This window comes from Ambystoma mexicanum, chromosome 3p (assembly GCF_040938575.1).
Source record: "Ambystoma mexicanum isolate Mex_15411 chromosome 3p, UKY_AmexF1_1, whole genome shotgun sequence".
NCBI lineage: Eukaryota > Metazoa > Chordata > Amphibia > Caudata > Ambystomatidae > Ambystoma > Ambystoma mexicanum.
Window position 1 is genome coordinate 148,884,949 of NC_090925.1, and position 144,179 is coordinate 149,029,127.

Below are 144,179 nucleotides of genomic sequence, written 5' to 3' on the forward strand. Positions count from 1 at the left end.
GCCCTCCTGTTTAACCTCTATATGTCCACCATCCCACGAATAATCCGCTCGCACAATATCCTGTGCTACAACTATGCCGATGACACAACTAATCCTAAAACTCCTCAATTCAAAACCCAACTGCCAGCCTGACCTCGCTTCCTGCCTCCTCGACATAGATCACTGGATGACCACAAACCACCTCTTGCTAACCCCTCCAAAACTGAAATCATGGTATGTGGCAATTCCCCGACACCCTCAAATTCAGTAAAAAACCTTGGATGCACCCTAGACTCAGACCTAACCCTCTCGCTCCAAGTCAACAACGTCTCCAAGTCCTGCCACTACCACCTTAGGTGCATTTTTCCAAACCTCTCCTTTCCCTACAGACTCTGCGCGGTCCAATCGATTATGTCAAGACTGGACTATGCCAACCCCCCTCTACCTCGGAGTCCACGCGTACCAACTGACTAAACTACAAAGAGCATAGAACACTGCAGCCAAACTGCTACTAGCACTTGGCCCAAGAGATCACATCTCCCCAGTCATCAAAACTCTGCACTGGCTTCCGATTGCCCGAAGGGTGACCTTCAAAACCTTTCACATCTCTCACCGAGCAATGCATAAAACCGGACCTCAATATCTTCAAGACAAACTAAAACCCTACCATCCGCCACGCACTCCAAAATCAAGCTCTGCCGGCCTCCTAGTCATACTAAAAACCAACTCAGTCAGGTTAGGTGGATCATCATTCCCAGCCCTGGCCCCCACTCTGTGGAACGCACTTCCACGACACATCAGACTCACCGAGGACCTCGTGTCTTTCCGCAAATTACTGAAAACATGGCTCTTACCCTAAAATTGACTCTTAACTCAAACTCGATAACAGCAATCAATGACCTTACCCCAAAGAAGCTTTATCATAAATAACAATCCAGCAGCATGATCCGAGCGAGAAATCGAAAAATAACAACCACTAATGTAAATTAAAACAGATAAACTGAATAGAAGGAACAAAGTGGACGAGAGGAACAAAGTGGACGAGAGGATAGAAAGGAGGAGTACATGATACGGATGGAGTGCACAGAATTAGAGTGCATGGGACGGATAGATGGCATGAAATGACAAAGTGCATGGAATGAAAGGAACAAATGCAATAGATGACAAGGATGGAGCGCGTGGGGTGTGCGGAAAGGACGACAAGTGTGCGGAAAGGACGACAAGTGTGCGGAAAGGACGAAGTGCATGGATCAGAAGGAATGCATGGAACAGATAGAGGGCATGGAATGGACATTGTGCAAGAATGGTTGGAGTGCATGGAACGGCTGAAGTGCATGGAACGGCTGAAGTGCATGGAGCATGAAGGCACTCGATCTCAAGCACCTACTGAAAACTACCATCTCAAATCACCATATCACATCACCACCCACCGCTTACCCTTTTCTATACACCACCACTCAACTAGAACACAGCGATACTATGACACATTCAGTATAGCTGTTCTCATACCAACACCTGCCACATACTCCCCATCATCCTAACTAAAAATAGCCGGCTGCACAACCGCCAGCCTAAGCATTCTCCTCAGGCCTAACGCAGCCAGAATCAGTCTGGTATCACCCTGCCAGAACAAACACATTCTCCTGATCTCCCAACCACCACACCTACCGCTAAGAAGCAGCCATCATATGTGTGCCACACCTGCTGCACACATATCCAGATATATATATATATATATATATATCTCTCTCTCTCTCTCTCTCTCTCTCTCTCTCTCTCTCTCTCTCTCTCTCTCTCTCTCTCTCTCTCTCTCTCTCTCTCTCTCTCTCTCTCTCTCTCTCTCTCTCTCTCTCTCTCTCTCTCTCTCTCTCTCTCTCTCTCTCTCTCTCTCTCTCTCTCTCTCTCTCTCTCTCTAGAAGGCATTCAACCTACCAGCGCCTTGAGATCATACCAATGGTACATAAGGCACTACTATATAAATGCAAAGTAACAAATGTATTGGGTTGGTTTTGTATTATAAATAATATAAAGGGATTGGGTGGGGGGTTCCAGGGGGGGGGGGGGGGGAAGCACACACACACACACACACACACACGTGTCCTATTGACCTTCTAAATTAGGTAAATTCTCCCGAGGACAATTAGTATACAACCGGTGATCCATTCTTGTATGAAATGTAAATCACATTATAGTGATATCATAACCATATTTTTCGTAGTGTACAATATGTGATGCCACATCCTGTTTTGTCAACGGTGAAAGGTTGTGTCCCATCGCTTCCCACAATATCACTCCGGGTTGGGGTCCAATGACATCACTTCCTGTGATGTCATCAGGGGGTCAAGGGTCATGTGATGTCACTTCCGCAACCCCTGGCATTTTGGTGAAATGACGTCCCTGCCACCAATTTTTTCCATTGCCACCACGGTGTTCATCAAAACGATCTTTGCTGATGCAGATCCAGTTCAACGTGCTGTAACATTCACTGCTTTGGACAATACTGTTCAGGAAGGCGCAGTCGGAGAAATCCTTTATTGTGAACCTGCAAAAACAAAACAAGGAAATAAATGCACATGTTAACAGTGGGTACTGTAAGGTGGGCATGGCTTTTAACACACACGTGTGGAGGGCCAGGTTGTTATACAGGGCTAGGAAGCGGAAGATGACGAAAAGGTTGATAATGTAGCTCTTTGTGAAGGCGGTCATATGTGATACTAATGAGGTGCCTACACGAAAGATCTGCAAATCCACAGATGATTTAAGAGTACTCTACGGTTGAATCATACAGCACACTTCCCCCTCCCTTGTCTTGAAATACCTTGTGCTCTATAAGCGCATTATAACCAATAAAATAAACCATGAAGTGCCAAATTAGAAAAGCTGGAGTTATCACAACCAGCCACTAGCAAAGTGGGCTTCAAATGTAAAACTGCTGAAGCGCACATTACCCTCTCTCTATAGCTAAAACAACAAGGATTGTGAGAGCCAATCATTTTATCTTCAGTATGGAGAACTTCTGCATTTCCAGATATTGCCACTATAAACCATTGTACTCATGCCCGTTTCCTTTCATTGGCAAATGCTCATCTAATAATATGTGGCAGCCTTTGCCGTTATTGCCATAATGTGTCCAAGCACTGCGCCCTTTGCAATACCATCATTTGACAGGGATTGCTGGTATGCCCGCACACTGCCATCAAATGTTGAGGCACTCCTGTCATTTGGCAGGCAACAGCTTGATAGGACAAATAGTGTCCTATTACCCCACCTCCCCCCGTGCTCCAATCAAATTCCACGCAATGCCATCATATGCTCTGATGCGCACCTCATGTGGCATGTATTGCTATCCTATACCAGGTATGATGGCCAGCAAATGCACAGGTACTCACAATCAGCAGGTATTGCCTTCAAAAGTCCAGTTACTCAAACCACTGCCAATACCGTCATCAAATGCAGCTGCACGCACCATATGCTTACATTCTGGCTGGAGCGAAAGGAACCAAGCGCCCCTGTCCCTGTTCTGCACAACCAGAGCCACCAGCGTCCATAGTTCCTTTGTTTTTGCACAGGGCTACATGTACCACCTATGGGAGAGGTAACGGGAATGGCAGGCGAAGTAGACAGCTGGAGTGCATGGTCCTTACGCTCTTCCAGATTTGCCCATCCCCGCAACCCCAGTTTCCAAGGCAGGAATAATAGGAAAAAAGGGTGAGTGGGGGCGCATAGACTCCACACCTCCCTCCCACGTCTCTCTTGCAGAAGCTGTAATATGGCACGGCAGCCCTGCTTTCGCCTTACCCTGATGCATGTTGGCCAAAACAGATTCCATATGAACTTTTTAAAAATCAAAGCACTCTTATGCATCAACAGATCTTTTTGTGCTAGCATACAGCATTACTTTGCCTTGTTGGTGGGAAAAACACTGGCAGAATAAACTAAAAAGGGATTTTCTTTTCCAATATACAAGTCAGAGTCACTAGTGGCTAGTGAACTTCTAAACTTTTTGGGCATAAAAAATGCCAGAGGTCGCGCAAAGTGGTTGGCAAAGCTAATGAGTCACCTCTCATTTCCCGCCCCCCCCCTACCCAGGGCCACAGATGCCTTTGGGGCCCCAATACAAAGAAATGAAGGGATCTAGAATCTCTGGTCATACTCCCTGCCCCCTTGCATGTAATCAGAACCCATAGCTATGCCTCCCCACTGCAATGAAAATATATAATAGTTTTTTATAACACGCTTAATACCTGAATTCGGTTTCTAAGCGCAGATCCGGAATTCAAACCTCCGTTGCTCTTTATGGTGCTTCCAAGACCAGCACGTTGCCCCTGTGCTATCCTCCATTGAAAATATTCATGGGTACACACTTCCAGTCCCCTTACTCTCTTATTCCATGCTGGAATCAAACTAATAGTGGCAATACAAGGGCAACAATAGCAGTCCATGACGGTACAGGACACATTAACTTTAGCATGCATTGGCAAATGCACGCATTGTGCATCACCATCCAGCACAGCAACCATCGTGCCCATGAAGACTTGGAGCAGGTAAGCCGTTGCTAGGCACAGACCTGCATTACTGTGCGCGATTTGACTGCCCATCATGGCCGCGGCAGCAAGCAGAAGGCTCCCTTTGTTAGCAGAAGGCCCGCCTCTGCAGTCGGCAGTTTGGCTGTGGCTTTTGCTAAATGAAACCAGCGCCCTGGGAGTCGGCAGGCAACGCCGGCCCTCTAGTGTCTGGGCCTGTCCTGGCGCGGACAGCGCTATGGACCTCCGACTACCATCGCTGCACCACTAATATCTACTCTGCCCCTCCCATCTACTTTCAGACTTTTACTGAACTCCATGTAGCCAAGTCGGCCTTATCTCTGGGCCAACCTTAGCATAAGGAGGTAAGGAGCCCTCATCGCCGTTTCCAACGCCGTGTTTGAGTACCGATTCTGTGATAGGTTCCTGAAAAGTGTATGGTAACTATTCTGTAACTATCGTTCCCTGCCTGCTTTGTATGCACTACCGTCACAGCATCAGCCACGCTGACACGACTGTTGGTGCGTGCTGCACGTGCTGGCTGTTCACTTTTCTCCCTGCCGCAACTGTACCCGACTGTCTAGCCCTTCGGCCCCCTCCACCCACCATCTCTCATCTCCCTTTGCGTAGGACTCTGGAGCAGCCTCAGCCATCTATCTGCGGTGCCCGCAGGCTCTCTTCGCTTTACTCACTACTCAGCCAATAAAGGCCCGCCCTAAATCCCACTCGACGCCCTTACACCCTGTTCCCGATCCCTTATGCTCCCCCTAGCCCACTTCAAACTCACTCTCGCACAGAGTATCCCACTACCCCAACTACATCCTGCTATGTGCCGAGTCTACCCAGCACTTTTCCTCCCCACATGCATTACAGCAATAGTCACTAACCATGCCTCTGCTTATTGTACACCCTTTCTACTCTGTCATAACGCCACGTGAACAATGAGGTGAGACATTACACCGTTTTGCACCCACTGCTTCCTGCCCTTGGTTGCCTGCATTTCTGTTGCAACCCTTGCTCCCTGAGATGGGGCCTCACTTACTGTGTACACCACTGACTTTCCTTTTGTCTGCTTGCACCTCCAATACCAGGAGGAGTGATCGCATCCAGACCCACTGATATTGATCCCTAATAAGGGTGAAACCAGTTATGTAGCGGTCCTGGCAGCCTTGCAAATGTCTGTCTTGGGTTGATTAAGCTAGGTATAAAGTAGCACTGCCCTCTTAAACAAAGAACATTTCCTGGAGAAAAAAAGGTTTGCATTTGAGCTAATTTGCATACCCACAATGCCTTGCTGTTGTGGCTCAGAACTGGAGGTGAACTTCCAGCGATGGCTACTAGGAGGCGTTGTGGAATTTGTGACTCGGCTCACATGGACATTTTTTTTTTATTTTATAAATGTTACCAGGAAATCATTGCCTCCTTCAATTGTTTAGGGACCGGTGCTGTTTTACAAGCACAGGTCACTGATTGGAATTATGCCAGGTTTGCAATGGCTTTCTTCGCGAGGTTATGTTTTTACTTGACAAATAGCATGCATAGACTATGCTGCCCATTACCAGTGGGCAATATGGATTCCCGGATGCCTACGCTTTTAAATGCATAGTACTGTCCTACTCTGGAGGGACTTTTAGGGCTGCACCATCTCATTGAGCAGAGGATGGAATGGTTTGCATTAGCCCTCCATATGCTCATGCAATTGGCCGGGAGGATAGCTCAGGGGCAACGCGCTTGTCTTGGAACCAAGAGAACGCATGGCAACACAGGTTCGAATGCGCTTTGAAACCGGTCTCCAGTATTAAGCGAGTTATAAAAGAACAATTATAATAATTATCATCCAAAAATATGGTGCTGGGGTTGACTTGCGGCCCTCTTACCACACCCCAATACACCCTCACAATACTAGAATTCAAAAGCACTAGTTTAGAGAACACATGCTCGATGCAGCACCCTTTTAAACTGTTGAGTCACCAGTGAGTAGCTTCCCAATATGATGCAAGCGCAATACATTTAAACTGCTGGACTTAGTGATTAACAAGGACTTACCAGTTGCTGAATTCAGTGCCATTGGCCCATTTCCAGGGCTGACCAGAATCCCTCCTCAGGCCAATCCAGTGGTCACGCTTCCCTTTATAACGCCTAACGAAATCCTTCAAACAAGAAAGAAAAAGGACACCCTGAAATGTACTGAGTAGACCTTCGCTGGGGAGCAGGGGGTGTCTATTAATATGAATAATATTTGTGAATTTAAGAATACAATTTGCAGTCATGAACAAATCACAAACAATATCTAGCGACTCCCATGGATGTTTAAACCTGATGGATCGCCACTCAAATGGATTTCTTGATAAACGGTTATGAGTAATTCAGTGTATGTACTGACAGAGGCGTTCCTGGTGGGGAGGCGGCGGGGGGGGGTGGGGGGGGGGGGGTAATAGCCCCGGGTCTTTTACTTGTAGCCCCGGATTGAAGCTATGGGGCTATAACCAAAAGGCTAGCTAGCCTCGAGACCCGACAGTCCCAACATCAGCTGATCTTTTCCAGACCTAGCAGCAATCCGGTGTACTACATTTGTTGCATTGTGTTTCAAAACCCCTCCTATAGTGCTGGTTGCCCTCTGCAGAAAGTTTTAGGCTTGTGAGATGCGTCAGCGCGGATGTTGTATACCCAGCATGAACTATAACAGTCACAGGCAAGGACCACTTTCCCTTGAAACCATAATGTGGTTTGTTTATGTTTATTTGTATAGCGCCTATACACAATGTGTTTCAAAGCGCTTCAAGAAGGGAGGAAACATGGGCAAATACAAATACATTCTTACAAGTCCGCGAAACAATTGCCTGACGACATTTCAGATAGTGCAAGGAACAAATGGGGGGGGTGGAGGGGGGGCGCAGAGGGGGGAAATGAGACAAACCAGCAACAACATTACTATGCCTGACGACAATTGATGTAGTGCATGAGTGTATAAGAGGGGGAGGTGAAGGGGTGTGGAGGGAAGGAGAAGGCAAGGAACAAACAAGCAACTATAATAATAGGTTGGACGACAAATCAGAATAATGCTAGTGGGGGGAAGGGAGGGAGACAAGGAGGGAAAGGGAGGAGACAGACAAGCTGTTATCAAAAGGTCAACAGGACAAATGATAGGAGTAAGTGCAAGGACAAGAGGGAGGGGATGGAGGAGGAGAGGGCAGGTGGCTGCAATAGGCAAGCAGCTACGATTACTATGCCGGACGGCAATTGGGGTAGGGCCAGACTAAAACGAGGGGAGGGCAGATAGCATGAGAGACAGGCAACAACGATTACTATGCCTAACAGCAATTGCAGAAGTGCAAGTCTGATCACGGGAAGGGGGGGGGGGGTCAAACAGATACTCACAGGGGCAAGGGGGGCATCCTTAAGATATCGTCCACTGTTTTCTCGCTTGGGAATGTAAAACTGCCTGATCTATTTGCTGACTGTGATCTGGACTCCATCCGTCTTGTGAAAGAAACAGAGGCCCTGATTTTCATGCACTGACCACTCACCACTTCACCATCCACCCTTCCTACACTTTACAGCACTGTGACTGACCTCAGTCACTACATCCTAGGATTACCCTCTGGCAACATTAAAAGGCTTCTTCAAACGCCCCTCATCACCCATTTGACTTCATGCCCTTTTACACACTTGCAACAGTCACAGCGTATCTTGTTCCTCCACTGTGACTCTAGCACCATCTCATGAATTTCCCCCCACATCCTTCTGTGTATCTTCCACTCCAGATAAACGTCCTAACCAGGTGGACACTTTGACACTGCTCCCCCCCCCCAACAATTCAGAAAGTGAAACCGCAGTCACAACGTGGGGTGTGGTATCCCCTCCCACCTCGCATATGGGCACGCCATTCACCAATACCCACTGAATCCACCCTTTGATGGTCCCATGGACCGAGTGTTCTGCTTAGAAGAGTAGCTTGTTGCTCTGTGGATGTATGTAATTCTTTGGGGGTTCTTTTGATGTCATTGTTTTAAACCATGGTTGTGATCTTACACATGTATGGTACCTCAAAGATTTAATTCTTTTTGGCAGTGCTTTACAAATGAAAGCCAAAACGTGGACAAGTGGCACTCTAAACAATAGCATTGGCAAAGCCAACGGTTTAGCCACTGTACTTCAAAAGGTGGTTAGAACGTATCTTGGAACACACCGACCCATAAATTCACCCATCGCGGCATGCCAGATCCACCCAATTTAATCACAATCAAACAAAGGTTTGCACATCTGTAAATGTGTGTTTTTAATTCCTCCCTCCAGCAATTAATATCAGAATATTTCACACGGCCCTAAACATGCCACACCCTTTAAGACATTTTGACATGCTGCTTTGCCCACAATGGTGTGGTTATTATAAGCGAGACATCCCTTTCTCGTGCAAGTAATTTGCATTGTTTTTGGAGGAGAATGACCTACCCGCTTTATGGCATAAATTGGCAAATGTGCGAAATCGGCGAATCAACGCTCGAGTTATAAAACAAAATAGCGATGCATTTTCTTTTCTTTCTAAGTCTTGATAATCGCATTTGCAGATGTAGAGTAAGCAGTGGATCATCGCGTATGGATATCAAAACTATCTGACTGCAACAAGACTACAACAAAATGGCATGGGGTTCTTTGTGATGAATTAGAATGGACATTAAATAGGGAGACTACATACAAGCATCCTCCATAAGAGCGCATACTGAAAAGTTCCGACCTTGATTCATTACAGATTAGAAGGATGCTTTCTAAAAGTAGGATCAAATACAAGTCTGCTTCAAGCAGTTAAATGATAGCAATTATGTGCTTAAGTCGGTGGCCCGCTTCTCCTGGAGAAGACTGAGCATGTGGCTTCTCTACTCTGCACTGGGGAGTGTGATGAATCCAATGGAGTCATCACTAATCTCCCGGCGGTATCCTCCTCCCATGTGGCCAGGGGACAGCAGCCGCTACTTGATCCAGGCCTGGGGGCAGCTATATGAGGGAGGATGCATGAGAGGAGAAAGCCTCTGGAGAGAGGTCATGGCTTCTTTGGATGAGACAGTATATCCATGATTTGCCGGTGAAGATGACCGACCCCTTTATACCCAGTACCCTCATGGCCTTTTGCCATACATCTACACCCCTTTAGGGAAAATAGAGAAACCCTTTCCCAAGATTCTATAGACCAAACTTCCATCCCTGGTCTAAAATGTGGAAGCTCCAAGACCACCTTTTCCAGTTCCAATTATTCACCATATAGAACGAATTAATCTTTTAGAACTGTTGATAGTGATTTTCCAAGTAATCTACATCACCCAACAACAATGGACTCCTTTTCCCACAATCACCCAAATACTGGGATGAAGAAGAGGGAAAGAACAATGCTGAACGAAAGGAGCCACAAGCTCAATGAGCGTTCTAGTTGTTTTCAAAATGCACCTGTATGCAGGAGATTTAAAGTCCAGAGGCCAAGTCATAGAGGCTGCTTCTGTTTGGATGAAGAAGTCTCATTCATCTGCGAGGCTTGTGAGGCTCGGGTATGAACCGGTGTGGCAGAGCCAAGCAGCTCACCAGCAAGGGAGAAGATAAACGCTCCAGACATGCCAGGAGCCTGTGGAAAACTCCTGGGCATGCAGCAACAACAGAAAGCAGCGTTTTACCTATCGGGACCATGATCAAGACAAGCAGAATTCATGAGAAAAATCCATTTGAAACAGTTTTTTGATGATAAATGGAGTATAATGAACCAGACAGCGGGCTACATAGAAAATCAGAATTTTGCCCCCCAGTACAATCACAAACGGCTGAAGCTCGAGTGTTTGAAAATAGGGTGATACAATAAATCACGAGGTTAGAAAATACAACAGAAAAAACGTTCCAAAATTTGAACCGAGAAGAGAAAGCCACCCTAAAGACACTTATTTAACGAATCAATAATAATTCGAAAAGCAGATAAGGGTGGCGCCACAGTAGTGCTCAATAGGAAAGACTATGTAGAGGAGTACATGAGACAGTTAAGTGACACAAACAACTACAAACAATTGGAAGAGAATCCAACATTGAAATTGGAAAGATTAATCCATCAAAAAGTGACAAAAGCAGAAGAGAGGAGATGGATAACGAAAAAAGAGGCCGATTCCTCATAATAGATAAACCTAGAATTCCACAATTTTACATCCTTCCAAAAATAGACAAATCTCTCACTAGACCACCAGGGAGACCGATTGTGTCAGGGTGTGACTCAGTTTTGGAGCCATTGTCAAAATTTGCAGACCACTTTATGCAACCGATGGTTAGGAAAATGGCCTCCTTTGTGAAAAACATCACCCAAATAATTAAAGAGGTAGAAGGCAGGCCTTTTGATACCAACATCTTGATCTGTCTCGATGTGGTGGCTCTCTACACAAACATACCACAGAGGGCCTCACTCGAGGTACTGGAAGAGAGATTACTCACAGAGAATGCGAGTACCAACACTTCGACTTCCTTTATTATGTGGTGTGCTGACATGGCATTGATGGAAAGTTATTTTCACTTCAATGGCTCATTTTCTCGATGAAAATACAAGGCACGGCGGCAATGGGGGCCACTCTGGCCCCTAGCATTGCAAATCTATATATGGAGGCCTTTCAGAAGAACTGCATCTACACAGACACTAATCCATTCAAAAAGAACATACTACTATGGAAAAGATACATAGATGTCCTTATAATTTGGGAAGGAGACGAAAACATGGCCACCCAATTTTTCGAATGGATTAATGAACAAAATCAACATCTAAAATGTACTGAGAACTATAGTAAGGATGAAATGAACTACCTTGATGTAACTATTAAAGTGGACTTCGAGAAGGGTGAGCTTTATGTGAAACCATACAAAAAAAACAAAAACCTACGAACCGTAATGCATTGTTGCATTATACCAGCTTTCACCCGATCCATACACGTGATAACTTACCTTCTGGTCAGTTTCTAAGGTTGAAAAAGAACAGCACCAACAGGGCAGATTATAGAGAAGGAGCCAAAAAATTAAGAACCAACCTATATGAAAGAGGGTATCCGACAAATCTCACAAAAAAGTCTATGAAACGAGCCGACAACCATCGAGAATCAATTCTCGAACTAACACCCAAAGAGAAAAATAAAGACAACTTAGTCTTTGTCAACACATACAGCAACCTCTCTAATCGGATCCGGAAAATTGTGCATCACAATTGGGGAATCTTGGAGAAAGGGAAAGTCCCTTTAGAAATACCGTTGATTGCCTTCCGAAGGAGTAGATCTATCAAGGATCAGATTATGCGTAATGATTTTACGAAACAAATTCAAGAACAACCAACCCCAACAGAAAAATGGGGTATGCGGGCACTAGAGGGACATTACCCACGTGGTTCGTGCATGCTGGCAACAAACTAAAAAGTCAGCGCAGATAGATATAGGTCTAAATAGTCCATGGAAATGTAATTCTAAGTTCGTGGTATACGTCATCTGGTGTCCCTGTAAGAAACTATATATATAGGGAAGACGGAAAGAAAAATTAAGACCCGGATTACTGAGCACAAAAGTTGCATAAAGAACAGAGTACATTCAGCCCCCCTAATTGGACACTTCATAGAAAAAAAATACATAGAGCTGACGACTTAATAGTGTACCAGGTAAAAATCAGTAATGATACCAACTTGGATAGAAAATATTTACTATTGAAAGAAAAAGAACTAATTTTCTTAACCAATAGTACAGAACTTGGATTACATGAAAGAGCAGAATAGTGATCATCAAAACTGCATTGAGATCTATCTAAATGTGGGCCCTAATAGATTGGTGAACTCAGAGCAACATTTAGGCGACCCTAACAAGATTAAAACAATGGACGTAATACAACAATGGACAGAATATATCCTCAGGTTATGGACATCAATTTTATGAAGTGGGAGACCCACTAAAATGCCCCAAACTAAATACGATTCTATAGAGGGAAAAGGTCTTCTGTACCAACGGAATATATAGACATGGGATCTACTAAGTAAAGAGACTTGACGAGCAGTCTTGTATGCATACAGCTCGCTCAAATACTGATGTTTTCGCCTTAAACACTCCATGAAAAATGTCAAGGTGGGTAGGACATTAGAATATTCTTAATGCACATTTGGATTCATAATAAAAAACAGTGACCAGATATTGTGCCGAAGGAAATGGTGCAATACTGCAAACATAACAGGGACATCGAAACAGCACAAAGTCCATAGATTCGTTTGGCCTCGAGACTAAGTAAAGCACGGAAGATAATGCTTTTTGGGGAAAACAGGAGCTAACTCGGAAGAACCCGAATCATGCAGAGTTAAAATAAAAAATTGAAGTATATACTTACGCAGGACGTGCAGTAGACAATGGTGACATGGTATACACTGTCGCACTGGATTTGCCAAAGAAGTTGGCGCATAGGAGGGGGGGGCTGAAGGCAGTACATTGCCAGCGGCACTGAAGTAGAAAAAAGCACCCAGGCATATGGACAAGATCACGTGACGAAGTGGTCACGTGAGACCTCGCACCAATAGATAAGGAACAAGTTACTTACCTGTAACTGTTGTTCTCCAGCATGGGTCTGGCATGGATTCACATGCTCATGAATATTCCCCGTCAGGCTGGGAATCCTCGGTAAAGAAAAAAACAGTATCAGTTTCGTTTCTGATCTGTCTTTCGTAGTAATAACCAATCACTGGTCTCTGCGTCATACTGACCACAGCCAATGACTGCCCTCTACCTAAGCCCCGCCTCTGGCAGCCATCTTCAGATTTGGAAGCACGTGAAGTGGCAGTATGACCAAGTGAAGAGCCGCAGAGGGGTAGGCGGGAGGGTTCGCATGTGAATCCATGCCAGACCCATGCTGGAGAACAACAGTTACAGGTAAGTAACTTGTTCCTTCTCCAGCATGGGGTCTGGCATGGATTCACATGCTCATGAATAAAGAATACATAGCAGTACACACATGCACAACCACGGGAGGTGGCAAAGGCTCAACATTAAGCATTACATCAAACTCAACATTAAGCATCTTACCTCCTCACCAGGCTCACCTCAGGCGAACAGGTTGTGCAGCACTGCTTGGCCGACCCTGGACTCCTCCCTGGAATCCCGATCGACGCAGTAGAATTTCGTGAAGGTGTGCGTCGACCTCCACGTAGCAGCCCTGCATATGTCCAGCAGGGGCACACCAGAAAGGGACGCCGTGGTAGCTGCGATCGCTCTGGTGGAATGGGCTCTCGGACGGCCAGGCAGCGGTCGGTTTGCCAACCGATGACAGTACATGATACAGCCGGAGAGCCATCTGGAAATGGAAGCCTTCGAGAGAGCCTTCCCCTGATTGACAGGTCCAAAGTTCACAAAGAGTTGTGACGTTTCCCGAAAACACTTCGTGCGGTCCACGTAGAACTTCAGCGCTCTAGCCACATCCAGCGAGTGCAAAGTCCTCTCAGCCGGCGACGAAGGCGACGGGAAGAACACAGGCAACACCAAGGGTTCGTTGAGATGGAAGTCCGACGGTACCTTGGGCATGAAGGAGGGGTGCGTCCTGAGCACTACCCTCGTGTCGTGAAAAGTCAAGTACGGGGCCTTGCAGGAAAGGGCCTGGATCTCTCCCACCCGTCGTGCGGAGGTGATGGCCACAAGAAACGCTGTTTTCCACGACAGAAACTTCAACGGGGCCGAGTGCAGAGGCTCGAACGGAGGTCCCATGAGCTTGGTCAGAACCACATTGAGCTCCCACGCCGGGGCCGGCGCCTTCACCGGCGGGAACGATCTGAACAGTCCCTTCATGAACTCTTTCACCAGACGATGAGACCACAGGGACGACCGGCCCATGGTTCTGGTGTATCGGGAGATCGCAGCAAGATGAATCTTGATGGACGCGTGTGCCAGTCCAGCTTTGGCCAGCGTCAGCAGGTACGGCAGTACCTGGGGAGCCGTAATCCGTAGAGGGTTAATCTTCTGTGCGTGGCACCAGACAGAAAACCTCTTCCACTTGTGTCCGTAGCATTTAAGAGTCGAGGACGCCCTGGCCTTTGCAAGAACCTCTCTGCAGTCGGCCGGTATGTCGTATCCTCCAAACTCTAGCGCTGCAGGAGCCAGGCCTGCAAGTTCAGCGATTTCGGGTCGTGGTGGAGGATGGCGCCTCCTTCCCTGGAGAGCAGATCCGCGTCCACCGGCAGCTTGATTGGCGGGGACGCTGACAAGTCCAGAAGGTCCGGGAACCATATCTGCCTCGGCCACGCAGGTGCGACGAGGATCATCCTGCACCGTGACCTCTTGAGCTGGTTGACGAGCCGGATTAGCAGTGGCAAAGGAGGGAACGCGTAGAGGAACAGGCCCTCCCAGGGGAACAAGAAAGCATCGCCCATGCTCCTCGCCTGGGGAAACCTGCTGGCAAACCTCCGGCACTTGGAGTTCGTCGCCGTCGCGAACAGGTCGATCTGGGGTGTGCCCCACCGTCGGAAGAGGCGATCCACTAGATCCTGCCGTAGTTCCCACTCGTGGCACGAGCGCAGCTCCCTGCTGAGTGAGTCGGCGATGGTGTTTTTTATCCCTGCCAGATGAAACGGCACCAGAAACATCCCTTGGGCGACTGCCCAATGCCACAGGTCCTGCGCCTCCTTGGACAGTGCTGGGGACCTGGTTCCGCCCTGTTACCTGATGTAAAACATGGTGGTGGTGTTGTCGGTGAAGATCCTCACCACCTTGCCCTTGAGGGACGGAAGGAAGGACCTGAGGGCCCAAAACACTGCACGGAGCTCCAGGACGTTGATATGTAGGGATTTCTCCGTCGGGAGCCAAAGGCCTCTTGCGTGCAGATTTTCGGTGTGCGCTCCCCACCCTTCCAGGGAGGCATCCGTGGTCACTCTCTCCTGGTGGGCTGGGGTCTGGAAGTCCATGCCCGCCGTCAGATGCGCGCGGGTGCCCCACCACCGGATCGCTCGTCGGAAACTCTCATCGAGTGTGATCCTTTCCTCGAAGCTGCCCGTCGTTTGGATCCAGCGCGCGTCCAGGAACTCCTGCAACGGGCGCATCCGGAGCCTGCACATGGGAATGAGGTAGATGCAGGAAGACATCATTCCGAGGAGGGACTTGATGGACCTCACCTTGGCCGCGTCGGCCACCAACATCCGCTGCACCTTGCCCAGGATGGTCCTGGTCCTCTCCTCCGACGGGGAGGCCAGAAGGGACACTGTGTTGAGCCTCGCTCCCAGAAACAGAGTGTCTTGCGCGGGTACCAGGTGGGATTTGGCGTAGTTCACGGAGAATCCCAAGTCCGTGAGAAGTTGGACGGTCCTTGCCGTGTGAACCACGGCGAGCTCCCTCGTCTCGGCTCGGATGAGCCAGTCGTCCAGGTAGGGGTAGATGTGGATCCCTTCGCGGCGCAGCTGCGCCGCCACCGATGCGAGGCACTTGGTGAACACCCTGGGTGCCGACCGTAGTCCGAAGGGGAGGGCTTTGAACTGGTAATGACGCCCTTGGACCACAAACCTGAGGAATTTTCGGTGCCCCTTTAGGATGGGAATATGGAAGTAGGCATCCTCCAAATCCAACGACGACAGGAAGTCTCCTTCCTCCAGCTGACCCAGGACGTGCTGGAGGGTGACCATCCGGAACTTTTGCGCCTTGATGAACTTGTTCAGACGTCGCAGGTCCAGGATGGGGCGCCATCCCCCCGTCTTCTTCACGAGGAAGTATCTCGAGTAAACTCCGGAGCCCCGAAGCCTCTTTGGGAAGAGTTCGATGGCGCCCTTCCCGAGCATCGCCTTTACCTCCAGGAGAAGTTGAGGGACGTGAAGTTCTTTCCTGGCCACGGGGGGGACGCGCGGACACCTTCTTTGAAACTCGAGCGCGTGGCCCCGGGCCAAGGCGTCCAGCAGCCAACGGTCGGTGGAGATGGACTCCCACACACTGACGAAGCTCGCCAGCCGGCCTCCCACCGGGGTGCTTCGCTGGGGGCCCGACCCCACGGCCGGTTCAATCCTGCTTCGACGAGGCTTTGCCGCCTTGACCTCCTTGGCGACGACGGCGGGGTCCGCCAGACTTGCCTCGTCCTCTCGACGAGCGGGCCGCTTGACGGTAGGTGGAGAAACCGCCGCCAGAACCTTTGGAGGCGCCCTTGCCTCCGCTGCTCCGAAAGGGCGTCCATCGTTGTTGCACAACTCCAAGGGCCCGGGCCGTCTCGGTGTCCGCTTTAATGGCCTGAAGGGAATCGTCCACTGTTTTCCCAAACAGGTTGTTCCCATCGAAGGGCATGTCCAGGACTCTGGTCTGAACGTCTTGACGGAAGTCCGTAGCCTTGAGCCATCCACGCCGCCTAAGGCAAACGCTGTTGCCCAACTGGCGGAACCCAGTGTCGGCGATGTCCGTCGCAACAGTAATGGCGTGGTCCGAAGCCACCTCACCTTCCTGCAGGATCTCCAGGGCCTCTGCCCTCTTGTCGTCCGGCAAGAAGTCCAGCAGGGGAGCCAGTTTGTACCAGAGCTCCCTGTCGTAGCGGGCCACGATAGCCAAGGCGTTGGCCGCTTTAATCGTCGTAGCTGCAGACGAGATGACTCTGCGTCCCATAGCGTCCAATTTCTTTCCCTCGCCGTCCGGTGGGGGAAGTCGATGTGGAGGCCGCACCCCCCCCCTCTTTTTTCCTGGCCGCCGCGGAGACGACGGAGTCCGGGGTAGGCTGCGCCCGGAGGCACAGGGGAGCCGTGTCCGGGACCCGGTACTTTTTCTCGTACCGGTCTCTTCTAGCTGGCGTTGTGGAAGGGTTCTTGAGGAGGGTGAGGCCCTCATCCCAAATGTCGTCCAATAGAGGCACTGCGAGGACCGTCTTCCTCTTGGCCTCGCGCCGCTGATAAAGGAAACCTTCCTTCTTCTTCTCCTCAGGGCAGAGTTGGAAAATCTCCGATGCCCTGGTGATCATGGAGTGGAACGATCCAATCTCGTCGGGCGGAGAAGCCCTGGTGGGAGGCGACGACGGTACATCCTCGTCGTATACCTCGTCGTCCGTACCCGTCGCTGCCGTGTCAGTCCCCGTATCATCCCCTCGGGTGGACGGGGAGGAGGGCTGGAAGGGGCGCGACGGCTGAAAAGGAGGCGGAGGGTGGATCCTTCTTTTCTTGGTAGGGGGAACCCCAGAAGGTCCCGGTTCTGGGTCCCCCGACGGGAGAGGTTCCGTCGGCAACGGTAGTCTCGTCCTTATCTCTGAGCATAAGGACTGTGTAGCCAACAAAATGGGCGCCGAGTTGTCTCGCGGCGCTGGCAGAGGGGAATCCGACGGGCGATCAGGGGCCCCGTCGGTACCCTCGACGATGTCGTTGTCACCTGCGTCGGGATCCATCCCGACGGGCCGATCTTCTTCCACGCCGAGGCCGTGGCTCAAGACCTCGACCAGCTCCTCCTCCGAGGTTGAGGCCGAATCTACGACGATGCCCTGCCCCCCCCTTTTTCTTCCCCACGGGGGATTTCACAGGGGTCCTATCGATGGGCACAAAAGAGGACTCCCTCCGAGGTGGCAGGGAGACTGAGCCCCGAGGTCGCCCCCACTGGTGTAGCCTCCACAGGCTGAGCCAGGGCCGCCGCGACAGTTTCGATAGAGGGCTTGGCCGGATGGATTAAGGCCTTCACCACCTTAGGTGCGCTCACCGCCTTATCCTTGAGGGGGGGGGACACTGCCTCGCTCCCCCTCCGCCATCGAGCTCGACCGGGGCCTCTCCAGGAGCCTCGCCGGGTGCTCGGCCTTCCTCTTACCCGACCCAGAGCGTTGGCTCGTGGTTGATGGTGCCGGGGAGGGTGCGCCCAGCCTGGCGCCCGTAGAGCCCGACCGTTCGGCGCTCCTGGTGCCAGCGGACTCGCGGTGCTTGGCCTTATGTTGGACCCCCGTCGCCGGGGCGTCCTCAAAGGTCTTAGAAGACCGCTCGGATTTCTTCCTTTTCTTCTCGCCGGACGGGCTCTTCCCTTCCAGCCAGTTGGCGAGACGTTGATGGCGGTCCTTCATGGTCCGCTCCGACATGTTGCCGCAAAACGCACAGTCCTTCTCCACGTGCGACTTGTCCTCATGTAGGCAGTAAAGACAAAAAGAGTGTTCGTCCTCCTTGAAGACGTTCTGCAGCTGGCATCCAGGGCAGACCCTGAACAGCTTTCCGGGCGTCGAGCTTCCCTTCTCCTGGGCCATGACCGGGCCTGAGAAACTTCTGGAGTCCTCCAAAAGCGTAGCTCGACGAAATCTTCACCCTTGAGGGGCGCAGACGAATCCGACACGGGTCCCCGTTGATCGGATGGAGAGTCGGTGGAGCTTGAGGCTCTTTTGACCGAAAAAACGACGTTTTTGAGAAAAAACGTGAAAAAAATAGCACTAACGCTCGAGAGCAATAGCACGAGGATCCCAACACATGAACGTGCGGTAAAAATCTGAAGATTGCTGCCAGAGGCGGTGCTTAGGTAGAGGGCAGTCATTGGCTGTGGTCAGTATGACGCAGAGACCAGTGATTGGTTATTACTACGAAAGACAGATCAGAAACGAAACTGATACTGGTTTTTTCTTTACCGAGGATTCCCAGCCTGACGACGGGGAATATTCATGAGCATGTGAATCCATGCCAGACCCCATGCTGGAGAAATAGGAAGTCAAACATCAAGGATATTGTAAGCTATCGACGAGGCCAAGCGTGACTAAGTGTACGGCAGACAACAAGTGTGGTCCAGAAAATAGCAGGAGAGAAAGCGAACCTTACTGTAACAGGGTGATAACACCAAAGAACCATTCAGGTAAGAGATAATGGTAGGCCCCATATAAAGGGCGACCCAGAGTTAGTGAGGCAACAAGACGACGCCACATGGGTTAGGGGTAGCATTGGAAATGCTTTGTTGTCCCCGTGGCCTGTCCCTAATGGACACCATGTCCCGTTGTTTCCCTTAGCCCAACAGCTGATGACATCTGCCTATCGTCTTGAGTGAGACGTGCTGCCACAACGCAGAACGGGATTGAATCACTAGGCATTGCAAAGCCCGTGGAAGAATAATAGTGATAGAAACCGTATATCCACGGTAAGGATAATAATTGCAATTGCTAGTTACATACCATTGATGAATAACAGAATTGACAGAGGTATGAAACAATATAACAGATAGATTTAGACACTGTGTTTGTGTTCCCTACAGCCCAAGGGGCGTGGGTATAATCTAAATGACGAAAGGAGGGCAGAAGGACGCCCTATAAAACTGACTGATCAAATTTGATAGCAGAACCAAAATTGGGTGACTGCAACCTCACAGTCGGGGTAAGATCACTAGATGGATTAGTGCTCCAGGGCATTGAACAATGAACAACAAGCAAATCTGTCTAAAGACCCGTTTTCTGTATATTCCCTTTACTTGGGGACAGTGATCATGGTTGGATAGAGAGGACAATGAGATACTGCCCACTGCACTAGCCTGGAACTGTAGCGCAAATATTGAGAGGCGAGACATAAAAATACGAGATTGAGTTGAGGTAATGAGAATATACGGTAAAAAAAAATACAATTTTTTTTTTCCAAACTACTATACCATTGCCCCTAAACAGTTTAGACAGAAAGTAAACACTTGGAAATGGTAATTGTGTTAAAAAATAAATATGTGTCAAAGACCGAGTCAGGTGAAACCTGGTTAAAATCCCAAGAGAAATGAGTCTAAAACAGATGAAAAGAAGGCGTTACAAAGTTAATTATTCCCTTCTGCTGTGATGTTAAGCACAGCATGTTGTATTTAATAATAATTACAACCAGGATGTGTCGAGTACTAAAATCGATTGCCCTCTACTGGCTTCCCACAGATATCCACTCAGCGATCTTGCCCGAAGAAAGGATCAAAGGGAGGGTATCAGATGTGGATCCCCAGAATTCAAGAAGATATTAAAGTGTACATTGCAATTAAATGTGGTACATACCCCTGAAGAATTTCCTAGCCAAAAGTGTGATAGTATAAGGAAAGAAACATGTTGGGTGTTCTGTGAGTGTAGTATGAGAGACGGAATGAGTAATGTAAGCACGGATAGCTAAGGTTGTATGAACTGGGGTGTGCCCCCTTAATTGGAGAGGGAGTTTACAACAGATCCCTATTGAAAATTAATTTAAGTGAGATAAATAGTTGATTAATTTAGGTAAGACAAGATATTGCTGGTGTGCAGTAGGAATGTGCTGAAATTATAATGTTTTTTTAGAATTTTGTATACAAAATCGATACAACAGTGGAAGTGTATGCTTTTATTGATATACTTAATATAAAGAATTAATATTTTTGATACATATTGGAATTGCATATTATGATTTAATGACTATTAATATATACAAATGGGCCGACACAAATGGTTTTGGGGAAGCAAGTGATCCTGTGAATATAATATATTGTATCAAGAGGGCTGTTCACAAGTAGTCTAGAGAAATATTTCCTCTAGTCTCTCTGGTGTTTGTAAGGAGCCAAGTAGCTCACCAGCAAGGGAGAAGAGAAACGCTCCAGACACGCCAGGAGCCCGTGGAAAACTCCTGGGCATGCAGTAACAGCAGAAAGCAGCGTTTTACCTATCGGGACCATGATCAAGACAAGCGTGCTGATGCGAGGCTGCAGGAGAGACCAGAGTGAAACAAGAGCAGTCCAGAGAGGAAAGCAGGCGGTACACATTTTCCGCTTGATCGCGAACGGGGCTGAGAACACTAACAAGAGCCGGGGAGTCAACCCAAACACGGTGGGGACCCCAGGGCGTTTCAGCAACCGCAGCAAATACAAAATATAAAAATTCAAGCAACAGGAGAGAAAGTAAAGAGTGAATAAGAAACAAAAGTATATTGCGAATAAGGCCCCTAACAAGATATGATTGTATGCAATACAAATATGTAGGGAATACAAATCAAATGCTGTATCAAGGAGATATACTATACCAAAAAGGGTATGCACAACTGTGGAATTAAAAGAGGAACAAAGTGTAATATAAGAAGTCCTGGCAGGAGAGTAAATCAGGCAGTTACAATTGTGTGTGAATACAAGAAGCCCTGGCAAGAGTATAAAGCAGGCAGTTGCATGTCTACAAGACGTCATAAGAAAAAAATATAGAACTAGTTTTACTAAACAAAAAGGAACTTTTTGAAAGAAGTGGAACTACATGGCTAAGCAGTTTTGTAAATAACAGTACTGTTGTGGGCCAAGGACACAAAGAACTGTTAGATAAGGAATCATTTGAATTGAGGAGAATTCCAGGGTAAGGGAGCCACCCCTTGGAGCCAATACTTTTCACCCTTGCAGAAGGTTTGTGTTGGAGCTCTTCCTTTACGAACTCTTTTGCAATCTCCTAAGGTTAAAGACATTTCCGTTTTCACCTTATAGTTTAGGGTCGGAATAGAACTTGGACACAAGGACGGTGTTGATTTAAACATCATGACACAGACAGATCCTTAATTTTTGGTTTTAGGTAAGGACATTTCTCTTAGAGCAGGGTCAGACATACCTTTTTCCCAACTTTTTGTTTTCAGTTCAACATGTTTTTTTGGATTAACGCATCCATTAAACACAAAAGCATCACATACACATGAAAAGGATTAACAATAACCATTACATCACACTCTAAAAACAACATAACACGGCATTATCAAAACATTTCACTGGTATAAATACGGATTAAGACCAATTTGCTTAAAACTTTCTATTGAGGTTAAAAAAAAAAACATTCGGGTACATAGCTCTTTTCAGATGGGACAGAAGAGTCCATGGTATCAGCACGGATTCTGCCGTCAAAAGGAAAAGTAAAGCTGGCCTATATTGGCGGATAGAAGTAGACTCAACCACCTGCAAAATGGTGGCCCGTCTAACATCCCGATAAGCCAGACAAAACTATACAAAATGCTTCAAGTCTCCCCTCGCTGCCCCACAAGCTGGCCAACTGGGGTAATTTGGAAACCCGGGCCACTCTTCAGGTTTCCCCTTAGCTGTAAGCAGTCAAACCTTGCCCGTGTGATGAGCCATCTTTCCCTCCTTTTCGGGCTCCACAGGAGGTAAGGCTGAATCTCAAACACCCTGCTCATCAGCGCATAGTTTCCATCAGAGTAGGTGGCGCGTTCCAATCCACCCTCTCTTTTCCTGTGCCCCCAATACAGTGCCTGCCTATTGGCTCTCATTTGCCTGGTTGACAGCAATCCATCAGGATTGAACAGGACCTGAATGTTACTGGTGCGCATGGACTTATTTACATAGGGCAGCCAAGGAATTTTGCGCTAGTTTGCCTTACCCATAATACTCCTAATAAGGTTGTATGCTCTTTTGCCCATAAGCGGAGCCATAAAGTTCTTGGAGCAGCAGCCCATTGATCCTCCCAAAACTCCATCCCCAGCTCCCTATGGACCGAGACACAGGGGGTTGAGCCCGGGAGGGCCAGGAGCTGTCTAAAGAACGTATTTTCTTTCACCTGTAGTTCCGCCGCCTTCATGTAGCCCCAGAATGGAACTCCATACAAGGTAGCCGCCTTCGTCTGGGCGGCGCAAACCTTCAAAACTGGTTTCAAGGGCTGGCCCTGACACCTACTCAAAAAGCGGTAAATCCCTGCTGTATACTGGCTCATCTTCAGAGACTGGTTTTTGATGTGTGCATTGCCTGCGACTTCCTCCGAGAATCTAACCCCCAGGTAGTCAAATTCTTTGACCCTTGGGATAATGTCCCCATTACAACCATGGGACGCATCTTGGCGGCCCGCTTCCTTCTTACTCACCCCATTACTGCTGACTTGGTGGAATTAATTTTTAACCCCAGGCTATTCAAAAAGGCTGCATAAGCATCAGTCACAGCTTGTAGGGCTCTTGGGGTTCTGCCCATTAAGACTATCATCAGCATATGCCAGAACCGGAAAGGTCCGCCCAACCAGACTCATAGTCTGCCCTGGTTCCTACCAGGGCCTTGAGGAGTTCATTAATATAGAACGTGAACAGTATTGGGGCCAACACACAACCCTGACAATCCCCAGCCCTACATGAAGACTCTGTACACTGCCCCCCCTCCCTCCGACCCCCCTGTCCGGTGCAGACACAGGCCTTATTTTCCATATTTTTCTCATAACAGTCAGGATTTCCTCTAGGCACCCCCGTGACCTCATGTAAACAAGTGAATGTACCCTTACTAGTGATAAATGCTCTAAGCAATTGTTTGGTTGGACAAATGTGAAATTTTGGGCCTGTCCACAGGTATTTTCAAAAGTATGGTCTCCTAAATAGCAGATCCAAAAACAAAGAGTCTAGAAGTACTAACCACTCACTGTGTTTAGAATATACAAAAATTCAAAAGCAATGATTTACTAATCATAGAGAAACATAGTACATATACATAGAGAATGATGCTAGAAAATACGACATACATATTAAAAACAACACTTGACAATGGCATCAAATGACAAATATAGTATATACAGTGAATAAACAGAAAATCTTGTATACTTAATATACAGATAAATCTCAACGATCATTTCATTGGCACAGTAAAAATACATACTTGTGTGAACACAAGAACATTGTAGTATATCCAAAGAAAAAAAAGCACGCCCCACAGCTTTGATCTATCCACTTTATCAAAGGCCATGCTTCGGTCCGCCTCCCCCTTGAAGAACACTGAATTGGTGATTAAAAGATACAGGTTTAGACCCTGTTCTATGGTTACTATGGTTCTGCACAGAAGCCCTCTTTAGGCGCCCGAGTGTCTGAGTGGACAGGATGTGAGGGAGGGGTTTGAGGCCCCCTGAACAGGGTCTCCTTGGAGACCCAAGTCACACTCTAGTTTGATTGGCTAGGTGACTGTCCTGCCAGGAGAGCCACCCTGCTGTGTGATGGACAGCCAGGCTGTGTGAATGGGGGGAAAACTGCTTAAGAGCAGGTCTCTGGGACTTGGAAGGCAGAGTCGCCACTGGATTGAGAGAACCGAAGAGAAGCTGAAGGAAGACGACTGCTGCAACTACTGAACATCCCGGTGAAGCCCTGCTGCAGGTCCAAATCACCTGAAACTTTGACAGAGGACATCTGAAAGGAATCTTCTTCCCTTGTGCCTGGTGTTACCAACCAGCTCGCCAAACGCCAGACACCGGTCCTCTTCTTGGTCGAATTCGCTGTGCCTCACTGCAGTGAACCGGATAGCCAGATGGAAAGGAACCCGTTTGGGTTTTAAGGAGCGTACCCTTTATTTGACGTTTTGCTCCGCTGCTGGCTTCTTCCCTGGGCAGTGCAGGACCCTCCAACATTCCTCCTTCTTGTCAGTACAATAGTCACTTCAGAAACCGTGAGCCTGCAGGAACGGCCAGGAACTTCTGCCTCAGCTACAGTATTCTTCTTTTAATGTACTGTGCAAATCTGGTCGTTCGTTCCGTCCGACCGCAGTGAAGGTGTTTTAAATCTTTCGCCTCTCCAAAGGCTTGTCCTTCCCTACTCCTTTGAATAACTTTTCTTCCGACCAACTTAGTTTTGAACGCTTGGCAAAGACTTAACCGCAAACTACTCTGAACTGTGTGATCCTCTGCAAAGACTCTGAACCATGAACATTGGCCCAGGCCCATTGACTTGAATCCTAGTCGTAGTAAGCCTTTTCTAGATGCTTGCCTATTAACTTGTTGGTGCTGATTGAGATAACCTTGTCTTTTCTCCCTTGTATTTTCTCCCTTTTAAAATTGCTGGAGTGCCATTTTGCTCACACTTCATTTTGAGCCTAACTTGTCCAGAATTGATTGGGGGTTATTGTAGTGTATGTGATTTTCTCCTGCTTTAACGATGGTGTAAATAAATGTATATTCTTTTACTCAGAAACCTTAAGTCAGTGTTTGTTTGAACCATAGTAATTTCTGTCCTTTGTGTAACTACTGATAATGCTCACTTTACTCTTGAGATAAGTCTGGCTGCTCAGCCATCGCTACCACTTTACTGTGTAGTACAGACTTGTACCAAAGGTGAATTTGTACTTGCACTTTTAGCTTAATTGTGTGTGGTGTTCCCAAAGGGTACTGCATATGATTGTGCCTAACACTTGCACAATTACCCTCCGGACAGGACCAAGTCTCCTTCTACACCATGAAATGAAGTCGCCCCATAGGTGTGGGCCCCGTAAAATCACTGCACTATAACAGATGTCATCACTGTCACACTTCCCCTCCATATCCCCTCACCAGTTTTGGGGTCTTCGACTTCCTTCACAGCCGTGAAATGTTTTCATCCCCACTGGTTGCCAGAAAAATGCTGCATCGGAAGGATGGCGGAGGAACCAGTATAAAATAGTTGTGTATAAACTGAAGTTTTATTCGAAGATACCAGACCCAAACACAGCCGTGCAGACAGGCAGCTTCCAACTGTCATATATCAGAACATTGGTGCGCGCGCAATGACACACCAAATGGAACACTGAGGTTGTCATTGTGCACACGGCACATGGAATGAATGGATCACAGGGTGAAGTCAGCAAAGCAGAACGCTGATGCAGAAGAAGTTTAATTCCTGTGGCGAACTTGCAAGAGCACTTGGAGTTGGTGTAGTTCAGATAAATGCTGGAGCCTAGGCTAGGCAACGCCTTTGCTCATAAGTGACATTATCACTCTGGAAGGGGGCTCTGGCCAATCAAGAAGCTTGGAATGCAGGCTGAATTCTATGGTACAAGCCCATGTTCCGGCGTTGGGCTGACCCCGTCGGTAACGGCACTGCTGCCCACTTAAGGGACCCTCGCTTCATTCTGGTTCTTAACTTGGGAGGAAGGCTGTTACCAACAAGGTCGGCCTGCCACCTTGGTCCTATCACCTCATTAGACAGGTCAGGTGATGACTTAGTGGAGTAGCCGACCACCAAATGCTAAGTCCTCTAAGCCAGAGATGCTGGCTAGACGAGTCTTGTGAGGCAATGTGACCTTGAAAGTTAGAAGTACCAGAAAGACAGCAGGTGAGGTTGACTTGGACCGTTGGAGGATGAGCAGGGCTTGGAGATGAATGAAGTGGAAGGATACCCAGCAGAGGCAGGAGATTCGAGATTGCCAGGATTCAGTGGGTGTCTTAAAATCATCATCACACCATGGTGGAAGAGGGTGATAATGAGATCAGGAGGTTGGAGTCGGGGAGGGGGGGGGGGGGAGAATCTGTGTTTGGCCACATAGAATAGTCGCGAGTCATGAAAAAGGCTAATGTTTGAGCAACACTTGCATCCAGGTTCTGGCATTGAAGTGAGGTGCCATAGGTCAGTTGTCATGCTTTCACGGTGTGAGCAGTAGTAACAATCTGCAATGATTGCATGTCCTTTGTCCAGAATTTGGAGTTCTTTCTTGCACATTTCGTGTTAAACCCGGATGGGACAGGGAATGCCATGGTCGGCTAATTACTCAAGGCCACTCCTGGGCTCAGTTGTGTGGGTTAGGTAGCTTAATGTGTTAAGCATTTCCTGGATAGATGCTGTTTCAATTAATCGAAGACTTTAATTCTTAATGCTGATAAATCCAGCACTATTAAATTGATATGTTACTAACGGAACAGCCTTTTGCCGACAGCGGTTTTTTGATGGAATTTTTACTAAAGAAATGGAGTTGAAAAAAACTCATTGAAATATATATGGGGTGTAAGTGGTTAAAAAGGAATGGGCAAGCGTTTGGGGTGAGGTTAAAAACATAACGAAATGGGGGCTTGGGAAGCACCCCCCCCCCAAAATTACAACAAAAAAAATTAAAAAAAATATTGCATTTCTATGAGTTTTTACAATTGATAAAATCATTGAAAAATCTATTGTCGCCAAAACGACATAGAACCGTTACTAACACGGTTGTCAAATAGCAACCAAAATTATAACACGTCATAATTAGGACATTGCCCGCCAGTTACCAGGCAAAACAGTTCATGGAGCAGGGAACTTATCAATAACTGAATAATATGCAAATTACATGTTTCTGATACCATACTTCTCTTATGTGTGTGCCTGTTCACCCTCCCCCCGCCCTACATAGTTGTGCTGTGGCTATGAAATATACTCAAAGAGGTCACATGGTAGCAACCATGACACCAATAGCAAACACAGAAGAAGGACTTGGGCAGAGCCAGAGATCTTTCTTCTAAAAGTTTGAAAATGGCAATAGCTAGAGTCTTTTTGGGGACATTCGCCTTGAGTAAGGACTGTGATGAAGGAAGACTAGGAATGGGTGGAATGAAGATTGTAGTTAGGAAGTCGAGCAATTTATTTAAAGATGCCATTCTTTCCGGCAGACTATACTCCCAAATGTACAGTCTTCAAGGAACTGCACTGCCACTAAAAGAAAAGAATGTGCAGATATTTATCAGATGGGGGTGTCGGGGTGAAGCAAGTGGCCTCTGTGACGTGGATCTGAAAGGAACCGATGCTGAATACGATGACTGGATTCTGCTTAGCTACATTTGAGGATAAGACGAGGCACTATGGCCATGCCCTGGCCACTGACCAACTGGCTGTACGCCCCAGTTATGTACAATATTCACATCAAGGCCTGCCTGGGGATATTCCTTGTAGCTCCCTTGCCAAGTACCGCTCGTCCGGGGTGATTAATTTTATACTTTACTTAAGATTTGGTATTCGACCGGTTTTGGCCTATACCAGGGCTTGGGTTGGAATGCCTCGTGAGACGAGAACTTGCAGGCTATGTGGAGAAGCGCAAGACATATTTTGACTCAGTGCACGAATGTTTGTATGACAAGAGATATGCCAAGTACAGAAATGTAAAATCGGACCAATTTTTGAGCCTATTGTATGGGGTTAAATTTCTTGTTCTCACAGCAGGGGCTTTTCATATCTGGAATATTGTGAACCTTAGATTATGTGACTGAATGATTCAAACTGGATTGTTACTTTTGTTTTGAAATTTCTTTTATATGGTATATAAGGAATAGTTATTTTTCTGTATCATTAGTATGTATTTTAAATTTAGTGTGAAAGGTTAACAAACCATTTAAAAAACATATAAAAAAAAAACTCCACTAGACCTGTAGCCCGACCCCAAGAGATCCATAACTTCCCACCCGCGCCCTCCCCCCCTCTGGAGAGCCAGCAGCTGGGCCTCTAAGAGGATTCTACATGGGGTACCCGTGTCACAGGGACCAGCAACCAGCCTGTTACTCGCCGAGGTCCGATTGTGATCGATGTAGAAGGGGCGGGGGTCAGAAACGCAAAGACTGCCCTCTTAACCAGGACAAGAAAAGTGGCAAAAGCCAGACCCCGTGTGAAACATATCTAATGACCGCAGCATCACCAGAGGCCCAGGTTTGGTTCAGAAAACAGAGTTCAAATGGAAATGCCCGGAAGACCCGCTTCCTTCTACCCCAATCTACACTGGATTCTATTTAATGCATATGATCCCGCTTTCATTACTGTGAAATAAAATGAACCTATTAGAGGTGTATTGTTGAGCTGCTGCCCAGTCTTCTCACAAAGCAAAATACTTCCTTTATTTAGTACATTAAATGTGCGCGTAGAGAAGGTAGGTTACAGACGGTCTTTGCTCGGCCCTCAGGCTGTCAACTCCTTTTGCCTTGGCAGTATCCAGAAGCGTGCTTGTGCTCACCACCACCTTTCCCCTTCTACTCCATGTTTCGACTACATTAGCACATTGCTGACTGATCACTTAGGGTTTCATGTTCCCAATGGCAGCCTTTCTTTGTTCTGCCATGGCAAGGCCCACACACCTGTCCTGTGATGATCTGCAGCTACTCCATTGCTTGAGCTAGGATTTTGTAACTAAATTAAGCTGCAAGGCGGAGTTGTTGGTAGGTGCATACATCAGTCATAACCTATGCACCCCCACAGCTGCCTTAGATAGGTTGCCAGTGTAGGCAAGCACCCCCGTTCCCCTTACCAAACCCACAACATCAACATCAACGAAAACGACCCCGACAGGACCCCTGGAATTTCCAACCCGCACTGGTCAGAACAGTATATAGAAGGGTGTTCAGAGGAACTATGTAAATAAAAACAGACAGAAGGGGTGGTGGGTGTGCACTGATGAAACCAGGTGTTGTGTTTGCCAGGTATGATAATTCAGCGTGCATATAAAATGGTAACAGGAGACAGGGGGAGAGAGGTTCTCTCATCTTACCATTTCCCGCTGGTTGTCAATCACGGCCAGCGAGGAGTTGAGTGAAGCGCACGCATGTTCAGCATCGGTCCAGTTTGCTTCCTGCTCAGAAAAGTAGTAACACTTGTTCCTGAACCAGATCCAGCCTTCGCCACAAGGTGGCAGCACTTCGCTGTTCACGTTCTCCGCTCTGCTGGCTTCTTCTTCAGCCTGGACCTGTGCATCGGGGCACTGGCTGCTCTTTAAAACTGTTAAAGCAGGAAGTAATGTTATAGTCAGGAGGGCAAATCTACAGTGCAATTATTTATGATAAGAACATTTCCCCCACATTGACCACTGCTCAATAGCGTGTGTGACTCGTGTGAGGACTGGATATATAAGCCGTTGGGTACAAGGAGAGAAACTCTGGCACTGCTGACTGGCGGCTTTAATGGCCAGACACATAGAAGGACACTCCTGGCCACAGGCGACTACCATTATAGATGGCCACTTAATCTGGCATGACTCCCAGACTGTGCTCACCTTGTGCACGCTCCCCTCATTGACGGTTATGTATTCTACAGTGCTCTTCCTAATATGCTCTGCGAATGGAACATCCTGCAGCGATTCGCCGCTCAGTTCCCAAGTGGGGATCGGGGGTCTTGGTGGGGACACTCCACCTCGCCACGAGTGGGGAGTGATCCGATAACACCCTGGTCAAATACTCCAGCCCGAGAATTCTAACTCGTGATCCTCCCCAGAGAACATGTAGTCTATTCGCATGTATACCTTATGGGGTGCTGAGTAATGGGAGTATCCCCTCTCCTCCCTGTACCGAGTCCGCCACATGTCATCAGTTGCAAGCGCATAAATAGCTCATTTAGCACCTTGGCTGGCGGGGATGGCTTCTTGTGCGTCACATCTGACCGATCCCTTGTGGGTTCCAAAGTACAGTTAAAACCTCCACCCCAGAGAAACTTCCCTCCTCTGAAAGGTCCCAACCTTGCATACAATGACCAGACGAACGCAGTAGCGTCATGGTTCGGGGCGTACCTATTTACAATGCAGATTTTCTATCATCCCATGTAAGACCACCATCCTCCCTTCATTATCCTTCTTTGTGGCAGCACTTGGTATCGCAGGGTCCACCCAAATAAGGACCTCCCCTTGCATACGTAGAGTATGTGGAGCCCACCATAATACCTCCCCATGCCCTTTCTAAGCTGTTCTATCTTTGTTCATCTAAATGTGTTTCTTGTAAAAAAACGATCCCAGCTTTATTCCGTTTGATAAACATATGCACCCTTCTGTGTTTAACATAACTGTTGAGCCCCCTGACATTCCATGTCATGATTTTAAAATCACGTCTACCATTAATACCAATTTCTAGAGCGTCAATGCGGTCTCCATCACATTGCAAGCAACAGTAACAGTTTAACTCAACATGACAGAATACGTGCCGGGCTATCCTCCCTCCTCCTTCCCCCTCAACCCCACTGAAAACATCAACTCCAACTCGTCCCGCAATGCCATGCATGCAAGGACTCTCCCGTTTCCACTCCATTCAACCTGGTCACGAGACTAGTCTCCTGGTGCCCTACGGGTGGGCACTGTATGGTAGCCCTTAAACTACTTCTACAGGGGAGGGGGGGGGTAGCGAGTCCGCTCTACCGAGTTTCTGTAACTCACGCTTCATCACTTATCTAGCAGCTATCCTGTTACTTAAGGTATTGGTATGAACAGCAGGATTCCCACCATCCTAGTACGTATACATATACATCCGCATGAGTTCTGCTGTTCCAGCACGCCATGGATGTCCCTCTATTCTCTGGAGCGTTGATTCTGATCCTCAGTCTCCGGGGTCTGCACAGTGTCCATCCACTCCTGCGCTTCCATTGGCGCCTCGAAGAAGAATGACTTCCCATTATGTAACAACTTCAGCTTTGCCAGATACAACAGCATGTATTCCAAGTCAGCCTTTCTAAGCCTGGCCTTTATAGCAATGTACTGGGCTCTCCTCCTCTGCACCTGGAAGGTATAGTTCGGAACCTTGACCGACTCTCTTTGTATCTCTCCCCACGATCTGGAGTAGGCCAGAATCTTCTCCCCGTCTTTATAGTTTAACACCTTGGCTATTACTGGTCTCAGGGGGAGGGGGTAGGGAGGTGGCCCTGGCAGCCGCTGCTTAACCAGGGAATGATGCGCTCTCTCGATTGTGAACCCCTGTGCAAGTTCCCCGGTCCCTATTTCTTGGAGCAGCATGTTCTCAATTTAAGTGGTTGGATCGGACCCTTCCGCCAGCCCCACTATCCGCACGTGGTTTCTTCGTGTACGCACCTCCATCTTCCAGGAGGTCGACCTTCTGTTGCAGGACATCAATGTCTTTCGCTGCTTGCGTCTTTGCTTCCGTGTTTTCCTTGACCTGTTCCTCCAGCTTCCCTGTGCGTTCTGCTATGGCGCTGACATCTTGCCTCAACAGCCCCACATCAATGTGCACTGCATATATTTTCGTCTGCAGTGCGGCAATGGTTTCCAGGATTTGTCGTTTCCCCATCATCCGCCATTCCGCTCTGGGCAGTTGCTTACTCTTTTTCCTTTTCTTCTGCCTCCCGACTACTGGGTGAGCTCTTGGCAAATATGTCCAGGGTGGCTTGCTTATTTTTGTTCTTATTGTTCTTGGACGCCATCCTTCTCCGCATATATCGCTCTGTCTGCAGTGTGCTCCGCCCTATGGGATCTGTACCCCTATTTTGGGTGCTTGCATTACTCCGGATGACTTGTGTCTAGCGGAGTTCCCGCTGTATTAACGTCCCCTTGCCATAAGCCGCTGACTCCGTGCACTCAGAGTCCGTATTACTGCAGCACTTGGGGGTTTGGGGGGGCTGTGCTTTATAGTGCTCCCATCGTCCACTGCGCTGAGGCAGGCGCGCTTCCTGCTCACTCCCTTGTCACACTTGTGGAAGGCCCACTCGGTGGTCGCCACCTGGGCCTAGCTGTTCTGGTTTAAGCCAGTGCCCCTGTCCAGTTGTAGATGGTCTCCGATGGTCTCTTGGAAGGGGCATATTCAATATCTTGGCTCATCTGGGCTGCTTATTACTATTTCTCTCTTGCATCAGAGTTCCTGCACTGGTAGAGGGCACTCTGTACGCCTGGGGCTAGTTTATGGGCTTGTTACTTAGCCCTTACCCTTGTCCAGCACTGCACTCTCCTTCACCGGAGTCAGTATCAGGCAGGTCTCCCCCCCCCCCCCCCCCACCGTGGGGTGTCCTCAGCCTGGATTGTGCCGTGTCAATGCAGCACCATTCGCCAGCACACTGCCGGTACCACCTCTCTATGATTGTGCTTAGGAGTGGGGGGTACTGTTGGGGCCGCCCGTTGCCAGTAAAGCTTCCCTCAGTGTGCCAGGTCCCCAGACCCCCCCCCCCCCTCCATCACACTCTTACCTGCAGCACCGATGTGTGCCGATCACTGCTCCGGTGTTGCGCTCCTCCTCTGCTTCTCATCCCACGGCTCTGGTGGAAGTTGCAGCTCCTCTCCGTCTCGCCGGCAGGACGCGTCCCCGCAACCGCTGGAGGCAGCCTGGATGTCGCAAGGGCACCCCGCACACCCCCTGTGCAGTCTTTTGCTCGACCGAGCCGCACTGGCCTGTTATCTCCCACTCCGTGGGTCAGCCGGGGCCCTTGGGCAGAAGCTCTCGTCCGCAGTCTCAGGCTTTTGTTTACAGCCCCCATGTGTCTCATTCCAGGCTGCCGGCTTAATATTCCATGCGATACTTCTATCGAGAGTGGCTCCCAACCCCCCATCAGTCCATCGATGCCTCCTCACATGGCGTGACTATCAAAAGCCAACTAGCCTGCGATCTCTCCACCGACATTTTTCCTTTGTCTGTGCTGCAATGTCCGCAACCCTGCCTCTCGGGCAAAAGGTTCCTCCAGGCGGTGCGTTTCCTCTCCACTTGCCCCCTGTAGCTCCTCCAGGTATTCCCACAGCAGCGCGTCCAATTCTAGTCCATTTTGGGTCGCCATTGGCCAAGTAACACGATATTCACATGGAGGATCTGCAGGAGCCATTAATGAGGACGTCTTCATCACATTGCTGTTGGCCATGCCCCCCATATAAGAACATATTCATGCTTGAGTTGCTAAAAATAATACTATAAAAAAAAACAGGTCTATGCTGGCCCTGAAAATATATGCCAGTGTCCTCACATAAGAACATGCTCCTGTTGGCTTTAGCCGAACACCACCAAAAAAAACAAAAGCATTCCACTGTAAGAAAACATGTCCATACTGGCTGCACTAATGGAGGCCAGTATGGGCACGTAAGAACACTCATGTTGGCTTTGCCTACGATACCAGTAAAACATGCTATACCACTTAAAAAGTACATACTGGTTGCTCGGGTTCGCACAGACACACAGCCAATTACAAACGCGGTCATGCACCACAACCTGAAAACTGCTCCCTCATTCACAGGTTCAACCACAGAACATTAACACGCACTCATTCATACGCGCACTTACATAGACAATCCCTTGCATGTGCGCACACGCACAAACACCAAAATATACTTTTTGTCAACTGCTCTTCCAGCTGCGTCCAGGCTGCACTATGGGGCCCCTGATCATGGTGCAGACAGAACATGGTAGAGGTACTGCCTTTTTCCAAACATGCACTGGAAAGCGACACCCAGGAGACTTCAATATGCCTGGAGGTGCAGGAGCACTCCCTACTCACGTTTGGGCCTGCAGTTCCCAGGATTGCTTGCGCACAGGTGCCATTCTTCAAAATGCGGCAAATTTGGAACAGTGATCTGTGGCAGAACAACCCTTTTCTAAATAGCACCATATTCTGCTGCGATGTGAAGGTGGCGGGCTGAAGGGGAACATGCCACTGTCTTTCTCTGCTTTATGCACTCGCCTTGCGGTGGGATAACGGTCCTGTGACCTCAAAACATGCAGAGCTGTTGGTTCCAGTAGCTTCCGAGGGCACAGCACCATTCCTGCACCATTAACGCAAGAGGCGATACTACAGCACCCCGTAAGGTGTCGCTAGACCCGACAGGCAGCTTCATTTTTGTCCAAACAAACCCCTTCTCTTCAGCAGGCTAAGACAGTCCCTGCAGAGTGAGGACACCATGAAGAAATGTAAATAGCTGTTACTTTTTGTTGCACTACATGTTCTCCGAAGAATGGGGCCAGAAGTTACAAGAATTCACTGCAAGCATAATACAGGTATCTCTACCCGTAATGTGATATGCGAGCCGCATTTCTGCTTCATGGCAAGTGCCGCTGGGGATCCGAATGCTTGTATAAACTTTTGGAATGTGTGTGTTGCCACAAGAGGCGCTCTGTGGATGGTAACCCTATAGCGCTTCGTCTCTGCAGTTTACAGTAATTGTCTAGGCACCTGCCATGACAACACTCCTCCCATCACCTTCAGAATGGAGGTGTGAGGATTTGGCGGAGGGGGCGGCATGGGGGGCTGGGGGGGGTTGGTGGTAGGCGAGTGGATGTATTTCTACGGGGCATTTACCAGGTCTTCCAAATCAGGCCCTCGGTGTCTGCCCTGCATTACCGATGGGCCCCAAGGCCGTTGTCAGGCTGTAAATCAGGTATACGCGCAAAAATAGGTGATGGCTGAAAGGAATCCTGAACTCTGGCATTGCTCTGGGCAAGCCTCCAGACCATCGTTCTTCACCTGACAAGCCTTTACAGAAGGAAAAAGAGCATGTGTAAATCAGGCTGGGTTCCACCCCAAAAAAGGGACATTCCAGCCCGAACTGATTGGTCACATTATTCTGCACGAGACCACAAGAATCCCCAGACATGTTTCAGCCTTGTTGGGCCTCATCGGTGGGAAGTAGCTTGGTTCTCTAGGCCCAGCAGGCACGGGACCCCACGTCTGGGCATAACCGTCGAACTCTGACGTACGCAAAACAAAAAGGTGGCATGTGATAATCTTGCCATGAAAAAGTCACCACATATGCAACTTTTTCCTGACCCCTAAAATTCTTTACCCAAATATTCTAGGAGGGGTATAATTATATATTATTCCCCCTGGCTTACTGAGATGGATAGTCGCCCTACATAGCCATTCCACGATTCACGTCAGCCTAAATAAGCAAGGTACATAGTCTCGCCTGATAAAAACCTATAGCGGTGTGAGGCAGGGGTGCGTATTAGCACCTTCCTCTACAATCTGTACATGGCAGACTTAGATCAATATCGTCAATCCTTGGCAACTCCCAACATGTCCATCTTAAGGCCATTGGGGATTGGCTATGCAGACTACCACCTAATCTTTGATAACACACCCATAGGTCTCCAATAGGACTTGAATGGTTTCTCTGCCTTTGTGAATGCCCACTCATTGTCAGTCCAGCTAAGACAACGGTAATGCAACCAGCGAATGCTAGGAAACAAGCTCCTTTTAAGTGGTATGTCCAGACGGAACCTGTGCAGAGCGTTGACTCTTTTCTTGATCTTGGCTTCATGATAAATTAAAAATCCTCTGTTCCAGGTTGAACACCCAGGCTATCAAAGAATCAACGAAGCCGAGTCTACTCCAAGTACGGCAAGTTCTCTTTACTTCCTGCCTTGTGCTTTTTTAGGGGCAAGATTGTTCCCAAACTATTGTACGGGATTGAGATATATGACCCAGAATTAATAGAATATCTGCCCCAATTAGAAGCCTTTATTTGGAGAAGAGTCCTTTGTCTCCTAAATGCAACACCACATTCAATAGTTGGCTATGAATTGTGCATTACTTCACTGAAGGCCAGAGCATTATATCCATCACTCTATGGAAAGATGTTGGCGCCAACAGTGAATCTGTTGTTTTTGGACTTGGTAAAGCCTGCAAGCTTGGAAATCTGCAAGCCCTGTCCGAAGTAAAGGGGCTTACCTTATTGCTGTTGGCTGAGCCAGGATGTACTTTACATGACCTTACAGGTAATACAGACACAGTAAAGAGGTCTCTCTACGCAGTGGATTGGGCAAATACAGTGACGGAATTCCTTTCATACTCCACTGTAACTCATTTAAAGCAAAAAGCAAGGCACTTTACCTCCATATTAATCGATTTATTCTAGTAAATCTGTTCGTTCCACTTTCCTAAGATTCTGTTTGAACTTGACGTATACTAAGAACATTCGGTTGAAATAAAGCCTTGTGAAAGGATGCTGCATTTTGAAGATTCTGCGTGGACGAGAAAGAGAAACACCTGCACATCTGCACCAAGGCTCTGAATGATGTCTACCTGGTCATCCAAGCGTGGATGGCACGACACGTTATGCCTTAACGATGACAAAACTGAGCTCCTCATCCTGGGCACTACGCAACGCCTCAGTAAACTTGAGCCATCCTACCAATCGTTTATTATCGATGGCAACACCATCCAAGTGTCAAAAGACACCAAAACCCTAGGCGTCTATCTTGACGCCACCCTACCCCTTTTCCGACAAACGCAGTCAGGTCCTCCTCAGTTTACACCTGCAAACTCATCGCAGCTTGCCAGCCATTTCTAACCACCCCTAATACGGTCACTTTGGCCAGAACTCTCATCATGGCCAAAATTGACTATGGGAGCGCCCTCTACCTTGGAACCAGCCAAGAGAATTTGAACAAACTGCAAATCACCCAGAATAACGCCATCAGAGCAGCCCTAAACATCCCACGAAATCACCACATCTCGGAATCCAGATCCAACCTACACCGGCTACCAGTCAAAAAGAGAATTTCACTGAAAGTCTTAGGCCTCACCCACAAATGCCTAGCCAACCAAGCCCCACCATACCTCTGCAGTCGGCTATCCCGTCATGCGCCTACCCGCCCGCAAAGAACGGCTCAGACCCACTGCCTAACCATTCCTAGGTTCAAACTACAAAAGGCGGGTGGATCTAGCTTCCCCGTCCAAGCTTTGGAATGCCCTCCCCATCAGATCTGAAGAATGTTTTAGTGCCTTCAAATCTAAAACCAAATCCTGGCCCTTCAACCAGCCTTGATTTCCTGACTTGCCCTGGGCAACGCCTGCCCTAATCCACTTTCTGTAAATATGTATATTGCTGTATGCCTTGAATTACTGTGCACTGTCTAATGTTTTGAATATATGTAACTGTTTTGCTTATGTAACCTTGTCCAAAGTTGCGCCCTGATGCCTCTGGGCCTGAAGGTGCGCGTTACAAATAAAACTAATACAAATTGTTATTTAGTGAATCTTTGAAGCAGTTAAGAGAAAGAGCTTTTCAGAAGTACACAAGGGACTATTTTTTATCAACAGACCATATGTGGGATTATTGTTTGTCAGGCTAAAGTACTTCCATTGTAAATGCAGTTACAATTTTTTTAGTTCAATTTTTACAGAGAATTATGTTTTTTTTCCTTTGAGTCGCTTTAGAATTCTGTATGTAATATAATGGGAGTGTTTTTTTTTGGTAATTACTTTGTATTGAGGTTAAGGGTTGAATTTATTGTTAACCAAATAAAACAAACAATTATATATTACCTCCAATCCTAGAATATTTGTAAAAAGTGTTTGATTGTCTAGAGGGTGCATGTTAAGCCACCTGGCGGCCATTTTCAGAGTGACATTATCACTGGATAACAAACAAAAGAGGTGATGGCTGGAAGGTTTGGAATTAATCTTAACCTCTGGCATTGCTCTGGGCAACTCCCCACACCATCGTTTTGCCAAATCAGGCATATGCAAGGGTCGAGGCTTTGATGTCAGGCCGCCACATTCTCTCTTTCACAGAATATGATGTTTTTAGGCAAAGTGCTGTTCCTTCATGGAACACATGTCTAATTTTACATGGACCTCAGAATTGCCCCATCCCACGGCCCCTGCAACCTTTGAGGACTTTGGATGGCACACTTATCTCCATGAAGCAATATAAACTAACATATAAAGCTGCATGCAGGTTGATAGCTGTGCAAAAATGGACTGTTGCTTCTGAGGTGTGATTTTAATATTACAAATAGCCACCCCGATTATGCCCTGGGACCGTTCACAAACATGAGTTATTCATGACCCCCTTGTGTAGTGGGTGGGGCAGTTTATTTAGACAATGTAGCACCCAAAGCGAGGCGCTAGAATGCATTCATCCCGCACCTCATCCCAGCACCACCGGCACAATGTTAATAAAGCATGATGTGAGTATGCCCGACATGTGACAGCAATGCCCGGCGTACGGTGAGAAGGTCTGAGCATTGGATTCCAATGTCTTGACAGGATGGTCTGAGTGTCTGGGACTAGAACATAGATCAAATGGTGGCAAAGCATGGCGTAAGATGCCAGTACCGTGGCAAAAGATAGTACTTGGACATTTTTTAGATTAGTTGGGCGTTTCATAGCAGAAGATGTCAACTTGCGCAGGGACCTGGCAATGAGACAGCCCTGCCAAAGGATAACGCATGGCATGCGTCGCGCGAGTGCTTGGGCACTGCTGTAAAACCACTATGGTGGTGACTGACAGCATAAAATCTGATTAACGTATGGCTGCAACACCTGCAAAGCATGGTCTGAACACCTAGACTTGCAATGTCAGTGCCTAGCAACAAAGAAAGCATTGCCACTGTACAAAAGCTCATAAAATAATGTTGGCTTTGCCAATGATTGCTTCCTCCTTCGCACGTACAATGAACTGCATACGTGAGAAATTGCAACACCCCCACAGCACCATATTGAAATGCAGTGACACCCTCCTAAGAGCCCCCCACTCCTATCCATCCTCTGCTAGACGCCTATAGCCGCCATTTTTTAACCAAACCTACCATCAACAGCAGCAACACACAAAAGTGGGGAAATAATGCTTAATTATTTCACCCCTTTCTTTGGTTAATTCTCCCATCTCTCTACGCCTCATCCTGTCAGTTTCCATCACTTTTGATTAAAGTCAGCAAAAGGGAAACCATGGTTTATAATGACAATGAGCAGGCGTTTACAACAGTTTATGTAAAGGAGGAAAATATCCCTTTATTCCAGTGTCTCACAGTTCATGCAGCACAGACACTATACAGAGACAGGGCTATTTTGCATTTATGTATAAAGATGCATTAGTTCTCTCGCCATGACACATTCCATCCACAATTCACTCTGAGGAGCGAATATCCCCCAACTCCTCCCACTCAGACGCTACAATTACATACATCTGGCCTTTTATTATATAGTTAGAATAGATATTAAGAGCGAAATAGATAATGTTTGTTTGTTTTTTTTGTTGCTGGCGGTGTTCAAACATTTCTGCCATTTCAGTGGCCGAAATGTTTCGTACCTCAAAAGTAGGCAAAATGTCCATGAGCCTGCGGCGAAACAACCAACAAGTTGACAATTTCATGCAAAATGCTGATGCGTGACTTTTTCAAATCTGCCACTGTCTGAAGCTGAAATCCAAACATCGGCAGTTCACGCAACAAATACATAGTACAATTATTTAAAGAAACAGATGCGGATATGTTTGCCGTTCTGATTTCAGAAGTCAAGTCCGGAGACTGGGAACTGGATGGGAAGAAGGCGGCTGATGGGAGGGCCAGCGCTCTGAAGCCCTCCAGCTCTGACCGCCGTCCGCTCCTCTGCTAAAAAGCCCCCTCCCTCGTCTACTGGCGCAACCTCTATCGCTCAGTGAGAGCCGCTGCGACAGCGGATCACCAAGGACTTCTGTCCTGCAGACACACACACACACACACACACACACACACACACACACACTCACCTGCAATGTAAACTCCCAGGGCAAGTACAACGAGCACCAGGCCTGCTAAATAAACAGCCAGAAATCGGGGTCCGGTCGCTCTTCTCAGTAAGCACCTCACATTATGATCTGCAAAAGAAAACACACTGTTCCTGCAAGGTTGTTTTGCATCACGGAGCAATGACAGAAGTAATATAGACCTGTACGTTATACAAATTTTGAGCCACTGAGTGGCGCTGTGACTCTTCCAAAGAGCAGCGCCACAAAAAGCACTCACTAGACCAAGTCCGGGACTTGTTACCGCCTCTCCTTTATTCAATTTTTCTTTGTTTATCTTTGCTTCTTTCTTTCATATTTTCTATCCATCTTCATTTCCCCCCCCCCACACATCTTCAGTACGAGTGGACAGTTCTCGAGTATGTTGGGGTCTTACATGAGAACTCCCTGACTTGCAATTTCGACTTACCCTTTAATTCGCCAGAAGTCAAAAAAGGGGCACATGTTATTACAGCGCTCAGAAACCGGGGGAATCCGGCATGAAGCGCTGTATAAGAACACAATGTTAGAATGTTCCTTTCTTCTAACATCGATTCTTTCTTTTGTACCTGCCTTACTTTTGCGGCTTCCTTCTTTCTGTACAGTCCTTTTCACCTTCCATGTTCTTTCTTTGTCCTTTGCTTTTTCTTTGTTTCCTTCCATCTACCAATTATTTTTCTTCATGCCGTTCCTTCTCTTTCGTTCTTTTTCTGTCTTTAATTCCATGCACTGATTTTCCTCGTTCGATCACTCTCTTTTAGTCGTTCATTCTTTTTGCTTTCCCGGCTTTCTTTTCTTCCGTCAACTTAACGACACTCCGTCCTCCACTGACTTCTCCAACGTTAAGGGCCTAACTCACAGAGCGTTTTCCCAATGGGGTTTTGCCATTATAAAACGCTTCTGTAAATTAGGCCCCAAGTTTCTTCCACTTGTCAATGTTGCACTATCTGGTTGATAAATGAAGATGGAACATTTGGCCAATCTTCTTGCCAAAAAAATAAGATGACCCTGGCGCACCCTCCGTAAACATGAGTACAGGAAGCGCGCCAGCCCTTCTCATGATTTACAACTGGAGAAAATATCCGCACTCTTCCAGCCTGGAATAAGAGGATGGCTGGGACTAGTATCCGCGCAATGGAATAAGAGGATGGCTGGGACTAGTATCCGCGCAATGGAATAAGAGGATGGCTGGGACTAGAACCCGTGCAATGGAATAAGAGGATGGCTGGGACTAGTACCCGTGCAATGGAATAAGAGGGTGGCTGGGACTAGTATCCGCACAATGGAATAAGAGGATGGCTGGGACTAGTACCCGCGCAATGGAACAAGAGGATGGCTGGGACTAGTACCCGCGCAATGGAACAAGAGGATGGCTGGGACTAGTATCTGCGCAATGGAACAAGAGGATGGCTGGGACTAGTATCTGCGCAACGGAATACGAGGATGGCTGGGACTAGTATCCGCGCAATGGAATAAGAGGATGGCTGGGACTAGTATCCACGCAATGCTTCAACCCTTTCCTATAAATAATTAAGCTGGTTCCATTCAGCCTCGTGGACACACATCGTGCATCTCTCATGAGTGGAAACCATCATATATACCCCCAGCTGCAGACTAAGGAAGCCAGGCTCAGAAAGAGCATTATGGGAATTTAACTAACTCTCAACTCTCTGTGCTACTTCAGCAACATACACGAGGAGCTTATAGAGAAGTGTCATTCAAAGCCCCTCCCCCATCACCACCGAAGGCTCTCAAAAAGCCCAGTGAAATGAATCTCCACCAGCATCACCAGACCATGTGATAGTGACCATTTGAATAACAGGCCACAAAATAAATAATCTTTGTTGCATAAATGAGAGAAAGAAAGAGGGAGAACTAGCCAACAGGAAGTGAAGGCGTTACAGGGTGAACTGTTGCCCTGTGTAACAGCCTCACTTCAGAGGCAAAACCTCGCGTCGTTAAGTTCTTCTAGGTTGAAGGAGTGTAGAGACTTTGCTGCCAGTAATAGAAAGGGCGGATACTTATGTAATGTCCTGTCTATGGGCACCTCCGCCTCCAAACTGGATAATCCCCAACTCTTGCAGAAGAAAGCCTCGCGCGTAGCATTAGGCCTATGCCTTCAGCAACCCGGCGCACTGGCTGCCCATCAAAGCTCGCATTGATTTTCTGTCCTTTGCCTACCACTGCATTCACAATGGCCCCCCCCCCCCCCTGTACCTCAGTGTTTCCCAGAAAATCCTGATGTGTTCGCTCAGATCCGGCACCAGCACGACCCAAGTCACCCCTCGCTTCAAGAAAAGAAAAGACTACATGAGGGGTCGGTTTGTGTCACTGCTCCCACTCTTAGGAACTCCCTGATGGCTCACATCAGAAACAAACCTTCATATGCCTCCTTCAAAAAGCCTGTAAAAATCTATTCAACAAATACGACTAATGCGCTCACCTGGTCTCTACCTGCTGCACCATAACAAGAGCTGTGATACCGCTGGGTTTGGGCGTTCCATAAATGTAATAAATATATAAAATACTAAATATCATGACCAGAGCAACAATGTAACAGGAACTAAGGCAGGTCTTCCTTTACTGGAAAAAGAGTTAGTTCCATTTGTAAGATCTACAAATGCGTCATTCACTAGAAAAGCACAAAGACAACAAGTGGCAGAAAGTTAACATGGTGCAGCTCGTGGCGTTTATCAGTGAGAAGAAAATAAGAAAGAGAAAGAAGGACAGATTGAATGTAGGAAAGAAGCCAAGATGGGAGGAAAGTGAAAGTGAAGAGAAAAAAGGAGGAACGAGAAAGACAAAAGAAAGAAGGTGGAGAGGAAGAAAGTGAAACAAGATGGAATGAAGAAACGGAGAGAAAGACAAAGAAAGCTGAAAGAAAAATGATTGAAAGGAAATAATTTTTTTTCTCCCTCCTTTCATGTAAAAAATAAGGAAAACTAACAAAGGAGGGAAGGAAATACGAAATCTAGTGAACCAGTGATGAAAAGGGAAGAAATAAAAGAGCAGACAGTGAAAGAAAGAGAAACGAAAACATAGAAACAAGACTAGAAAGAAACAGACAGGCCTAGACGAGCCACTGCTTGTGAATGTGTCCTTATCGTTGCACTTCAGAGCAGAAAAATATTTGCAATGGTCAAATCCTTTATTGATACAATGTATTGCAGCCACTGCCTATCATTGTTGTGGAAAGTGTAATGCAGTGATCTGTTCAATTGATACTTTGTAACAGGAGACATAGCACCGTGGGGGGGGGGGGGGGTCAATGGAAAAATGCCAGTCCCCAGGAGCAAACTGCAGGGTTCGTTCATGGGGCCATTTAAATTTCTTTTACATGCTTGTTAGTTTTCTCCAAGGCATTACTTCAATGCTTATTTAAAAAAAAAAAAAAAAAAGCACTAAAGGGGAACTGCCATGTAATAGCAGTACTCTGAGGTGTGATTACCACTCAATGAGCGAGGCCCGCAATCCATGATTTACACTTTTTGAAGGTCCCGAGAGTAAGATTCCCATCCCTTGAGTGAGACAAGGTTTGCATTTGGCATCAGCTCAATGAGACTGTGGGTTAAGGTATGCCACTCCCTGCCCTCTCCTCGCACTAAGGGAGCGAGACTGGGGAGGGACGCACACCTTGTGGGTGTTTGGCTATTTTATATTATCCATGTTTGCCAAAATGACGTTGTCGCCGATTGTTTTGCTGCATTTTGTAACCCTTTTTCATAGCAAAAATATAGACGGTAAGTTTAGGTGAGGTCTATAGAACGAGAGTAGATGGATGGAGGGCGAGGAGACTTGGGGTCTATCCCACCTTTTTTGCGCTAAGAAAAGTTGTAAAAATCAGCAAAAGAAGTTCACCATCAAGCAGCGACATATATTCTGCTGCATTCGGCCCCGCCCGTGTTATTTCTAAGCTGTCTGCCGAGAGTTAATTGCTTAATGAGTGCTGTAAATGGCCAAGTGTATCTTCACCCACTTCTGTGCCCTGCGCTGAAGTCCTGTTAAAACAAGCATTGACAAAGCCAACAGTTCTGGCTTGTGTTACATATTAGATGGGGATTTGCAGGGCACTGCTATTGTATGTGCAGATAATCATGTTTTAGCTGTTGCCGTCTTATGGTCAGGGAGTATTTGTTCATTGGTTATTTGTAATGCGCACTATAAAGCAGAAATCGAGGCGCAACAAGACAAGGGGGGAGGGAAGCGGATAAAATAAAAACGTTCTTAAAAAGTGAAACGTTCAAAGCGTGCAGCAGGAGAGTGGGGAGGAGGGGATGTGCAGGATGGGGATAGAAGGGAGAAAAGATAATTGTGACTTGGTCGTGAGACGATTTGGAATGTGCAAGTGCTGAAGCATAAAAAGGGGGAGAGGAGGGAGGAAAGGAAGTGCTGGAACAAATTGGTAGACAGCATCAAGGAAACCCAGAAATGCAATAAAGAGGTATGGGTGAATGCAGCCAGGAAAAACTTCGCCTCAGGGAACAAGGGGCTACATCAGGCATGGCGTCATGCATTTTAGACTAAGTAGGTAAGAGTGAACGCAGACTGGAAAAGCCTCGCCGCATGGAATGAGGGGCTACATCAGGCATGCCATGCCGTCAGGCATTTTAGATTAAGCAGGTAATTGACAGGAAAATCGGGCAGCATCATTTCAGGCAAGAAGGGACGCAACAGGCAAAAAGATGGTGAGGGAAAATAAAATAAAAAGGCTAAGAGAAGAGTCGAGAAAGGAGGCTGCAAGCACATAGTAAACAAAGCAGAACAGGTAAAAGATAGTGGCGTCACGAGAATGCAGGAGGTAGGGGTGCAGAAACTACCAGGCACATGATCATGGATGCAAAAGGGAAAGCCTAACGCACAGCAATAGGGGGCTACATCAGATATGCCAAGGGAACAGGGCAAGATTAGACCCAATGCTGGGAACAACATATGTCACTTTACTTTAGTCACTGTGCATATAAGTAAATCACATAATAGTATGTTATAAAAACACAACTATTTCCTAATGATCAGTTTCAATTCAAATTTCCAATAAAAGTTAAGAACTTCCTAATTCGTAATTTCAATCAAAACTTTTGATAAAAGCAACAACATATGGGATTGTGTCAGCAACAGACAGGTACACACAAGGAGTACAGGCTATCGGGCACGCCTCAAGGAGCAGCATGCAGTTAGTGCCTCGGAGGAGAAGTCAGGAAGGCATCCAGGAACAGAACAGATATCTTTATCCTGTAGTTGCCAGGTTGCCAGGATAAAGATAGTGTCATATGCTGCGCGGCAGCAGCGTCACTGAATGATAACCAGGGAACAATGAAACACCACAAGGATACGAACCGGCGGGAACTGGACCTCGAGCCTTCCTTACCTTGGGTGAAGTGTGATGCAACAGCGAAGTGCCCCATCAGGAGGCGTGACAGGGAAGAGCCCCATCAGGAGGCGTGACAGGGAAGAGCCCCATCAGGAGGCGTGACAGGGAAGAGCCCCATCAGGAGGCGTGACAGGGAAACTGCGGGTGGAGCGGGGACATCAGGGAAGAAAGGCGCATGGAGTCGCCCTCAGCCGCCGGAAGCTCCGGACATGCGATGGGCCTTCAATAGGGGGACGCGGCCCAACTTGCCGGCTAGGAGTCCAATGAGCATTTAGAAAGGATTCCTCCAATCTGAGGGTCAAGTGAGCCACCATAGACGCAGCCACAGATGGGAGAGCATCGCTGCCTGCAGATGGAAGCAGGCTCTATGATAGAAAGCCACCTTCTAGTGGAGCTCATTGCTCAGGTCGGAAACAGCCTCCTCCTGTCATGCGGTGAGCTGCAGGATGAGGCCAGTGCCTCACTCCTAATGTTAGGCATTATGGCAGTGCCTGGCAAATGCCTGTCCCAAGTGTACACACAAAACGATTGGCTTTTCCAGTTTGTTTTCATTGTGGGATATGCAATCCTGATTTTTGAAGGTAGGAAAGGAACAGAAGTCCAAGACTAGAACCGGGACTGGGCGAGCTACTGACACCTGCTATGTAGAAAGTACAAAGTAATGAAAACCATTCTTCTTGGCAGATGTTACGATTCTTTCCCAAACAAGACACACGTGCTTTATTTATGTTATATCTTCATTGTATAGACATATCAAACTTAGGGACAGAGGTGCTGGCGCAATGTTCTGAATGGGGGTGCTTGCCAGTGGTTTTTCCGAACCCTAAGTCAAGAGGGGTTCAAAAATTGCCAGTGAGCCAGCAAGTGGAGCAAAAGCGATAACTCAGGTCAGCTTAACACATTTCAGAACATGCATTGGCAAGAGGAAATATAAGTGAGAAAGGGAGAGTGAGGGTAAGAAATAAAGCACAAGTGTGAGAGGAAGGATGAGGGGGATTAGGAGGGGTATGGTGGGTGTGTGGTGAATTAAGGTTGTAGGGTAGGTGGGGCTAGAGATGGGGGTACAGTGCATGGTGGGGTAAAGAGAGAAGGGGTAGGATTGAGTAGAGAAAGAGGGGGTAGGATGGGTAGTGAGAGAGAGAAGGTTAGGGTGGGTTGATAAGGGTAGAGAGGGGGTTTGTTGGTGGGGGTAGATATTGGGAGGGTAGAGAGTTGTGTAAGGTGGGTACGGAGGAGTAGAAAGTTGGATTTTTGGAGAGTTGGGTTTTTAGAGAGTGGAAGTTGGGTGGTGGCGGTAGAGAGAGTGGGGGTAGGGAGAGTGTGGGTTGGTGGGGATTGAGAGAGTGGGGGTGTGGATAGGGTCAGTGGGGTAGAGAGTGGGAGTATGGTGGTGGGTGGGGGTAGAGTGAGTGGGGGGTGGGTGTGAGGGTAGAGTAGGGGTTAGGGTGGGAGAGTGGGGCCGAGCAAATACGGGGTAGGGTTGGTGGGCATCGGTAGAGAGAGTGGGGGTAGGGTGGTGGTAGAGAAAGTTGGGGTAGTGCGAGTGTGGATAGAGTGGGTGTTGGTAGAGTGGGGGTACAGCAGAGAGTGGGAGTAGCATGGGTGAGGGTAGAGAGAGTGAAGGTAGGGGTAGAGTGTGAGGGTAGGGTGAGTGCGAAAAGAGGGGGCAAAGAGTGAGGGTAGGGTGGGAGAGTGGGGTAGAGGGAGGGGGTACGGTGAGTGGGGGTAGAGAGGGCGGCTTGAGGTAGAGAGAGTAAGAGTAGGGTGGATGAGCGGAGGTAGGCAGGGATAGAGAGTGGGGGTAGGGTGAGTGGGAGAGGGTGGTTGCAGAAAGCATTCATGTCACTACTCTCAAAGCATGCTAACTACATTAAAATGATAGAGGCAAATATAAGTATGTCTATGTTTGCTGATCAACTTTGTGAGATATGTAGTATCATAAAATAGGTTGAGCAATAATAGTATGATTTAGTTCTATTTTTTTCTCATCCTGCATGCAAAGTAACAATAGCATTATGCAGATTAATGTAAGCCTAAGAAATCCCCCTTGGGTTTTAAAGTCAGAGTCAGTATTTCATAAAGACTGCAGCATTATGCACCCTTCTCACTTCAGAGCACTACTAATGGGTAGTTGGCATTACGCACCCTTCTCACTTCAGATCACCCCCATTCACATGGTAAGTGCGGTCCTGGACGGGTATTAAGTGGGCTGGGGCCAAACCCCTGCAGTCTCCAAAAGTGGCTACAGAGCCCTCCTGGAGCCGACCCCAACTAGCCCCAGCCAATGCAGACACCTCGGGCAGCCGTGTAGCTGAAGCACTGCACTGTTACATGGACTGCTGCAGGTGTCAGCACTTGGGAAGTACTGACATGTGTAGACAGCCAGTGTAACCGTGGCTTTGGCTACACGGCTGCCATATGCCTCTTAACTTTTCGGGAGTACAGAATCATCATGGAGCCCTTTTACTGAAGGAGCCTGTGGTTTTTAACCACTGGGTGCCTTGAATGAAAGGGCTGCCTGCTGCATGTGAGAGCTGGGACACACTAGCGTCACACCAAAGGTAATAATGCCAGTGCGCCCCAGCTCCCCTGCTTTCACCAGCCACCTTGCCCACACTCAATTGGCGAGAAGGGGGGCATCACGTTAGGGGGCGTGGCCTAACTACACACATACCCCCTGAGAACCCTCCTCGATTTAACATCCCATTTAATCCACTGACTCTGGTGTACCTACTTGTACGGAGTGCCGGGATTTCCGCGGGCCGCAGGAGCTCCTTATACAATGCATACTCCTCACTCCCAGGAAGGCGACCATTCTGTGTGTCTACCACCCCCATAGGGTCATTCCCAAACCCCATGCTTGCTCGCAAGATTCAGCCGCGCGTCTCTTCTGTTTGAAAGACCTGCCGGGACTGTGCCTGGTTACGTCCTAGGAGCGGAGCAGAGCAACACAGGGAACCTCTGTGGCAGCAGAGCGTAAACATATCCTTAACGTAGTTTATAACACCACTGGGGGCATTCCGATATAAAAGGATGCCGTTTGGATTGGCTTCTGCAGCCGCTGTGTTTCAGAGATTGATGCATCATTTGTTTGACGGTCTTCAAGGAGTACACCATTTCCAAGATGACATCTTGATATCTGCAATGTCCGAAGAAGAACATGATGCAAAGTTGTTAGGTGTGCGACAAGTCATACAGCAGAAAGGTATGACACTCAAAATCGAGAAGTGTAAGATAAAGAGAAATGAAGTAACTAATTTGGGTCATCGCATAAACACAGATGGTATAAAAACGGAATAATGCCCTTTATGAAACGATTCATTCTTTCTACTAATCCATTCCCCATGGGATGGTATAAGGCTGTTGTATTATGCCTGATGGCTCTTCCAGACATTTTTGAATTTCCTGTGACTTGAGCTCCATTGTCAGATATTATTTCTAGTGGCTCACCTTCTCTGTTAACAATTTCCTCCAAAAACTTAATTACTTTCATTGCTGATATGGATTCCTCAATGATTCCGCATTCCACCCACTTGGATGTATAGTCAACCAATACAATAAAAGTAAACTTTTTGTGGTCCTAGAGTTTCATACGGTCCAGCTATATCAATTGCCAGCTTCGTCCAAACAGTACTGGGAATCTCTACTGGTCGCAGTGGTGTGACTGTAAACATGTCAAGTGCAGCTAAGGATAAATGAATGTGAGTGGGAAATACAAATAGACATTTAATGACTGGATGGCGTACAAGCCTGCAATAATCCAGCAGGTGGCGCCAGTGCTCCATGTGCTGGTCGAGATAAATGAGAAAACGAAAATGTGATGAATGGCTCTCGATATCAATAAATAAGTATGGTGCGTTGCCGGTGATATTTTTACAAGGATTATGACCAGGAGTAGCATATGTTTGTTTTTTTAGAATATTCACATATGTGTCAACATCTACCATGGTATATGGAGAACCTGTATCCACCATAACTTGCAATGTTATTCCATTTATTTCCATTGGCACCCACTTTGTACTTCATCTTCAACTCTATCTGAGATCGCTAATAAACTACTTGGACCACCAATTTCTTCCAAAGCTTTTATGCTGGTCATGGCAGCATCTCTTCCTCTACCATATCGACCAGTATTTATTGCATATCGAGTGTTGAATCTGCCTCTTCCCCTGTTGTTGCGACACACTTTTCCAAAATGACCTATTAGTTCGCATTTATAACACTCAGCTGACACAGCCGGACAGTCTTTCTCTGTATTCAAATGCTTAAGCCAACCACATTTAAAACACTTGTTGGGCGTTCTGTATGCATTTTCTCTTGCTTGTCTAGATCCACCATCAATATCGGACTTGACTATTCTTTTGACTATGGCAATTAAATCCTCATCTTCTTTGCCATGTTGTCCACTCATTTCTCTAACCGACTTTACTCATTAAACAGCTGTATCCACCCCACAGCTTACTGTCTGTTTCAGTAGCTGCAGTCACTGTTCCTGTCTTTTGTTTTATCTTCACTTGCACCTTCAGGTTCCTCTAGTCCTCGCCTCTATTGTAATAAATTGTAATTAAGTGTATTGGATGGGATAAAGCTGGACTCGAGACACAGACCTGCTGTGGAGTCATGGTGTTTGTTCCAAGCAGCTTTATATATATATATGTACAGCATCCAGTTTCTCTTGAGTATGTACAGTTGACAGAAGACAAGACTGTAGCAGAAACCCACCGGCCATCCTTCACACTCCAGCTCAGGCCCCCAACTGACACTCAGAACATTCATTCACAGAAGCACCCAACACTCTCCTGAGCTGCATTCATGCATCAGCATTCTACATCAAGCACTCTAGGCCAGTGACATAAGACAGGACTACATTATAACATCGCCCTTTGGACAATCCTAATCATTACAAGATCCTGAGAGGAGATCCTACACAGTCTCTGCGGTGTACCATCGCAAGTCTAGTGGAGGGAGCAGCATGCGAGGAATACATCAGCACTAAAGAAGCCGCCTTTCTTACACCAAGGTTTCCCAAATTACAAGTATTTTATGTACTACCAAAGGTGCATAAGGGCATATCACCCCCCCCTGGTAGGCCAATTGGAGCTGGAATTGAATCCATACTGGAGCCTTTGTCGCAGTTCGTGGATTTCTTTTTAAAACCTGAAATCCCGAAAATGCGTTCGTATTTGAAAGATACCATGAGCGTCTTAAATATGCTCCATGAAGTCACTTTCGATCAGACTACACAATTTTTGGTGACATTAGACATTGAGGCACTCTACACGAACATACCACAGACAGCAACACTGGAAATAGTGGAGAAAGTGCTACGGGAATTGGAGACCTCGCCGGCAGTGCCAATAGAGTTCATTATGCAATTAGCTGAATTGGCCTTAACCCAGAATTTCCTTTTACACAATTAAACCTTCCATCAACAATGCTCGAGGACTGCGATGGGTGCGACATTTGCTCCATCTCTAGCCAATCTGTACGTGGCAGAATTCGAAGAGCAACACATCTACACAACAACAAATCCCTTTCGATCACAGATATCCCTGTGGACAAGATACATAGATGACATCTTGGCTATATATATATACAGGGACAGAAACTTCATTTGTGCAATTTCTGGACTGGCTCAACTCCCGGAATCCTTTTCTGAAATTCACCCACAACATCTCCAAAGAAGTGATCCACTTCCTAGATGTAGAAATTAAAACTGACGGAGGACATTTATCGACCACCGTTTTCAGGAAGCCTACAGACCGAAACGCACTATTAGACTACAGAAGCTTCCCCCCCCGCGCAGTTTACGGGAAAATTTACCCTTTGGCCAGTTTTTGCGCTATAGGCGAAACTGTTCAACTGTACAAGAATATGATTCCCAAGCCAAGATTCTAGCAGAAAAACTGGTGGAGAGAGGGTACCCCAAAAAAACAATCAAAATGGCCTGTAAAAGAGCGAGAAATATCCCGCGGGCTATCACTCTTCAGCAAAACACACACCCAGTAGCCGAAAACACCATCACTGCAGTGTTTAGTTATTCCAACAAAGTTAATCAAATCAAAAGAGAAATTATTAAACTTTGGCCATTACTGAACATGGGGACGGTCACATTACCAATACCACGTTTTGCCATCAAAAAAAGAAAAACCATGCGAGACAGCCTGATTCACTCATACATACCACCCCGGGATCCGACAAGACAGACCACCCTGTGGGCCACTGCATCTCCATGCGGACATACACCATGCGGCCAATGTAACGTCTGTGCCCCAACTAAAAAATCCCAAACACTGCAGTTGGGCCTACCCACTCCGTGGAAACAACAATCATTAACCAACTGCAACACTTCTAACGTGATCTACCTGATCACATGCCCGTGTAACAAAAACTACATAGGGATGACGAGACCCATTAAAAAGCGTATTCAAGAGCATATGTCCTGTATACGAACCGCAAGGGAAAATGCTCCCTTAGTTGAACATTTTAAAACATACAGACATAAAGCCAATGATTTGACATGGACCATTATAGAAAAGGTGAACTGCCCAAGATGAGGCGGAGATATGGCCAACCTTCTCCTTAAAAGAGAGCAGAAATGGATCTTTCGTCTACAATTAGACAAGGTGGGACTGAACGAGAGCATTGTGTGGCAAACACTCACATTGAACAGTTGACCACAAGGTCCAGGGCACCTGAATGCAAGAGACCAACAAGATGCACTTCTATTAGCGAGACTCTGCAGCCCTGCATCACAGACTTAGCACGCTGTCACAGTGCTTTCGCTACCTGAGCATTCCACAACCCTACGGTCACATACGAGCTCCAATTCTCGTATGAGACGACCCGATCAGTGAGGCCCACATTGAGACAGTGCTACACAATATGGTTTATGACACTAACTTAACCGCCTACACAGAATGTGTTCGCTTTTGGGCGCGTTGCCATAGTGATAGTCAACAAACAAGGTCGCGATAGCCCGCCCTCACCAAACATGTCCGGAATTATGCCTGACTTCCGGGCACACGTGATTGGACGCGTAGCCACGATGCATGACACGGACGACGCTAGATGGTCGTCACGTGATCTCTAATGGGCTCAAGATCCGCCCTCCCGCAACATCGATTCGGGGAGAAGAGTTACAGAGCAGCGGACGCATTGTAGTACGGTAAGCCGTAGAGAACACTGGGCGCATGCGAAACGGGAGTGCAGCTCTGGTATGGAGCATCCTCCAGCACAGAGCCTTTGTGCCTGTTCGCAGTGCGTTTTTGAGCGCACTAATCAGGTAGTGCTCCCCAGTAAATATACAGATCCCAATAGAGTTCCTTTCATTTATCTTGACCCAGGAATGCGACATTAAGACTCGAACCATGGTGACAGTTATGCCTGATACCTAAGGAGACAACCTGCGAAACTACAACATCCACCTTGCAGGTTAGTGTCTATGCATGTGATTTAGACACCAAGAAAAAATTCCATTGGAGTAATGGCAAGTGAGTTATAGGGGAGGGCCATTGCGACAATTGTAAAATAGACAACCACGTCCGGTTGGGTCCCGGGTTTCCGGCTTAAATACCAGTATATGTCCAACCCTTGAATAATCAAGATGATAAGAGGTAAACCACACCACACCCAGCGTAGTGTTTCTAAGAATAGGATCAGCATTAGAAAAGTGCTGATCTTAAAACCATTTATTGGCAGTGAACAACCAATGGTGCTGTGTGCACTTAAGTTATCCTTTTGTTTTGCCACAGATCACCTGTCTGCTGCAGCCCTGCCGCACCAAGGAGGTGGTAAAGTATTAATTACCCACTTTCCCGACCAGAAATCACACATGGGGGGATTGAACTGAGCTCTCTCACTCCCGTGGTGTAAACATTGAGAAAAAGACTGTCCTGAAGAAAGCGACCCCAACAAACATGAGTCGCTGAAACCGGTAGACAGTAATTGCTACAAATGATAGATACCAAACTCACTTTCTATACATGAGCAATTTTTTACAACTCTCCACTCGCTATAGTAAAGAAGATCAATAACTAGGCAAGTGGAGAATTTATGTTATTTGTGTCTTTTTATGTAGGTCTGAATTCAACGTCAGAAGTTTCCTTACCTGTGTAGTCATTCCTGTTTTAACAACAGTGGATGGGGGTGGACATACCATCCCTGGCAAATAAACTGCGAGATAATCCAGTGGATGGACGCTCACCCCATCACGTAAGCACTGTTTTTAGATCTGGTATTTGTCTCTTCCCATGCATACACATAGGGGAAGAGTGTGGTTATTGGGCACTTTGATGCAAGGCTGAACGGTGTTCAACATCTAGAAGAAGTTAGTGTCTCTTCTTATCCTTTCCCCAGGATTTGTAGGCGGTCCAGCAGCGCTACCCAGGGACAGTTTATGCCACAAGGAAGGGAGATTTAGAATCTAAATCTATCCTTTCCTGTCTTCCTAAACAGCCTTGCTAACCGTGGGCGTTAAAACCCACAGTAGTTTCTTACTCTGTTAGAAATAACTGTGCCCTTAACCACGTGGGTTCTATTCCAAAGTATAGACTGTCTGCCTTGCTTTAGGAATACAGACTATTGTTTGGTTAGTTTCACGTAAACTTGAATAGAGCTGACCCCTGAACAAGGGCCTGGTATTAACTTAGTCCACACCTTTCTGTTATCTCGGGAGGATAGCTCAGCGGCAACGCGCTCGCCTTGGAAGCAAGACGACACGGAGCAACACAGGTTCAATCCCCGGGTCCATGCTTAGAAACTTCTGAGTATTAAGCGCGTTATAAATAACCCATCATAGCATATCAGCATCTTATCAGGGTGATGGGTATGTGCATCTTAAAGGCAGCAGAGGAGCTCCAATGAACTACCCATTCCCTGCCCTCTTCTAGGGCAATTAGACTGAGTCATGCAGATGTGTTCAGCTGCCCAAAAGATTATTTAGGGGCAAATCTAACACTTTCATATGATCTACGCCACTAATGATTTACACAAATCCACAACATTAAAGACCAGGTGCATTTAATGGTTCATAAATAATAATGAAAATGTAGAGATTTCAGGCGCAGCACACGTTTGTGCACTAGAATACGTTAACTCACAGCACACATGTGTGAATCACTCACGATGCCTACCTGCTGCTAATGTGCACTGCGCTCCCAAAAACATGCTAGTTTGCACAACACCTAAACCGATGCTTCAGTCCTTACTGATGTGAGTTCGCTGTCACGCCGAAAGCCACTTCTCCCATCATGCTTTGCGCGTGGCCGGCTAGTGTTGTTCACTTTCACATCTCAGTCCATAGCGGGCCTCTGTTTTGGGGAGTACTGATCAGTCTGCGATGGCCCCGCTGTTTCCTTCCTACTCACTGTTACCTCCACTGCAGTAGGAAAGGTCAGTGCTACTTAAATTATATGTCTTTGACATGTTATGTATGTTCTTTGGACTTGTTCGTGTGGACCACTAACATGCCTCGAATGCCTAAAATCATTTTGTCAACTTGGTCCTTGAAACTGCAGGCAACAGCTAATTAGAGAACACTTATTATGTCATCATCTGCTGACTGATATGCACCCGAGTCCTGCTGTAGAATATTACCTTAAATAGAACAACCTTTTCTTTAGCCCAAAAGTGCTTTGCCAACCACCTCCTTGCCCTCTTCAAGCTCTGATGCCGCTGTCCTCTCAGACACGCCTTCCACACCGCGGAAGTGAGGCTCTACCAGCGACGCTGGCTCTTTTACTCCTGAGCCACCAGCGCCCCCACCCCCATCGGTTGCCTCCCTGCACTTCCTTTCATTTGAAGATTGCCAACCAATAGCGTTGCAGCTGTCCATTGCTTAACGTGTTAACTGCAAAGGGGCATTTTTATTTTGAAAGCACATGCACAGCAGCAATTACCTGCCTAAAATCTGTGCCTTCCTCCAGCGCAATTAAACATATCCCACAAACTGTTTTAGCTATTTGCCTTATTCTCTCATGTTTATATTTACCAAGCCAACTAAGTAGAATGTAACATTTTCCTGACCCTATGGGCCTCATCACGAGTTGGGTGGTAACCCTTAAAATGCAGCAGTAATGCTATTACCGCCGCATTTAAGGGCTGGGCCTATCATGAGTTGGGTGGAAAAGTGAGGAGAGAGGTAAATATCCAGCTATCCACTCATTTTTGGCACTATTACTGCTGGTGCTATTACTGCCAGCGGTAATAGTTCCCCCAACCCCATTGGGTCCAGACAGGACCCAATAGGGAATTACAGCAGTGCCGCTACTTGTGCGGTAACGCTCCTATCGCTGGCGCTATCCCAGCAGAATTACTGCCGGGATACCGCCAGACTCATGGTGAGGCCCTATATATGAAGCATGCAAGTGAGCCATTAATATGTGTCCAGGATGTGACAACAGAGGTAGTCATTCTGGAGACTGCAGGGGATATTTTCTCTGGTTCTGGCCCTGTACTGATTTTCAGGACACAGGTCAATACACATCCACCCACTTTTTTTCAACAGGTGGACGCAACCCCTTTTGTGCGTTTTTGAGGAGCAGCATTAAAAAATTAAAAAAAGTGTTCAGCTACTAGGATTTCACACCATGTTTTCATGTTTCCAATGCAGACAATTACCCACAAGAACACACAAAAGTGCCATTAAAGCACACGTCTCATGTTTGGATTTTGTTTTCTTTGGAATATTTAATTATAAATTGTTGGGCTTAAAAGGTGGGCACCTTTTACACTTTGCTAGTGTAGTTATTGGAAATTCTCTGATAATTTTTTCAGGTTGCTTAACTTGTTTTTGAAAGGCCATTGCTCATTTGCCTTGTGCACTTTCTTCTAAGGGGAAAGGTCAATTTAACTAAATTTGAATATTTCCCTTTATTTGCCTATATTCTTGGGTGCCAGCTTTTGATTTTTCTCTGTGGGGGCAGACATTTCCACACCGAGTGATGCGAGGGAGCTGTATCCATCCCCTGGTCATAGCAGCACCTTATGCAGCGGGAATAGCACACAAGCCATATGATTAACAGGAAGGTCTAAACATTTAACATCTCAGCAACAGTCACCCAACCTGCTGAGTTTGCCTTTTTATCATTCTGCTATAGGATCCCCTGCTACTACTGCACCCGCAAAGCAGATTTGTCCTGCCACCCCTTTCAATCAAGGGTCAGGCATTTTGAAGTGAGCAGCACTTGCTAATTTTGCAAGATGCATGCAAACACATAACCAAGCCTGAACCCAGCAGGAGAGGAGATAGACACCCTGCCACAACTAGCGATTTAGAAGAGCATGGCAAGGAGAAGGAGTACAGCTAAGCTCTCTGCCACATGTACTCAGCGCCTACGCATATATTATTGAGCCCTGCACGCCTCCACCTTTTATTTTTAAGGACTTGAGCCCTGTTAATTTTAACATTTGAAGACCTGAAAATTGCTTACTTCCCTGCCTCAAGACCTCCCCCAGGTAAATTGGATCTATCACACTATAAGGCTGAAGAGGGATGGGTAAAGTCACTCCCTCCTATAAAAAGGTACATGGGCAAAGTCACCCCCTCCTATAAAAGGTACATGGCACAGAGGAAGAACAGGAGATACTGTGATCGCCCATACTATTTCGAACCAATGATTGACAAGTATGTTGAGAGGTGCCCACTCAGCCAACCCTACAGCCCAGGAGCAATACAAACATTACCCAGAGTGGACGAAGAGCCTCAAGCTGCAACTAAGGAGACTCAATTGACAGTGTGGACTAAAGCACCAACAAGCCAAAGCCACTGACTTCGTTAGAGACACCACGACATAGCAGCATTAGACAGGAAGTACACGTGCCATCCACACATCGGGACACAAACACGCACCTGAATACACAAAGAACACATGCGTCCAATTCTATAAGTCAGAGGACAGATACATGTACACACTGTTGTAGCTTTTATCATTTTGTCATTAGCTAACGCAGCCACACAGAAACCACAAGAAGCAAAAGATCCTGAACAAGCTTGTATGCACTTAACCGTATGGAACTGCAGGAGCACCTATGGGACCTGACAGAACCACGTGTGATTAACAGATGGAGAATCTAGAATAGCACGAACATGTGGAAGCCATGTTATGGCTCAAGGGAAGTTACAGCAGGCCACAGACCCTCAGCAAGAGCTGAGCTGAATTCAGGCTGAACAAAGAGCAAACATGTGAGACAGGGCCCTCAGCCAAAGCACCAGACACAAGTAACATTCCAATCCCTGAACAACAGTAACACCAGCTGCAATAAAGATGAATACATCCTCATAATTCAGAGCTGCAGAAGCCCAAATCACGGTCTCTGAACACTGGATCCGGCAGACTCGGATGATGAATCGAAACCGATGCTGGGAAAGAGGAGCGATCTCACGCCGCGAGACAGAGGCTTGCAAAAAAGATGTTACATTGAGAGACGAAGTGTTGCACGATGTGAACGGGCACTCTAATAGACTATGGTGGTGCACACAAGTTACAATGTAGACAATTGTTCTTATTACCATGAGAAGGTACACCAAGAGCTGAGAATCATTTTGGATCCCAGGACTGGAGACGTCCGCTCTAGCCAACCACAGTTTAGTATCCTAGGGGTGGGTAGCAATGGGCAAGAACCAATGGTAAGCTGTCGCGTTTCGAGGGTTCCACGATCAGTCTGAGGAATCACTTGGGTCAGATGCCGCTAAAGTAATTCAGACTTCCTTCCTGAGAGCACAGCTTGCAGGGAAAAGAAACACCTGTCAGGCCAAGGGCTCAGGCAAAAAGGCAGAACGCACAGCGGAGCTAGAGGGAAGAAAACAAACAAAGCAAATATTACATACCGTTTGTTGACAATTTCAGTCCCTCTACCCCCTCCGAGCCCCACAAGCTTACCTGTGTATTCTTTTCCTTCAGCGGAATACCTACTTGTGACAATACACAAGAATGGGAGTGCGTGAAGGTCAGGGAAAGTTTTCTTGCTTGAATGAAGGGGGACCATAGACTTCCCTCAATGATGGATTAGTGATGTCAACAGTAGAGTGTTCCCCATTCCAATGAGTGAAAACAAAATCAAATGTTCCAAGAGCAAGTAGGCAAAAGAAAACAGCAGAGCGTCCCACTATCCAAGGAGTGAAACAAATGGCTCAAGATCCAAGGGGGCGGAGTAAATGATGAGCACAGCAAAGCGTCCCAAAAAATCCCACAAGTGATGAGCACAGCAAAGCGTCCCAACAATAACCAAGAAGTGAGGTTTCTCCACTCGGGGAGCGGGTGGCCAGGAGTGATTTGAAGACTACGGGGTTGAAGGGAGCCGGAAACCAGACATGAGAAGCAGAATCCAAAACAAGTCCGAGGTGTATTCCGTGGTCGAGCAGGGGAGTTGATCAAACGAAGGTCTAAGGCAGAACCAAGGAGACGATAACAAGGTCCAAGGTAAGCATAGAATTCAGGAACCAGAAAGGCAAGAAAAAGGGGAACTTATTCCAAGAGCGTAGCTCGCGTAACGCAATGGTTTAGGAGCACCGGCTTACTGGGGGCGTGGCCAATTATAGGAAGTGAAATGAAATCGAAGCGTGGAACGCACGCAAAAAGAAAGTAAAGAACGTTCCAAAGGTTCCTTGCGGGCATCGTCCTCTTGGGAGATGTAGTGGATTACCGGCGGTGGCGTCGGCGTTGCCGCAAACGCCAAGTTAAACGCCACGGGCTTCTCCCCTGGGCATAAGAATACCCTAAGAAACCGGGGGACGTGACAGTACCCCTCCTCAAAGATGGGCCTCCCCCGGGTCTCGAAGCATTAGATCGGAGAAACGCCCGCAAAAGACGCGGAGCGTGAAGATTTGAGGCGGGTTCCCAGGTACGATCTTCGGGGCCATAGCCTTTCCAGTCTACTAGATAATGCCGGGTGCCCCGGATTACTCGAGTATCTAATATGGCCTGAACCTCATATTCCTCTTCCCCCTGAATCGCAATGGGAGCGGGACGATCACCCAAACGTGTACCGGCAACATAAGGCCGTAATAGAGAGACGTGGAACACGGGGTGGATCTTCCAAGCCGGGGGTATGCCCAAACGATAGGCCACTGCGTTGATGCATCGCGTGATGGTATACGGACCCACGTAGCGGGGATTCAGCTTACGTTTGCCTGGTATGCGAAGGTGCACAGTGGATAGCCAGACCTTGTCCCCCAGGTGATACTCCGGGGCTGTCCTACGATGCCTATCAGCATTTCGTTTCGTGCGATCCTGTGCTTGGTGTAGATGCTGAAGCACAGCGGCACGGATAGATCGTAAGGACTGGGCTGTTGCCCGAGCTGCGGGTACTCGTGCCACCGAAGGAAGGGTGGATGGTAGGACTCGAGGATGTAAACCATACATGGCATAGAAGGGTGAACAACCAGCCGATGCATGGCAGGCATTGTTGTAAGCGAATTCCGCAGCCCCCAATACAGACAGCCAGTCCGATTGATATTGTAGACACAAACATCGGAGATACTGCTCCATTGTGGCATTGAGACGTTCTGTCTGCCCGTCCGTCTGAGGATGGTATGCTGAGGATAGGCGAACGTCAATGCCAAGAAATCGAGTGAGAGCCCCCCAAAAACGCGAGGTGAATTGGGATCCACGATCTGAGATAAGGATCAGAGGGAGGCCGAATAGGCGAACCACCTGTTCGAAGAACAACTTGGCCAATGTAGGAGCAGAAGGAACACCATTGCAGGGGACAAAGCGTGCCATCTTGGTGAAGGTATCTACCACCACCAAGATAGTGGTAAACCCCTGGACTGGTGGTAGCTCTACCACAAAATCAAGTGACACAGTGTGCCATGGGCGTGATGGGATGGGCATTTTCTGGAGAAGACCCACCGGTTTTCCAGGTACCGTTTTGCATTGTGTACAGACGGCACATTTAGATACATAGTCTGCCACATCCCGTTTCATATTGGGCCACCAACACCACCGGAGGAGTAGATCAGTTGTCTTAGTTTGTCCTGGATGGGCCGCCAGGCGAGTATCATGGGACCAGTTTAGGGCCTGTAACCGAGTCCGAGCATCAGGGATATATAGACGTTCCTGTACGTAAGGTAATCCCGATATCAATTGTGCTTTTAGCCCTTGAAGTACCTCCCCATGGTCAGCAGCCCAGTGACGGATCCGTTCTAATAAGGAACCGGTTACAGCACAGACACACATAACCGTGTTGTGTGGCAAAACAGGAAGAACTGCCTCCTCGAAGGGGATATCAACTCCGATACGAGAAAGTGCATCGGCCTTGCCATGCAAGGGGCCCGGTCAATAAGAAACCGTGAAATTGAATTGTGCAAAAAACAAATGCCATCTGATTTGTCTAGAGTTGGTACATTTCACCGTGGATAGAGCTTGTAGGTTACGGTGGTCCGTGTAAACCGTGACAGGGTGTCGACCCCCCAGTAGATGGTGCCTCCACTCCTTAAAAGCAGCTCGAATAGCCAATAGCTCACGTTCCATTATAGTATAATGTTTCTCCGGAGAAGTCAATTTCCTGGAAAAGAAGGCTACTGGGTGTAGTTGCCGAGTCGTGGGGCATTTGTGAGAAGATCGCCCCAAGGGCAAGGGCAGAGGCATCAGCTTCGATTATGAAAGGTAATAGGGGGTTTGGATGTAGCAAGACCGGAGCCGTAGTGAACGCCTCTTTCAAGGCCTGAAAGGCGTCCTGAGCCTGAATGTCCCAACAAAAGGGAACTGAGGGACTGGTAAGGCGTGTCAATGGGACTACAATGGCTGAAAAGGATGCAATAAAGCGTCTATAAAAGTTAGCAAATCCTAGGAAAGATTGCAAACCCTTAAGCGAAGTAGGAGCAGGCCAATCAAGGACTGCTCGTATCTTTGCATCATGCATATGAACACCCTGAGAGGATATCACGAATCCTAGAAACTCCACAGAGGAAACATGAAAGACACATTTTTCAGCCTTTGCATATAACCCATGTTCCCGAAGACGGAGTAACACCGTCCGGACATGGTTCTCATGTTGTGATAACGTTTCCGAGAATATTAATATATCATCCAGATATATCACAACAAAAACATCCAACAGGTCTCGGAAGATGTCATTGACAAAGTGTTGGAAGGTTGCGGGGGCGTTGCATAGACCAAACGGCATTACTAGGTATTCAAAAAGGCCGTATTTGCACTTGAAGGCAGTCTTCCACTCGTCGCCCGCACGCACTCTCACCAGATTGTAGGCCCCCCCTTAGATCTAGTTTCGTAAAGAGTTTGGCGGTAGAGAGACGATCCAACAACTCCGAAATGAGGGGTAATGGGTACTGGTTTTTTATTGTCACAGCATTAAGTGTACGATAATCTACACAAGGCCGGAGATCCCCTTCCTTTTTTGGGACAAAAAAAATCGGAGAAGCAGCTGGAGAACGGGAAGGTCTTATATGGCCCAATCTCAGAGATTTCTCAACGTACTCCTTTAGGAGTTCTTCCTCAGGCCGTGCCAAAGAATATATCCTTCCGTGGGGGAGAATGGCATTGGGTACCAAATCAATCGGACAGTCATATTCTCGATGTGGCGGCAGTTGTTCAGACAAACCTTTGTCAAACACTTCAATCAGGTCCTGATATGCAGAAGGGATTTCCACCGTCATCCTAGTAGTAGCGTTACAAGTGAAGATACTTGAAATCAGAGCCTTACATGGAGATGGATGAGATGTCCCGTGAAGTGGAAAGCAGTCCCTCAAACACAGGGGAGAAGAAAAAAGCACTGTTTGCTCCACCCAATCAATGATAGGGTTATGTTTACGCAACCATGGGAGGCCCAAGATGACCCCAAATTGTGGTGTGGAAATGAGATCGAAGGACAGGTATTCTGCATGCCCTTCCGTTGTGCTCATCCGCAAGGGTTGTGTTTGTTTTACAACGTGACCCGAAACCAAACAGGAGCCGTCTACTGCATAGACAAGTTCTGGTGACTCCTTAGGGTCTACCGGGATACCATAGGTTGCTGCCAGATGTTCATCCATATAATTACCTGTTGCCCCGGAATCTATCATGACTGGACTAGAAAAGACTTGAGAGTTGGGCAACATAAAAGACATATCTAAATATATGTGCGCGGCAGCTGTTTGAAGGAATGAGCCATTGGAAGGCTGACCCGTCACGTCGGCTCGATTTAGGGACGGGTCGTGGCGTTTCCCGCCCGTTTAACAGGGCGTTTAGGGCAGACACGAATGAAATGTCCCGTTTGTCCACAATACAGACACAGATTGTTTTGCATTGTTCTCTCCCTCTCTGCTTTTGAGAGGGGACCTTTTACTGCCCCAATTTGCATAGGTTCTACCTCTCCAGAGGTTGGAGAAGATCCTAATTCGGATTTGCCAGGGCGAGGATCATGGTGACGGCGTTCTCCACGCCTTTGTTGCATCCGAGCATCGACCTGTAATACCAAATCAAGCAATTCAGGAAATACTGAAGGGATAGAAGGGACAACGGACAATGCGTCCTTAAGTTCGTCTGATAACCCCTTATAAAAGACTGCCGCCTTTTTTGATTCAGGCCAAGAGGTTTCTGCGGCCAGCTGATTGAATCGGGCTAAATACGCCAAAAGAGGTCGTTTCCCCTGGGATATTGCCAAAAACTCTAAATCCGAAGCCTGAGCCTTATATCTGGTGTCAAAGACCAGATTCATGGCTACTAGTAGGGCATCGAAATCGTACAAGATCGGGTCATTGGACTCCAACAATGGATTCGCCCAGGCCGCAGCCATACCCCCTAGATGAGAGAGCACAAAAGCTGCTTTTGTTTCAGAATTAGGGAATGCCAAGGGACGGCATAGGAAATGTAAACGACATTGATTGACAAATGTCCTATACGTTTTTGGGTCTCCCGTGAAGCGTTCCGGTGGTGCCAATGGAAAAGGACCAGGCAACACCACAGGGGCTAGGGGTGTCGGAGGAGCTGGTGGTGGTACAGGAGCGGGAACATCCCCAAACTCCTCATCCACCGGCAAGGGTTGCACAAAGCTTTGCATGACATCCATGCGTTGGTGCAAAGCGGCATGTGCTGCTGCCATGTCTGTGCGTAACGTGGTAAAGGCTTGCATCATAGCAGCCATAGGATCTGCATTAGGATCCATCTCGGACAGACAGTATTGGGCTCCTAAATCTGTCGCGTTTCGAGGGTTCCACGATCAGTCTGAGGAATCACTTGGGTCAGATGCCGCTAAAGTAATTCAGACTTCCTTCCTGAGAGCACAGCTTGCAGGGAAAAGAAACACCTGTCAGGCCAAGGGCTCAGGCAAAAAGGCAGAACGCACAGCGGAGCTAGAGGGAAGAAAACAAACAAAGCAAATATTACATACCGTTTGTTGACAATTTCAGTCCCTCTACCCCCTCCGAGCCCCACAAGCTTACCTGTGTATTCTTTTCCTTCAGCGGAATACCTACTTGTGACAATACACAAGAATGGGAGTGCGTGAAGGTCAGGGGAAGTTTTCTTGCTTGAATGAAGGGGGACCATAGACTTCCCTCAATGATGGATTAGTGATGTCAACAGTAGAGTGTTCCCCATTCCAATGAGTGAAAACAAAATCAAATGTTCCAAGAGCAAGTAGGCAAAAGAAAACAGCAGAGCGTCCCACTATCCAAGGAGTGAAGCCAAGTGTCTCAAGATCCAAGGGGGCGGAGTAAATGATGAGCACAGCAAAGCGTCCCAAAAAATCCCACAAGTGATGAGCACAGCAAAGCGTCCCAACAATAACCAAGAAGTGAGGTTTCTCCACTCGGGGAGCGGGTGGCCAGGAGTGATTTGAAGACTACGGGGTTGAAGGGAGCCGGAAACCAGACATGAGAAGCAGAATCCAAAACAAGTCCGAGGTGTATTCCGTGGTCGAGCAGGGGAGTTGATCAAACGAAGGTCTAAGGCAGAACCAAGGAGACGATAACAAGGTCCAAGGTAAGCATAGAATTCAGGAACCAGAAAGGCAAGAAAAAGGGTAACTTATTCCAAGAGCGTAGCTCGCGTAACGCAATGGTTTAGGAGCACCGGCTTACTGGGGGCGTGGCCAATTATAGGAAGTGAAATGCAATCGAGGCGTGGAACGCACGCAAAAAGAAAGTAAAGAACGTTCCAAAGGTTCCTTGCGGGCATCGTCCTCTTGGGAGATGTAGTTGATTGTCGGCGTTGCCGCAAACGCCAAGTTAAACGCCACGGGCTTCTCCCCTGGGCATAAGAATACCCTAAGAAACCGGGGGACGTGACATAAGCCCACCACACTGTAACATGGTTTAGTGATAGCAATTTTGGGATGGGCCAGGCCAGACACCCGACATGTGAAAGCCAGTGAACTAACATGTATAGGGTCCACTATAGGTGGACAGTCACTCAGCATCCAATCCAGTATGTCGTTGGGCTTTCTGGAGAGGGGCCCAGATTGTGATATCACTAGGACTAGCTGAAGATCATGCATTTTGAGGCTCTGTAATTAATGACCAGGCATTCTGTGCTTAGATTCCAGTGGAGAGGCGTTATGTTCATAGTAATAGAAGATCGTGCATTTTGTGGCAGCGTAACTAGTGGACAGGAATTCTGTACATCGTAACCGGTGGGGAGGCGTTGCATTCATAGTAACTGAAAATCATGCATTTTGTGGCAGCGTAACTAGTGGACAGGAATTCTGTACATCGTAACCAGTGTGTAAGCGTTGTATTCATAGTAACTGAAGATCATGCATTTTGTGACTCTGTAGTCAGTGGGTGATGAGTCATGTTCATAGTAGCTGAAGATCATGCATTTTGTGGCAGTGTAATTAATGACGAGGCATTCTGTGCATAGTAACTAGTGGGGAGGAGGTATGTTCATAGTAGCTGAAGATCATGCATTTTGTGGCCCTATAACTAGTGGGCAGGTGTTCTGTGCATAGTAACCAGTGGAGAGGAGTTATGTTCATAGTAACTGAAGATCATGCATTTTGTGGCAGCGTAACTAGTGGAGAGGCATTCTGCGCATAGTAACCAGTGGGGAGGCGTTATGTTCATAGTAGCTGAAGATCATGCATTTTGTGGCAGTGTAACTAGTGGACAGGCATTCTGTGCATATCAACTGTTGGTCATTCTGTGGCCGGTAACTGATGGCTGAGGCTTCTGTTGCATGGGCTGCTATTCATGGGCAGAGCTACTGATGGGCAGGCATTTGGGGTAAAGTCTGGATGGTGAAACTTCTTTGGCACATTGAACAATGGGAAGGCACAGAACTGGCAGTAGGTGCATTGTGGCAGAGTTGCTGATTGGACATATATTTTGTGACACTGATGCACAGTTGTGGCTATTAGGTGATGCTTAAGCGCCACTTATAAGCCCAACTATTACACTGGAGTACATCTAGGAAGGAAAGGACATCTGAGGAGGGACGCACACCTTGTGGGTGTTTGGCTATTTGATATTATCCATGTTTGTCGAATGACGTTGTCGCCAACAACTGTTTTGCTGCATTTTGTACCCCTTTTTTGTAGCAAAAATATAGATGGTAAGTTTAGTTAAGTTTGGCTTGTGTATAGGTATTCGATGAGGATTTGTAAGGCACTGCTATTGTATGTGCAGATAATAAGATCATGTTTTAGCTGTTGCCGTGTTATGGCCAGGTATTGATTCATTAGTTATTAGTAATGCACACCATAAAGCAGAAATTGCGTTTCGAGGTGCATCGAGACAAGGGGGAGGAGGAAGCGGAAAAAATAAAACAAAAACGTTCTTAAAAAAGGTCCACGTTCGAAGTGTGCAGGTGCTATAGCATGAGAGTAGGGAGAGTGGTGAGGAGGGGATGTGCAGGATGGAGGTAGAAGGGGGAAAACAGAAAACATTTTGACTAGGTCGTGAGACGATTTGGAATGTGCAAGGGCTGAAACATAAAAAAGGGGGAGAGGAGGGAGGAAAAGAAGTGCTGGAACAAATAGACAGACTGCATCAAGGAAACCCAGAAATGCAATTATGACAAAAAGGTATGGGTGACTGCAGACCGGAAAAGCCTTGCCTCATGGAATGAGGGGCTATATCAGTCATGCCGTCAGGCATTTTAGACTAAGCAGATAATTGACAGGAAAATGGGGCAGCATTGCCTCAGTCTTAGGAAGGGATGCAACAGGCAAACAGATGACAGTAAACACAGGAAGGTGAGGGAAAATAAGATAAGATAAAAAGAAGAGGGCTAAGTGAAGAGTCGAGAAAGGAGGCTGCAAGCACATAGTAAACAAAGCAGCAGAGGCAAAACATAGTGGAGTCACGAGAATGCAGAGGTAGGGATGCAGAAGCTACTAGGCACATGATCATGGGTGCAAAAGGGAAAGCCTAACGCACAGCAATAGGGGGCTACATCAAATATGCCAAGGGAACAGGGCAAGATTAGACCCAATGCTGGGAACAACATATGTCACTTTATTCACTGTGCATACAAGCAAAAACGTTTGGTGTCCAGTTAAAGTTACGAAATCAAAAGGATCGAATGCCAAAGGTGAGTGCATTCGACCGAAAACAAAAATGTATATTTTTTTTTTATTTAGTATAGGTATAAAAACAGGGTGGGGGGGGGGCAAAAAAAAGTCGAAACTTTTACCTATAACCAAAACGTTTTGCATAAACAAAAGAAGAAATCACATATGACGTTATAAAAAATTTCAATTTACATTTTCATTTAAAATTTCCAATAAACGTTTAGAGTTTCCTAAATCACAATTTCAATTAAAACTTTCAATAAAAGCAACAACATATGGGATTGTGTCAGGTACACACAAGGAGTAGGTACACACAAGGAGTAGAGGCTATCAGCCATGCCTCAAGGAGCAGCATGCAGTTAGTGTCTCGAAGAGAAGTCAGGAAGGCGTCCAGGAACAGAAGGAACTGCAGTTGCCAGGATACAGATAGTGTCACGTGCTGCCAGGACACAGAGCGAGCAAGATAAAAAGCGCTGCAGCAGCGTCACTGAATGAGAACCAGGGAACAATGAAAACATCAGGATATGAACTGGCGGGAAGGACCTTGCGCCTTCCTTACCTTGGGTGAAGCGTGATGCAACAGCCAAGTGCCATATCAGGAGGCGTGCCAAGGAGTTGCCACATCAGGAGGCGTGCCAGGGAAACTGCGGTTGGAGCGGGGATATCAGGGTAGAAAGGTGCACGAGTCGCCCCCAGCACCTCCGGACGGGCTCACACAGGCGATGGGCCTTAAAGGAGGCCTTCAATAGCCTTGGCTAGGAGTCCAATGAGCCTTTTGAAAGGATTCCTCCAATCTGAGGGTCAGGTGAGCCACCATAGACGCACCCACAGAGGGAAGAGCATCGCTGCCTGCAGACGGAGGCAGGCTCTATGGTGATAGCCGTGCAGAGACAGCCATCTTCTAGTGGAGCTCTTGCTCCGGTGAAACAACGCTCATGTCCGCAACTGTCTCCTCATGTCATGCGGTGAGCTGCAGGAGGCGGCTGGTGCCTCACTCCTGATGTTAGGTTGTGGCAAGAAAAACCATTATGGCAGTGCCTCGCAATACCTATCCCAAGTGTACACACAACGATTGGCTTTGCCAATGCTTTTTTTTTTATTTATTTTTTTTACACTGTGGGACATGCAATCCCGATTTTAAAAGTAGGAAAGGAACAGAAGTTCAAGAATAGAAACGGGACTGGGTGAGCTACTGACGCCTGCTATGTAGAAAGTACAATGTAATGAAAACCATATTTCTTAGGAGATGTTACGATTCTTTCCCAAACAAGACACAAGTACTTTATTTAGGTTATATCTTTGTATCATATAGACATAACGAAATTGGGAACAGTGGTGGTGGAATCATTTTCTGAATGGGGGTGCTGGCCAGTGGGTTTCCCAAACCCTAATTCAAGAGGGGTTAGAAAATTCCTAGTGAGCCTGCAAGTGGAGCAAATGCGATAACTCATCAGCTTGACACATTTCAGAACATGCATTTGCAATGCCATTAGTTTTGGCGTTTACTGCTGTTCTTTGCATTCATAGGCACCAGGATGCAAGGAGAGTGCCGTTTCAAAGGAAGATGTGATAAGGTGTGCAATAGAATTGCAAAGGGAACAGAGGAAAGGAGGAAGCCATTGACAGTGTGCCATTGATGAGCAAGAGGAAATATGAAAGACAAAGGGAGATAGCGAGAGGGTAAGAAATAAAGCACTAGTGTGAGAGAAAGGATAAGGGGGTAGAGAGGGTGGGGGTAGAGAGGATACAGTGCGTGGTGGGGTAAAGAGAGAAGAGAGAAGAGGTAGGATTGAGTAGAGAAAGGGGGTTTGTTGGTGGGGGTAGAGATTGTGAGGGTAGAGAGTTGTGTAAAGTGGGAGTAGAGAGAGTTGGGTGTGGTACAGAGTGGGGGAAGGGTGGGTGGCAATAGAGTGTGAGTACTGTGGGTGGGTGAAGGTAGGGAGAGAATGGGGTAAAGAGTGGGGGTAGGGAGGGTATAGCGAGTGGGGATAGGGTGGTGGTAGAGAAAAGGCAGGGTGGCTTGGGGTAGAGAGTAAGAGTAGGGTGGATGAGGGTAGAGTGGGTTTAAGGTGGGAGGGTAGGTAGGTAAAGTATTCATGTCACTACTCCTAAAGCATGACAACTAAATTACAATGATAGTGTCAAATACAAGTATGTCTATGATAGCTGAGCAATTTTGAGAGAGATGTAGCATCATAAAATAGGTTGTGCAATAAGAGTATGGCTTTAGTTTTATTCTCCCCATCCTTCATGCAAAGTCACAATAGCATCATGCAGATTAATGTAAGCCTAACAAATCCCCTTTGAGTTGTAAAGTCAAAGTCAGTATTTTATAAACCATGCAGAATTATGCAGCCATTCACATGGTAACTGCGGTCCTGGATAGACTCTGGTCAGGGCTTTAAGAGGGCTAGGGCCAAGCCCCAGCAGTCTTAAGAATGGGCTCCCGAGGCAGAGCCCTGCCGGCTGACCCTGACTAGCCCCAGCCATGCCGACACCTCGGGCAGCCGTGTAGCTGAAGCACTGCACTGTTACATGGACTGCTGCAGGTGTCAGCACTTCAGAAGTACTGACATGTGAGACAGCCAGTGGGACCGTGGCTTCGGCTACACGGCTGCCAGATGTCTCTGAACTTTTCGGAGTCATCACGCAGCCCTTTCATTGAAGGAGCCGAAAAGCCTGCCTGTTGCGTGCGAGAGCTGGGGCACATCAAAGGTAATAATGCAAGTGTGCCCCAGCTTTCATCAGCCATCTTGCCCCCCTGCCCACCCTGGCGAGAGAGTCACGTTAAGGGGCGTGGCCTAAGTACACACTTAACCCCCCTTGATTTAGCATCCCATTTACTCCACTGACTCTGGTGCACCTACTTGTACGGGGGGCCGGGATTTCCGCGAGCGGCAGGAGCCCCTCCTTAGACAATGCGTCCTCACTCCCAGGATGGGGTCCCTTCTGTGTGTCTACCACCCCCGTGGGGTCACCTCCAATCCCCATGCTGGCAAGATTCAGCTGCACACCTCTTCTGTTTGAAAGACCTGCCAGGACTGTGCACAGGCACGCTCTCAGAGGAGTAACACAAGAAGTCTCGCACCGCCCCCATGCCTCACGCAAACACAGCCATGTTTGAATATGCAACTGACTGACAGGAATGCCAGCTAGTCACAGCGTCGCCTAGACGGTCTCCGACCGCCCCTTCTCCAGGTTACCCAATGCCACGCGCCCAGGAGCTCCTCTGTACGCAATACGTCCTCCGTCCCCTAGAGTCACCGCCAATCCCCATGCTGCTGCCGCCAGGACTGTGCTGGCTCCGCCCTCGGAGCAGAGTACACAGGAGTCAGCAGCGCGTAAACATATCCTCCTGACGGCGTGAACCCAGTCCTACCCGCGACGTCCGGAACCCGGAAGTAGCCGCACGCACTGGCCCGAGCGGGGTGGCGCAGCACAAATAGCCCAGCGCCTCACAGGGCCAGTGTCACAAGGCCATCCTAGGGCCACGAACACCGGCCTCGCGTTTACCCATGTCCCAGATTACTTTACCCTCATAAGAAAGCTGGAGACGCCTAAATATGTCCGCCCTCTCCTCCCCCACAAAAACAAAACCCATGGCAAGCGCTGTCCTAGATGGACTCTGACCCTCCCGAATGCGCCCTTTCCATGTTACCCGTCCAGGAGCCCCTCTTTACACAACATGCTCTCCCTCCCACGCAGGGGCCCCTTCGGGGTCTCCACACCCGTGCGCACTAACAAATACAGACGCGGTGGCAGCTGAATTACAGGAAAAGTCACCGCTGCCTCCTGGGATTTCATGATGGTGGGATAATCGAGAGGAGCATGGGGTCCGTCATCTCGCGCTTGTACCACTCGATGAGGCTCCCCTCCACGAGGCGGCCGCTGGCTGGAAACGAAACACAGGAGGCCATTGTTTCCACACCTTACCAACTACCCATTAACCCGTCACATCCCGTTCCTCCCCCTGCCTAGCCCAGCGTCACTTCCCTCAAGCCGTCCTTTCTTTTAATTATCGGAGGCGTGGGCGGACCCACGCAGGCGCTTCCCCATCCTAAAGGATGATGTCTGTGTCTTACATAAACTCACAACTCCTCCCTCCCAGTCTGCCTCACAAAATCCAACATCACACTGCTCCTCCTCCTGCCTGTCACCTCCCAGCAAAGTCCTCCCACTCAGCTCAGCCACACCTAGGCAGTCAATTGCAACATGTCTCTCACACCTAAGCCTCAAGCCGTCCTACATAACAATCTGGGAGGGTAGTGTCTACTGGCACAGCTGACGCCTGAACTAGGGCCGGGCAATAACTGAGTCCACACCTTTCTGTTCTCAGCATCTTATCAGGGTGATGCGCATTTGCATCTGAAAGGCAGCAGTGGAGCTCCAATGAACTACCCATTCCCTGCCCTCTTCTAGGGCAATTAGACTGAGCCAAGTAAAAAGTGCAATGTTTCCAGCTGCCCAAAAGATGATTTAGGGGCAAATGTAACACTTTCATATCATCTACGTCACTGACTATGCAATCATTTACACAAATCCACAAAATAAATTAAACTTAGACCAGGTGCATTTAATGGTTCATAAACTAATAATAATGAAAATGCAGAAGACTCAGTGCAATTTCAGGTGCAGCAGACGTCTGTGCACTAGAATACGTTAACTCCACAGCACACGTGTGTAAATCACTCACAATGTCTACCTGCTTGATGCTGATGTGCACTGCGCTCCCCAAAAAAACTCATTTGCGCAACACTTAATCCGATGCTCTAGTCATTGCTGATGTGTAGTTCTCTGTCACGTCGAAAGCCACTTCTCCCATCATGCTTTGCGTGTGGCCGGCTAGTTCTCTTCACTTTCACATCTCAGTCCATAGCAGGCCTCTGTTTTGGGGAGTACTGATCAGTCTGCAATGGCCCCGCTGTTTCCTTCCTACTCAGGGTCAGCGCTACTTAAATTATATGTCTTTGGACTTTGTTGTATAGTGGGGGCTTGCCAGGGCCCCCACCCGCTTGCACACGCAGACACACACTCACTCGCCAGGGACCACACGGGACACGTGTGTGTTGCTCGGGTCCCCGGCGCGAACTGCTGGGCTGACCGTCTTTATTTGTAACGCGCATGCGCGAGCCACGTTGCCGCTCGCGCATGCGTAAACAATGCGTTTACACTACGCAACATCCCTCCTTTCCCCCCAAAACAAGAACACAATATAACAGGTGCACTGAACATTAACAGTTCAAACTTAAACTAGCAGTCTTTCACCTGTTACGAGGCAGGGTCCATAATAAAGTCTTCGCCCCGCCCGGCTCCGGTACCTGCGTGCCTCTTCAGGGGGCGCCTCTGGTATCCTTGGAGCCCCTGGCGGTTCATCGTTCCTCGGTGAATGTCCTGCATCGCACTCTCGTGACACTTCCACGGGCATTGGCTGCGGTGACCATAGACCCCTTGACATGGGTCACTCCCAGCGGCTGCGCCTCGTAGGGTAACGATAGCTTTCCTTCAGGCCGCCGATTCCGCACCAGCACAGTGTCCCCCACTGCAATCACCTTCTCTGGTAATCTTCGTCGGACGCTCTCCCGCTCGTTTTGGGCGGCACTTTCTGCTCGCACCCGGTTGTTATCAATCTCCCCAGGACATTGGCCTTCAACTTCGGGCAGCAGCCCCCTTGGAGCTCGTTTAAAAAGGGCCTCCGCTGGCGCGACCCCAATGGACTGATGCGGGGTCGTGCGGTATTCGCGCAGAAAGTCAAACAGGTTGTGCCGGAGTTCTTCCCCTCCATTTAGTGATATGCGGAACACTTAATTGAGCGTCCGCATGAAGCGTTCCACCTCCCCATTTGGGCGCGAGTGGGGTGACCTTCCGATGCTTGATCCCCCTCTCCTCACAGTATTGAGCAAACTGTTGCCCCTGAAATGGCGCTCCGTTATCCGAACCTATCTCAATGGGAAATCCATGGGTGGCAAACATTTTCTCCATGGCCAGGATGGTGTGGTCACTGGCCGTGGAATCCACCAGCTCTGCCTCCGGATAGCGTGACCACTGGTCTACCACTGCCAAAAAGTAAATGCCCCGGCCCGTGGACCTGATGTCCGCATGCACCTTTCCCCACGGGCGTTCACTCCTCTCCATGGCCTGGATGGGCGGCCCTCTCTGTACCGGACTCGCTGCTTGGCAGGGTATGCACGCCCTCACAAACTCATCCACCCTGTTCTCCAGGTCCGGGAACCATACTTTTAACCGGAAACGCGCCTTCGTCTTTGCCGTCCCCTGGTGCCCTTTGTGGGCTAGCTGCAGCACTTTGCCCACCAGTGCCCGTGGGATAACTATTTGGTGCCCCCTCAGTAGCAGACCATCCTCGGCCACCGACAGCTCTTGGCGTACCCTCCAGAGAGCCTACAAGTCCTTCCTACCAGTGCCCGTGGGATAACTATTTGGTGCCCCCTCAGCAGCAGACCATCCTCGGCCACCGACAGCTCGTGGTGTGCCCTCCAGAGAGCCTGCAAGTCCTTTTGTGCACCAACGTCCCTTCTGGCAATGTTCATGAGCACGTTGCGCCACTCACCACTGGCCACAGCTTCCTTGATTCTCAGGAATACCTCGTCCGCGTTCGATTCCTCCGCAATCTCGTGACTCGCCAGGGCGACAGGTAGCGCTGATTCCACCACCAAGTGCACTGCTTCCACACAGTCCGCCACCTCCGCAGAGTCTCTGGGCCACCCAGCCCCCGGGTGGCGGGACAGATAGTCCGCTGGATTGTGCGTGCCGGGACGATACAGCAACTTGACCTCGTACTCCATGAGCGAGAGCATCCATCTCTCGATGCGAGGCGGCGGCTTGGACGATGCCCCGGACATGATTGGGATCAGGGGCTTGTGGTCCGTCACAACGACTACAGGCTTTCCTAGGATGTAAATCCGAAAAAGCTTGCAGCCCCACAAGATAGCCAGGGCTTCACGCTCAATATGTGAATAGCGCTTCTCAGTCTCGGTGAGCGCCTTGCTGGCGTAAGCAATGGGCCGCATGGTCCCTTGTGGGTCCGCCTGCATGAGGACCGCCCCCAGTCCCACCGGGCTGGCGTCTACCACGATTTCCGACTCCCGGTCCGGATTAAAGTAAGCCATAGTCTCTTGACCCGACAGGGCGTTCTTGATGGCAGTGAACGCCCTCTGTTCCTTCTCGGTCCAGGTCCAGGCCACATCAGTTCTAGTCAGAGCTCGCAAGGGTTCCGACAGGGAGGCCAAGTCGTGAATAAATCATCCACAGTAATTGACCATCCCCAGGAAGCTCCTGATTTCTGAGGGAGACTCCGGCGGGGCAGCCTCTTGGATGTCCTTTACCTTCTCCGGGTCTGGGGAGATGCCCCCAGCGTGGAACACAAACCCGAAGAATTCTATCCTGTCTTTCAAAAATTCACACTTTTTCCTGTGCAGAGTCAGCCCCAGGCCGCGGAGTCTTTCCATGGTGTTCTCCAGGCACTGCAGGTGCTCAGCTTCCGACCTTGCATATACCAGGATGTCATCCGACATGTTGATTACTCCTTTGAGCCCCGCCAGGGCTCCCCTGATGGCATTTTGGAAAACCTCCGCTGCCGACGAGATCCTGAAGCTGAGCCTCTTAAACTGGTATAGCCCCTCGTGAGTCGTAAAGGTTGTAATGTATCTTGACTCGGGGTGGAGCTCCAGTTGATGGTAGCCGGACCTCAGATCCAGTTTAGAGAAGACTCTCGCTCCCTGTAGCTCGCCGACAATGTCATCTAGAGTGGGCGTGAGGTCACGTTCCCTTTTGATCGCCATGTTCGGCAACCTCATGTCCACGCAGATGCGGACTGCACCTGGCTGTTTGGGCTTTGGGGCAACCACGATCGGAGAAACCCAAGGGGTCGGGCCTTCCACTCTCTCAATAATGTCTAGGTCGACTAGTGTTTGTAACTCCTTCTCCACCTGTGCCCTTAGGTGGAAGGGGATGCGGCGATGCTTGAGTGCTGTTGGTCTCACCGACCCATCGATGTGAAGCCGGATGGGGTCCCCTTTTAGCTTCCCTATCCCTTGGAAGATCATGTCAAAACACTGCAGCAGGCGTTCTAGGTCTGTGTGATAGACAGCGAACGTGAAGTGCACTATGTTTAGTGCTTTGGAGGCGGCACAGCTCAAGAGGGAGTGCGGGCTCACGTTGGTTACAAAGAATCTTGCCTTTATCTTGCTCTGTCCATGGGATACTGGCGATACGAACACTCCTTGGATGGGAAGTGGCGTGTCTCTGCCGAAGGCGTATATCCGCGCTTTGGATTCTGTCAACTCAGGAGGGCCTGGGAGGGCTTCATAATGTTCAGTCGCCAGTACACAAACCGACGCCCCCGTCTCTGTGAGAACCGGGGTGGGGACCTCTCCAATGTCTACCGTGCATGTCGGTTGTCTGCTTCCTCTGGGACCAGTGGCGATACTTGAGATGAAGAAGATTTCCTCATCCTCCTCCTCTGCTATGTTTAGGTCCTGCAGGCCTTGTTCGACTGACGACACTCCTCTCACCCTCAGGGTATTGCTCCCAGCAACTCTCGCTGGCCCTCTCGAGGCTGCTACCAGGGCGGGTGCCCTACACACCCTCGCGTAATGTCCTGGTGTGCCACACCGGCCGCAGACCCTCGACTTTGCTGGGCACTCCCCCACATGCGGCAGGTCATAACCGCAATAGGGACACGACTTAGCATTGCCAAGCGCTGGAGGGCCATCCCCTCTCCTCGCTGTCCATCTCGCCCTTCCTGGAGCAGAGCGTCCAATGACAAATGCCTCTTTGCCCTTGCTAGGGTGCGTGGCTGCATCCATCTTGGCCCCCCTGGCCTCTGCCAGTTCGTAAGCTCTCCCCGTGTCCAGAATCTGCTTTAGGGTCAACCCAGGCTCTCTCAACACCTGCCTCCTCAACTTCCCCGAACTGCACCCTTGTAGCAGCTGGTTTCGGACCATCTCCTCCTCATTCACCCACCTGCAGGAGCTTGCCAGGTGCCTCAGCCGCGCACAAAACTGGTCCAGCGACTCTTCTTCCAGCTGCTTCTCAGCACACATGACAAACCTGTCAAAGTCTACATTTGCCATGGGCAGATAATGGTCTCGAAGAGCCTGTTTTACTGTGTCGTACGTGACCACCGGGATGTTGAGAGAGTCATAAATTCTGTGGACCTCCATCCCTGCAGAGTACACCATGATGGCAATCTTCGCATCGTCATCCGTCTCCCCAGAGGCCCTGAAAAACATTTCTAGTTTCTTGACCCACAAGAGCCATTTCGGCCCCAATTTAGATGGCGGGCCAGTGGTGTCAAACTCAGGCATGGGGCTTAACGTGCTGTGCATCCTGCGTGGGATGGGCACAGGGGCACCCTCATCTTCCCCTTCCTCACCCATGGTGGTTGCTGAAAAAAGTACTCACAGACTTGTGCACCACGAAGGTGCGGAGATGGCTCAAATACCAGATGTGACGGTGGAAGTCCACTGCTGCTTGTATGGTATGGCACCAAACCTTGGGGAACGAGGTGTGGAAAGTTCTGGGGTCCCCTTTCACAGTCTTTCTGGTCTTCCTTCATTTTTTTAATTTTTTTTTTTATCACAGCCCTGCTGCAGGCTAGGGCTGTGGAAAGTTCCAAAAATTGTTCTCTATGCCCTGGGGATCGCAGCTGGCGCACAAGCACCCTTCTGGGCCACAACCGCTGCGATCCGTGTGTGAAGACAAAATGGCGCCGGCCGTGCACGCGAGTCCGTGCTGACACGGAGCAAAAAGCCTCGAACTCCGATGCCGTCGGAGCGGAGATGCAAAACTCTGTAATAGCCCTCGTCGCCAGTGTTGTATAGTGGGGGCTTGCCAGGGCCCCCACCCGCTTGCACACGCAGACACACACTCACTCGCCAGGGACCACACGGGACATGTGTGTGTTGCTCGGGTCCCCGGCGCGAACTGCCGGGCTGACCGTCTTTATTTGTAACGCGCATGCGTGAGCCTCGTTGCCGCTCGCGCATGCGTAAACAATGCGTATACACTACGCAACAGACTTGTTCGTGTGGATCACTAGCATGCCTCGAATGCCTAAAATAGTTTTTTTTAACTTGGTCCTTGAAATCGCAGGCACCAGCTAATTAGAGGACACTTATTATGTAATCATCTGCTGACTGATATGCACCTGGGTCCTGCTGTAGAATATTTCCTTAAATAGAAAATTTTCTTTAGCCGCCACCTCCTCTTTCCTTCTTCAACCTGTGATGCAGCTGTCCTCTCAGACACCCTCCACAGCACGAAAGTGAGGCTCTCCCAGCGTCGCTGGCTCTTTTACTCCTGAGCCACCAGCGCCCCCATCGGTTGCCTCCCTGCACTTCCTTTCATTTGAAGATTGCCAACCTTTAGCGTTTGCAGCTGTCCATTGTTTTGGATAAGGCGTTCTTAACGTGTTAAGAACTACAAAGGGGCATTATTTTTTGAAAGCACATGCAAAGTAGCAATTGCCTGCCTAAAATCTGTATCTTCCTCCAGCACAATTAAACATATCCCACAAACTGTTTTAGCTATTTTCCTTATTTTCTCATGTTTATATTTACCAAGCCTAAAAGCTTTTAAGTAGAATGTAACATTTTCCTCACACTATGGGCCTCATCACGAGTTGGGCTGTAACCCTTCAATGCGGCGGTAACGCTATTACCGCTGCATTTAAGGGTTGGGCCTATCATGAGTAGGGTGGAAAGTGAGATTTGCCTCCAGCTTTTTGTGGTCGTTTTTGGCGTTGTTACCGCCGGCGGTAATAGTGCCCCCCAATCCCATTGGGTCCTATGGACACAATGGGGAATTACAGCTATGCCGCTAATCGTGATCTGGCGCAAATTGCGCCGGACCGAGTAGTGGTACCGCTATTAGCGCTGGCGCTATCCCGGCAGAATTACTGCCGAGATACCGCCAGACTCGTGAAGAGGCCCTATATATGTAGCATGCAAGTGACCATGAATATTTGCCCCGGATGTGACAACAGAGGTTGTCATTCTGGAGACCGGAGGGGATATTTTCTCTGGTTCTGGCCCTGTACTGATTTTCAGGACACAAGTCGAAACATGTGGGTGCACACAACCCTGTTGTGTGTTTTTGAGGCCAGCATTAAAAAAAGTTTGCTTGCTCAAGTGTTCAGCTACTTTTTTAGCCTTGCCAGGACCGAGGAGGAGGGCAAGAGCCCATCTGTACCTCTGCCACCGTCCCAGTCGCCCTGCACGAAGCAGTGCCGTCAACCGCTACACATAGGTGAAGCCCTATGCATCCACAGTGCCCAGATACTGCTATCATCCTCTGTGTGTGCCCCCAGCTCAGAGCTGCTACGCTCCTTATGTCCTCTGTCGCCTGATCACAATTTGCGCTTAATATTTCTCGCTTGCAATATGCCCCCCTGCATGTGCTGATCCAATTGCACCTTCTATAGTAAAAAACGCTCTCACTACCTGTTACAGCCAATCAGCACTGCCGTTCATCGCCTATACTGTGTCTGCCACTATTCCAGTTATTACTTGTTATTGTTATTACATGTTATCGTAACTGCCTCACAGGTACTCTGCCTACCTACCTTAGCTTGCATCGTCCTTCTCTCCTCTATACCTCGCAGAAAGTATAAATGTATGCATACTGACCCGCACCTATCGTGTTGTCCAAGGTCATACGCACACCCCCAAGCACTCGCCTTACCTCTCCCAATTGGCACTCCACCATAACCATAGTGACCGCCCTCCTCCACACCTTCTCCATATTTTCTCTAATCCCTAACCACACTAGCTCATGCGGCATAGTGTTACCACATCATAATCTCACCTCTAAGCACGCCTCCCCTTTCATCATGTTCACAAATATGACCTCATACGGGCCACCCCATGCCCACACAGCGTCCACATCATCCTTGTCTCGCCCACTCAACTTAGCCATCAGAAGTACTAGACTTAGGACCCGCACTCGACCTCTGAAACTTATCTGCTATCCTATACTCATGGTATCCAGGAATCTCAGATTATGCACCTGCTCTTCCCCCAAACACACTTCACACCCTACTCGCCTCTCTCCGCTGGATTCACTGCCATCCTCTCCACAGGAGATTTCTGCATCTAAAAGCGCACGCACCACCTTCACTCACCTCACCAACTCAACAATAGTCATGCCCCCCCCCTTCCTAAAAAGAAGAACCTACAAACACCACATCTCAAATGTGCACTACTCAACGTCTGCTCCCTTCCTGCCCATGCCCTGGAAATAAATGATCTCCTATCCAGCCACGACCTCAACCTACTTGCCATCACTGAAACATGGCAACATGAAGCACCCGGCCCTGCCGTCGCATTAGCTCTTCCACAAGGTTACACCATCCTCAGACAAGATAGACCATCTCGTCTAGGAGGTGGTGTAGCCCTTATCTCTAAGGAAGCCCTATCCCTTAGACTGAACAGCCGCCCATGGGAGGGCAACTCGGATATCTTATCCGCCAAAGTTCCTTGTCCCCCAACAGCACCACCAACATTCACATCTTATACCGGTCCCCAGGCCTCCCATCAGACTTCCAGGACACCTAATCCACCTACTTAGCGACAACATCAAAAGTTCCACTAAAACTCTACTTCTTGGTGACTTAAATTTAGAGTTCAATGTCCCTAAAGACGAAGCTGCCACTACCCTCGCCAAAGAACTTAAGGACTTAGGCTTTATACAAAAAGTCACAAGCCCTACCCACTCTAAAGGCTGCTCCCTGGATTGGGTTTCAGACCACAACTGCTCCTCCACCATCACATCCAATATTGCTTATCCTTGGACTGACTACAAATTTATCCAGTTCCCGATACCCTTAACCTCAATCACTAAAACTCTTACCTATGCCCCTCCAGCACAGATGAGAAGTAAAAAAAAACTGAACAAGGACAACCTCCGCCCATACCTACCTGGATGTCCCAGAACTATCACCGCCCTTCTCCAATGACTCTAACATATTAGCAGACTTATACAAGGATACCCTCACTAAAGCTATCAATTCTATAGCCCCACTCGAATGCAAAAAAGAAAAAAAGTCACTACACTCCAACTCTTGGTTCACTGAGGAACCACAGGCCCTACGCTCCAGCAAACGGAAGGCTCTCAACAACTGGCAGGACAATCCTAGCGACCTTACCAAGAATAGCTTTAACCGGTTATAGGTCAAAGGTTCGAATCAAAAAGTTTGAAATACAATAGGTTCGAATCAAAAGGACCGAAAAAAAAGGTTTGAAATGTATTATTATTATTATTTTTTTTAATTTGTTGGGCGTGGGGGGGTCCCCCCCAACCCCTGTTTTTGTGGTAAAAACCACTTTTTTTACCTATACGGAAACCCCCCAAAAAAATTATAATAAAAAAAAAAAATTCAAACCTTTTGTTTTCGATGCTTTAACTGGACACCGCTTTAACCTGATCTCTTCCAAATATAAAGACACCATCACCAAAGCGAAATCCAACTCCTTCAATGTTTGTATCACTAATGCAAACTCCCAATCTAAGGAAATCTTTGCCATCTTTATTGAACTCATCTCTCCTCCTACTAGCCCAGACGAGATCATCAAAGATGAGGCCTTGTGTGCAAGTATACAATCTGCCATGCTGAGCAAAATTGACCTCCTGCAAAAAAAATCTAGAATCACTACAAAGCCCTACCTCACCAACACATGCCTTCTCAAACAGTTCCCGCTCTAACGAACCCTCTAAACCCACTATTCTCCTTCCGAGATATCACTGAACCAGAAGTCATCAACCTCCTCAAGCACCTTAAACGTTCTATGTGTAAAGGGGACATTTGCCCGCCCAAGGTCATCAAGGACTGTGCCGATTCCCTTGCCCCTCTCCTGACGGCCTTCATTAATTCCTCCTTTAAAACAGGCCTCATCCCTGCAAGCCTCAGAGAAGCATGGGTACGCCCCCTTCTAAAAAAACCTACCCTAGACCCTGCACAGCCTAACAATTACCGGCCCATAACCACGTCCCTTTCCTCCTCAAAATTTTGGATAAAGCGGCCCACAGCCAGATTCAACACTTTCTCGAAGACAATTCTATACTAGGGAAAAGACATTCTGGCTTCCGCAAAGGTCACGGCACCGAAACGGCCCTGGTAGATTTAAAAAACCAAATCACACAAATCATGGACAAAGGCAAACCAGCACTTCTTCTAATCTTAGACCTCTCGGCTGCCTTCGATCTTGTAGATCATAAGACACTCACCTCATAAACTCACCCACGCAGCCAAATTCTCCAAAGAAGCAGCTTCATGGATCACCGCCTTCCTCGAGGGTAGAGCAATGAAGGTATTCTCGAATATAGCTAGTGCAGCCCCCACTACCATCCACTGTGGAGTCCCTCAGGGCTCCTCCACTGCCCCTACATTGTACAACTTGTTCACGAAGCCCCTCTTCGACAAGCTCGATGCACTCGGTATTGCGTATACTAATTACGCTGACGACACTCAAGTACTCCTACCAATCACCGGCTCCTATAACCAGGACGCAAAGGCACTTCATTTAATCTATGCCACTTTCCAGGCTTGGATGGCGGCCAATGGCCTCTGCCTCAATCGGGACAAGACCGAGATCATTATTCGCGGCCAAAAAGCTACGCATGCCAAACTCGACAACCTCTACTCCAATTTCAACATTGACAACTCTATCATACCTGTCTCCTCCTCAGTGAAGACCTTAGGGGTGTACATAGACTCTACTCTATCCATGATAAGGCAGGTCAGCGCTATTGCCTCAGCCTCTGCCCATACCACCAAGCTCATCAAAGCTATAAAACCTTACCTCTCCAAGCCTAACCATCTCTCTATAGCTAGAGCAACAATCAGGTCCAAATTAGATTACTGTAAGACCCTCCTAGCCAGAACGTCGGCTAAAAACCTAAACAGACTCCAGATCACTCAAAACAATGCTCTCAGAGCAGCATTAAGTATTCCTAAAAGGGACCACATCTCTCACGCCAGGCAGGCAGCACAATGACTCCCTGTGAAAGAATGCATTACTTTCAAAATTCTCACCCTAACACACAAATGCCTCACCCTCACAATCCCGTCATACCTATCTGAGACCATCGCCAAACCTACATCCACACGCCCCAGTAGAACCTGCTATTCTAATCTACTGTGCACCCCCCACATCAATAGGGCCAAGGCAGGCGGGATCGGCTTCCCGTACATAGCTGCCAAACTATGGAACTCGCTCCCCACAGCGCTCAGAGCAGAGAACTCCCTCCTGGCTTTCCGAAAAAAATTGAAAATCCCCCCCCCCGCCCACCCTTTTCGCCTCCCACTCTTGTCCCCCGCCCTCCCTCACTCCTTGTTATATCTGCACTGTACATTGCACCATACTATATGTACCTCTCACATACGCAGGCTTATTGTCTACTTGCTGAATACTGTATGTATTTTTTCCTCTGTACAAAGAAAAGTTAAAAATGTATGACTCCTGCAACTAAGACTCATTCTGTAACAATCTCCATGATGCCTCCGGGCTGTTGCGCGCTCTACAAATGTGAATAAATGAATAAATAAAATAAATACTAGGATTTCACGCCAGGTTTTCATGTTTCCAATGCAGACGCTTACCCACAAGAACACACAAAAGTGCTGTTAAAGCATACGTCTCATGTTTGGATTTTGTTTTCTTTGGAATATTTCATTATAAATTGTGCGGAGTTGCTGCTGAGGTGCTGCAGTCTGTGGAACCTGTGGCAGTCTCTCTACTGTCTCTATACCAGGAAAAGGAGTAGCAAGTGCTTAAAAGCACCTTCATACCGCAGAGCTGCCGCTGAACTGCTGCAGTCTGTGGCAGTCTGCGGCCGCCCGCGTCCCGCGGCAGGGTGCCTTTCAGTTGCATGACATCACTTTGCCCACGAGACGAGGAGGGTCACTGGCTTAGAAGCCAGCGCACCAGGAGTGAGGATAGCGGTTTAGAACATCGGAGCCCATTGAAAATCGCATCGCATAAAAAGAACCTGAGGGTGTGGCTTGCCAGCAAAGCCCATCAGGAGAACTCTCCACCCCCGGGTGCCATGAACGAGGAATCAACCTCCACGCTACCAACCTCCACGCTATCCAACAATCCAAGATCCCCGACAATAGACTTTTGTTGTAAGATCTTAAACCATACGGAGATCCAAAGCACGTCAGAGACTCACCCTGTTGCGTCCCGTAACAGCATGGAAGGATGCAAACCACCCGAGACTCCCGGACCTCCACTAGCACCTTACATCGAACCTCTGGACACCGGTCCCCCTCTCGAGGTGCCGGAGGAGGAGGTTCGTCCGGTCGACGGACTGGCATGGTTTCCGGTCGCCGTAACGTCCGGGTCCCTGACGACGACGACCTTGCTGGAAAAGACTGGCTGCGGGAGTCCTTATCCCTCCACATACCCGCCGAGTGTAGACCCGGAAGCGGGGAAGGATATATTCACCTCCACGATCCCGTTTGAAAAAACGGATCGAAAACCACCCTCAGTTGTAAACAAGACGACACCCTTCCACGTTGCGGAGCTCGGAGCGGACTCAAGACAAGAACCCTCAGGAGCTCCCCTCAATGACACAAAGCCTGTTAACAAAGAGGAAAGACAGGCAGTGGAATCTATACCCCGGATAGAACAGCCTGACTTGATAAGTCAAGCGTGCGATGAAGCAAGCAAAGCAAAGCTTACCTCGCAAGTAACGCACAGAGGAACCTGATCAGCATAGCCATAGAAATCAACCCAGTTATTGCCAGGGTGGATTTGAAGAGCCCAGTCAACTCCCCGAACGAGCCTGTTGATCAAGAATTAGCAAATGACCAGTCATACGCAACAACAAATGACCCTGAAACTGATATCGAATCTCCATCGATTATACATAAACCGCACGTCCACTTACTGAAGAACGATAATAAGCCGGTGAAGGTGACACGTTCTAAAAACAGAAAGCTAAAAGAAAATGCCCTACCAACAGGACTTCGCCGAAGGAAAAAAATTAAGCGCATTGCCCAAATTGCCCAGCACCTCGGCAAAGTATGGGGGAAACTAAACCTTTACATGCAGTGTGCATAGAGGCACAACTAAATCACAAGAAGTCCAAATCTAACCCAGTCCCACACCTCCAAAGTGGGGGACTCAACACATTCTTTGCTACAAAAATGAGTACTGGAGGAAATATAAGAAATTAAATCTCTGACGCTGAGCTATTGGAAAGTACTCTCGAAGAGCTGCCAGTTCCTGACTCAGCTTTAGAGCTAAATCAATCTACTCCCAAACAGACTCTAAACCAAGATAACTCACCTAGGCACAAGCCATCCTCTCTTCAAAGGTGGCACTTCAAGTCTGCACCGACCTCAGCCACGCCAAGGTGCACACTTCCTATGGGCCGGATGGGTCTTTTCAGAGCAAACAATATTAACATGCCCTCGCACGTGGCCGTTGGTGAAAGAAAAATAAACGGCATGGACTTTCCTAAAAACTTCAACGTTGCCCTGAGACCTAATGCGGTTGATCGGGAAAGGCATTCAGCAGAAACCAAAACCCAGTTACCAACAGAACTCAGCCCTTCTTGGGATATTCTCACGGAAAAGCAAGCAAAGGGTTCACCTGAGGATTTACATGAGGTCAACACGATGGGGAAGCCAGAGACTTACTCTAGCAAAGACGGCCACCTAAGTGCCGATCAGGACCAAATCCCTCTGAATACTTCTGCATACGTTAAGCCAAAACCTGAAATGATTATGTCTACGTTCAGCCAAGAAACTCAAACACCACCTTCACCCATAAAGTCTCCTAGAAGACGCCAGAGATCTAGTGACCTTTCAGGAGTCAGAGACCGCTAGACCCCAAATAAAAAAACTAGACTGTTTTCCATCATGTCTACTTTAACCATCGCCCTGGCTCCCTTCACTGAATTATATGAGGCACTGAACTACACTCTAAAAGATCACCTGACCATGGTTGCCTATATTCAAACTAGACTATCCGTTGTAGAAGGATACATCACTGCAATTGAACATAAAAGGTCATCGACAAAAGATTTGACTACTCAAACTCAATCATGGAGGGCAACAGCTCAAGCAGTCGCTTACACTCAAACAGATTCTCTAATACCAAAACCATTTTCTTCACAGCTCTCCCGATCCGGGAAGAGGTAGGCGAAGTACGAGAATTTTTGCCTTCACACTCATCTCTGATTCTCTCCACGAAGTCCTCGAAATTGCAAACAAAACTTCAGCAACACCTTCCGACCATCTCACTCAAGAGTCTGGATAACGGCAAGTCTCACCCTGACTTTAAGCTTCCTGTGCCGCATTAAGAGAGACAGCTAGCGATAAAACCTAACACTACCTACATCGACACCATTAACACAAATCAGGAGGGAATTAGGCCTAACTTCTTTGGAAGCCACAGTAGAGCTCAACAGTCTAATGCTCTTCAGGAAGGTCCACACTTCAAAGGAAAGAATTTACGAGATCATCCACAAAGAACTATCCAAGGGAACCAACAAAATGTTAGTTAAATGGTCACTCAAAAATCTGACACGCTTAGACGAAATTGGAAGTTCGCAAAACGAACTTATCAACAACCCAATGAAACATCAAAAAATTAAAAGAAGAAAACTGGTGTAATACTCAGGACTTGGCCACAAGATATAAATCTACAAGTCACCTGCTAGCCAATATTCTAAAACTGAACGAACCAGCAAGTTATCTGTTCCAATTTCCGAACACAAAACTGCGATCGACCTATATGCGAGCCCGACTGAACATCTTAAAAACAAATGAAATCCTTGCGATCAGAGACAAAACCAGAGCAAGCGGATGTAGATTCTGCGATCAGATGAACGTGTGTGAAACCTTGAGATACCTGCTCCTCGAATTTAAGGGCTTATCGCAAAATCGAAAGGTCCATCTAGGCCACCTGTTCACAGACTATTCTAGTATGAATGAGGAACATTAGTGGACATATCTAATGAACGGGGCCAACAGCAAACCTGTCCTAGCAGTCGGTAACTTCATTGAGAGCCTAGACCATAATCACAAAAAATGTCTATGTTCCAACAGATGATAGGTGAAGGAAAATGGAAACAATAAATAAGACAAAACAAACCAAAACAAAAGGAAGGGAAAAAAGGAAAGGGAAGGGAAGGGGAAGAATAGAAGTAAAAAGGAAATAAATTAAAATAATCTTTTTCTTTTTTTTTTAAGTAACACACAGATTGACATACGAACGGATAAAGCAGAAGCAAATAGGCTAGAACAGGAAGTAATTCAACCTTGTAAAAACTGGTAAAACACAGTTAAATCAAGTAAAAGAAAAAGAAATTCTAAATTGTTGGGCTTAAAAGGTGGGCACCTTTTATACTTTCCTAGTGTAGTTATTGGAAATTCTCCTCTCAGATTATTTATTCATGTTGCTTAACTTTTTTTTTGAAAGGCCAGTGCTCATTTGCCTTGCACACTTTCTTCTACGGGGAAAGGTCAATTGAGCTAAATTTGAATATTTTCCTTTAGGAAATGTTCACTTTATTTGCCTATATTCCTGGGTGCCAGCTTTTGATTTTTACTATGGGGCAGAGATTCCCACACTGAGTGACACGAGGGAGCTGCACCCATCCCCAGGTCATAGCAGCACCTTTTACAGCACATTTTGCAGCAGGAATAGGAAAAAAGCCATATGATTAACAGGAAGGTCTAAACATTTAACATCTCAGCAAGTCACCTAACCTGCTGAGTTGCCTTTGTATCATTCTGCTATAGGATCCCCTGCTACTACTGCACCCGCCAAGCAGATTTGTCCTGCCACCCCCTCCACTTAAGGGTCAGGCGCTCCATTAATGAGGCTCCCTTCCCATTTTGAAGTGAGTAGCACATGCTAAGTTTGCAAGATGCATGCTAACACATAACCACGCCTGAACCCAGCAGGAGAGGAGATAGACACCCTGCCACAACTAATGATTTAGATGAGCATGGCAAGGAGAACGAGTACAGCTAAGCTCTCTGCCCCCATGTACTCAGCGCCTATACATATATTATTGAGCCCCCCCAAGCCTCCACTCTAGGACTTGAGCCCTGTTAATTTTCTTAACATTTGAAGACCTGAAAAATTGCTTATTCCCCTGCCTCAAGACCTCACAGGTAAATTGGCTCTATCGCAGTATAAGGCAATCCTGCAGTAGACAACTTGCCCTGTCTGCCCCAGGGCCACTCTCTGCCCTTACATGACATCATTGGAACCTGCTTGCAGTTGATTTATTTTGACAGACAAAATAATCCTTATCTGTAGCTTCATAAATATAAGCATCTTGCTAGTTTGGACAATATGGCCAAATATATACACAACAAAAATAAAAACAATAGAGAAACGCCTGCAAAACAGCAGTTAACTTCAGTTAGCAAAACACAATCAGCATATTTCTCCAACGCCTTCCATAGTAGATGGTGTTTTCAAACAAAAGTTTCAAAAAGACCTTTTACAAACAATATTTCTACCATTTACATCTGGAGAGAGGTGTGTTCAAGTTCCTGAATTGCAGTCTGGTCTCAAATCCCGGCTTCTCCACTTCACTAAAGTGTGTGCTCCCGGCTAAATCCTTTTATCTTACTATGCCTTATCTGCCAAAATTAAAAGGCTATATAAGTTATTCAGGTCACACTATCTGCTACTTCAAAAAAAGCCTGACTCCTTATATTGCCACATAGGTACCTATTAACCATGACACTTCATATACTGGACCTCAATTTTTGTCTCCTGCCTCACTCATGGCAAGGTGTTTTTTATGTAACTTGTATTTTATTTTTATATTTTACATCTGTATTGCGCACATGACGGACCAAACCGTATAGCGGCGCAGGTGGAACACACGTTCATGTAAAGCAAATCCAAGCCCAGAAAGGAAAGCAACAAAAAAAGGGTATAAAGTAAAGCTACCTGAACAAAAATGTCTTCAGGGCCCTACGAAGCTGATATAGTGATTTGATGGTCCTGATTTCAATTAGGAGCAAATTCCAAAGTTTTGGACCAAAGACAGCAAATCTTCGGTCTCCTCTTGTTGTATACACTGAGTGGGGATCGACAGGAGATGACAGTCTCTGGATCGCAGATATCTTGTAGGTTGGTAAGGTTGAATCAATTCACTCAAATATGCCAGGGCAAGCACATTCATACATTTAAAGATAAGGAAAGCTACCTTAAACCTAATACGATCTTCGGCCGCCAGCCAGTGTAAAGCACGGCGAGACAGAGAAATCATCCTAATTGCCTCATTCTGAGCTTTTTCAAGTCTCTGGACTTGTTTAGACGCAATACCAGTCAACTGACTGTTGCAGTAGTCCAGGTGTGCATTAGTCAGGGCACCCACCACCGAAGCATGATCCTCCTTAGGGATATAGGTGAGTACCTGTCGTAAGAGTCTCAGAACATGATGCAATTCCTCAACCTTTGCTCCAACCTGTCATTCACTACCCAGATCATCCTGCCAAACACAACCCAAGTTCTTAACCTTAGAAACAAATTTTAAGTTTGTTCCTAGACGGGTCGGGCGGGCAGCTTCTTGGCAGCAGTAAGAAGATGTCTTGGCCCGAACAGAATCAGTTTAGGTTTAGCTGCATTTAGTTGAAGCTGATCATTGGACATCCAATGACCAACTTCATCCAGGCACTGCCCCAACTTGCTAAATGCTTCATCAAAATTAACAATCCTGATGAAGATTTGAGTGTCATCTGCATAGGAGTGGAAATTAATTCCACTTCCTCTCAAAATCTCCAGTAAGGGGCGCATGTACAAATTAAACAATAAAGGCGAGAGTGATGATCCCTGCGGTACTCCACAATTCAATTTCATGGAATCTGACAAAAATGAACCCAATCTTACCTGCTGATGACGATCTGTCAAAAATGACTTACACCATCCAATAGCATGCTTAGAAACCCTTCCTACCACTTGCAATCGATGTAGGAGGGTAGGATGATTCACTGTATCGAAGGCCGTGGATAGGTCCAGCATCACCAAAAGGGAGAGCTTGCCTTGGCCCACGGCCGCTAATACATCATTCTGTACAGATGGGAGGGCCGTCTCTGTTCCAAATCTTGGTCTAAAGCCAGACTGGAACATATCCAGCAATGAGTCTTGCGCCACAAATTCCAAAGATTGGCCAGTGACCACTTTTTCAAGGATTTTTGCAGGCCAAGAAAGACCTGCTATCGGTCGCTAATTCTGAAGAATCTCTGAATCTAAAGTAGATTTTTTCAGTAGGGGTGTGACTATAAAATGTTTTAAAATATGGGGTATCACCTGCATCAGAGATTTGTTAATGAACCTGGTCACTAAAGGAGCCAAATTCAAGGATAGACATTTTGCTACAGAAGCAGGAAGAGGAAACAAAGAATCGTTGGTAGGTTTAAGAGCCTCCAATAGTCGATGTACATCTTTTTCTGATACTGGATGAAAATCAAAGATAGGCAGTGGGCTCTGTCTCCGTGGGTCAGTTAATTCCACTAAGGATTGATCAATTAACAATCCAGATGATGTTGTGGCAAGAGCCTGAGTTTTAGTAACAATATCAATCTTAATCCGTTCAATTTTATCAATAAAGAAAGAATTGAAGAAATAAGTCTTCTGGGTAGATTATTAGCAGCCTTTAATTTTTTTACAAAGAAAATCTCTCTTTGCTTGAAAGATATTCAACTTATAATCGAGTAACTTCCCATTATACTTCTGTGTATTGAAGACTCTTTCTGTAATATCACTGATGTCACTAATTATGCAAATAAGGGAGCCCCACACACCTTTTGCCAGCCAGGGCCCCACACATCCTAGGGCTGTCCCTGCTTGCCGGCTTCTGCAGCTGCTTTTAAGTTCAGCAAGGGGGGCCATGGGGGATAGAGCGGGCATGCAGTGCACAGCAAGAATCAGACTAACAAAAATGCAGTGGTGCAACACCATAGAGCAGATCGGGCTTTAGCCCACCACCCCCCACCCTGACCCCCTGACATATTTGGGCTATGTTGACTCGACCTGGCTGACCTACAGAGCTGTGGCCGGACAGAGCAGGACACAGATGTTAAACAGCGCTCAGGTTAACAAAAGCCCGGCAATTACTAACGTAAAGCATTTCATTGTTAGCACTTGCAGTCATAGGCATACATTTTTAGGCAATTGAAGTCATGATGTGGGGTTAGTACTTGCATGTCAAAGGGGTGATTGGAAGGGTGGGGCGACAGGAGACCACTCATTCTCACAGCAGTCCTTAAAGTGTGTGGTTTCAGACGTGAGGGAGAGAGTTAACCGCTTGTAACATTGAAGCTGCACCAACATAGTCTCATTAGAATGCCTAAAGAAGTTAGATGCCCCACACAAGTAATTTGCTCCCACACAAGTAAGTTTGCCCCTCCCCCACAGTCTCTGAAGTTAGCGCCTCTCTCAACATTTGAAGGGTTAGCCCCCCTATGAAATGTTATCCTAGGTGCACCCCTGCAAAAATGTAACAGTTTCGCCTGCACCGCTGCCACCATGATCTCACGTGACGGTCCCAGCGTCATTTCAGAAGTTTTATTCTGTAACTGAATCACAAATAACTTATGCACCAAACATAGCTCAGTTGGATAAGGCTCCAACTGCAGAGATCTCTAAGCTGCAGGTCACATGTCTGAAACTCTGTGTGGCCGATTCCGTATTTCATTGATGAAGGGACTACCTCTGAGCTGCTTTTGGGGGCCCCGTTATTTGACGAATATATACATTAAACATGTTATTTTTATGATGGCAGTAAAGCAAGGGAGAGAGTGTTAAGTGAGCTCAATCGATAGGCAGACAAGGTGCCGAAGGTCACGCCCCTGCACCAGTGCAGTTTTGGGAACACGCCTTGGCAGCACTGCACAGGATTCTTTAGAAAATACCCACTGAAAGAGACATATTTATAGACTTCAGTGTTACCCTCATGCTGCAGTTATAAATAGACTGCGACAGCACCACTACTAGCCCAGCACATGTTGGGGTGATCTCATCGGCCTGTCCCCCTCCCAACCCATCAGGATGACGCGCTGTTGACAATGTTGGCAACCCAGGCAGGCATTCATCTACCAATCCCCTAATCCCCAACCTAGGGAGAACAAATAGAAGTTACTAGGAGCAGCATTTACATTACTGAAACTTGACATTAGGAGATGTTGTTATATGTATATTTTACAGTTTTTTCGCTGCTGCCGACATACGTAGTGGTCATTATCTTGTGATGTCACTTCCTGTGATGTCATCACACGCAAATTAACGGGCCTGCACTTAATTCGACATACCTGTCCCGACAAATCCTATGGCCAGCACAGGTTAGGTCATGGTTAGGTCATGTTAATTACATTTTCAACGTTTGTCAAGTAGAATGCAAAAGTAAAGTGGAAAATTACATTACGCCTCACTTTTGCAATCCGTTTGACAAAAGTGTAAATGTTGACTGTAAATTAAGCATTCTACAGAAATCCACTGGTTTTAAGTTAGCTCGAAAATCATCCTGTGCTGGCGTAAAACCCAGGGGGTTTGCAGGCAGGAAACAGAGACAGAAACATACTCTACCCCCCTCTATCCCTGCCATCTCCCACTCCGCCTGCAAAATGTGACACAGATGTCCTGATTCAGTAAAGTGAGGCATAACAGGTGTCTTTCCTGGTATTACACCTCACTTCCTGTTCCAGGGCATGAAAAATGAGCCACTGTGCCTTATCTGCAAACATTGGGAGTCCCTAGAAGTGATTACGTTGCCGCTATCCATATGTAATGCTTTTAGGTGTGAATGGTGTCTTCTAGCTCCTCTGTTTGTGGCCCCTCTTGCTGTCACCTAGACTTGGGTTATTGTAGCACTGCCCCCGCCACAGTTGCCCGTCACTTCATTTAATAGGTGGACATCTGTAGTCGCCTTCTACAGAGGTCACCAGAGATTCTAGTTCTAGGGGGCAGACTGTACGAGAAGGAACATTCATTCTCATTTTCTCCCCGGCTGCCGCAAGTCACCAGACTAGTTTAGACCAGGCAAGGCTCCTCCCCCCAGAGTAGAATGAGTGAGACCCTTTGCTTTGCCTGGCATTTATGCTATGTTATTGGGTCTTTTATAGAGCCTTTGCACACTACAATGATGTACCAGGGTATGGTGTAGTACTGATAGATGGTATGCTTGGACAATTATGTAAGTGCCAAGTTGACTATATTGGGTCTTGAGGTCAGAATTGGCTGATGGTTAGAGCCCTGACTATATGGTGTGTCTGTAAAGATCAGTCTGCCTGTTTGTTTGCACGCATCAATGTTATACTATGGAAAAGATAGAAAGCTGTAAAAAGCAGACAATTCATTAATTAGTTGTCATGTGTATATGGTGTACATTCCAAACACGATTCATCACACTTATTTGGTCACTTTGGTCAGATTCCATGTCAAAAATATGTTAACAGAGGTTTTCTTTTTTACAGAAAAACCCCCATCTCGTTATCACAGTTCAGGCCGACAATGGTAGATCTGAATCTACAGATGATTTGCACTTCCTGTTGCCTCAAATGTAGTTCTCTATTTCCTCCACGTCTGCCAAGGTGAACTTTTCTTAGTCCAATGAATTTGATGCCATGTTTGTCATCCATTTGGTGATGTGTTTGCCAGTGGATCGCTAGTGGAAATGTTCCATCTTGGCTGCCCCCCACTAGGGACAGATGTTCACGCATTCTAATCCTCAATTCATGGATAGTGCTTCCAATGTAGATTTTTCGACAAATACAGATGATGGCATAAACAACATATTTGGACTTGCAATTGATTTTGTCCTGAATTGTTATTATCGTTCCATACATGTCCATAAATGTATTGGTAGGTTCATGTGCATGCTTGCACATTGTGCATATACCGCACTTGCTAAAGTCTGCTGTTGTTACTTGTAACCATGTATTTGCTGTGGGTTTATCTTCTTCCGGCAACATGGATGGGCTTATGTTCATTTTTAAGGGTCTGGCTCTACGATAAATGACAGTTGGGTGGTCATCAATGTGTTTGCTGATATGTTCATCCAATTTTAGAAGATTCCAATTTTTACGTAATATCCGTCATAATGTTCCATGATTGCTGCAATATGTGGTAAGAAATTTGACTTTGTCTTGCTCGCTGTTGACTGGTTGTGTTTTTTGAATCAGGGTTGATTCTCTGGTTATGCTGTTTGCTTTTACACATGCAGCCTTTATGTATTAGGCTTTGTACCCTCTTTCTCTGAATCTTTGGTATAATAATTTACATTCTTGTTCGAAAATATCTTGATTGGGGCAATTTCTACGTGCTCTAATGTACTCCCCTTTTGGGATATTTTGTTTCACTGGACCAAAATGGCAGCTGGTTGCAAAGAGGGTCGAGTTAACTTCTGTATGTTTACAAAAAGTTCTTGTCAATAGCTTGTTATCTTCCACATAGATCATTAGGTCTAAGAAGTTGATGTTAGTTGGCTGTTGGTGCCTGTAAATATGATCCCCAGATTATTCACATTTGCTCTCCGCATGAATTGATCTAATTCTTCATGTGACCTGTTCCAAATTAGGAGAACATTGTCTATGTAGCGAACCCACATGATCACATTCTTGTTGAATGATGTGTCTGTATAAATGTGCATGTCCTCGTACATCCCCATGAAGAGGTTTACTAATGATGAGGCATATTTGATCCCCATTGCTGCCCCTATTTTTTGTTTGAAAAACTTGTCATCAAACATGAAGATGTTATTTTCCAAGGTTATTGAAAGCATTTCTTTGAGCATCTCCACATAGTGGTAGTGGGATGCCGATTCTTCTTTAAACGTGCACTTTAGGGTTTGAATTGCTGCGTCATGTTTGATAGATGTATATAGTGCCTTTACATCCCAAGTTGCAAGAAGAATATCCAGTTGCCATTTGATTTGATTTAATCTGTTAATTGTATCTGTTGTGTCCTTAAGGTATGCTTTTATCCTGGGTACTTTGGGTCTGAGGGCGCAGTCCAAATATTCAGAGATTTTTTTGGTTGCCCAACCTATGCCATTTACAATTGGTCTACCTTCTGGTATGTGATCATATATTTTGTGTACTTTTGGTAAAAAGTAGATCGTAGGAATAGTTGGTTGTTTTATCCACATGTTTGCTCTTTCATCGTCCGATAATAGACCTTTTCTGTGCCATGTTTGAACTTGTTCTGCCACCTCCACTGTAATTTCTTGTCATGGGTTATTATTTAATTGTTCATAACATCCTGGTGTTGTAAGGTGGTTGTTGGCCATTTCCAAATAGTCAGTTCGATTCATTATTACGATGTTCCCACCTTTGTTGGCTTCCTTTATTACTATTTGTTTGTCTTTTTTTAGATTGTTTAGTGCTTGTGTTTCCAACGGGGTCAAGTTGTTTTTTACTGGTTTTACCTTGGTTGTTCAATTAATTTTTGTTGGCCTGCTTTTGATTGTCAAGGTCTTTGGTAACCGCTTTGTAAAAAGCATCAATAGTGTTCTCTGGGCTTAATTGTCGGTTTTCATTTCTTCTTTGATAATGCCAATTGGTGTTATATTCAATTCTTGTAATGTGTGATGAATCTGATAAGTTGCAGGTCCTTGTAAAGATCTAATAGCATGTATATTATCCAAATCTTCAAATCTTCTATTGTGATTTCACTTCTGAGTTGTCTTTTTTCTTTAGGTTTACTTTGGGTTACTTGTGTTTTGAAATATTTTTTTCAATTTTAATTTGCGAACAAATTTAAATAAGTCTATGTGAACTTCAGTTGTGTCGTACTCATAGGTAGGGGCAAAGGATAAACCTTTGTTCAAGAGTGAGATCTCGTCCATTGTGAAAGTTTTACTTGAAAGGTTCAGTACTAAATTGGTTATTTGTTTCTTCGCTCCACCTCTCTGGTATTGGCTCTGGTTTGTCTTTGGTGATCCTCTAAGTGTCTGAATTGACAGCGTTTCACCCGCCTACCTCTTCGCCTGGTGTAAATATTTTCTTGTTGGCTTGATCGGGGAGTTTAAAACGGACCTGCATGGTAAAATTTGCATTGCGAGTTCCTTTTTTGTATCGTCATATTTGGATGAGGAAGCCTTGTTTGTTTGTGTCCTTAGATCGTTGCTCTGAATCTTTATCTTTCTCTGGTTCTGATTCAACATCTGAGCTACCTGAAGATGTATTAGGTGTACTGTTTCTTGAAGTAGGTTTATTGAAATGGTTATATTTATCCTGAAAGGTGTACACACGGTCTTCTCAGTAATCTCTTTCATCTCTTAAGTATTTCTGAGTTTTCTAATCTTAATTTCCTCTTGATAGTCTCTTAGTATTTCATACATTTTAAGGTAATTGCGTTCCTTTGTCGCCTCAAAGCCTGAGTTTCTACTATTTCTTTTTTTAGTACTTCAATTAGTTCCGTGGCTCTTTTGTGTTCCCGGGTGGCATGCGCCACCAGTAACTCTAAAATTAATTTTGAGCTGTGATTTAGGTTGCGTTCCCATAGTTCTGCCAGGTCTTTATCATCATCCTTATTGAAATGCAGGAATATTAATATGCGTAGACCTCTCAGAATTTGGTCACTGGTCAGATAGTTTTGTAATGAGATCATCTGCTTCTTAGAGGCTCTTCCTAGTTTGACAAATTTAGATCTCAAATCTTCTTTCTTACATGAGTTACATGGGCTATAACTCGTGGTCGCCTGGGGATGGGCCTGGTCATGCTTTGGCCAGTGTGAGATAACATGCACACCAGGCGCCGGTCTGTGATCACAGCGTTGTAGGGCCCATTCCTCTTGAGTAAAAAACACATGTTTGCAAGACTGAACAATGAAAAAGAGTTGTGTTGGTTGGGCGTGTGGGCTGTCCTCATGGGAGCTTGGGCATGGCTGGAGATTTCCCTTGTCTCGCAATTTAAGTCTAGTGCAGGCAATGCTGCATTCACCGCACAGGCCTTACCTTCTACTTATGATTACTAATATCTGCTCAAAAATAGCCATGTTGCTCGCACCCTGCACTACACTATGTGGGTTGATTATATTTGATTATATTGACGTGGGGTCCATTGTATTGAGAGGTGTTCCTTTCACCATCCCCCCTGCCCCCTAGCCCATCATAGTGCTTTGAATGCATCTCGCCTCATTCTAAAGTGCTTAGGGAGGTGGTACGGGGCTACCCCCTTCCCAACAGTGTTCTCCACAGGAAACCCTTCAAACAAAAAGAAAATTGTAGCGGCATGAGCGGTGCACCATTACAACAGCTGCAAGAAGCCTGAACCTCACATCGGAGCATTGAACTCGCCGCTCCAATCAGCGAATCCGAAAACAAAAATAAATACCTGGCTGATCCTACCTGAGATGCCAGTAGGGGCGCCACACCTTCTTTTACCGCCACATCTGGGACTTCTTTAAAGCAGCAACCCATTCCTAGGAACGGGGCACCACTCTGAAGTTCACCACCCTGGCCCAACTCATTGACTGGCGCTCCCTGTGGGGTTGGGTAATGCCCTGCGTCACCGTCACCTTCTGGGCAACTCCTGACATACGTAGCGTACTCCGCAGAGGAAGAGGCACGCAACACGAATACTGCTGGGCCTGCCCCTGGCAAGGCAGGGCTCTTATTAAATCTGGGGTCACTGGTGGCAAATGTGGCACGGTGGAAAAATTGCCTACTGCAGCAGTCAATATCGGCTTGCCCATGGCTTTCACATACCGGCTAGGTCATCCCCATTACACTATATTACACGTAGGAATTGTATGGAACATAATAGACGTATTTGTCCAAGTTCTAATCTGGTATGGTATTGAACTGCATACTCTTTGCAAATATAACTATAAGTTATTAGATACATGCAATCTATTACAAAATGGCCACCAGGGTTTCTATACTCTATATCGTATATACGATTTCTGTTGTAAACTGCTGAAAGAGAAAAGAGACAACTGTGGGAAATAGACCATAGATATCAAGTGTTTGTATATGTATCACCAGTGGGTGGCGTGAATTTTTTGTATGTGAACAAGAAGTGAGGACGCTGCGAAACACGTTGTGCCGTGGTTCTCTTGTCTTTACTTTTAATGGTTAAGAAATAATTAAACTGAACATTATGAGGATTTGATCTGGGTCTGGAAATGTTTTACATCGGGCGTAGCCTTAATTTTGGATGGCTGATCGGGTGGAGTGCAGACCCTTTAGGGTTACTAAGTGTTAGTTTCCCCTTTATAATATATATATATATTTATATATTCAGTGAAAAAACTTTGTTAAAGGGACGTTATGGTTCAAAGTAAAACTGAAAAACCACTGAAATTCGGCAGTTATGGTAAGATAAGCAACCATAACTCGCGCCGCCACCGTGCACTGCTAACACTAACACCCAGGACATCAAAGATGACATCACAAATGTCATTGATGACATCACGTGGCTGGCTCTCCCTTTTTTTCGTTTCCTGACATATCTAGGCCACATGATTTTCTTCAGTAACAGTCAGGAAGTAAAAATTGTAAATTACTATATTCGTAGACTTATCCTTCAAGTATGTTCTTAGAATAATTCCCTTATGGTCCAGTCATATCATATGAAACATATACATAGGAGAAGTCACAACCTTGAAAGACAGCAATCCTTTTTGTGCATTAAAATTATCAGTAGATTTATCAGCACTTTCTGATACTTTTGATGTTTTTTTATTACTGTACTTTCCCTTTATATGCTCATATTTTTATATGTTGTACTCACACTATTTTCCTTAGGGTCCAGACACATCATGTGATATATATAGATAGGGTAAGTAACAGCTTTGAAACAGAGCAATCATTTCTCTGCATAAAGGTAATCAGTTAGGTTATGAACACTTTCTGCTACTATTGCTGTTTCTTTTTCCTACTTCAATTCCCTTGTATATATTCATATTTGTATGTGGTGTTGTCTCTTTGTGATTTGTGTATAATAATGCAATTATGTAGTAAGTGGGTTTTATTACCTACTTATCACAAGTTTCACTGTACGCAAAACTCTAATATGAAAACAGTTATGATTTCAATATTCAACATGGCAAGCTTATGAATATTGCACCTCTATCATGTATGCTGCACAGAATGCCTATGTTTCTACATGAGTACCTTAGTATACTGGATTGAAGTTAATAATAGAATGCTATTTATATCAATGCATAGCTTAATGCACTGATTAGCACTTGATATTTATTCCAATAATCTTTGACACTTTTTTTTATTAACATTACACTAAGAATCCCTTGTACAGACTTTTCATGAAAGGTAAATGCGCATGTGATGTCATCAGTGATGTCATCAATGACATTTGTGATGTCATCTTTGATGTCCTGGGTGTTAGTGTTAGCAGTGCACGGTGGCGGCGCAAGTTATGGTTGCTTATCTTACCATAACTGCCGAATTTCAGGGGTTTTTCGGTTTTACTTTGAACCATAACGTCCCTTTAACAAAGTTTTTTCACTGAATTTCATAGGTTTTTAGTAGCGCAACTTAACCATGACGTCCCTTTAACAAAGTTTTTTTTACTGAATTTCATAGCTTTTTAGTAGCGCAACTTAACCATAACGTCCCTTTAACAAAGTTTTTTCACTGAATTTCATAGGTTTTTAGTAGCACAACTTAACCATAATATCCCTGACTTCATATACATGTAACATAGAACATACTAACCCCCTCGTAGTGATTTTCATGTCCGCGGACTACCGCCATGTCCGCGGACACATCGAAAATCTGGGCATGGTGAATGTAAATTTAAATATTGTGCCCCATTTCCCCTTTGAAGTTGGCTCTGAAAAGAACTGTTTTTTTTTTTTACAGATGCTTGACAGACACCTGTTATTTTGTATTTTTTTTCTTGTTTTTTTTTCTTACTTTACTCCTAAAATCTTTACATAACCTTCTCCAAAGCAACCCTTACATTCCAAAATAGAAAGGCATTTCCCATAAAAGATAAAGAAATGCCATCTTCTTTAAATTAACAGCATTACTGGCATCAATATTCTCATTGTTACAGAAGAACATACCAGCTCTAAGCATGAAGGCACACATGCCTCGGTTGATGACACACCTAGCAATGTTTTGCTGAGGACAAAAAACTGAACTATTGTCCCATATTGCCCTAGGTAGTAATCCAGAAAAAATTACTTTCGCATTTGGAAGGATCTTCATTACGGCTTGAACCAAGCATTCCAAATCAGCCAACAAAGTAGGGGCACTGACGTTGCCCAAATGGAAAGCACCATAGTGCAAAACTACCACATGCGGACTGTTCATCGTGGCCATATCCTCACAAACTTGTACAATTACCTGTACATTGGAATCAGGCACAGTGCTCCACACCACCTCCACTCCTTTCACATCAAAGTTCTTTGCAACATGCCTGCATTCAGCGTACTGCTGTAAACCATGCACAAACATATCTCCGAGCACCAACACCTTGACTTTCTCCACTTCTGCCATCTTCACCACACACAGTCTGTTTCAACACAAATCCACAACCTCGACATCTGATTGGCTGATCCGTACAGTCTTCTTTCCATGTTGGATTTCCTGGAAAAACCCAGATGTAGCACGCCCTGTCCACGAACAGCCGCGGTGTCCGCGGACGGCGTCCACTTTACTCTCTGTGCCATTCCCTCATTGCATACAGCTAAGCAATCACACAATACGAATAACGTCCTCAGAACACCCCCATTTTGTGAATTCAACTTCTACAGATGGCTTTACACAGAATGTTGCAAAGTAAGAATGTATGCTCGTTCACAGTGAAGGTCAGCTGCTTCCATTTTTTTCTCGGGCCCCTGAGAGGCTCATGAAGCGGACTATAAGGTTGTATTGTGTTTTGACCTTGACAGACAGAGATTGTGATGAAAGACTTCTCTTGAAGGAGTGTTGCTAAAACGTAAGAGAAGATAAGGATGAAATTTATGAAACGAAACCACTTTTATATATTATATCACTATGCGAAAGATCGTTGGCACACGCGGAGTCGTATTTTGGGACTGCACCACTCGTAGACAATGGAAATTGCAATTGTACTGTAAGTAACCCTTTAGATTATTTTATACCAAATATAATTACAATAGCGTAGCATTAAAGACCGCTCAAGTTGAACTTGTTCGTTGAAAGTGGCATAATGTTTTATACCGCGCACTATCACCGCCGAATTGATCCCCTGTTGTTTAGAGGGCTCTGAAAAAGGCAGACGACACAGGGTGGGTTAATACAAATAATTTAACCGGTCTATAGGCGGTCAAGCGCTCTACTCGCTGTGCCACTTCAATGTAGCCTGTCAAATGGCAAAGCGAGTACAACGCTCGCTTTGACATCCGTGCACAGCTTGCTAACGCAAGTTTGAATCCCGGCAAGGCCAAACTCAGCCTTTCATCCTTCCGTGGTCGATAAATAAGCACCACACACCGTGGTTAATAATAAGCACTGCTTAGATACCTCACGGTTCATAGCGCTATATGAATGGGAAAATATTATTATTTTATTATTAACATACTCCGTTGCACTATCTTCGATAGCAAATAGTTTCATGCCCTAATAAATAAAATGATGATTTTTAATGAAGATCGGCTGGTGAGACTAATTTATGTTTTTTAAAACAGGTATGTTGCCCCATTTTGCCTATGTCACGATTTACAGACTCCAGCGGATGGGGTCTTCAACTGCCAGGTGCAGGTCCAAATATGCAACTTCATGACCCTCACCATTTTATGGGACAATCGCCAAGGACCAATATGCCCTTACGCAGTACTAGCGGCTACAAACAACATACCAACCAATAGGGTGGTCTAATGGCTCGTTTTTGGAGCAACCTTCCGATTATCAGAGCGACCATTTACTGCTTTTATCATAAACCAACAGTCTATCTACCGCAAAGGAACAACGCGTGGCTCCAAATAAACTTTTACTGATCGACAGCAGAGACAATAGCAAATCGCTGAATATTCACTAAACATTTCATGTGAAATAAATGTACTTTACCAAATGTACAATCCTGCTGTTTACGTTTAAACCACAGTTTCATATTCCGAATTGTGGCGCACTGAGTTGTAAGCTGATCTAACACCCTCTGTACCGCAAAGGAAAATCGCATGCCTCAAAATTAACTTTTGCGGATCGACAACAAAGACAAATGCAAATTGCTGAATTTTCTCTAAACATTTGATGTCAATAAATGTACTTTACAAAATGTACAATCTTGCTGTTTGCTTTTAAATCACTGTTTCATATTCCGAATTGTGGCGCGCTGTGTTGTGACATAATATGTGTTGTCTTCCGGGTTCTGTGTAAAGTCACTTAGGACTGGAGAGGAATGGGCGCGTTTGATGACGCACCCTGTAACGTCACGGAGAGAGGCGGGGAATATGAATGCTTTGATAATATCAGGCTTAGGGGCGGGAGATATGATTTAGTGTCGCAAAAGCAAGTCAGCCAGGTCAATAGCGCCAGTCATAGGATTATCACATAATGTCGGCGCACACCAGCCGGATTTATCGTTTCTTTAGTGGACAAAAAGTCGGTTGACGCCCATAGGAAATTGTACCATTAGCGGACAAAAGGAGTGGTCTTAAAACACTTTCACCCTGACAACGAACAATACAAACAACGTTCTCAGAACACCCCCATTTTGTGTAATTGCAACCATTTCGGGACACCGCGAGTGTTCTTAGAACACATTCAACTAGAGAGATTACAATACGGACAGCGTCCTGAGGACATCCCCAGTTTGTGTATTTACGAACAATTAAGTACACCGTGAGTGTTCATAGCTAATTTTTACCTTCCTTGCAAACAAAAATGACACATACTCCATCCTCTAAACACCCCACCATTTAGTTTATTTACAAAATGTCAGAACAGCCGTGTTCTCCGCGGACAAATCGAACACAACAAAAGCATCTAGCACATAAATAAAATACAACTTTGAACCTATCTCATACTCCCCCATCCTCCCCAAAGACTTCTACACACCAACACACTCTACTAAATACACATTTTGAACAAACTTTCACCACGCTGTCCGCGGACGTCCGCAAATGCAAGATTGCGGGCGCGACAGAAAATCTGACGTGCATCACGCACCACGCCGCCCAATCAGCGAACATGTTGCATGTCCGCGGACATGACGCAGGCTGCTGGGCCAATCGGGGTGCTGTCCGCGGAGCGAACTGGGAAGTCCGTCCGCGAAGCATACACAGATATCACTCATTTTTTTACCTTACATTTTGGTCATTTTTAAATAAACTACTGGACGGATTTACACCAAATTTGCAAAAAAATGCTTACGGGACCAGGCCGCTGCTCCTGCTGCTAATTTGGTGTAAATCCGTCCAGCGGTTCGGGCTGTAGCTGTGCGCAAAGTTTTTTCCCTTTCAGTCTATGGGAAAAAAAAAAGTTTTGGGACCCCGCCTATAACTTTTCCCCCCCTGGACGAATCCTCACCAAACTTTGCAAAAAAAGTCAGAGTGGGCCATATACTTCTTTTGCAACGTTTGGTGAGGATTTGTACAGGGGGAGCGAAGTTATAAGCCGCCCAAAAAGTGCTCTTCCTATGGAAACACCAACTTAACCATAACTACATGGCCGCTACCGCGGCCATGTAATATTTATATATATATATATATATATATATATATATATATATATATATATATATATATATATATATATATTCAGTAAAAAAAACTTTGTTAAAGGGACGTTATGGTTAAGTTGCGCTACTAAAAACCTATGAAATTCAGTCAAAAAACTTTGTTAAAGGGACGTTATGGTTCCAAGTAAAACCGAAAAACCCTTGAAATTCGCCAGTTATGGTAAGCTAAGCAACCATAACTCGTGCCACCACCGTGCACTGCTAAGCCTAACACCCAGGACATCAAAGATGACATCACAAATGTCATTGATGACATCACTGATGACATCACATGTGCATTTCCCTTTCATGAAAAGTCTGTACAAGGGATTCTTAGTTTAAAGTTAATAAAAAAAAGTGTCAAAGATTATTGGAATAAATATCAAGTGCTAATCAGTGCATTAAGCAATGCATTGATATAAATGGCATTCTATTACACGGGGCATAAGCAGGGGGTGGGAGGGAACAGGAGGAAGACACAGGGATTCAGCAAGGAGTGGGGGGACAGGAGGAAGACACGGGACATGAGCAGGGGGTGGGGGGCAACAGGAGAGAGACACGGGCATGAGCAGGGGGTGGGGGGTACAGGAGACAGACACGGGGCATGAGCGGGGGGTGGGGGGCAACAGGAGAGAGACACGGGGCATGAACTGGGGGTGGGGAGAACAGGAGACAGACACAGGGCATGACCGGGGGCTTGGGGGGCAACAGGAGAGAGACACGGGTCATGAGCGGGGGGTGGGGGGGTACAGGAGACAGACACGGGGCATGAGCAGGGGGTGGGGGCAAAAGGAGAGAGACACGGGGCGTGAGCGGGGGGTGGGGAGGTTCAGGAGACATACACGGGGCATAAGCGGGGGGTGGGGGGCAACAGGAGAGAGACACGGGGCATGAGCAGGTGGGGGCAACAGGAGAGAGACACAGGGCATGAGCGGGGGGTGGGGGAACAGGAGACAGACACGGGGCATGAGTGGAGGGGTGGGGGGCAACAGGAGACAGACACGGGGCATGAGCGGGAGTGGGGAGAACAGGGGACAGACACGGGGCATGAGCGGGGGTGGGGGGGTACAGGTGACAGACACGGGGCATGGGTGTGGGGCAACAGGAGACAGACACGGGGCATGAACTGGGGGTGGGGGGAACAGGAGACAGACACAGGGCATGACCGGGGGCGTGGGGGGCAACAGGAGAGAGACACGGGTCATGAGCGGGTGTGGGGGGTACAGGAGACAGACACGGGGCATGAGCAGGGGGTGGGGGGCAACAGGAGAGAGACACGGGGCGTGAGCGGGGGGTGGGGAGGTTCAGGAGACATACACGGGGCATGAGCAGGGGGTGGGGGGCAACAGGAGAGAGACACGGGGCATGAGCAGGTGGGGGGCAACAGGAGACAGACACGGGGCATGAGCGGGGGGGCAACAGGAGAGAGACACGGGGCATGAGCGGGTGGGGGAACAGGAGACAGACACGGGGCATGAGCGGGAGGAGAGGGGGTACAGGAGACAGACACAGGGCATGAGCGGGGGGTGGGGGGAACAGGAGACAGACACGGGGCAAGAGCAGGGGGTGGGGGGAACAGGAGACAGACACGGGGCATGAGTGGGGGGTGGGGGGAACAACAGAGACACACGGGGCATGAGCGGGGGAATGGGGGCAACAGCAGACAGACACGGGGCATGAGCAGGGGGTGGGGAGAACAGGAGACAGACACGGGGCATGAGCAGGGGGCAACAGGAGACAGACTCAGGGCATGAGCGGGGGGTGGGGGGCAACAGGAGACAGACACGGGGTATGAGCGGGGTGTGGGGGGCAACAGGAGACAGACATGGGGCATGAGCGGGGGGTGGGGGCAACAGGAGAGACACAGGGCATGAGCAGGGGGTGGGCGGGAGGGAGAGACACACGGGGCAGGAGCGGGGGGTGGGCGGGAGGGAGAGACACACGGGGCATGAGCGGGGGGTGGGGGGAACAGGAGACAGACACGGGGCATGAGCGGGGGGTGGGAGGGTACAGGAGACAGACACAGGGCATGGGTGTGGGGCAACAGGAGACAGACACGGGGCATGAGCCGGGGGTGGGGGGAACAGGAGACAGACAGCCGGCATGAGCAGGCGGGGGGTGGGAGGAACAGAAGAGAGACACGGGGCATGAGCGGGGGGGTGGGGGGCAACAGGAGAGAGACACGGGTCATGAGCTGGGGGTGGGGGGGTACAGCAGACAGACACGGGGCATGAGCAGGGGGTGGGGGGCAACAGGAGAGAGACACTGGGCATGAGTGGGGGGTTCAGGAGACAGACACGGGGCATGAGCGGGGGGTGGGGGCAACATGAGAGAGACACGGGGCATGAACGGGTGGGGGGAACAGGAGACAGACACGGGGCATGAGCAGGGGGGCAACAGGAGAGAGACACGGGTCATGAGCGGGGGTGGGGGAACAGGAGAGAGACACGGGGCATGAGCGGGGGGTGGGGGGAACAGGAGACAGACACAGGGCATGAGCGGGGGGTGGAGGGGTACGGGAGACAGACACAAGGCATGAGCGGGGAGTGAGGGGGTACAGGAGACAGACACGGGGCATGAGCGGGGGGTGGGGGGAACAGGAGACAGACACGGGGCATGAGCGGGGGTGGGGGGAACACAGGAGGCAGACACGGGCATGAGCGGGGGGTGGGGGGAACAGGAGACAGGCACGGGCATGAGAGGGGGGTGGGGGGTACAGGAGACAGACACGGGGCATGAGCGGGGGGTGAGGGGGTACAGGAGACAGACACGGGGCATGAGCGGGGGGTGAGGGGGTACAGGAGACAGACACGGGGCATGAGCGGGTGGTGGGGGGAACAGGAGACAGACACGGGGCATGAGCGGGGGGTGGGGGGAACAGCAGGAGACAGACATGGGGCATGAGCGGGTGGTGGGGGGAACAGGAGACAGACACGGGGCATGAGCGGGGGGTGGGGGGGTACAGGAGACAGACACAGGGCATGAGCGGGGGGTGAGGGGGTACAGGAGACAGACACGGGGCATGAGCAGGGAGTGGGGGGAACAGGAGACAGACATTGGGCATGAGCGGGGGTGGGGGGAACAGGAGACAGACACGGGGCATGAGCCGGGGGCCTGGGGGGAAACAGGAGACGGACATGGGGCATGAGCGGGGGGTGGGGAGAACAGGACAAAGACACGGGGCATGAGCGGGGGGTGGGGAAAAGGAGACAGACATGGGGCATGAGCAGGGGGGCAACAGTCGAGAGACAGGGGGCATGAGCGGGGGATGGGGGAACAGGAGAGAGACACGGGGCATGAGCAGGGGGTGGGGGGAACAGGAGACAGACACGGGCATGAGCGGGGGGTGGGAGGCAACAGGAGACAGACACAGAGCATGAGCGGGGGGTGGGGGGCAACAGGAGATGGACACAGGGCATGAGCTGGGGGTGGGGGCAACAGGAGAGACATGGGTCATGCACGTGGGGTGGGGGGGTACAGGAGACAGACACGGGGCATGAGCAGGGGGTGGGGAGAACAGGAGACAGACATGGGGCATGAGCCAGAGGCCTGGGGGGCAACAGGAGACAGACACGGGGCATGAGCGGGGGGTGGGGAGAACAGGACAAAGACACGGGGCATGAGCAGGGGGTGGGGAAAAGGAGACAGACATGGGGCATGAGCAGGGGGGGCAACAGTCGAGAGACACGGGGCATGAGCGGGGGGTGGGGGAACAGGAGAGAGACACGGGGCATGAGCAGGGGGTGGGAGGCAACAGGAGACTGACACAGAGCATGAGTGGGGGGTGGGGGGCAACAGGAGACAGACACGGGGCATGAGCGGGGGGTGGGAGGCAACAGGAGACTGACACAGAGCATGAGTGGGGGGTGGGGGGCAACAGGAGACAGACACGGGGCATGAGCTGGGGGTGGGGGGCAACAGGAGAGTCACGGGTCATGAACGTGTGGTGGGGGTACAGGAGACAGACACGGGGCATGAGCAGGGGTGGGGGCAACAGGAGAGGGACACGGGGCATGAGCTGGGGGTGGGGGGGTTCAGGAGACAGACAGGGGGCATGAGCGGGGGGCAACAGGAGAGAGACACGGGGCATGAGCGGTGTGGGGAAAAGGAGACAGACACGGGGCATGAGCAGGGGGGCAACAGGAGAGAGACACGGGGCATGAACGGGGGGTGGGGGAACAGGAGAGAGACACGGGGCATGAGCGGGGGGTGTGGGGAACAGGAGACAGACACGGGGCATGAGCTGGGGGCAGGGGGGTACAGGAGATAGACACGGGCATGAGCGGGGGGTGGGGGGAACAGGAGACAGACACGGGGCATGAGCGGGGGGTGGGGGGAACAGGAGACAGACACGGGGCATGAGCGGGGGGTGGGGGGAACAGGAGACAGACACGGGGCATGAGCGGGGGGTGGGGGGGTACAGGAGACAGACACGGGGCATGAGCGGGGGTGGGGGGAACAGGAGACAGACACAGGGCATGAGCGGGGGGTGGGGGTAACAGGAGACAGACACGGGGCATGAGCGGGGGGTGGGGGGAACAACAGAGACACATGGGGCATGAGCGGGGGGGTGGGGGGCAACAGGAGACAGACACGGGGCATGAGCGAGGGGTGGGGAGAACAGGAGACAGACATGGGGCATGAGCCGGGGGCGTGTGGGGCAACAGGAGACAGACACGGGGCATGAGCGGGGGGTGGGGAGAACAGGACACAGACACGGGGCATGAGTGGGGGGTGGGGGCGCAACAGGAGAGAGACACGGGGCATGAGCGGGGGGTGGGGGGAGACAGACACGGGGCATGAGCAGGGGGTGGGGGTCAACAGGACACAGACACGGGGGCACGAGCGGGGGGTGGGGGGCAACAGGAGACAGACACGGGGCATGAGCGGGGGGTGGGGGACAACAGGAGACAGACACGGGGCAGGGGGTGGGGGGGCAACAGGAGAGAGACACAGGGCATGAGCGGGGGGTGGGGGGAGACAGACACGGGGCATGAGCGGGGGGTGGGGGCAACAGGAGACAGACACGGGGCATGAGCGGGGGGTGGGAGGCAACAGGAGACATATACGGGGCATGAGCGGGGGGTGGGGGGAAGAGGAGACAGACCCGGGGCATGAGTGGGGGGTGGGGGGAGGGGAGAGACACACGGGGCATGAGTGGGGGGTGGGGGAATGGAGAAACACACGGGGCATGAGCGGGGGTGGGAGGGGAGAAACACACGGGGCATGAGCGGGGGGTGGGGGGATTGAGAGAGACACACAGGGCATGAGCGGGGGGTGGGGGGGAGGGAGAGAGACACACGGGGCATGAGCGGGGGGTGGGGGGATTGAGAGAGACACACAGGGCATGAGCGGGGGGTGGGTGGGAGGGAGAGAGACACACGGGGCATGAGCGGGGGGTGGGCGGGAGGGAGAGAGACACACGGGGCATGAGCATACATGAGTTTGTGTGCAGGCAGCAGATCCCGCTTCTCGGCACTCCGCTGGCCACCGTGTGCCGATGGCATGAGCGGAGGGCTGGAGGAACAGGGGAGACACGGAGCATGAGCCGCGGTGGGGGGGACAGGAAGGACACACGGGGCATGAGCGGGGGGTGGGGGGAACAGGAGACGGACACGGGGCATGAGCGGGTGGGTGGGAGGAAGAGGAGACAGACACGGGCATGAGCGGGGGTGGGGGGACAGGAAGGACACACGGGGCATGAGCGGGGGGTGGGAGGAACAGGAGACAGACACGGGCATGAGCGGGGGGTGGGGTTGCAACAGGAGACAGACACAGAGCATGAGCGGCAGTGGGGGGGACAGGAAGGACACACGGGGCATGAGCGGGGGGTGGGGGGAACAGGAGACAGACACGGGGCATGAGCGGGTAGGTGGGAGGAAGAGAAGACTGACACGGGCATGAGCGGGGGTGGGGGGACAGGAAGGACACACGGGGCATGAGCGTGGGGTGGGAGGAACAGGAGACAGACACGGGCATGAGCGGGGGGTGGGGTTGCAACAGGAGACAGACACAGAGCATGAGTGGCAGTGGGGGGGACAGGAAGGACACACGGGGCATGAGCGGGGGGTGGGGGAACAGGAGACAGACAGACACGGGGCATGAGCGGGTAGGTGGGAGGAACAGGAGACAGACACGGGCATGAGCGGGGGGTGGGGTTGCAACAGGAGACAGACACAGAGCATGAACGGCAGTGGGATGGACAGGAAGGACACACAGGGCATGAGTGGGGGGTGGGGGGAGGGAGAGAGACAAACGGGGCATGAGCGGACATGAGTTTGTGTGCAGGCAGCAGATCCCGCTTCTCGGCCCTCTGCTGGCCACCGTGTGCCGATGGCATGAGCGGAGGGCTGGAGGAACAGGGGAGACACGGAGCATGAGCAGCGGTGGGGGGGACAGGAAGGACACACGGCGGGGCATGAGCGGGGGGTGGGGGGGGACAGGAGACGGACACGGGGCATGAGCGGGGGGGGTGGGAGGAAGAGGAGACAGACACGGGCATGAGCGGGGGTGGGGGGACAGGAAGGACACACGGGGCATGAGCGGGGGGTGGGGGGACAGGAAGGACACACGGGGCATGAGCGGGGGGTGGGGTTGCAACAGGAGACAGACACAGAGCATGAGCGGCAGTGGGGCGGACAGCAAGGACACACGGGGCATGAGTGGGGGGTGGGGGGAACAGGAGACAGACACGGGGCATGAGCGGGTGGGTGAGAGGAAGAGGAGACTGACACGGGCATGAGCAGGGGTGGGAGGAACAGGAGACAGACACGGGCATGAGCGGGGGTGGGAGGAAGAGGAGACAGACACGGGCATGAGCGGGGTGGGGGACTTACTGTGCAGGCGGCAGATCCCGCTCCTGCTGACCTGACAAAGCCTCTCATGCGAGGAACAAAGATGGCGGGCGTCTCTAAAGCCATGACGCACTGCACGCTTTCACCGCATCCAATGAGAGAGCACATCAGATGTCCGCGGAGCGAACAGGGAAGTGTGTCCGCGAAGCGAACACAGATATCACTAATTTTTTTTACCTACTTTTTGGTCATTTTAAAAAAAACTACTGGACGGATTTTCACCAAATTTGCAAAAGCACGCTTTCGGGACCAAGCCACTGCTCCTGGTCCAAATTTGGTGAAAATCCGTCCAGCGGTTTGGGCTGTAGGCGTCGCAAAATATTTTCCCATTCAGTCTATGGGAAAAAACTAAAGTTTTGGGACCCCCCCTATAACTTTCCCCCCCCCCGGACGAATCCTCACCAAACTTTGCAAAAAAAATTCAGAGTGGGCCATATACTTCTTTTGCAAAGTTTGGTGAGGATTCGTCCTGGGGGAGCGAAGTTATAAGCCACCCAAAAAGTGCTCTTCCTATGGAAACACCAACTTAACCATAACTACATGGCCACTACCGTGGTTAAGTTGCTAAACCCATAGGAAAAGCACTTTTTGGGTGGCTTATAACTTTTCTCCACTTGGATGAATCCTCACCAAACTTTGCAAAAACAGTATATGGCCCACTCTGAATTTCTTTGCAAAGTTTGGGGAGATTTGGTCAAGGGTGGGCAAAATCATAGGGGGGGTCCCAAAATTTCTTTTTTTCCCATAGACATAATGGGAACAAATGTCCGTCACGCCTACAGCCCAAACCGCTGGATGGATTTTCACCGAAAAACCCATGAAATTCGCCAGTTATGGTAAGCTAAGCAACCATAACTCGCGCCACCACCGTGCATTGCTAAGACTAACACCCAGGACATCAAAGATGACAGCACAAATGTCATTGATGACATCACATGTCAGACTCGCTCTTTTTTCCTTTAGTATATATCTTGGCCAGTAATAGTTAGGAACAAAAAATTCAAAAAGTACTATATTTGTAGACTTATACTTCAAATATGTTCTTACAATAATTCACTTAGGGTCCACTCACAGCATATGAAACATATACATAGGGAAAATGCACACTTGAAAGACAGCAATGCTTTCTGTGTATCAAGACAATCAGTAAGGTTATCAACACTTTCTTATTGTTCTGCTGTTTTTTTATTACTGTACTTTCTCTGGATATGCTCATATTTGTATTCACATTACTTTCTTTAGGATACAGTCACATCTTGTGATAGTTATACATAGGTAAGTAGTAGCTTTGAGGCAGAGCAATCATTTCTGTGCATAAACATAATCAGTTAGGTTATGAACACTTTCTGGTTTTAGTGCTGCTTTTTTGCGTACTTCACTTTCCCTGTATATACTCATATTTGTAAGTGTTGTTGTGTCTTTGTGTTTTGTATGTAATAATGAAATTATGTAGTAAGTGGGTTTTATTAACTACTTATTACATGTTGCACAGTACGCAAAACTCTAATAAGGAAACATTTATCATTTCACTATTCAACATGGGAAGATTATGAATATTGCACCTCCATCGTGTAAACTGCACACAATGCTTATGTTTATACAAGAGTAGCTTAATATACTGTAAAGAACTTCATAATAAAATGCTATTTATATCAATGCATTGCTTAATGTACTACATAGCTCATGAAATTTATTCCAATGATCCTTGACACTTTTTTGTTAACATTATAATAAGAATCCCTTGTACAGACTTTTCATGAAAGGTAAATGCACATGTGATGTCATCAGTGATGTCATCAATGAAATTTGTGATGTCATCTTTGATGTCCTGGGTGCTAGTCTTAGCAATGCACGGTGGTGGCGCGAGTTATGGTTGCTTAGCTTACCATAACTGGCGAATTTCATGGGTTTTTCGGTTTTACTTGGAACCATAACGTCCCTTTAACAATGTTTTTTTACTGAATTTCATAGGTTTTTAGTAGCACAACTTAACCATAACGTCCCTTTAACGTTTTTTTCACTGAATTTCATAGGTTTTTAGTAGCGCAACTTAACCATAACGTCCCTTTAACAACGCTTTTTTACTGAATTTCATAGGTTTTTAGTAGCGCAAATTAACCATAACATCTCTTTAACAAAGTTTTATTACTGAATATCCATTTTCATATTGTAAATTTGATAGATGTGTACTCGGGTTCCCTTATTTTATATACAATTAACTAAGAACATATCGAAAACCCCTCTAATGATTTTGATGTCCGCGGACGGGCACGGACGACATCAACACTACCCAAACATGCAGGGGGTATTTGAAATTGTTCTTTCATACCATATAAACACAACGCAAGATGAAAAAACAGCACATGTACACATTATATATATTAATAAATAAGCAGTGGAAACTACATATTTAACACATCAACCAGCCATTGAAATACGATATGTAGTAAAATGGATTATACCATAACAAAAAAGATATACCTCCAACATAATTACCTCACAGAAACTGCAGAGCTAGAAGCAACAGTAGACCTACACAACACAACGATTACAACTTCCCAGAAACTAGTAAGTAAACTTGATGTTTTGGGATATATTGCTGTACTTTTTGTGTTAGGTACAGTATAATTAATATATTTTTGTTTTTCACACCGAAATGTGCAGTACTTTGGAGTGACTGGAAGAAAATTTTCTACATGATGAAATGTCTGAAGAAAGTGAAAATAATGGTAGACACTTGGGGCCTCATCACGACCTTGGCGGTAAACCTTAAATCCGGCGGTAGCGCTATTACCGCTGAATTTAAGGGTCCGCCAAATCAGGGCCTCGGCAGATTTCGCCCCAGCTCTGAGCTGGTGTGAAATCCGCCGAGAATTCACGCTATTACCGCCGGCGGGAAATCCAACGGCGGTAAGAGTGCGAAAATTCCCCATTGAGCCCAATGGGGAATGGGGCATTCCCAAATGGGCTCAATGGGGAATGGGGACTTCCAAGTCCGCCCAAGTCGTGATCCCGCGCTATTAGCGCCGGGGGCTATGGCGGTCGCGCTAATAGCCCCCGCGCTCATAGCGTTACCGCTACTGCCCAAGTCGTGATGAGGCCCTTGTTGTCTATACAAGGACATTCATAATCATTACCTAATGTGTATTTAACATATATATGTTTATTTTTTACAGACCACACAAAGATAGAAAATGTGACTCCAAAAGACACAATGGAAAAGACTCTCGAATGCATTGAACAAAAAGTGGACATTCTTAAGGAAAATTTCGAAAAAATAAGTACCATTGTCCCACCTGTACCTGTGCCCCCTCTCCATGTCCCAGTGAACTATCCCCAAACCGTGAACAACAAAATAAATGTTTTGATGAGATTTCCATCCCTTCATCCCCTCCCATCTATCCTCTCCAAAACCCTAATTCCCCTATTTTTGTATCAGTTTCTGCTTCCCCCTCTCTGTCATAATTTGTGTATATATATATACATATATATATATATATATATATATATATATATATATATATATATATATATATATATATATATATATATATATATATATAAAAATGTTATGTTTCTTGTCATGAAATTCTTTGTATCTTATTTTTTATTTAAAAAGCAGGTGAAATGTCAGCGGACAGCGCGCCTGTCTGGCCTGTCCGTAATTAACAAAATGTGGATGTCCTAAAGATACTAGACCTGTCCGCACCGTTTGCAACCAAGATGAAACTGTTCTTAGAACACACCAGGTTCCCAGGTTGTCCGTAAATGAACAAAATGGAAGTGCCCTAAGGACACTATACCTCTCCGTACCGTTCGCAACCAAGATGGAACTGTCTGTAGAACAGGCGCGGTGTCCAGGATGTGTGTAGTCAAACAAAATGGAGGTGTCCTAAGGACACTATACCTGGCCGTACAGTCTGTAGAACATCTACGCACATGCACACCATACCCATAGGTCCTGCGAACATTGCGCCTGTCTGTAACTGTCCGTCTCACTTGTGTCTCACTTTTAATTAGTTTCAGGACCCGAACACTGTCCATAGAACAACCGCGCGCATGCGCACGACCGCTCCTGCACATTTGCTGTTCTGCGGACACCCGTTCCCTTCGCGGACTTGTTCCCAATGTCATCATGTGACCGCACCCACGCTGAGCGTGTGTCCTAATTTGCGGACTCTGTCCAGATGCCCAACATTTTAAAAGGACTTATTTAGACAATTCAAATTATTTTACAGTAAAAAAATCACCATTCCACATGTCCCAGACAATGGCCTTGGCTTTCCACATATTTTTTGTAACTTTTTGAAGGCTTTTGAGTGTTCGATATGTTCTCGAGGTGCACCCCTCCACCCCTATAAAAGGCCACACCCCAGAGCTGATCTTCATTGTACTTCTACCTATTGCAGATTGACTTTTGCTGCCTTTAGTGCTCTAGCTCAGATTACCGCATCAACCCTAATGGCATCCATGGCTGCTGTTGCTACATCAGCCTCAGCACCACCCCCAAGCCCTCCACCACCACCACCTCCCCAAGGACCTGCAGAGGGGAACACGTGTGAGGATGTAGAGAACGAGGATGAAGAGGATGAAGAGAATGAGGTCCAGGAACTCCCTACTACCAGCACTCGCCGGGAGTTTGGGTGTGGCGGTTATTTACCGTTCATGGTAACGTACCAAAAGCACGTGCGGACAAGGTCACCTGTAACCAGTGCAATTTAGTGCTGAGTCGTGGGAGACGTGGTACATACAGCTTTTGTACGACATCCATGAAGCGACACCTAACTTCGTTCCACAGTGCGGACGTTCACAAGGTTGTACCTTGCGATGAACGTAGTAGGTTGATTTCCTCCACAGCATCCTCCGTTTCTGCTCCTCTCACCACAAGAGACACTCCTGTGGGAGAGCGCATCCCTCCAGCTGCTTCACAGGCCATTCATAATGCTGTTGACCCTTACCTTTCGAGGGTCACAATATTGTGCATGTACTGTGACGCAGTACTCTGAAGGGGGGAGAGTCTTTCTTATCCCCGTGTTTGGTGTCCCTTCCTTACCCTCCTTTCCCATTCTCTCCTAGTGTGTCGTGTATAAAAAAGGAAAAAAAATATAAAACAAAATAAATCCCCAAAAAAGGCTCTTTTCAGAGCCGCCTTTCACAGTTTAAAAATAGAAGTGTCAAATAAACAGTGCAGGGTCCTGCGCATTTTTTTAAAGTCCGTGGACAGTCCTAGGACAGATACAATTTTGAGGTGCTGCCCTAGCAAAATCAATGCACTTTTCTCTGGGAGTAAGTGGTGGCTCTGAAAAGTGCCTTTTGGTGGTGTTTTGTGTGTTTGAAAACCTTGGATTCGTCAACATCTAATGCAAAATAGATGACTATAACTCCAAAAAAGGTTGCAATGTATTTTGTATATTTCTAAGGAAAATCTGATTGTCAGCATATGTAAAATGGAGTCCATCTGTGCGAAAAATGAATGTGCTACGAAACATAATATTTTCATTGTGAAAAGAGGACATGTCAACATCTCTTAGAAAGGCACAAACAGCTTTATTGAAATTGTGAGGTAGGATGGGCACCGCTTTATTTTTATAATAATTCAATAGTGTCGTTCGTTTTTTTCTTTATTTATGTCTGGGAGCTCGTCCTTTACCCTAGGCACTGGGTAATCAGAACATCTACAAAAAAGAAGAATCAGTGACAATCCCATTGTTGTAACACATTCCCAATCGTCCACCGTATAGTGAAATCCGTAACAAAATAGTAACCATCACATACCCAATTGTAGTTGTCATCCAAAATCTTCCCGTCTCTCGTCCTAAAAAAGTGATAGGTGCTACCCTGGATTCTCTTCCTCCCGATGTCGTGGGTTCTGTTTGTCTTTCTGTTATATTTCTTTCTCCTGATGTGTTACGTTTTTCCCTGGTGTCTTCTGAGTCTGTGCTTGAAGTATTATCTGTGCTTCCCTGATGTTGCTTCTTCTGAAATGGAGTTGAATACTTGTCCATCCAGGTATACACCTCACCGTTTAAGTAATCATATGTATCTCTCCGAAATGTTCTTACTTTTTTTGATTCGATTTCGCTCTTTTAGGATTCCAGTTTGTGGTTAATGTCTATCAATATTGCCCCCAATTCTTCTTTACCAATCAATGTACAAAGTTCTTTTTCAAGTTCCCCAATTTCATCGTTCATTGATTTTACGTTCTTGGTTAATTCTTGAATAGTCAACAAAATTAAGTCTAGCGAACATTTATTTAAGATAGCTTCCCATTTGCGCACAAATTCTTTGTTCTCCTTACATAAGGTGGGTCTCAAATTATTTCGCAGTCCTCTTGGGATTCAATAGGAACTGCGTACGAGTGCTGCTCAGACATCTACAGAGCAGAGATCTTTTAAAAGCAGAAGACCCACAGGTAGTAGTGACCTATACAATTATGCAATTTAAATTTTCATGAATAATGATAACAATGTTCCATAATGTAGATTTGGTTTTATTTCTCCATTCTTTCTGCATCCTTTCGTGGCATTCCATTTTGGATGACAACTACAATTGGGTATGTGATGATACTATTTTGTTACGGATTTCACTATACGGTGGACGATTGGGAATGTGTTACAACAATGGGATTGTCACTGATTTCATGATTATTAATAGTGTTTAAAGCCCTGATGATGGACGGAAGTCCGAAATGCATAGGCTATAATTTTGAAACACTGAGTGGTCAGGAATAAATAAGGAGACTGAAAATCATAATTGGAAATGTGGATCAATGATTTCAATGATTTCATGTATAATCATAAAAGAAACAACTGAATACAATTTTATACTACTTCGAACACAGTTGGAAACCCGAATAGGGGAGTGTGAGAGAGCTCATCCTGAGATGGAAACTGTCCATTTCTTCTTTTTTGTACAAACAGCTTTATTGACATTGTGCCTTGCTTTCTCCATTTGTGGACCAAATGAAGAAGAACGTAGCCACATTTGTCTTTGCGCAATACGAGAAAAAATTACTTGGGAATTTGGAAACATGTCCATGAGCTTCTCAAGTCCTTCTTTCATTGAAAATTGCAAAGAAATTCCAAACACATGTCCTAAACTGTTCCCTCCACAATGAATTATAATTATGTCAGGATGACGCTCTGTCTATAAAGTAGCACAGAGAGGTACCAAGTCCAGCCACTTCATTCCACGCACTCCATGCCAGTGCACTTCCACATGAGAGAATCCAAGATCTGCAGATACACCACAACGTTCTGCATGCACCTCCAACCAATGTATCCATGAATCTCCCAAAATCCAGATAATCTGTTTTCGAAAACACACAGCCATAGCTATTTGTTCTTCTCACAGGAAAAAGATGTCCTCACTGAATCTCTCCTTACACAACGCACCCACTAAACTTTACTAACCATTCCCTAGCTCCGTTCACTCTCATTTGCATGCATCTCCACCCCAGAATGCCCGTATGTAATACGCGCTGTCCGCAGACTACCGCCATGTCCACGGACATGTAGAAGGTCTGAGCGTAGTGAATGTACATTTAAATAGTGTTCCCCATTTCACCTTTAAGGTGGGCTCTGAAAAGAGCCTTTTGTTTTAGGTTTTTTTGCAGATGCCTGACAGACACCTGTTATTTAGTATTTTTGGGGTGTTTTTTCTTCTTAGTTTACTCCTAAAATCTTTACATAACCTGTTCCAAAGCAACCCTTACATTCCAAAAGAACATGGCATTTCCCAAACAAGATAAAGAAACACCATCTGCTTCAAAATAAGCCGCATTACTCGAAACAATGTTCTCGTGGCTACAGAAAAACATACCAGCTCTTAGCATAAAAGCATGCATCCCTCGATTGATTGCACACCTAGCAATGCTTTGATCAGGACAAAAAACAGAACTGGTGTCCCTTTTTGCTCTAGGAAGTAATCCAGAAAAAATTACTTTCGCAGTTGGAACGATGTTGATTACAGCTTGAACCAACTGTTTCAAATCTCCTAACAAAGTAGGGGAACTCACGTAGCCCAAATGGAAAGCACCATAGTGCAAAACTACCACATGGGGACTGTTCATCCCACACATATCTCTGCAAACTTGGAGAATTGCCTCTACATTGCAGTCAGTCGCAGCGCTCCACACCACCTCTACTCTTCTAACATCGAAATTGTTTTCCACATGCCTGCATTGAGAATAGTGCTGTAAACCATGGACAAACATATCTCCAAGCACCAACACCCTGACTGTATCCACCTCTGCCATCTTCACTACACACACTCTCTTTCTACACAAATCAACAACGTCAACATCTGATTGGCTGATCCCTACAGACCCCTTTCCATGCTGGATTTGCTGTAAAACCCCGTATGTGGCACGTCCTACCCGCAGACAGGCGCGGTGTCCGTGCAGCAGGTAACTCTTAACCAGCCCGTCTACCCTTTCCACAACTATCGCAAATCCATTCCCTCATTGGACACAGCTAAGCAGTCACACAACCATCCACCAATCACATCCAAGACCTCTACATCTAACTCCATCATCAGAGTTCCGCGCTTCAAATGTACTGTTTATCACTCTGAATACAAGTCTCATATAATTGGAAAGCACCTACTACAAAAACTACTGTGCAAGTCTCGAAGATTCCTACTTACAGCTCCATGCATATCCACATGCATGATTACAAAGTACAGATATGCATATTTTATTCATAGTACATGTACAACTCTTTTGATTCCATATAAACAAAGTAATGCCACTAAATCTGCATAGCCAATACATACATGCCAACGCTCCCGATTTAAGCGTCAGACTCACGATTTTTCATTGAAAAATCACACTACCTACTTTTTACTGTCTCCAGCATAACCTATACATACATGCCAACCCTCCCAATTTACGCGCGAAACTCGATTTTTCATTAAAAAATTTCACAATTGTTTACTGTCTCCCGCCTAAATTAATGCTAATCCCAATGCAATCGTATGAGAAAAATAAATGCTCCTATTGCTGTGGTGAAATCTCCCTCTCAGGTGCTCCCGATTGTTCGCATGTCTAGTTATAATATGAAATTATTCAAATTTTTCCCATCTACTATAATGAACTATCACTTCCAAACCTCTCTGCTACCTACAACACAGCTGCAAAAAAACAAGCGAATTTCATGAACTTAAAATTCTACTAATTTGCGAGGCAGGTTGAACTAACATCCTGCAAATAACATATAAAGGCTGCACATAGTGAAATGAAATGCATGCATACACTATGTTCAGATATCAAACGAGAATACTACCACGAAAACATAAAAATCAACTTGTACATAAACATCAGTGCTATAAACACACAAAATTACTAACTTCTTCCTTTTACAATTGCAGTGAAGACCACTCTCCTGAAAATCAACAGCATCTAAACCACAAACAACATATCCGAAGAAACCTGCTCATTTCACAAAAAAAGTAAGTACAATACTACCTTTATATTCTTACTGTTCCTCAAAGAGACTGTGTCGTTCATTCATGTAATTTGTGCATCAAAAAAACATTGATTTCTGAACCATTCTGCCCACAAATCCCCATTTATTAAACAGAGATTAACAGGCAGAATGGCACACAAATCCCCGTTTTTTTTTAACACAAATAACATACTCAAGCCTTAGAATGTTAGTACTACAAAACAAAGAACTGTTTTAATTGTATACCATTACGTTTGCTATTAATGCTTCTCCTCACCAATAGCTCACTTTCTTCTCTCATCTGAACCACAGTGTAGTAACATACAAACATAAAAATAGCCTTCCCAACTCATTGTAACTGCCAAATGCACATTCACACACAACCACAAACATCTTCCCCATCAAACTCATACATGAATGTACACAGCACACATACATTGTAAAACAGACCAACCCATACCTTTTTTTTTCAACTGACACCAAAGAATGCCTATCAAAAAGCAAGTCTGTAGAAAGCAACGCAGAAATAGAGCAAATGAAAATAAAAGTGTCCAAAATAAGCATCCATCTCTACCAGAGTCAAACAAAACAGCTAATGCAGTCATTTTGCGAAACAAAAGAAGCTTCTACTTCAGAAACGTTGCCTCCTCTATCAAAATGTGAAACGAAACAGAAAATGCTTAACAAGAATTCGGCTACCACTACTGCTAACACTGCTCATATAAATCCTCATATACTAGCAACTAACCATACTAAAAAAAGTATTTTCGCAAAAATGTTCCGCCACAGAGTCCTTCAGAATCTAATAAGAACAGGAGCGAAATCATCCACAACCCTTAAAACCTACGATAGAAAATTAATCCTTGAAGCTCTCGTAGACAGTGCAATCCTTCTCAAAAGGAGGTTATTTATTTTAGTTTTAAACAGGATGAAACCACTAACAAAACGAAGTGCAAAACTGCAAAAAAAACTTCTCAATAAACGGAATGTCAACAAAATAACATCTTAAATATCTGTGGAGGTGAATGGAGTCACACCACGACCACAGAACCATATTTTAATGAAGAAGCATACAAACAAAACCAAACAAACACAATTGCCATCCATAGCAATGGACAAGGGTAGGAAAAAATGTATAATACCATCATGGAACAAGAAACACTGCTTACAAAAATATACCCAGGAAACTGAGAATTACCTCTCCATTCCACTGAACCAGAACGCCCAGTATACAAATGGCCGTGCACGTCAATGTGTAATATTCCCAACAAATCTTTCAAATATTTATGCCAGTTCCTCAATCAGTATGTGAAATGTAAAGACAAAATCAAAATGAAAGTGCTGCAAAATATGAATACCTGTCCAGTGCGCAAATGCACAGGGCTACAAGGACATTCATTAGCCTGCATTTCAGGACCTATTTGCAAAAGCACCTTCCATGATATCAAAATGATATCAACACATCATTCAAATGTAAGAAATCTAGTGTATAAACTGTACTATGCTAAAAGTCCTGCTTTAGAACTAGCCAAGTTAAATAACACTCTTCTGCATGGTACACCCAAATACCTACAAGAAGAAATCAACCGTATCCAGAGAAAATATTTGGAAGTGAAAGCCACTTACAAAATGCAATAGCTTTAGAACAGACTAGCAACAATTCTGCACATGGTAACCGTCTATTACACACATACAAAAAAGAAATACTAAAATGTAAAAGTACATCCGCTGAAGTACCAAACCATGTGTGTGTGTGTTGCAGCAGAAATTTTTACAAAAGTAACACAAAAACTATAGACGTAACATACAAAATAGAAGACAATGAAGATTCCAAATGGTTTGAATTAGCTCTCTACAAAATAAGTGAACCATTAATATTTTGCAGTTACTGCACTACAAAACTTGACAACAACCAAACTCCTTCACGTGCTATCACAAATAACTTGGAATTATTCCCACTACCAAAACCCTTGCAACAACTCAATTTGTATGAGAGCATCATAATTCAAACAGTACGCCCATTTCAAGAAATAATACGCCTTCAACCAAAAACAGCAAAATTACCTCCCTCTGAATTGGTGAAAGGCATTTGTGGCAAAGTAGTTTATTTACCATTAGATCTGACAGAAAATGTGCACACTCTAGGAGTACAACATCCAATAGAGCAATCTTTAATTGTCTTAGTAAATGGTGTACCAACAAAAGACAAAAGAATTTGGCAACAACTCGTGGACTTACATAAAGTTAGACAAGCCTTGCAATATCTGAAAGACAATAATGAATACTACAAAGAAATAAATATTGAAGAAATCGTAAGGGAAACAACTGACATAATTCAAGAGCCATCAGAAACTGGTCAATTTAAACTTCTGGATCCTGCTGCAGTATCCAATCTTTTGGACCATTATACAATCGATCCATTGCAGTCTAATGACAGCATAGATGATGCACTAGAAACTTACCAAATGCGGCAAACCAAAGGTTCAACAATGAGCATATGGGAAAAAAGTATAGAAGCACATGCTTTTCCTCTAGTATTTCCTACTGGCAAAGGAGGAAGATACGATGATAGACCCACTCATATAACAGCATCAGAATACCGCTCATTACGAATGTATTCTGAAGATCCCAGATTTAGACAAAATGTGGAATACATATTCCACCTACTCTTTGAAAGTGAACTAGCAACTCTATGTTACGGGGTTGCAAACATATTGAAATCGGGAACCCACTTTCAAAATATGTCAGCTATGCAATCAATACAAAAAGTGCAAGAAAAAGATGAGGTTTTACAATCAAGCATAACAAATCTGTTTGCAAACATGCGTGGTACGAAAGAATACTGGTTCCGACTTCACAGAGATGTACCTTGTATGATCAGAAACCTTGGACCACCCACTTGGTTTGTTAGATTAAGTTGTGCAGAATATGGGAAGATTTACATGATTTCTACGCCTATCAAACAAAAACAAAACCAACATAGATATACAAACACCTGAAGAACTTTGCTCTCTAGATCTTGTAAATGTTTCAAGATATTTCCACCATCATTTCATTGCTATGCTACACTTTATTTGTAATAAAACTGTTCCTCCCCTCGGAGAAGTGCAACACTTCTTTTGGAGAAAGGAATACCAAGCGAGAGGAGCACCACATATCCACATGCTTTTATGGATTAAAGGTGCTCCTATATTTGGTCAGGACAGTGATGCCACTGTTTTGCAGTTCATCCAAAAATATGTCACTTGTGAAATCCCTTCACAAACGAGACATAGTGACCTTCATGGACAAATTGTACAATTTCAAAGACACAAATTTGGCAAATATTGTCGTCACAAATACAAAAACTAAGGGAAATACTACACCTAATGACGCTTTGGTTTCCCTAGACTAGTTACAGAAACAGGTGAAGTGAACAACTTCATGTCTTCAGTTAGACATAGTGTTAAAGGTAAATCACCTAAGAACACGTATTACATAAAAAGAACAGAAGAATAAAAATATATCAATGATTACAATGCAATCATTACCCTCATATGGAATGCAAACATAGATGTGCAGTACATTGCAGACAATCCCACTGCAGTTGCACGACATGTTACAGCCTACTTAACAAAAGCAGAAAAAACAGAGCTTCAAGACCTCTGGAATGACCTATCATCAGACAAAACACTATCTCAGAAATTGTACAGGCTAGGCAAAAAAATTCTCTCTCATAGAGAATGTGGCACCTATGAAGCTGCAGATCGTTTAACCGGTACTGCTTTGTATGGAAAATCTGAAAATATAGTATGGCTAAGTCTTGGTCCTGCTTAATCTAGAAAAAGAGTTCTCAAATCATATGAGGACATAGAAACAATAGCCAAAAATGATCCCAACAGCCAAGACATTTTGAAAAACAATTCACTAGACACATACTACCCGGACAGGAGTACCACTTTGGAAACCATGTGTCTATACCACATAGCCCAAAACCTTGCATACATAAATAATATAAAACCCGATAAAACAAAGGTAGATATAGAGTGACAGATTGTGAAGGCAGCTTAGTGAAACTTACCAAACGAAGCTTCATTAATCATGTCAAATTGTCATTAACTTTTTAAACCATGGAGAGCAGAAGAAGAGATACAAGATAACTATAACTGCTATGAAGACGCTTTCAAAGCAAATGAAAGCACTATCACCGATGTGAACTTTTACACAGTACAAAACAATGTTGCACAATGAACAGCAACATGAAGAAGAACTCCAGGCCCAACTAGATAAGGACACTTCCGACAGTAGTCAACCTTCTGTAACAGGAAGCCAAGAACCACTGGGACAGCCACTAATAGCAAATAAGGCAGTATTAGCTATGACAGAAGTAGAAAACACCATGTGTCACTATGAAGAAGATACAGAAGACTTAACTGTACTACAATAAAAACTTAACAAAGACCAACGCACCATTTTTGAAGAAGTAACAAAAGAAATTGCACATGGTGTACAACACGAAACTAAAGAATGTACCTGCCAAAATTACAAACCTATACTGCTATACGTCAGTGGTGAAGCTGGTTCAGGCAAAACATTCTTAATCAAAATCATCAGCAAGTTCCTTCAACAATTGACAAACAACAAACTGTCAGCTGTTGTAACTGCCCCCACAGGTTTAGCTGCCCACAACATAGGCGGTGTCACTTTACACTGATTACTACTTCTTCCAGTAGAACACCAAAACAAATTAGACTATTAGAAACTTTCTACAGAAGCTGCAATGGAACTACTCAGAGTATTATAACAAATGAAAATGCTACTAATAGATGAAGTGAGCATGGTCTCCAATCTAATTTTAGCTTTGATTCACCTCAGATTGCAAGAAGTACTTAAAACAAACTACAAAGAACTATTTGGAGGAACACACATTATTGTTTTTGGAGATCTTCTGCAATTGAACCTATTTTTAAAACCTTAGGACACAAACTCTGCTGTAAAACTGTTGGCAGCATAGGAAATGTCAATCTTTGGCAACATTTCCAATACAGAGAATTAACAGAAAACATGTGTCAATCTGCAGACCTCACTTACGCCAACATTTTAAAAAGTATTAGAGTTGGTGTACTATCTCAAGAAGCACAAGCAATATTGAAAACCCGGCACATCCATGCACTTTATGGTTATAATGCATGTGCTACTGATGTTATGGAACAATTAGCGCACACAAATGTCAATTGTATGGCCTTAATGCCAACTCTTGCAAGCTGTTCCAAATTCAATGAAACAATGTTGAAAAAAGAAATGCATCCAATAATTGAAATTTGCTCCACAGACAAACTGGACGTACATGGTATTTACACTACCCATGTGTCAACAAGCCACAACAAGACTAAATAACTTAGAAAATTCTATCTCCAACACAGCTGTGTTGGAGAAAATATTAAAATTATCCTTAAAGTGTAGAGTAATGCTTAAACGTAACCTTGACGTAGAACAAGGACTAGTTAATGGAGCACTGGGTACAGTTGTTGGCTTTCAAACATACCCACGTGACAACAACATTCAGTTTGTCAATATTCTCTTTGACAAACTTTCAGAAGTAAAAAGGATAGGGTGCTCAACAGCTCGATTCCTTCTCTTCAAAGACTTGTATTTACGCAGAAAACAATTTCCTCTAACTCTTGCATATGCAGTCACCATTCATAAATTCCAAGGTCTTACCCTAGACAAAGCATTGATCAATATTGGTAACACAGTCTTTAAAGAAGGCATGAGCTACGTAGCACTGTCACGCTTACGTACACTCGAGGGTCTATTTCTAATCAACTTGATATTCCTTGCATTTTAGAATACATTAGACTACGTTCACTATCCACCCCCATCTAAAATCATATCCTGTTCCACAGAAAGGAAAACATTGTAAAAGAAAAGTAATTCAAACTGAAATGCAACAAGATTGGGCTGCAAATCCTCCAAAGAGAGTAAAAGAAGCTAATCTTCATCAATCACCACAACCAAAGAAGAACCTATTAGGCAAAGTAACTCAGGTACTTCTTCAAAGAAGCAACAGACACTCCGAAAAAATGACTTGGACACAGAACTATCTGGTCCATTCAAATGTTCAAATATAACTGGTGTAAGTTGCTACGCAAATGTAGCAATGAATATTCTATTTCAATTGGCACCAATTGTTGAGAACATTTACTTACACAGTACCGACCAGTTGTGTTTGCAAATGTTAGTCCTTCATAGAAACGCAACAAACAATCCTGACAACAGATATAGTGTTCACGGAATAAGACAAGAATTGGACTACTGTGCTGGAATGGTGAAATTCACTATAAACTCACAAGAAGATCCACAAGAATTTCTAATGTACTTACTACAAGTACTGGAAAACAAAAATATACCTATAAATGAAATCTTCCAGATTCCATACATGTGGAAACATACATGCACTCTCTGCAACAATGTGACACAGGAACAAATCCCTAATGAGCGCTTTATATATATGTATCCATATCTAATTGTGAATCCATTCCATTTCAGCAACTGGTACAAAATGCAAACCATGGCAGATTATGTACTATCTGCAATTCAGATAATTGCTCCACCTTACTAATACAAATACATAGTAACTACGTAATACTAATGCTTCTACGTTACAATGCAGATGGTATCAAAAATGACTGCAAGCTGACTGGATTCACACATGGTCAAGTATCACTTGGTAAGAAAACCTTCACAACAATAGGTATAATCTACCAAGCAGGAGCCACAACCAATGCAGGTCACTACACGGCATATATTAAAAAGAAATGTGGATGGTTCGACTGTAATGATAGTACCATTACTCTAAGACAGAGATTACCAGCAAATCTTAAAAACGCTTATTTAATCTTCTTAAAACCAAAATGTAATAACTAATCTGTACTTCAACATTAACAAAAATTCAATTAAAAAACTATAAACTGTTAGAATACGCAAACAGGTATCTAACTGGCCCAAGATTCTATAATAACCAAACAGATAAATGAATACCACTAAATTGGAATAAAAAATAGACAGTTAGAATACTCCAATAGGTATCTAACTGCTTCAGAAATCTGCAACAAGTCAACAGATGGAACATAAACCAGAAACAACAAGTGAACACTGAAAGGAAACAAACAAGTAGACTGTAGCATAACAAAAAAAGTTTTTTTTAATCCGACAAGGATTTGTTTTCCCACAGATCCAATGATTTGAAAAACAAACACAGAAACTGAGCGAAATGCAAAGTACACTGGTTTGTAAACCAAATATGAGGGTCCAAAAAAAGGCTGAAATGTCTATTATTCAATGTAATAAGTCTTTATAAAATACACACACTAACATGCTCTTTTCTTTTATCACAGACATTGAAAAGGAATATTTCCTCCAGGTACCAAAGTCATGTTAAAAATATATCGAATCTCAACAAATCAAACAGTAAGTATAATTTCAAACATTTCATAGATATTCAAATCTATAGATGTGATCTATGGCTGTGATATGGTGCAGTGGTTGTGGCCAGGGCCTACAGTCATGGGTGTGTAGCCTACGGTCTACGGCCACGCACCCAAGACTCTAAGCTCTGGCCACAAGCACTGCAGCATATCACAACCACAACCACTGCACCATATCACACCTATACTACCTTGGGAGGGAATACAAATACTTTCAGATCAAAGACTCCAAAATTCAAGTGTCATCCCAAGTTGAAACCCTGGGCATGATGGTAAACTCAGCGGTCAACTCTGATGCCCAGACCAACTATCTACAGAAAAATATGGCATATTACCTCAGGCTATTGAAAGCTATCAAGCCCTTCTTAAATGAATGTAATTTGCCCACTATAGCCAGAGCCAATGTTTTATCAAGGCTCGACTATGGAAATGCCCTCCTGACTGGGGCCTCTGTCAAGCTAGATGCTAAGTGATTCAGAATGAATGATTCAGAATGATGCGGTCAGGCTAGTTAGAAATTTGAAGAGGAGAGATCATGTAACGAGCGAAAGAGTGTCCCTCCACTGGCTTAGAGTCGAGGAACGAAATTAAGTTTAAATCCCTCTCATTGGTGCATAAGTGCCTCTACGGCAAAGCCCAAGGTTACTTAAAGAACAGTTTATTGCCATATGCCCCCCAGAGACGGTTACGATCGGTAGGTAAGAGTCTCTTGTCTATTCCTAATTTCGAATTGAAATCTGGTTTGGGTATTTCTTTTGTGGTTCTGGCCCCACAATTGTGAACAGAAAACAACCACCTGGCGTTTAGGAAACATCTAAAGACACATCTTTTCAGATAAGGAACTCAGCTGTCCATGCACGTAGGGCTACCAATCTGGTTTAGGAAACGGCTTGGCCTTTTAACTTGAGTACTTATAACTTCCCAATACGCTAGGTTGTACACACAACCACAGCACCAGATCACACCCATGCTGACTTACAACTTCATTGCTTATAACTTTGGTCTTGGGTGCATGTCCTTCGGCCATGCACCCAAGACTCTAGGCCCTCCCCACAACCACCTGATAGATATTCGATACTATGGGGGTATCTATGGCTGTGATATGCTGTGGTGGTTGTGGCCAGGGCCTAGAGTCTTGGGTATATGGCCTACGGCCTACAGGCTGCGGCCATGCACCCAAGACACTAGGGCTTGCCCACAACCACGGCAGCATATCACACCCATGGTGGCTTCTAATTCATTATCACACCCATAGAATCAAACATTTTAACGGCGCCATATACTCAATTTGCACCCTAGACTCTAGGTCCTTCCCACAACCAACTGATAGATATACAATTCTATGGGTGTGATCTATGGTTGTGATATGCTGCAGTGGTTGTAGCAAGGGCGTAGAATCTTGGGTGTATGGCCTACGGCCTATGGCCTGCAGCTATGCACCCAAAACTCTACGTCCTGCCCACAACCACTTCATTATATGAAACCCATGGTGGCTTATAACTTTACTCCTTATAGCATATCATACCCATAGTGGCTTATAACTTCAGTACTTATAACTTTGGTTTTGGCCATGCACCCAAGACTCTAGGTCCTGGCCACAACCACCGCAGCATATCACACCCATTCTGGCTTATAACTTCACTACTTATAAATTTGGTCTAGGGTACTATGGGTGTATCTATGGCTGTATCTATGGCTGTGATATGCTGCGGTGGTTGTGGCCAGGGCCTAGAGTCTTGGGTGTATGGCCGTAGAAATTCGATTCTATGGGTGTGATATGCTGTGGTAGTTGTGGCCAGGGCCACAACCACCGCAGCATATCGCATCAATGGCCACTTATAACTCAGTACCACACCAATAGAATCAAAAATTTTAACTGCGCAATATACTCAATTTCCACCCAACACTCTAGGCCCTGCCCACAACCACCTGATACATATTCAATTCTATGGGTGTGATATGCTGCGGTGGTTGTGGCCAGGGCCTAGAGTCTTGGGTGTATGGCCTACAGCCTACGGCCTGCGGCCATGTACCCAAGACTCTAGGCCCTGGCCACAACCACTGCAGCATATCACACCCATGGTGGCTTATAACTCAGTATCACACCCATAGAATCAAAAATTTTAACTGCGGCATATACTCAATTTTAATGTCCGCTGACACCACGCATGTCCTTAGAACAGTTTCAACTTGCCTGCGCACAGCATGGACGGAAATACTATCCTTAGGACACCCCTCATTTTCAGTAATTACCTACATCCCGGACAGCGCGGGCATGGCAAATACATCAGTAGCACCTGCCGCCTAAACAAATACAGTATTTCACCCATCTCTTACTACCTAAACCTCCCCAGCACTCTGACACAACAAAACACTCCCCAAAACTGCATTTTGCCTCTGTTCGCCGCCGCGCTGTCGGCGGATCCAAGATGGCGGGTGCATCCGAACAATCAGACGCAAATCACGCCTCACTCCACCCAATCGACGGACACGTCACGTGTCAGCGGTCATGAGGCGATCCCATTAGCCAATCGTTATCTTGTCCGCGGAGCGAACAGGGAAGTGTGACCGCGGAGCGGACATAGATATCACTAATTTTTTTAAACATACTTTTTGGTCGTTTTAAAGAAAACTACTGGACGGATTGTCACCAAATTTACAAAAGCACGCTTTTGGGACCAAGCTCCTGCCGCAAATTTGGTGAAAATCCGTCCAGTGGTTTGGGCTGTAGGCATGCGCAAAGTTTTTCCCCCATTCAGTCTATGGTAAAAAAAAAAGTTTTGGGACTCTCCCTATAACTTTTCCCCCCCAGGACCAAACATCACCAAACTTTGCATAAAAATTCAGAATGGGCCATATACTTATTCTGCAAAGTTTGGTGAGGCTTCGTCCCGGGGGAGCGGAGTTAAACCCGCCCAAAAAGTGCTCTTCCTATGGAAACAGCAACTTAACCATAACTACACAGCCACTAGTGTGGCTGTGTAATTACATGGCCACGGTAATGGCCTTGTAGTTATGGTTAAGTTGCTGTTTCCATAGGAAGAACACTTTTTGGGCGGCTTATAACTCCGCTCCCCATGGACGAATCCTCACCAAACTTTGCAGACAAATTATATGAGCCACTCTGAATTACTATGCAAAGTTTGGTGAGAATTCGCCCAGGGGTTCGGAGTTATAGGGGGGGTCCCAAAACGTCTTTTTTTCCCATAGACTGAATGGGGAAAAACTTTGTGCACGGCTACAGGTGAAACCGCTGGACGGATTTTGACGAAATCTGCGGCAGGCACAGGGGCTTGGTCCAGAAAGCGTGCTTTTGTAAATGTTGTCACCATACGTGCAGTATGTTTCTTTATAATTATGAAAAAGTAGGTATGAAATAATTAGTGATATCTATGTTCGCTCCGCGGTCACACTTCCCTGTTCGGTCGACGAACAAGAAACCGATTGGCTAAGGGGCTGCCGTCATCACCGTGTACACGTGATGTCTCTGCCCATTGGCTGTTGAGAGACGTGTTCTGCGTCAGATGGTTTGGATCCGCCCGACATCTTGGGTCCGTGGAAAGAGGAGCAACAACCAGCGTACACATGCTTTTTTCATTAACTTATTTTACTGTGTCACCGAGCATTGGGAAAGGTTCAGACAGTCAGAAATGGGTGATCTATGCATTTGTTCTTCGGCCGTCATGATGTAATTTCTATGGACACCTTGTACATACAGTAAATGTGGGTGGTAATAACAATAGCACTCAGTCCATGTAGTGGGCAGGAAATTTGTAACACTTCAGTCCATGTAGTGGACAGGAAATGTGTAACCGTTGAAAGCACACGGGTATAGGTAGGCAACATTGAAATTGACAACATGCCGTGAACGCATTATTTTTCCCAATGGCTATTATTGTATTCATTAGTACGCCGCCATGGGTGGCACATGCTACTGTGGTTGTGGCCAGGGGCTACATCTTAACATATGGGTGATTAATGCACTTATTCTGGGGGTCGCTCGTCATGATGTAATGTGTATGGACATCTTGTACGCACAGTACACTTATACCTACTTAATGACGTATGTTCTATGGCCTCCTTGTACGCACAGAAAAAGAAGGGGTCCAATAAGGCCAGTATTTGAGCCTGTGCACTGCATGGGGGAGTTGTTACATTTGTAAGGACACGTGTGGTGTTAGGGAACATTGAAATTGCCAACATGCTGTGAATACATTACTGTTTCCAATGGCTATTATTATATTCATTAGTACGCTGCCATGGTTGGCACATGCTACGGTGGTTGTGGCCAGGGCGTAGAGTCTTGGATGCATGGCCGTCGGCCGACGGCCGAAGGCCTTACTTCCAAGACTGTAGGCCCTGGCCACAACCACCGCCGCATGTGGCACCCATGCATACACCCCTTGTGTTGCATTTTCATTGGCAAATTGTGGGGAGTGCGTGCAGTGTTGGGTGCATGGCCAAAGGCCATGCACCAAAGAACAAAGAGGTGGTTGTGGGGAGATCCTGCACCCAATAATACACTTATACCTACTTAATGACGTATGTCCTGTGGCCTCCTTGTACGCACAGAAAATGAGGGGTCCAATAAGGCCAGTATTTCAGCCCGTGCAGTGCACAGGGGAGTTGTTAGATTTGTAAGGACACGTACATTACTGTTTCCAATGGCTATTATTATATTCATTAGTACCCAGCCATGGTTGGCACATGCTATGGCGGTTGTGGCCAGGGCCTAGAGTCTTGGATGCATGGCCATCGGCCGAAGGCCAAAGGCCTTACTTCCAAGACTGTAGGCCCTGGCCACAACCAGCGCCGCATGTGGCACCCATGCATCCACCCCTTGTGTTGCATTTTCATTGGCAAGTTGTGGGGAGTGCGTGCAGTGTTGGGTGCATGGCCGAAGGCCATGCACCAAAGAACAAAGAAGTGGTTGTGGGGAGATCCTGCACTCTTGGGTGCAGGGCCAAAGGCCATGCACCCAATAATACACTTATACCTACTTAATGACGTATGTCCTGTGGCCTCCTTGTACGCACTGAAAATGAGGAGTCCAATAAGGCCAGTATTTCAGCCCGTGCAGTGCACAGGGGAGTTGTTAGATTTGTAAGGACACATACATTACTGTTTCCAATGGCTATTATTATATTCATTAGTACCCTGCCATGGTTGGCACATGCTATGGCGGTTGTGGCCAGGGCCTAGAGTTTTGGATGCATGGCCATCGGCCAAAGGCCGAAGGCCTTACTTCCAAGACTGTAGGCCCTGGCCACAACTACCGCCGCATGTGGCACCCATGCATACACCACTTGTGTTGTATTTTCATTGGCAAGTTGTGGGGAGTGCGTGCAGTGTTGGGTGCATGGGCAAAGGCCATGCACCCAAGAACAAAGAGGTGGTTGTGGGGAGATCCTGCACTCTTGGGTACAGGGCCGAAGGCCATGCACCCAATAATACACTTATACCTACTTAATGACGTATGTCCTGTGGCCTCCTTGTACGCACAGAAAATGAGGGGTCCAATAAGGCCAGTATTTCAGCCGTGCAGTGCACGGGGGAGTTGTTAGATTTGTAAGGACACATGTGGTGTTAGGGAACATTGAATTTGACAACATGCCATGAATGCATTATTTTTTCTAATGGCTATCATTATATTCATTAGCATGCCGCCATGGGTGGCACATGCTACAGTGGTTGTGGCCAGGGCCTAGAGTCTTGGATGCATGGCCGTCGGCCGAAGGCTGAAGGCCTTACTTACAAGACTTTAGGCCCTGTCCACAACCACCGCCACATGTGTCAACCATGCACACACCGTAGTGTTGCGTTTTGATTGGCAAGTTGTAGGGAGTGCGTGCAGTCTTGGGTGCATGGCCGAAGGCCATGCAACCAAGAACAAAGCGGTAAGTACTAGACTTGGAAGACACTGCACACCCATCCCATGTAAGATCTACAGACATACACCTAGGAGGTAAGCCTCTGGGCAGAGGTACTGAAGGATAACACACCTATAGAATAACCCGCACTACCACACATCACCGAAGTGGTTGTGGGGAGACCCTGCACTCTTGGGTGCATGGCTAAAGCCCATGCACGCAAGACTGAAGTCATAAGCAGTGGAGTTACAAGTTAATATGGGTGTGGTGGATTGTGGTCCTTGTGTTGATGCCCTAGTGTCTTCACTTCATGGCTGTAGACGATGGTCCAAAAAGTAAATTTATAAGCGGCTAATTTACAAGGACCATGTTTTACATATGCAGCGATGGTTGTGGATAGGAACTGTACTCCTTGAAACTTGGTTTTAAGGTGTAGGTGGTAGGTTACTCACCGCAGATGAAAGGGCAGCCTACAGGCACTGCAGCATATTAGTACCATAGATTAGACGAGTAGATTCCCATGTGTAGAAAATGCCTGCCAATATACTTACTCCTTACTTTGTTCAAAATCCATAAACTTTTTTTAAATTGGTTATCGTACTTGGCGGAAGTATCACTTTCTCATACGATCACATTGCAAGTAGCATTACTGTAGGCAGTACAGAGTACAGAACTCTGACATTTGACTCTTAACTTTTGGTGGCTGTCACCTGCCTTGTAAAGGGCAGACTCACCGGCCAAGCCTCCTGCACGCCTTTTCATTCCAATGGTCTCACCGGCTAATTTCACTCACCTTTAAGACAAAAATGGTTGAGAGCTATGCCTAAATAGGCATGCTTGCAACGTATGTACAGGTTATGCAGAAGACAGTAAGCAGTCGTGCGATTTGTTAATGAAAAATCGGCTATCTTGTGCTTTAAAAGGGGTAGCGTTGTTATGTGTTCCCTATGGACATTTACCGGGATTATTTTGTCTATTTTAAATCATAAGGCTTCCACATGTACTCTGATTAAAATGTACATACCTGTACACTATACTGATGCATGTGGACATGCATGGAGCTGTACGTAGAAATTCACAATCCTTGCACAGTAGCTTGTGAAGTAGGTGCTTTGCAATGGTATGCGATTTCCATTAAGATTCATCGACAGTCATTTTGAAGTGCGCAATGTTGATGACGGAGTTAAAATTAGTGATATTCTATGTGATTGGTGGATGATTGTGTGCCCGTTTAGTTGTGTCCAATTAGGGACTCGCTTTGGTATCGCTGTAGAAAGGGTGGAAGGACTGGGTAAGAGTTACGTGCCGCACATAGGCAACGCTTGTCCGCTGGTAGAACGTGTCACATACGGGTTTCTACAGCAAATCCTGCATGGAAAGACGACTGTAGGCATCAGCAAATCAGATGTTCACATTACTCTTTCGTGTCGAAAGACAGTGCACACACTGAAAATAGCAGAGGTGGAGAGGGTCAGGGTTTTGCTGCTTGGAGACATTTTTGTGCAAGGCAACACTATGCAGAGAGTAGGCATGTGGCATACCATTTTGATGTGCGAGGAGTGGAGGTGGTGTGGAGCGCTGACACTGATGCCAATGCTGCAGCAATTCTGCAAGTTTGCAGAGACATGCGTAGAATGACCACTCCTCATTTGGTAATTTTGCACTACGGTGCTTGCCACTTGGGATACCTGACTTCACGTACTTTGACCAAATATGAGGTCAGACTTTAGCCGGGCATAGGAAACCTACAATCAATGTCTCCTCCATTTGCACTTTCATCAAGTGTTTTATGTACCTAATCACTTGGGACATTTCACTTACAAACAAGTTGTCTGTTAAATGCATAAGTGGATGGTTTACATTTTACGACATCTGTAAACGTGTTACATTTGATTTCCAACACAACTATGTGTTTGTTCACTATAATGGTCATCATGTACTGTCATGTATATTTATAAACTTAAATACTTTGCAAAAGAAAAAGCATCAGCGAACTAATAATAAAAAGCTGAAATTTTCATATAAGTAGGAGATATGTGTTTACCAGCAGCAAGCGTGTTGTTTCCTGCAATGGTTGCCCCAGTTGTATGGGCACCCATAAGGGTCTAAAAATCAGTTTGCACTTGAATAACTGCATTCTTTTGATTCATAGAGGGTAGGTCATCCCCCTTGTTATAGCTTCACGTACTTTGTTGGCAGATTTGGCACAGATGGTTGAAGCACTCATGACCATCTTCCCAACATCAAAAGTATTTTTTTCTGCTTTACTCCCGAGAGTACAATGGAACAACACTTCTGTTTTCTGTCCAGATCATAGCATCGGGAGGTGCATCATCAATCGCAGCATGCGTGAGTGCATTCATGCTACGAGTTGGTATGTTTTTTTGTAGCCACGATAACATTGCTCCAAGCAATGCGCATTACTTGGAAGGAGATGGTGTTGCGCTATCTTCTTTGGGAAATGCGATGTTCTTTTGGAACATAAGGCTTGCTTTAGAGAAGGTTCTGTAATGTTTGTAAGAGTAAAGCAAGGACAAAAAAATACAAAAAAATACGTAAAATACCACATGTCTGTACGATATGTGGCCAAAAATAAAATTAAAACAGCTCTTTTCAGAGCCTACCTTAAAGGGGAAAAAGGGGAATAGTACTTTAATGTACCGTCGTCACGCTCTGATCCTGTACATGTCCACGAATATGGCGGTAGTTAGGAGCCAGAACATATCACCACCGGGGATTGAAGGGTGGAGCCGCATGTAAGTGAGAATGAGCGGAGCTAGGGATTGGTCCATAAAGTTCAGTAGGTGTGTTCTGACCGACGTACTTTAGTAAGACCACCTTCTCCCTCACAGGACAGCACACAGCCATGGCTTTAAATGCTCGAAAGGAAGGGACACCAGCCACGGGGAGAAGAAAGGGCAACTCAACAGACAAATATTAAGGGTGATCTTTATTTAGGTAAGGAGCAGATCTTCTGGTGCTCGGTGACTGCAGCCTCAAAAGCACTTTGAAACTCACCCCCCTGCTGAATACTGCGTCACAATATGTGTACACTACTGTCACCTTTGAAAGGTACGGGTCCACAGCATTGCGAATGGCTTGTGAAGCAGCTGGAGGGAGGCGCTCCCCCACAGGAGTGTCTCTTGTGGTGGGAAGGATCGGATTACGAGGATGCTGTGGAGGAACTCAAACGACTACGCTCTTCACATGGCACCACCTTGCGAATGTCCGCAGTGTGGAACGAAGTGAGGTGTCGCTTCATGGTTGTCGTACCAAAACTGTACGCTCCAAATCTCCCGCGACTCAACACCAAATCCACTGGTTACACTTCACCAGGTTCGCACGGTGCTTTTAGTACGTTCCCATAAACGGAAAACAACCACCACACCCATGACTCCTGCCGAGTGCTCCTAGTGCGGAGATCCTCCACTTCATTCTCTTCCTCCTCTTCTTCCTCAATCTCTACATCCTCACACATATATCTCTCTGCAGGCCCTTGGTGAGGTGGTGATGGTGGCGGGTTTGGGGGTGGTGCAGAGGCTAATAGCCCAACAGCAGCCATGGAAGTCATACCGATTACTTTCCTTTTGGTCACTACAGCAGGAAAGGCAACACACCTCAATCTGCCATAGCTAGAAGGACAATGAAGATGCGCTCGGGGGTGTGGCCTTTTGTAGGGGTGCAGGGGTGTGCCTCGTGACCGTCTTCATCCCTACAAAGTGGTACACACATTTTACACAGCAACTCCTGAGGTGGGCTATTGTTTGGGATGTGTGAAATTACATTTTTACACTCTACAATACTTTGCCTTGTGTCTGTCTACAAGTTCATTTTTGTTGTTGCAGAAGCACACCAACCGCGGAAACTAGGCCCCACGCTCAGCGTAGGTGCGGTCACATGATGACATCCTGAACACATCCGCCCCTGTAATGAAAGTCCCCTGGACAACAAATGCAAACAATCAAACATGCGCATGCGCACAAGTGTCCTACGGAGAGTGTTCGGGTTCTCAAACTACTTCAAAGTGTGACACAAGTGAGACGGACTGTTAGGAACTGGGCGATCTTCGCAATACTTACCTTTGTACTGCGCATGTGCACACATGCTGTGTTCACTGTACGGACAGTTCCAGTGTCCTTAGGACAACTCCATTTTGTTTGCCTACGAACTTGCGGGTCACCGTGCCTGTTCTACGGACGGCACCATTTTGACTGCGCCCAATATGGACCACTATACTGTCCTTCACACACTCCCTTTTTACTCATTTACACCCATTCCGGACATCTTGTGTGTTCTACGAACATGCATTATCTTGTTTCCGAGCGGTACGCCGAGGTAGTATATCCTTTGGACACCCCTTTCTGTTTATCTATGCACATTTTCAAAAGATGGTGCAGTCACACATCACATCCGTCTTACTTCACATTAGACAGCACCCACATTCCATTGCTTGCGGATGGGTCGAACAGGCACGCTGTTCACGAACATTTTACGTCTTTTTAAAAAAACATTCTACACACAAACTCTTTCTCTACAACTACTGTACAAAAACATTTCAAACACACACACACACATAATTCTAAAGAAATAGTGGGGGAAGCGGACACTGAAATAAATATGGGGGAATTAGGATTCAACACGGGCTGGTTATCAGGAGAAGATTTGTGAGGGGAAGAAGGGATGGATTTTTCATCAAAAACATCTATTTTCCTGTTGGTTTGGGGATGGTTCACTAGGGAATGGAGAAGTAGGGCAGATGCAGGTGGGGCAATTATAACAAACTTTTCCTCTCACACAGTCCTCCACAAACTCCCGTAAACTTTGAAAATTGGCGTTCAATATGTCCATTTTCTCCTCTAGCCTCTTTATCCTGTCTTCTTCTGTCTCGTTTGTTACCCTTTCGTCTTTTTTTTCCTGCTCTGTTAAAAAAAAAAATACATAAGTTCAATGCATCTAAAATACTGGTCACTATTTTGCATATGCAGAGCAATGTGTACCATTATTGTCGGTGTCTTCAGACATTTCCCCATGCGGGAAATACTCCACCAGCCACTCCAAAGTACTAGCCATTTCTGAGTCAAAACAACAGAAAGAAATTATTATTTATGCACCACATATCAAGAAAAAACCTCACGCATATAAAAAAATGATCTGCACTCACTCTTTTGCTGTAATCTCTCTACGTCCTACTGCGTCCGTCCACTGTCGTTCCAGGCTGCTGAGTTTCTGTGAAGTGATTATGCTGGAGGCATCCTTTTTTTTTTATGGTACCATCCACTTCATTCTACATGCTTATTACATTTGTTGTTTTCTTTTCCCAGCTTCAGGTTTCCATATTTACTTATTACTACTTATATTATCTTTATGTCCTTCTTCTATGTTGCACACTTTTTGTGTAAGACAATAGTACATTTTCTACTACCCCCCGCCTCTTTCAATAATGTTGATCCTGTCCAACCCCGTCCGGAAACAGGCACTCAGTCCGTACCTTTCCAATATCAATAGGGAGGGGGCTCTGTATGTTCCATGTTAAATGTATGTCAAGTATGTAGCTTATACTACATATCTCTCAAAATCACATGATTTCAGTGTATATTCTGCTCATCAACTTCATTGCCACAATTTCATGCTTACCTTCCACCTTCCAAGAATCTACACAATTCCCTACAAAAAAAACTTTGTTAAGGGGACGTTATGGTTAAGTTGCCCTCCCAAAAACCATTGAAATTCACACAAAGAAAACTTTGTTGAGGGGACGTTATGGTTAAGTTGCCCTAACAAAAACCTGTACGCATCACTAAAAAAAACTTTCCACCTCCCCTTTATGCTTCAAATTAAAACCGAAAAACCCCAGAAATTCGCCAGTTATGGTAAACTAAGCCCCCAACCCTGCCACCACCCCTGTGCACTGCTACCACTAACACCCAGACCATGAAAGATGTCATCTCAAATGTCAATGCTGACATCAATGACGACATCACTTGTTTAGCCCCTTTCTTTTTCTTCCCTGCCATACATATACATGTCCATTCAGTAAAATAATTTCACTAAAGGAATGTTATACTTCACAGTGCAACCAAACACCACTGCACATTTCCCCATTATAGTAAGCTAAGCAACCATAACTCGCACCATCTACGTGTATTGTTAAGACTAACACAAAGGACATCGAAGATGATATCACAAATATTATTGATGACATCTTTCATGGTCTGGGTGTTAGTGGTAGCAGTGCACAGGGGTGGTGGCAGGGTTGGGGCCTTAGTTTACCATAACTGCCGAATTTCAGGGGTTTTTCGGTTTTAATTTGAAGCATAAAGGGGAGGTGGAAAGTTTTTTTTAGTGAAGTGTACAGGTTTTTGTTAGGGCAACTTAACCATAACGTCCCCTCAACAAAGTTTATTTTGTAGTGAATCAATATATATATATATATATATATATTCTGTGAAAAGAAATTGTTAAAGGGACATTATGGTTACATTGCACTAATAAAAGCCTATCAAATTCAGTGAAAAAAGGTTGTTAAAGGGACATTATGGTTACAAGGAAAATCGAAAACCCCCAGAAATTCGCCAGTTATGATAAGGTAAGCAAACCTAACTCGCGTCACCACGGTGCACTGCTTAGACCCAGGACATCAAAGATGATATCACAATTTTCATTGATGACATCACTGATGACATTACCTATGGATTTAATTTTGATGAAAGTCCTTATAAGGGGTTGTGTTTATAATGTTGGTAACAAGATGTCAGTGGTGATCGGGAGACATATCACAAACTACTTAATGTATCACAAACTACTTAATGTATTAAAGAATTTACTTATCTAAACAAAACATTATATTGGAGTGTTGTTGTTAATACAGGAACCTAATCATACATACACATAGGCAATGGCTGCAGCATACACTATAGAAGAACAATATTTTATTCTGTTAATTTTGGCTTGTAAAATAAGTAAAGCTATCCTTAGAGAGTTTTGAGTAATGTTAAGCATGGAATACAAAGCTAATAAATCAAGACTTACTACATACTTGTGTTAGTACAAACAATACATATAAAGACCCACAATGCATACAAATTAGAGGCACATACAGGGAAACTAAAGTAAGGAAGACATAAAGTAACAATAGAAAATGTCAACCACATTACAATTCATCATCTTGTACACAAATGAATTGTGTGTTTAAGGCCTGCTTATTGACCCATATCTGTGCACCATGAGCTGACACCAAACCCTAAGGAAAGAACTTCTATAACATACAAGAAGGTTAACGTCTACATATATAGCACCTTTTCCCTTTAAAAATTCTGGTTCCATGTGTTAATATCCCCGCAAAAATGTTGCCATACAAGAATGGCGCCGTATTTTTGCGGCGATATTAACCCATTGAATCTGCAGGGGACACCCCTGCAACCCCTGCATTATTTTAAAAGGAGCGGGGACACCCCCACAACCCCTGCTCCTATTTACCCCAAAAATTATCCCCACTGATAATATCACCTATGGCCGTTCTCGAAAACCATATATATGTCGATATTATTGGTGGGGATAATATTACCTGATACCAAAATTCTTATGATATGATATGGCATTTATAATGCGCCTATACACAAGTGTTTCAAGGCACGATGAGGCAAGGAGCAGATTCAGAGGGAGGACAAAAACAACAATATTACTATGCCTAGTGACATTGAGATTGTGCAAATGGAGGGGATCGGGGACGAGAGAAGTGCCAGGGGCAGGGGAGGATGGACAAGTGCCAGACACGGGATCACAAACAAGTAGTGCAGCCAACAGGTGGCAAGTGCGAGTGTTAAAGTGCAGACAATAGGTGTCAATAAGTGCAGGTAAGGAGACTGTAGGATTGCAGATACAGACCACAAGTGCAGGGGATGCCAGGAGGCAGAGCAGGAGTGCAACTGGGTGGGCAGGGACCTGGGCCTGAATTCAGAGGGTAGCCAGGTGACCAATGCAGTATCAGACAAGAGATAAGCAGAAGAGTGAGGAGGAGAGAAGGCATAAGCAAAGAGGAGGGCCTTGAGGTGCTTCGGGAACCGGAGATGGTTCTGCTCAAGTTCCAGAGGGAGGAACCAGCCGAAGAAACAGATCTGCCCCCAACTCGTTGCTTGGAGAAGCGACTGGCCCTCAAGGAGTTGAAGGTGGAGGAGTGAAGATATTTCCGAAGAGAGAGTTGGAAGTATTGCGGTTGCAGGCCCAAGAAGGCCTTATGGACAATGCAGAGGGTATTGAACTTGCTCCTTGCAGCCACTCGGAGCCAATGGAGAGGTTTCCAGGCTATATACGATCCCTGGGCTTGAGGCCAAGGACAAGTCTAGCAGTCCTGTTCTGGTAAGTTGCAGAGGGCGAAGAGTAGAAGCAGGCAGATTTAGAAAGAGGCTGTGCATTAGTCCAGCCTAGAGAGAGCCAGAGCTCTGGAGACAGTGAGCTTTTGGGGGAAGGTAAGGAAAGGAAGAATACCTCTGAGGAGGTGCAGCTGGTAGTTTGACTTCTTAGAGACATCAGATATGTGAGGAGAGAAGGAGAGTGTGCAGTCGAAGATGACCCTGAGGTTCTTAGCCTCACAGGTGGGAGCAGGAAAATGGCTCAGAGTGGGTGGCCAGAGAGTGACAGGAAAGGAAGGTGCAGATGTGCCTATGAAGAAGATCTCAGTCTTACTGGCATTAAGGCAGAGATCATTAGCGCCAAACCACTCCTGGATTGCAGACAGAAAATCCATGATGAGAGAGGGAGAGGAGGCGGCTGAGGGGAGCCTGAAAGCGAGATGAGTGTCATCTGCATAGCACTGAAATTTGGAGCAGAGAGCAGCAATGCGGTGGGCGAGAGGTGCCAGGTATTGGTTGAACAGCCAGGGAGAAAGGTTAGACCCCTCGGGAACACCACAGGTAGAGAGTGAGACAGAGGAGAAGAAGGACCCAAGTTGTACCTGGGAGGGTCATTCAGAGAGGAAAGGGGTCAGCCAGGCCAGGGCCTGATCAGTGGTACCCAGGTTATCACAGAACCGGTTGAGCAGAATGACATGGTTGATCGTGTCGAAAGCAGAGGAGAGATTGAGTAAGATGAGGACAGAGGGGTGATTGACATCGAGGTTAGAGAGCAGGTCTTCACGGATGTTCATGAGAGCAGTTTCCATGCTTCTGGCTGCTCTGAAGCCAGACTGATGGTCGTGGAGACAACCAACAGATTCAGTGTGAAGATGAAGCTGGGAGATGGCCAGCTTTTCCAAGAGTTTGCACAGGAAAGGAGTAATGGAGATCGGGCAATAGTTAGCCGGACAGGAGGGGTCAGCTGAGGGTGGACAAGAGAGTGCTTCAGGGGAAAGGGAAGGTTCCAGTTGCAAAAGAGTGATTGGAAAGTGGGCCAAGGCTGGAGCGAGAGTGTCAATGTGGTCCTAGATGGTTTTGGATGAATAGGGAAGAACCTGTTTTGATGAGACTTTCATAGATCGGACTTGTCTAGAAACCTTGTCTGGGCTGAACAGAGGAAAGGCAGAGAAGGGAGGAGGAGAGTGGCCGCAGGGAGGCCAGTGGTGGAGTAGAAAGTAGAGGGAGAAGGAGGAGAGGACGAGAGGGTGGATAGGATGTCCTGGGTTTTAGAAATGAAATGTGAAGCCAAGGCCGTGCTGAGGGTCTGGGACAGGACAGGAGAAGTAAACACTGCAGCAGGATTGGCTAGCTCCTTGCAGATTTTAAAGAGTTCAGCCGGGCTGTTAGATGCCGCAGAGACGCAGGCTTGATGTGAGCTCTCTTCTTAGTGAGGACAGAGAGTCTGTATTGTCTTTGGAGCAGGTGGCAGGCCAGTTTGTCAGAGGATGTACAACATGCCAGCCATTTCCTCTCAGCCACCATACACTTGCGTTTAAGGGTGACAAGGTCTGAGTCGTACCAAGAGTTGCACTTGGCTTTGGGCTTCAAGCGGATCCTCATGACAGGGGCAAGTACATCAAGAGTGTCAGAGATAGAAGAGTGTAGGTTGGAAAGGGCTGTGTCAGGATGTGAGTCAGCCAGAGGTGCAGGAGGGGGAGAAAAAGTGGCGGCAAAAGCCTCAACTGACACACGCTTCATGAATCGGATGACCAAGAAGGTGGGTGGTAGCGTGGGGGTAGGCTCTGCCTGAGGTGTAGAGAGAGAGAGGTGAAAGGAGAGGAGAAAGTGGTCACTCCAGGAGAGAGGAGTTGTGAGAGGGTTAGAGAGGGGGTGGTCTGAGGAGATCAGAGCATCCAGAGTGTGGCCTGCAGAGTGAGTCAGGCCCAAGGGAAGAATAGAGAGAGAAAGAGAGTCACCGAGGTTGCGAAAGAGTTCAGAGGAGGGACAGGAAGCCTCCAGGTGGATGTTGAGGTCTCCAAGGAGGAGGATTTGAGTGGTCGAGGCCAGGAGGGAGGAGGAGAGCGTAGCGCACTCAGAGAGGAAGGAAGTAACCTGACCAGGTGGCCGGTAGATAGTAGCCACCGTGAGAGAGCGGCTGAGAGATAGAGTCTGCAGACCAGGCATTCAATGGAGGAGTAGACCTTCATTGGAATGATAGAGGCAGGACTCCACTCAGGGAAAATCAAGGCCACACCCCCACCGGAACAGTTGGACCTGGGCACGGAGAGGGTCTTGTAGACATTGGGGAGGAGAGTGTCAAAACCTGTGAGAGAGCTGGCTGTGAACCATGTCTCGATGAGACAGAGAACATCACGGTCAAGTTTTCCAGGAGGAGGAAGATGTCAGAGGAGTGTTTGACAGCTGAGCGAGAGTTGAGAGTGGCAATGTGGAGAAGGTTGCCACCCTTGAAAGACTCCCGGAGAGGGGTGCAAGTCAGAGGCACTCCCTGCGGAAGTGTAGAAGGAGCCCGAGGGAGTGCAGAAGAGAAAGGAGCAGAGGGCAAGGTAGCCAAGGAGCCAGAAGAGGGCACCAGACAGGTGGCAGAGGAAGGAGGCAAGCGAGCCGGAGAAGGGAGAGAAGGGACAGCAGGGGAGGAAAGGTGATAAGGTGCGGAAAGCATCTATCAAAGAGGAGGAGGTTGGCCTGAGGGCCTTGGACCAAGATGGTGCCATTTAGGTAAACATTAATGATGGTCTTAGAGGAATGGAAGGGGGCCAAGAGGGCCTCCCACCGGGTGCCCCCATTAATGAGAGAGGAAGAAAAAGGAGAGAGCACAGAGATCTTATGTGTAGTCCATAGATCTGGCGAAGGAACGACAAAGAGGATGTCAGTGAGGGTCTGTCTGGAGGAAGTGCTGTTATAGGTATCAGCGATCGGGAGACCTGGGTTGAAGACCAGGGTATCATTTTTGAACTTCTTCCTGCCAGACTTAGTGAGAAGGACAGGATAGTCAATAGAGAAGCAGTTAGAGAAGATAGGAGAAACAAAGAGCACCATAGAGGATGCAGAGGTAGGGATAGTAGGGGGAGGCAGAGGTGACAAGATAAGGGGGAGAGGAGACACTATGGTGGGCACAAGAGGAGGGGTGCAAGCAGACAAGACCAAATGAGACAAGAACACGTAAGTAATATAAAGCTAATTAGACGATGGGCTCAAGGGACAAGAGGGGCACTCAAAGTAGAAGTGAAAACAGACCAGTAGCAGAGTATGAACAAGGGAACGTGAAAGAAAAGGGACACAGCAAGGGCACAACCAGGCAGAGCCGGGGCTAGAACAGAACAATAAATCAAGGGAAGCTAAGGAGAGCGTGAACAAAAACATAGAGAAGTAGGCAGTAAAAGTATACAGCAAAACGAGGCAACCTGAAAGAGAAGGACACAGCAGGGAACAGCCAGCAGAGTGA

At 46.7% G+C, this 144,179-nt stretch overlaps 1 protein-coding gene across 2 annotated transcripts; it reads right to left on the reverse strand.

Moving 5' to 3' along the window:
• Positions 1 to 1,955: 1,955 nt before the first annotated feature.
• Positions 1,956 to 70,848, reverse strand: LOC138580178 (early activation antigen CD69-like). Of its 2 annotated transcripts, none has more exons than XM_069650504.1 (5): positions 69,974 to 70,848; positions 40,271 to 40,378; positions 29,603 to 29,829; positions 6,549 to 6,652; positions 1,956 to 2,521 (listed from the first exon to the last, which is right to left on the reverse strand). In XM_069650504.1, the coding sequence occupies exons 1-5, from the start codon at positions 70,095 to 70,097 to the stop codon at positions 2,320 to 2,322; spliced, it is 765 nt and encodes a 254-aa protein (XP_069506605.1). In that variant the 5' UTR covers positions 70,098 to 70,848; the 3' UTR covers positions 1,956 to 2,319. The 2 variants fall into 2 exon arrangements, with proteins under 2 accessions (XP_069506605.1, XP_069506606.1); XM_069650505.1 differs by lacking the exon at positions 69,974 to 70,848 and adding an exon at positions 48,388 to 48,708.
• Positions 70,849 to 144,179: the final 73,331 nt, after the last annotated feature.

What these genes read in the sequence shown, in the direction of transcription:
- LOC138580178 (XM_069650504.1), bottom strand. Translation starts at nt 70,097, where the DNA reads ATGGGGATTGGAGGTGACCCCACGGGGGTGGTAGACACACAGAAGGGA. An exon ending in AATCCCGGCCCCCCGTACAA is followed by an intron (nt 40,379 to 69,973) that starts GTAGGTGCACCA and finishes TTTCTTTTGCAG; the next exon opens with ATCATAATGTGAGGTGCTTA. An exon ending in GGCACTGAATTCAGCAACTG is followed by an intron (nt 2,522 to 6,548) that starts GTAAGTCCTTGT and finishes TTGTTTTTGCAG; the next exon opens with GTTCACAATAAAGGATTTCT.